Below are 136,764 nucleotides of genomic sequence, written 5' to 3' on the forward strand. Positions count from 1 at the left end.
GTGAAAGAGACCCTATTTTTCATTCATTTTTAATTTGCAAATACTTAGACACATTTTTTGTATTCACTGTAGTGCATCAAGGAGATAGCCAGCCTCTCCCAAGATCAAATTTTTCTTGCCTTCGAAAAGTCTTGCTTATTCACTCTTCTTGTACTTAGCCAAGTTTTTTGGTGGGAAAAGTTCCATCTGTTCATCCCTCTTAAAACATAAATAAATCACATCACTGTGCGCTAATCATGGAGTCAAGTAGCCTGAGTTAAAAAAAAAACAAAACTTTTTTTTTTAAACGAGCTGTAATGTTCTCTGAATACATGGACAGGCTATTATCTGTTACAGTTTAGCTACATACTCAAAAAGAGTCAAGTCAAAGGAAAAAAATAAATCCCAGCGGTATGATAAACGGAGGGCACTTCATTGTTCAGATGGGTATAAAACTAATATTTAGTCATAACAAGATCTTAACCTAAGATGGAGATCAATGTTTTGGACCTCATTCAATACAATTATCAAAGGGGGTTATTCCTCTGAAAGAACATTGTTCCATTTCATAAAGTTCACAAAAAATGTAGATAAATATTTGCTTGGGTGCTTTAAAATGTTTCCTTTTGTTTTTGTTTTTTCGATGGACGACTTTCAAACTGATTTTATGCAGCTCTTTTTCTCTTAGCGCGTCATCTACCTCCAAATATCATGAACTCAGAAATTTGCACTGGAGGTCCTTGGAATTTTAAAAGCTGCTGATGGCTTATTTGAAGTGTCAACAGCTGAAGTTGTTACACAGCCCTTATAGCTGGCATTAGATCAAATGCTACAAGAACAACAATCCCACTCCTTAATACCAACCTCTATCGGTCTATTGTTGGCAGACTGTGTCATTTCCACCTGACACTTTTTCTATATTTAACAATGTACATGCACCTCTTCTAGGATGTCATTCTAGCAGCTGTGCTCACAAATAAATGTGATATAATTGATTTCTGTTATGAAAAAGATGAATGCAGAAAACCGGCTTCCAGTGCTTCTAAAAGACAACCTGGAAGGATCTTTGTGAGAGGATTTGCGGGCTAGCATTTCACCTGTCTGCAGAGGAGATGACCCCAATACTTAAAACCTACCCTGGGGTTAGATTGGCTCGGCCTATAGTCTGTCCTGTCCTCCTTATGGCTCCTGCCAGCCTGCTCACTTCTCAGTCTCTACCTTTACTGGTCAGTCACCTCTCTCACAAGGGCCAAAAATGACATTACTCTCTTTAGTGGGACAAGAGCATAGGAACTACATAGTCCCATTTGAGTCGCGAGGCCTTTTTTTATGTTCTGAGGAGGGGAACAAGCAGATAGTCTTTGTATGGAGTAATGTTCCACTGCTTACATACTTTCTGGCATAAATTCAAGAAGCTTAGTCATTTTGACATGGATATTTCACTGCTGGCACGTTGGTAGTACCCTTGTTCACACAACGGAGTGTGTTTGTTTGTGGCTGTTGTTTTGCAGGGCCTGTGGTCATCATCATTCGAAATTTCTGTGAAGAAGACTTATAGTTTCAGTAACCTAAAACTGCGTCTGTTCACACCTTATCCAGGGGAAGGATATCCTGCAACACTTCAACTCACTAGATGTGTCCCTTGGATTTGGTTGTGGCCATGGCTGATGTTATGCTTGTGTCTAAGAAAATTAAATTTGGGCTCCGCTGTATATTTGCGCTGCACAGCGCACAGAATCAGATCACACACATACACGCATGCAAGGAGTGCGCCAAGAGTGCTGCATCTCTTGAGCTAGAGGGTGCCGTTGAGACACAAAACCTTGCTCAAAGGCAAATTCAACATTAGTCTGGAGGCACACGAGCCTCTTGCAACATCTGGTTTGGTCTGCAGAGGGACTTTAACCATGACCCTCAGGTGACAAAGGTCAGGTCCTTACATATAAGCTACTACCGTCCCCAAACATTTGAGTTCTCGGCCAATTTGATTTTTAAAGGGCATTTTACCTAGCTTATCTTTATCTCAAGTTGATATTTATATTTGTTTGAAGATCTTAAACATAAAAGTAAGGAGACTATGTGTGCAAATTTGAGAGGAGAGGGCTGGCTCTCCTCTCAAACTGTAAGACTGACAGCAGACTTAATACAGTAACAGCTCAAACAATGTGGCCCGTTGGGGTCACAAATTCTGATGAAACCATGTTTACATTGTTCATGGAAGTGTCCTTCTCATACACTGTCAAAGTCTCAAACACACGCCTTGGGTGACATCACCCCTCGGCGTCACTAATTCTGACGGTTCAAAATTTTCCATAACACTGACATTAAAGTTCAAGAATTTGGAGGGTTTTTTAAAAATAAAAATCCAAGATGGGACCAGGTTGTTCTTGAGAAAAAAGCGGAGGACCCCACTAATTACAACAACGACATTCAGTGTAATGGTAAATTCTATAATCAGTTGGGGTGGAGGGGGGTTGTTTTTCGTTTTGTTTTGTTTTTTGGTGGGGGGGGGGGGGTGTTTTACATTTAAAATGGCTCATTAATCTTGTTTGTGTTGCACAAAATGTTGGGGACCGATGTCATAATGAACACAAAAGGCTAAAATAATCCACAATGTCAAATATGTGACAACAGATCATCGAAATGTGGATTATAAAACGATTAGCAGTACCTTTCACGGTAAAAGCCGTAGCAGGTGCTAGATCCTTGTTCTTTGGCTGTCTTCCTTTTAGAAAGGACTCGGAGTACCGCTCGACTCTTTGAGCCACAGCATCACGAATCATACTTGTAACTTCCTACAAAACAAGGACATTTCATTAGATTTAGCAACATGCTGCTGGACTACTCCAGGTCTGGAAGAAACTGGGTGCTGAACAATAAACCCCCTCACCCACAAGAAGAATAGATTCAAAGAACTCAGTCATTACACATTCCACGCTAGTGTTTTCTTTTCAAGCCACAAAGCAGTACAGAAGCTATATATTCACTCACACATTTAATCGCACGCACGCTCTTCTCATTGTGTCCCTACCTCGATGTGGCTTGTAGTAAACCAGCTGGTGTCCTCTTGACTGCCCAGGGGCAGAACGTGAAGGTCCACCAGCACAGCAAAGTTCCCACACTGTAACACGAAGAGAAAGGACAGCCACAGGTTGCCGGCAGGCCATTGAGCTCAGAGACAACAAAGGAAATCAGAGCACGAGTGACTGACAGCGAAAGAAACCACAAACGACCCCCTATGTCAGTGATTCCCAACCAGTGTGCCGGGGCACCTTAGTGTGCCGAGAGAGCTCTAATGGTGTGCCGTGGGAAATGATCAAATTTCACTTAATTGGAGAGAAATTTATTTATTAATTACAAAGAATGTATCTTTGTCCCTCTATCTATGCCATCAACTTATAATGACAGAAAGAATAAATAAACGATCTTCTCTTAGATGGCAAAAAGTATGAAATTGACATCTGAATCCTCTTTTCGTGACAATTTTGTTTGGTGGTGTGTACCGCGTGATTTTTCTAACTTAAAATATGTGCCTTGGGTTAATAAAGGTTATGAATCACTGCTCTATGTATTTGAACATGACCCAAGCCCTTTCAAATTCCTTATCCGACCTCTCAACATAAATTATGGCACTGTCTACGGCTTTACGTTTTGTCTCCGAAAGCATAAAATGATGGCTTCCGGTTTTAGAACTCTGCAAAGCTTTTCACTTCAGAACACACACCATCAAAGGCAGCCATGTTGGAAACAAATCCTAAAGTGCCCCTTATAAATGTGTAATTAACCAAATCGGAAGATAGTGCTGATGATGAAGCTTCATGGAGCACCATTAACGCAGTGATTCAGGACCAGGGGGCACCCGAGTGCCATGATAGATCACCTGATGTGCTGTGAGAAATGACCTAATTTCACTATGTGCAAAAATCATTATTTACCAATTACAAAGATATCTTTGTTCATTAATCTGTGCCGGCAATATATAGTGAAAGGCAGAGAGCCATTCATTTTTTTCCCATTAGATGGCAAAGGGTACAATAAACTAGTGTATCCACCTGTTACCTTTCAAAAAACAGACTAAGTCATGGCTTCCTGTGAGTACGTAAGCTTTGTGATCTGTTAAACAGGCCCAGATTTCACACTACATAAGTCACTTTGGGACTAAACGGATGTGAGCCTTATTTCAGTCTGTTTGTTCAGTGGTGTGCCATGGGATTTTTCTTATATAAAACAGGTGCTTTGGCGCAATAATGGTTGGAAAACACTGTCTTAAAGGACTATTTATATTGCAGCTCTCAGGGCTCATGAGGGCTAAGAACATAGCTGCAGAGTAGATTCCAGAAACTCTACAGCATCGTGTCAACGACAATAAGCTACATAAGTGACAGGGAGGCCAGAACCGACGCGGCTAGTTAACTCGCTGTTACATCTTTCGCGAGCTGCCCTGATTATGATTTACACATGAGTGCAAAAGAAAGCAACTGACTATGGGTCTTGTGTGAACCTCGCCTCTCCTTGGGCAAACCAGCTAAGGACTGAGACCACCTAGAACATAAGACAAAAAAGCAACAAGTACTGTCCTTTAACTATGATGCACAAAAATGCAGCAAGCTGGCGGGTGTGGGGGTAGTGAACAAACAATTTCCAGGAGAAAAAAAACACTTCAGGAATGTGTAGAGCAGGAAACTGCTGTGTACATTGAATAAAATGGTACACTCAAAGCTCTGTTTTGATCCGGGCCAATCCCCATCGGCCAAAGTTGCACACTAAATGACTGAACTCAACAACCCAGCCCTGAGGGATGTTCCCAAGGCCTTGTACTCAGAATGACGCGAGTGTAGAAATGAATGAGTGTAGAAAGGTCCTAATTTTGGACACAAGCCTACACCAACCCCTCGGTTTGTCTTGTTAAACTTAATATAGTGTCAAGAGTAAACATGTGGCTGTTGTTTTTTCAAGGTCCCGATCGTTTAATGCCTCAATGATAGTGTTTACATTGTAAATTGTTTGGTCTCGGAGTGTACTTCTGCAGAGAATAATGAATTCTACGGTAAATCATAGGAGCAGGCTTGTAAATTACTAGGCAATTACGAGACTGGCCTGCCCAGTAGTCAGCATAAAATAATGCTCAAAAAGCAGGTGCAGGAATGATGATAGAGATCAACAAGCCCAGCATTTGTATTTGTCCACAGATTTGGGCAAATTCATGATCAAATATCTTTTTTTTGTTCTTCCCAAATTGAGCGAGGCTTACCAGCAAGCTGCATGACCAATAACGAGTATTTCCAAATGCACGAATTCGGTATAATTGGATATAAACGCAGCCTCAATTAATTCAGTCTTTGCGGGAGACAGTTTGATGATGTGATTCAGCACATTGCTCCCATTTCTCTTTGGAAAAGATCAGTTCAAAATAAATCCTCATGCTCAAAAAAGAGGAAATGGGACCTGGCAAACTGCAAAACACCCAATGCTTTACTCTATGAGTAAAAAGTGCTTTTCATCCATTTTTTGATTCCACTTAACATATGGACTGGACTGCTCGTCAACGAGTCGCAGTTAAAATCCACTGTTTGAATGTGTGCATGCTGCCTATCAGTGTCAGTCCTTCTCGACATATCAGTATTCTTTCCACCCCCTTGCTCTTTTGTCTCTCAGCAGTCCACGGTTGACTGGTGGTCTCAGCTGACTGCCTCCAACAATTACGAGTGCGTGGGAAAACCTAGCAACAGAGGGTCAGGCCTTGTCCATCAAAACTGACAGAAAGACACGGGGGGTGCCACAGTGACTTTTTGAGCTGCATTTTTGACATTAGCTCAGCTGGTTTGGGTATCTAACCTTTCACATTTCAGACCTTCCCAGAAGAAGTAGTACAAAAAAGACAAAACACACACACATAAACGTTTGAGACTGTTCTAGCAGTGTACTGAATGCTAAACATCTGTGTTGGTTGACTCACTGACACAAGATGCTGACCGTATATCCTACCAGTGATCACAAGATCTATCTAATGGCTTCCACTTAAACAAGCTATTGTGCGCTCAAAAGGAGAACACAAGGTTAATTTAATTAATATCTTAGTGGGAGCAGTAGAGTTTCATGAAAACCTCTTTGGAGAGGCATTGCAGGGTGAATCCCCCAAAGTAATTCCTCAGCTTCTGTTTGAATCTTTTACTTGGGCAAACAGCCAGAGAATTACAGTAGCAAACGTGGCTTGGACGAACTTCTTTTAATCGCATCAGAGGCGCAGACAAGACCTGATGGAAATAATGCATTCATGATAAGCATCAGTCTACCCTTCACTCCAAAACAGCATGTGATTTCTTCACGGAGACTGGGGGGTGGGGGTGGGGGGGGGGGGTTTGACTGGAATGTAAACTAATGCAATCACACTAATGAGAACACTATTAATTTACCAAGCAAAGCTTGGTCGGTGGAGGCACAGAATTCCCCTTTCAGTGACATCGTTAAAAGGAGCACGTTGAGATTTGACAAAAGAACATTGGTGATGAGCGTGGCAGATTTGTGTGTGACAGAATGAAGAGGGGCGCAAGTGACGGAATCTCATTTTACAAAAAGTGTACAGCTTCCGTTAAATTTCCATCATGTGGTCTAAAGTTGACATCTGCTTGCACAAAGAATGACCGGCGGATCTGAGGCGAACTCTGCCATGAACTCTGACCTCCACTTGTGACCCCCTTTTTTCATGAGATATCCACAAGCAGAACGAGGCTTGAGTAAAGGCGCACAAGGACCGGAAAGAGGCCAAGATATTTCCATATACTCATTGAATGCGTGAACTTCTAAAGGCACCGTCTCAGCAATTATTACTGCGTTTGCCATTCTTTTCAACCATCTGAGGCCTTGGCCTGAGAGCGTTTAAAGAGCCAGACATATTCATTAATCAAATCCATTTACTATTTTTTGTGCGGTTAACAATTTCAATTGTAATTGTCTGTGAGACGGTTTCACTTGTTGGAAGGAAAGCTTTGATAATGGTCCAAGTTCGAAAGGAAGTTACTTTTTTCAAGCGATGCTTTGTTCTCGGTCTATCACAGGCCTTTTTAGCACCATGGACGTAAGATGAAGGATGAATGACAAGTGGCAAAAAATAAAAATAAATAACACACCCCACTAGAAAATACCAAATCCTTTGTTGCACCAACTTTTGTGCGCTGACACAATGTGCATAAATAGGAGTGCGTCTTTCTGAAGGAAAAGTTAAGACTGTCCTGACTCTTCGCGCTGCCAAACTTGTAACCATGGCCCGACAACAGAAATATCTCAAACATAAGATCACCACTACCCTCCGCAGGCTAAACAAGAATCAAAACACCGCCATTATATTTTCAGCCCGTAAATAAACAATTCCTGTCACGAACACGCTGATAGTTCCCTTCTGTTCTCCGGTGCTCTGGTCTATATCACTTTCAGTTCCAAAAACACTCTCTACCTTTCCTTATCTCCCTTCAAGACCTGCCTGTCGGTTGTTGCTGCTGTGAGATGGGCACAGGGCCCGAACACGGCGAGCAACTTCACCCGCCTCCCCCGCCCCGCTGCCCTTTGCCTTTGCTATCGCAACATATAAGAGCCAGACCTTCTCAGACTGCACTTAGCTCAGAGGCTAACACTAACCAGCCACAGATGTTTACATTAGATGAGAAAGGGCAGCAGATGCGGTCTCATTCAGTAAAACTTCTCTGCATCTCTCCCTTTTTCGGACTTTCTCTTTCGGCAGTCTGCAAACAATCCAGGGGAGTGCATTGGATCGGTGGGTGTGACATCTTTTCCGAAGGTTTGATTTGACTCATTCTTAACTCTCTCTGTGAGTCACCTGGGTTTCCCCTCAAAATAAATAAAGGTTACCACTCCGACTTTTCAAACTACTAGACACTGAGTGGTGAGCCTCAAGAAGGTATTATTATTATTGAGGGAAGAATGCGAGTGTGTGTACGTTGCATGCATGCGTATGCATGTAAGTGATTTGTGTGCAAAGCACCCTTCATGCAGGTGAATGTGAGCACACCTGAGTCCTCTTTTTGATCATAAAAAAAGAGACACAACCCAGGAGTGGAATTCAAACAGCAAGAACAGACAGGAATATCTCCAGGAAACGTACACCAAACAAAACTCGGGTAGACGCTGCCTCCAGAAATTGGTGATTGCTGGCTGGGAGGTGTTTGGTTTCATTTTGGAAAGTAAATTAAGTACGTTATTAATCAGTGATAGATTTTTTTTCTTATTGCCCATGTCACCTCCTGAGGCAACTTAAGAGGGATTTGCTATGTTGGCAAATGTCAAAATGTTTTCTCTGATAGTGTACAGAGACATTATGTGTGGTCCCACATGGGCTCATCTACAGAGTGACAACAACACTAAACAGTGCATAAACCTCTGACATGAAAATGTTCTGCGGTGCCTCAAACGTTTTCGACTAAAAAAAACAGCTGGGTTTCTGCCGCCGCTTTCGACATTAGATGTTTAGAAGTCGGCGGTGCATTTTGCTAATAAAAGGCAGATTGTAGGGTTCTAGAGTGGTAATGTCCTAGCAGTCAGCACTTCAGTGCCTCCGTGTTTTTGCCTGAAGGCCCTTTTCGGGAGGTCTATGAAGTGGCGGGTAACTACACAGTCTAGGCCTAGAAGAAAAGTGCACCCCCTTCAGTTCTACAGACTCAATAAAGAGAGGATCATAAGGCTTACTAGTGACCAGCCTAGTAAACAAGGAACTGTGAACCAGAGAACACGATGCATAAATGCTTTCACTACAAAGGGCAAACTGAATTACATGCATTCCTAAATATAACGTTTCAATGGAAAAATGGTGTCCGAGAAGCTGATCCATTCATTAAAACCCCCGGTGACAGTGGTGTTGGCTCTGTGAAAGAGAAGCCAGTTGCAGTGCCTTGAATGCTATTGTTTAGCCTGATCTCTTACATGCTTGTTTGTGGTTCGTTGGTCGAGTGTGGTTGAGCCTCTGAGCAGTTTCTCAGGCAGAATAACACAACTGTATCATTATGTGCCCAGTGGGAAGGAACCCGCCGTGAACCTTGAGTGTTTTACTCTCCCACAACCAAGTGACATGGGTGGGTGGTGAGGTGCCCTTTATGCAGGCATGCATATGAAACAAATAAAGGGGAGTGAATGCAATATCTGGTCAGCAGGGCACACACGGAATAGTGGAGGATGTGGAGATCAGTGCAAAATGTCTGAAGCCCTTGTTCAAAACTCTCAATAAATGAAACATCAACAAAAACGAGATCATCAGCTTTGCCCGCACTTAAAATCATCTGAGGTGCATTATTGCTGACAGAGAATCAGACTGAGGATAAACAACTCTGATTTTTTTTAAATAGAAGGCGTTTCCTTCTTTGTATGTGTTGACATTCTGAGTACAACAAAGACCCAGGGGGAGGCAATCCATAGTTGACATTTGCACCAGAGTTGACCAAAACCGTTTAACCATGTTGCACTACTTCCCTCTAGCGGCAACAGATTGTTCCTCTGACATAATAAAATCATCTTAATGAAACATGTATCTTCAGAAAAAGATTTTCCCCAGAGATACAACAGATATTTTCGTGGTTTCACAAAACGAAGCTTAGAAACTTGTGCTGCGGGCTTGAAATAGCAGTGAAACAAACTTTGAAGTCATTTTGAATTCTTACCACCCCCTGTGCATATTCGTTGAGATACATTTTGCCCATGGAAATAATGACTAGCTTTATGGTTCTGAGGTTCTCAGTCCACATCTCGGCTTGTGCCTTCCTGTATGGAGTTTGCAGGTTTTCTGCATGCTTGCATGGGTTTTCTCCAGGTATTCCAGCTTCGTCCCACTTTGCAGAAACATGCATGTTAATTTAAGTTATTCTGTTCTCTAAGCTGCCCATACATTTAAATGGTTGTTTGACTTTATGTGATCAGAAATTGGCTGAACTTTCAAAGTCAGATGGCATTGCTTCCATTTTAATCGTGAACCTAACCTGTATTAGTTTAGTGGAATATAAAATGGATGGAAAGTTTTTAAGTGGTTGAGGATTATATGTGGAGAAATCCCTAATGTCAGCCGCTACAATCTGACAATGAATGTGATGACCTCCAAGCAGCTAATCTCACTTCTTTGGTAAAATGATGTAAGAGAAAAGTCTGCTTCTGCTTCTGGTGTTCTGTATAGCACAACAAACTATAACAACCAAAAACACAATCATCTAATTCATCCATTTTTTTATACCACTTGTCCTCATTAGGGTCAGTTTGAGCCAATCCCTGCTGACTTTTATGGGTAAGAGACGGGGATACCCTGCACATAAAGACAAACAACCATTGACAGTCATATTTATAAAAATTCTAATGCTTCAATTAACCTCGCGTGCATGCTTTTGGAATGTGAGAAGAGGCTTTCTGATTTTTTTTTCTCTATGGGGGTAAATGGAGGGGGGGGGGGGGGTGACCAATACAAATGGGGTCTGAGAACATAATTTCGAAATACACAATATCAAATAAAATGCTGGAGGACACAAGTGTCAAAGTCCGGTATTCGATCGCCCGTAACCTGCATGTTTCAGATGTTTTCTTCCTCCAACACACCACATTCAAATGATCAGGGTCATCATCAAGCCCCTGCAGAGCTTTGCTGATGAGTGGATCATTGAATGTGTTGGAAGAGGGAAATATCGAAAACATGCAGTTTTGACAGCGTGCTGTTGGGAGTTGAACTGGTCCTATCCATATTTTTGACTGCGTTATAGCACCGGTGTAGCGCTATCCCCGTTTGAGAAGAAGCCGATTACCTGGAGCAAACCCAGGCAAGCACAGAGAGAGATCCTGCAAAATTCCCACCGTATATGACAACGCTTCATACAGCATATCATTGTTTCCACGTACCTTAATGACAAATTTGTGAGGTGCCATTGCAGTACAGTAGTTTCGCCTGAAATAAATTCAGTGCAGGATTAAAACCCTTGTACTACGAATTTTACCATTTAACACGCATCCTGTAAATAGATGTCATCCCTTTCAGACTGGCCATAGCAAATACCACGCGTAAAACATCCACTTTGCAAGGCATGCAACTACGGTAAAATATGACTCGACATTTCCTACCGCTAATAGTTTTGAATTTCTGTGCAGTCGTTTTTCTGATGAGTATGACGTCATACTACGTATAAATCTTGCGACTCCAACCAGTGTAAACGTACTCGCTGTTAAAACAATGAAAAGCAAGTACCTCGATATTTTCTTAACGTATTTGCTGTCGCTCGAATTTCACACAGGAATCTATTGTAACTATAGCATTTTCGAAACATTTTCATTTATGCGACCGCTGTACAAGTAGGCCCAGCAGGACCCAAAGCTTTTGGCCAGTGCTATGGAAACAAGTATTCAGTGTAGAAGCCTGTATTACATTTGAACAAACAAGTTACTTGATTAAGGTTAGTTCAAGTATGATCACATTTCAATTACATTCAATACAAAAACTTAATTAAAAATATATATATATATAACTTATTTACGGGGGATAAATCACGTTTTTCGGATGAAGCTTTAATTATAATCAGGCAAAGCCGTATATTGTAACGCTGTTTTTAAACTCCTCAAACTCACGCCAACCAGTTCATCCGCGCTAACATGGCCAATTTGGTGTTCAGGTGAACATTTCGGAAATGAGATGTCTCGACTCGTTAGGAAATCACCGGCGCTTTGCACGGATCTACCATTGGAAAACAGTGACATTTTAAACAAACTTCATCTTTTGGGTCAGCTTCTCAGGTCTTGTTTTGGTCCATCGGGTAGGCTTAAACAGATTCACAACAATATCGGAGGGCAAGTTGTGACCACCTCAACGTCATCAGTACTACTTCCAGCCATTTATTCATCGACACCGTTTCTAAATCTAATTTTAGCCTCAATTCGCAATCATGTTTCTCGTTTGGGTGACTGCGGTTTGTTTGCAGCTATTCTTTGTGTTACTCTCATTGAAAAAGTCAAGCAGTCTGGTTTAAGACAAAACGAGGCCATCAGGATAAATAAACACCTGTTGGGTCTTTGCACCACTTACCTTGAAGACAAAGAATGTGGTTGTAAAGTCAAGTTCGACTTCAGCAGTAGTCACAATTTAATCAAGTTGGCTAACAATATTCTCTGCAGCAAACCAGCCATTATGCTAAGAGAGTATGAAACACTTCACATAAGCAAATTGGCTGTGGAAGCTTTTTTACTGACTGTGCCGTCCAACAGCGACGGTGTAGTAACTCTGGGCATGACGGTAATTGTGCCTATTGAGGGTCATCCTGTAATGGAATCTAAGGTGTTTCCAGGATTATTAGTTGACATTCCAGTGGGTTTTGAGGACTTGGAGTCGAGGAATCACCCCTGCAGTCCACTTCGTGTGGTATTATTCAGTACATCCCTTGCCGGTCATCTTTCTGAAATAGGAGATGGACCGATTGAGGTCCAATACGGCACTGACATGGACTCTCACATCTTGGATCAACTCCTCGAGATTGGCAAGCAGGTATTCAAAGATAACGTCAAGATATGTGTTTGCCAGAAGGTTGTCCATCCAGTTCTGCAGCAATACCTGAGGAGTCATGGCGTGATAGTTGTGGAGAGAGTGGGGATTAATCTCATGCAGCCTCTCGTTCAACTCACAGGTAGCCACAATTTGTGACATCCTGTTTTGTACGTAACATCCATGACTTGTTTTTAATGTATTGCCCTCAAATATTGCTCAAAAATATTGCTGTAAATACATCAAGAATCCTTTCTGGTAATCTCTGAATTTGGGGTAAAAATCTAACATGTAAATCAGCACATTCCTGGAGCTTACTGTGAATTGTACCTGCAAGCTGTACTGAGTCTGTGCGTCTTCCTCCATAGGGGCTCAGCCTTTGGCAACATTACACTCAACGATCCCTCACAAGGCCTATGGACAGGTGGGGAATGTCATCTTAAGACAGTTTGGATCCAAAAGTATGCTACATTTATATCCTGCTGAGGAGTCCGTCATCTGTACCACAGTCCTATGCCACAGAAACGAGACTGTATTAAATGAATTAAAGGTACGATTAGAAAAACACACAAACGCACACCCGTTGAAAGGTGAATACACAGTACTGTATGTTGTTTACTTGTGTCTATGTGGCCATGAAAGGTGGCATGCCAAAAGACAGAACACGTGTTACGACTTACCCTAAGGGAACCATTTGCTTTACTTGGAGGCGGGTGCACTGAGACCCACTTAGCTGCTTACATCAGACACCAAGTAAGAGCAATTTTTTTTGTCTTATTTGCTATCACTATTTCTTCCACTTAATTGTCCTGTTTTAATCATAGTGTGACGCCGCCGGAAGTGCATCAGTATTTGGCTGCCTGCAAACAGAGTACCTTCTTGGTGTGGAGGCTTTTTGTGGCTCTCTTGAGTCAGTAGCTGCAGCCCTACAGCACGACAGTGAAGATTCTCTCATTGATCTGACTTGCGCTCACCACTGGACCCTTCCAAAAGATGTGACACAAGAGGACATGAAGAGTTGTGAGAGAAAGTGTGGCTGCGGGCTAATAAAGACGAGCCAGACGAAGAAGTGGTGTCACCTGAACACTAAATATCCCGTATTCTTACCTGCATCCTTGTCTCCAGATGCTACTGTGCATGCGGAAGTGCTTGACTCTTTCACAGCGAAGCTCAATGCTCTACAAGTTGCTATTGAAACTGTAAATGTCGTCCTCGATATACAATATACAATACAAGATGTGAATTAAATTAAAACGTAAAGAGTGGATTGTGACTAGAAGAAATGATGGAATAAAATGAATGGATGAGCCTAATACAGCATAATAACACAAATGGTGTGCTTCTCCCTTTGTTTTAATTCAAACCAATCAAAGTACATGAAGATTTTTTTTCATGAACCATCATTTTACATCTCATTAAAAGTAACATCAGATTTCCTATGAATAACATACAAGCCATTTTTTTGCCTGAAGGCTTGCCTGAGGCCGTGTCCCTGCATGTCCCCAAACAGTCCACCCAGAGGAAGTTATGTTACTACTTACTTTTCTGAGTGGCTTGGACATTTTCAAGTGTTTTCAGAGATTGTTCTAAAGAACTACAATAAATGTACTAAGCCCTGACTGCTAACTAAATGGTCTTATTCAGCTAATGTGTTTTTGCACATAAACAAAACGTAAGTATCAAATTAATAGTTTCTTTCAATTCTGCGGGCCTCTCTCCATTGACTTGGATCACAATGGGATGTTGTTGGGTTTTTTTTCAAAGTAAAAATGGAATCAGAGCCTTTCGAGACTTGGAGTAGGACTTGAAATGCTTGTTGTAAAACCTAAGTGGGAAAAACAAAAACAGCAAATGAGTCAGTGTGGCACTCACTTGGTGTGTGGTATAGTTTGTCCACACTGCTAAGCTTTTACTAATGCTCACCTGTGATGGTAAATTGCTCTTGGGCCAATGAAGCATGTCGTAAATACAGCAAACGAGAGTGATGCAAAGCCCCAAGTGGCCATGGCATAGCCAAACCACTCGACAATCTCTCCTAAGTAATTTGGAGCAGATACATACTCAAAGAGACCTCCTGCAGGAAAATTTAAAAATAGAAGTGATTCCGCACATAGCTAATACCACAGGAGTTTACAAAGTTCTAAACTATTTCTTACCTTCAGGGACCTTGTAAATCACTTCCCCACCTTTCCTCAAGTTACGTAGACAATAATCACTGTGCATATTGATTGCCATCCCAGTGTAAAACAGTAATAAACCTAAAAGAAATCCTCATAATTATTATTTGAAAACAGGTATAAAGTACTGCCATGTGTAAATGAGGGATGCATTTTTGATATGCAGCAAAATGTAGCCGACATGTCTAAATGCTTCACTCGTGTTTGACACCCACCGATTTTGAGGCGACAGTCAGTTTTCCACTCGTCCAGCTGAGCACAATGCAACAGGTAGTATCCCTGCAAGAATCCGTTGATGGAGGTAAAGAAAATTGCTCCCACCATCACATTCAGTGGGTACGGTTGTCCTCTGACCAGAAATGAATAGATGAATGTTCTGAGGTTGAAAGAGGGTTCATAAAGCAAGTTAAACCATTAGCTATAAAGATACAAACGAAATGTGCACAACATGACTTTCTGCTCAGTAGGGGTCACACCATACATCCTTACATGCTTTTTCATGGAGGCCTCAATCACTTACCCTCTTTAGTGTGAATGTGTCAACCAACAAATCCGTCATGCTGTCAACATTTTACGATAGGATCATTTGTCCAATTAAATACAATTCCTCTGCTCTTTCGTGCACTGACATCCATCCATTCCTTATTTCATTTGCATGCAGTCTTGCCAATAAAATCTAGTTATGTCACGGCTGTCGCTGTTAAAAGCCAACTGCTATCTGCAAACAGATCTCCTCGCGGCTGCTTTTCCTTTACCTGTAAAAATAGTGCAGGCAAAAGGTTCCAAGTAGAAGCATCTTTCCCACACTGTAGGGTTTGTGCGAAGTGAGCATCAGAAGTAGAGGAATTAAAATAGCCGGTAACTCCTGGATGAACCAGGCCAGGCGGGCTGGCACCAACCTGGTGGGGAGTGTGTGCCTCATGTGGCGCCCATAGCAGGTTTGGATTTTCTTATGATGATACAGATGCCATAGTCCTGCCAAGACGATGCCAAAGCTGAGATAGTTCAATAAATCCTGATTGCAGTACATCATGTTGGTCGATTAAATTTCTTTCCCCCTTGTGGAATCCTCAGAAATCTCAAACAGCCACTGTGGAAACTTTCAAAAGCAAATAGAAGTGTGTCACCTGTGAGTTCATTGTGTGCATATACAAAGGTCAGGGACGGAGGAGGGACCAGCAAAATAAGGGGAATGGGTGAATTAATTAATTAACTTTTTTTTTTACCCTTTAAAGACATAGGGCTAATGGAAAAAAACACTGTCAGCAAGAACGTCATGCTATCTGATGTAATACTCATCTCTGATTATTGCTGTTCAGTCATTTGCAGCCTGTAGTAAATTTATGTCGTGCCACACAACAGGCTATAGGCCATCTAAAACATATCCAAGTTTCATTTACACAATATAGTCCCTTGTGAGAAAAAATGGCTGCTGAAATTTGAAGGGTGTAAAGTAGGCCTGGTCATTTCAATCAAATGTTTTCCAAAACATTTGCCTTTGACTCCACATCCTGGTCACTTTTGAAACGGACGTCTCTGTTGTGTTAAATATAAACAGTTGACAAAAGATTGTCTATTGGAATGACAAAAAAAGTTGATATCATCAAGGTTTAACGTATGTCACGTGAGATGCTGCACCAAAAAATGCACTTTACCAGTCGTAAGTTGGAAAAACAACTAATGTGCTGCCAGTTATAGTCAATGTCATAGCCTACAGGGCATATTGCGATCGTAAATGCCCACCTAAATCTTCAATTTAAAAAAAAGGACGAATTGCGAAAAACATGTAAGCGTCGTAAAGACAGCATCGCCTGGCTCGTAAATGACTTCACGGCTCTCAAATCCAGGGAGCCAATCAATGATTTAGGACAGAAGCCCCCAAAACAAGAGTTAGATAACAAATCGACCTTGTCGAATCGTATAAATACCTTGGCAAACTTTTAACATCCAATCAGATACGCTTGTCAAGCACCGTCGACGCAGCATTCGTTTATTGTGCAAGCTTAACTCCTTTTCACTGTGTCTTTTCTGTTGGTTCAATGCGCCGTCAAAGCCAAAACCTGCCTCAACGGCATTGTCAACGTATTCTCCAAGATAATTGGGGCCAGAGACTAAAAGATAAATAAATAAAATTAAAACAAAGGACCTCGCAGGGATACGCGGATCAGAAAATGGATGGATGAATAAAAGTGTGTCTGATTTTGATAACATTGACTCTGAAGTCAACTCATTACCGGGTACTTCTGCCGTTAACTTGCTCAACACTGGTACCTCTCCTTTTTAATGAATACCCTTTGCTTTGGTATTTCGTATAAAAAAATCAGCTTTATATGATTTGATTGTATTGCTTATTTCATTCATTTTTTTCTCATCAGTGTAGGTAGCTTCAAAATGTAACATGTGCAAACATTTGATCCTTAACTATTTATCTGTACTTTTTACATGCAAGTGTAACACCATAATGATTTGAAAAATGCTTTATAAAAGGTGTCGGAGAATTTCGTCAGTAATGCCCATGTTGTTAATTAAAACATAAGTACCAATGACAACTACATATTTTGCAGAAATAAGTGGAATATAGGAAAAGACAAGACAACACATTTGCTTTTCAGTACATTTTACTTGTTTTGTAACATAAATCCTTTGCCTCATCTGAAGAATCTCTTGCGATGCTTTGCCAGTGGAACCTGAGATTAAAAAAAACTCCGTTTAAGGAGTAGTAAATTTTTGGAAAATGATGTGTGTAAGTTGTTGCGTTCTCAGCAAAAATAAAACACGAACAAATCTAAAATACAAAGATCTTTTAAAATAAAAAGAACAGTGTTGAGGTTCAGAACTTTGTCTCACGACAGGAAATAGGTGAGGGGAGGGGGGCAACAATCCCTGCTGGAGAAAGCAGATGCGAAAACAGTGGGTGCCACTTGAGACAGGGTGAAAGGTCACACACATTGCAGGCCGGAGGTGACTTTTGTGGGCACCAAGTAAGGAGGATCGTTGTAGGGGGAGACACATGGCGAAAAATTGTGCAGCATTAACACTTTAGAAATAAGACTATTTGTGAGATTATACTCTAAATGTGTTAGTACAACATTGATGAAAGGCACAATAACACAAGTGTGTCATGCTTTACTGGTTTGAGATCAACACCAGGCCATGTGACTGATGGGTAATTCAACTTTCAGTCTGTGCCCAGAACAAAATTTTGGAGTATTCTCTCTACACTCTTATGGTGTTGAGAACAACAAACGTTGAGATGACTGCATCATCTACAGTGTTTGACATAAAGAGTTCAATACCAAAAAAATTACAGGGACACCAAGAAGGTCCTTTAAGTATCAGTATTTTCTACTACTGTATACTAAAAAATACTCAATAAATGTTGGTCATTGATTGAAAATGTGAATTGTCATTTTGCACGCACAAAACATGTATTTTCTTCCCCCATACTGTTTTCAAAATGTGTACACACCAAATTACAATTTCATATGGGAAAAATGTCCAATTCATAACAATTTAACCGTAGCTGACTATCGTCATCAAATTCTGGAACTTGTTTTTGTGTTTATTGAGAAATGGAAAAGCTTACCTTTCAAAGAGGGGTGAGTACTCATTTATGTTAAGCATTTTGGGAAACATCCAGACAGGAAGTCCCTGTCGCCCCCCTCCCCTGTATGAAATTATAATCTTCAAATGCATGATGATGGAAACCGTGTGCTGCCTGAAATATGTTGCAATTTGTCTATGCTACCATGAAAATTAATTGACTGCAGGCATTCAGTTTCTGTATGCACTTAACACCTTCATTATGGAGCACATTTCATTTGGCAGATGTAAAGGTCAGAACTGCTAAATTCCAACTACAGCAAAGCATTATGGCTTTGTGCAGCTCCCCCAAAAATGGAGGGGGGGGGGGGGTAGTGGCTTAAATACCATCCATTGTGAAATTCAAAGATTCCTAATTTGTAAGTATCACAGGGAAAGTTACAGCATATTGTTGGAACTTTGTTGCACTGCTAGTTTGCTGGATAAATTATATTGATGACTAAAAAGCATCTACGACAACACTGTTTGTGTCCAAATGCACACAGTACTCAGGTAATAGCACAACTCCTAAAACAAGCTAAGGGATAAATACGATTAAAAATAAAAGTGATTAAAATGTGTTTAGGTAATGTAAGATATAACGGTTTTTGGTTTTGTAAAGCAGGGGGTTAGTGAACACAACTGAATGCAGCCCTTTTGTTCAAAACGCCAACGTACTATGTTAAGTAATCTATGAAACTGATGTCATTGTTACATGTTGTTTGAGGCAGCCATAAAAAACGATTCTCTAACTTCCATCCTGTATCGTCTCTATTTTTGATTTCCATGATGATCTGTGGGTTCATTTTCATTCCTTTTCTGAGGAAGATTACATGAGCACAAACCACCATGTGTCCAACGTAGATTGTTTATCACATCTCAAAATCCATGGAACAACGATGCCCCTTGCAAGAGTCCAAATAAGATCCCCATGTAACTTCAAACCAAAATAATATTCAACCCTAACCGCTTCTATCAACTTTTGCACCGTCTCAAATGTTCACTTTCAACCGAAATATTCCATCTAAAGTTCTGAGACTGACTGAGAGGAAAGTGGAAAAAGATGGGAGAGCTGGGAGGATGACTTGGCTCGGTCCTTCCTGCAAATAGAAGGCATTGTTTTGGGGATGGGGTTGGGGATTGTCAGGGGGCTACGGTGGGCGGGGAGCATGTATAGGTCAGGTTATGGCAATAGATAATAAATGGCAGGGCTGCGATGCTGCAGTGACCCCTGCGATCGTCGACCTCAATGAACGATGAGAGCCCCCGCTGCATAACTCACGGAGCTGTCCTGCCAGTTTCTGCACTCACTCGACTGAGCGTAGTTCAGAAAACTGAAGTTCATGTCTATACCGCTCTTTCTCAGCTCAGCTACAGCCTGAAAGACATCGAAACACACAACATGAACTGATCACTTGTGCGCAAACACACACTCAAAAATTGTCTTCTCAAGGCATGTTTTCTTGGATGTTAATTATAGAGCGTTTGTAAAACTTTCTCCATAAAATGGCTTGACTTTCATAAAGTAGTAACAATAATACATTTCAGTTTGCTTTTAGTATCAACTCTTTTTTCCCCCACAATAATATGCAAAATTCACACAGAAATGTCAAAAATGAGGTTATAACACCGAACCTGAGAAGTGTGAGACAGACATGCTCACCACTTTGTAACCGTGCTGCCCAATTTAGTCATGAGATTACAACCCAATGAAATGTTGATGTCACAGCTGCCCAAGACTGAAAGGCATGAGAATTGCGAAGGCAATGATGAATGTACAGTACTTGTATGTTACATGCTCTCCCAATGCTTGTGTTGGTTTCCTACATGGACTCCAGCTTCCTCCCACATTGCCCAAAAACGCCTCTTTCATTGGGTGAAGACATTAACCAGCCCCTAGATGTGATTGGGAATGGTTGTTTCTCGAAAAGTGTGTGCTCTACGATTGGCTGGTGACCAATTCAGAGTGTGCACCACTTCCATGCTTCTGCAATGAATACACGAGTATAAAGAAGTTCTTTAACACAAAAACTACATTTTTAATGCTTGAGTTATTGTTTGCCATGATTGTAGCACAGTGATGGAAAAACTACTTGTCGAGTTCCCGCGTCACTTCAGAGGTGACTGGGTACAAAGGTTCTGATGAATGGCAGATGACTGCAAAATGCCGTGAATTATGCTGAACATTCAGTCAGAGAACCTTTGGGTAAAAACTATCAGTATATTAACTTCTGGGCACTGCCATTATTTGACACCAGCAACCGAGCAGCTAAAAAAGGGAATACCTAATATGCAATTGAATTGAATGAATTACACACAAAAAACATGTATTGCCTGATATAGATGTTTGATTTTGTACTCACGTTTAGTAGCACTCCAATCGGGTGACGCCCACAGATGGTATTGTGATACTTTTTCAAGTAGTTGGTGAACGACATGGGATCCAACTGTTCTATAATGCCCATTCCCTTTAAACAACAAACAGGGAACAAACAATAATCTTCATCCAATGGTAAACATGCTCAATATTGTACTATGTGGTTATGAGATGTCTTCTATTTTCTGGAAAACAAATATTTCTTTGAACAACTTTGAACACATTTGAAAGGCTGACATTGTTTACCATTTTGTCAAGATGTTCAATTGACCTGTAGATTTCCCCTTGAGATTCATCGTAGTACGTGTATCGGAACCGCTGACCTACAAAAAAAGAATCAAGTCAACCTTTTGAAAATCTCTGACAGCCCAAACGTATATGTGCGTGTCATTTTCACTACTTGTGTTCATCAGCACTGACCCCAGTGGCAGAAGTCGGATGAGATAATGAAAAGGTTGGTAGGGTCTGCCAGGTACTTGCTGAGCAGCTTCCCGTACTCTTGTTCCTTGGACTCACTCAGAGCACCTACAAGCACGGGCACGATGCTGAACTCATCTTTGTGGCTGAGAAGAATTGAAATCCATCAGTCAAGTCACTCAAACAAATCATCACAATTGTGTCTATTGAACCTTGTAGTTTAACTCCAGCCTAAAACTTGTGTAATCAAACATGCATTACCTTTCCATGGCTTTAGCAGTATAAGGCAAGTGCATTTCAATACTGTGCTCGTCTTCGTCCGTCTGCATGCTCATCCTCTCAAACAACCCCGTTTTCCAGAGGTCAGTATAAACTGGAAAGCCAAAGTTATAATTAGTGCTTTTTTTGGGGGGGTGGAGGGTGAATAAAAATGCTGAGATGAAGAAAGGCTCAAATATCTGAGATAGTCAAAAAAGCTCAAATAAACATTTACACAAAAGTTGCCTTCATTTGTCAAATCATTCCACACAATGGAGGAAGAAGTAAAGAAATCCTAAAAAGAAAACAAGGTTTTAAGAACGAATACCCTTCTGGTCGATTCTCAGGTCATACAGAGGTGTTCTATAGACGTCTGCTGATGATAGGGCACAGCGGGACAGGGGCACATGGTGAGAGGGTCCTAAAATGAACACCCTACGACTGAAGGTAACAGACATTGTGTCACTCCACAGTACCAGATGGTCAAACATTTTGTTAGGTTATGTACATCATTTGAAGAGCAAAGAAGGCATAAGGTTGGAAAACACTCACACTAAACACTTCATGCATGACTAGACAGACGTAAAGGCTCAGCATGTTGAACGAGTGTCCAAGTGCCTCACAAGTCCAAGGTTCAGCAAACATCAAGTAGGGCATTTTGTTGTGTTTATGTTCGAATACTGATAAAGTTGTAAATGTGCATTCACATTTGTATGACTATTGAGAATGTTCATATGTTCCTTGAAAACTGCCTGTATCAGGGGGTCCTTTGTATTTCAAAGTCGTGGCATACAATGATGATTATTGAACTGCAACATGCAATGGACAAGTTTGCGCAGCGGCGTGCGGCGCAAAAAGGTAAGCTCAGTTGCCATCGCACTTACTGTTTTTCATACATTTACTGTATGTATGCATTTACTACATGGTCATTTCCTTTGCTTTTGTTGTTTACTCAAGACATCTGGGTTTCAGATCAATAGATAAATATGAGACAAAAGTTCAGAAGTACAGCTTTTATTTCTCGACTCTCGAGTCCCCCTCTAATGCAAACGTCACAGACGGCAAGAGCTGAGATTTGAATCCTGAACTTTAGAACTATGCAGCAGACACCCCACCCACAACAGCACTGCACTGCTAAGGTGAACTATCACCCTTGAACAGCATTTGACCCAAGAGGTTGTGCTGTACTTGGAAAAAAAAAAAACTCATCTTCAATGAAGTATGAGACTTACGTAACAGAAGGGTCAACCTGCTTGTAGGCATGCGCGGCACAAGCACCACAGTAGGTATACCCTGCATGCCTGCAAAAAAACAAAAACGCAACACAAAAATGAGATGTCTTAAATGCCCAGATAGTATTTGTCTTCAGTTTTTCAATGTGATTACGGAGCTATGATGGCTCTGGCGGGTTTGATTGAGGACTGTGCTTGGGACAGCCAGCTTTCTAGTTGTGCATTCAGCTGGGCTCCTGAAAAGAAAGAAGTAAAAGACCAATCAATAAATGGCAACTTTTTATTATATTATTTCAACTCAGAATACTTTAAAATTGCTACTATATTGTATACATCCATCCAAAAATCCTTTTCAAAAGAGATCAAAACATCCAGAAAGTTGGACCTTTGTTGATGAAAGACAAAGGTCAAACTCAGGAAGCTTCTGCCACGTTTTCCATCCTGTAGTAATGTTGGTGCGAATACCAATCAAATGCAAGATGACGTGAATATTATATATTATATCTTCACAATTTATCCATCCATTTTCTATATCGCTTGTACAAATTAGGGTTGTGAGTGAGCAGGTGCACTTGCTAACTCCACAAAAAAAAAGTCAGAAAATGAGAACTGTGAGACGGATGTGCTGACAACTAATTAATCGTACAGCAAGCTTATGAGATCCAATTCAAAGGCTACTTTGAGAAACGACTTGAAAATGCTCACCGTTTATTTAGTGTGAAAGTCAGATGAATTCAAAATGTTTCATATTGTGTTTACTATGGGTGTGAATGAAAACCAATTTAAATCGGAAAATCAGTTTTGGTTTAACAGAATTGAATCATTTTATTTAAAAATGTACCATTCTTGAATCATAAAGCACCCAATGTGTTTAGATTCATATTGAATCGTCTTTCATGAGAGATGCACCCCAGGTGTAAATATGTTTCATGTTGCTGATTTGTTAGCTCTTTGAATTTAATTAACTTGGCTGTGTGGGGTTTGAAGAGCTTGAACATATCAATAAAAGATACTGACGAACCATAATTGAATCGAATCGTAATCCCGCTAAATCGAATCTTTCAACTTGAGGATGCACCGTACTTGACTCGTATTGTCCCACATGTATCAAGATATGTATTCAATCTTCTTTACTGCGAAGATGCACTTCCCTGGCAGTTATAATTTACAGTGGTATGGAACTGCACTGCAATAGACTGGGAGGAGTTTTTCATATTTAAGCCTCTCGTGTAGCTTAGGTTTAATAAAAAATTGAGTTATGTTTTTTAATTACCTATAGTTTTACAAGGTGTGCCTAAGCTATAGGGTGTACAAAGGAAATATACATTCAAGTTCAAACAGCATTAATTCTGGGAAAGGTAATGATGCAGGTTTCCTATTCAAGCACAGGACACGACATATAGAGCAAACAAACTGGCTATCATTGCAATGCAGACACAGAGGCTTAAAGGGATAAAAGATTGGCTGCTGAAATGGGGGGAAGGGGTGAACGTTGATGCTCAATGCTGTTGCCCTACCCAGTTGTTTGTCATTCAGCAGGGACTGTTTTGACAGCAGAACTAAAGAATTCTAGTGTCACACACAGACAAGAGAGGCCACAAGACTGGCATGCATTTTAATGTCATGCCATGATGTTTTATTCAGGATAAGCAAGATCTGTCACACCGTTGTTTTTTGTTTTTTTTGCTTTGACTGTTGGAACATGTTGAAGTGTATACAAGTTTCTTATTAAACCCGAACGCGAGTAAACAGCAGAAATTACAGAATGACAAATAGCGAGCAAGACAAGCGATTGCTAACTGTTAGCCGTCTTATCTCCATCAGCTGAATTCCAAACCAAACGTTAGCTTGCGTTGTCTAAATCTCTTGAATCGATTGTATGGGGTTGCTGTCACCGGATACAAAATAAAATGCTAACCAAGCCAAAACATACGCTGCAGAGATAAAAAGACAAAAGACAGCTATCACACGGGGTGCTAACACGGCCGGTGCTGTGTCGACAATTACCCGAAGCAGAGTACCAGCTCCCGGCGTGACTTGCTTCTCTGCACACCACTCGGTTGGACATCTTGGTTCCAAAGCCGCCTATTTTGGTGTAGTTAAATCTTGTCACTCGGTTAAAATCTAACTGTAAGCCAGTGTCAGCAAACACGTCTGGGAATTGGTGGCAGTGGCTAACTTGTTCGTACAGAAGAGACAAAGAACAGTTGGGACTAAGGAAACAGTCGGCTGGGAGGCGAAAGTGTTCCGTCAGCTGCTTGTCGTTGGTCGTGAGGCAGTTGCAGGGGGAACATACGTTCAGTCAAGCACCTCAAACTGCAAAGTACAAAAATTGCAACACAGCGGGCGCAATCAGAGAGAATGAGACTTTCAGTTAGTTGTCACGGTCTAAAAATAAGGAGGAAAATGTTCGTTAGATTAGCAAATCAATCAAGGGGCGTCACCCAAGTAGTCCTAGTGACGACTTTCACCAACTGTGATTGGTTGAGGTACTTTATAGGAAATCTTATGCTCTCGTCGGAGAAACAGGCGGAGCTTCGGACGTGACGTAAGTTGCTACGAACCCGTTGTCTTCGTTATTTTTTCATGTATCCACAATCGTATGTATGTATGTATGTATGTATGTATGTATGTATGTATGTATGTATGTATGTATGTATGTATGTATGTATGTATGTATGTATGTATGTATGTATGTATGTATGTATGTATGTATGTATGTATGTATGTATGTATCAGTGGCGGATGCTGGTCTGTCAAGGAAGGGAAGCTCAATTTCGGCCAACATCATGAAATGTGTCCATTTATTTATACGTGAATTCTACTCTCTGCTCCTTTTCAAGAAAATGATCTGTGACCCTGTGGTGATTTAAGTCCGTCTGTGAACACAAGCAACTACAATAAAACCCACCCGAAATAAAAGATTAATTTGTCACTAGTCGTTTTCAACAAAGAGAGTGTCACTAAGATGATTACAGTCGAAGTCTCCAGGTCAACTCAGAACAGAATGATTCTAAACATTAAATATAATGATAAATCAGAACTAAGTTGATAAATATAGAAAGGTATTGCAATATCCATTATGAATACAAGAGAAAATTGACACAAGAGTGCCAGGGTGAGGATGTATATAATCCCGATACAAACCAAAAGTTGTGAAAATATCACGGTTAAGGGTAAAGTATGAGCCTTGATGGAGACTTCTTCTTACTTTTTCTTTTCTGATTGATATAAAAATGATTTAGTAGATATAAACACATAACGGGGTAGGACTAGATAAGTTTTTTTTTACTTCATCCTACCCCCTTGAACATAATAACTGTGTTGAATGAAGACTGATTTCTTTCTTTTTACTTTTTTATCTACCTTATTTTCTGTCAAATTATTACTGTATATATTTTATGTTCAATAAACAAACAAACAAACAATGATTGTTGAAAAATGCTCCCACGGATGCCTACACTAAAAGATCGGCGATTGGCTCATTTCGCTCTCAATCAAAAAGAGATTCAGCCTCAGACAGATCATCTGATCATCATGCAGAAAATCTCAGTGTCCGGGTGGACCGATACATGCCCAATGTCCATAGACTCCCACAGACGCTGAGCGTCCGACGGGCGGGATAAAACCAGCATTTATCCAATGACTCGTCTCGTCTCAATGTATTGGGACAAGCTACTCAGAACTCTCGAGAGCCCAACGTCCGCTCTGCACACTCAGTGTCCGCACTGTTTAAAACACAGCGAAGCTGCAGAAATGAATGAGAAGAGAGTTGCGTCGTAACCAGTAATAAGAAGCTGATTTGGAACAAAAGTTGAGCGCGTTGTAGCACATATTTAGTCAATGACATGTCCACACAATTGTTTATGTACACACATATATTTGATCACTTACTTTTTGACATTTCAGGGGAAGCTGAGCTTCCCTCGCAATTGCCTCTGGTATGGATCAATGTCTTTTTATTTCTCTATCCTTTTTCGAACTCTTAAAATTCAGGAAACACCTCAGTCTTTATCTTAATGCTGTACAAGTGTTTATTGTTCAGCCAGGAATAAAGCCCACAAAAATTATTTTGAGTTCAGCTCAGTCTTTCCGAGACTACACATTATTTAAATCAAATGTTTATTTGTTCCATTTTGTGTAAAATACTGTATTACACACTCAGTAAATTTAATGTACACATTTGTAAGAAAGTATATAATTTGACACCTGATGCATTCTGAGTGCATTAAACACAATGAGAGAACACAATGATGTAAACCGAAACCGATAATTAAGAATTGTTATCACGTAAATCAGTTAAGCTCATACAAGTGCTTCGTCTTGTCCTCCGTGTGTAGCGTACTGTATTTCTGACTGAACGTAAAAGGAAGTCTTGCTGTTATTTTGGAAGTGTACACGGAAGTAGCTCTCCATTTGCTGCTCGGCAGCCGTAAGTGAGCCGGGCTTGTATGCGAAAGCGGAAGTTCGGGATCGCTTTCGGAAAAACATTTCGTGCAAACCGTGGCATAACCCACTGATAAACAAGAATACAGAATTTTCGAAATAATTTTCAGATGAGATGAAGTATTGTATATATATTGATACCGCTGTGTTTTAAAAGCTATCGATCAGACTTTGCTATTGTGTTTTCGTCCTACTTTATCGCATCATGCCAAATAATATGCTAAAGTCTGAACTATAGAATCGCAACAAGGTAGTGATGTCGGTAAAAACGAACGCGGGTAAAGCCACAGATAGCGATGAAGTGGTTAAAAACTATCACAAGCAAGCGTTTGAGTATATATCCAAAGCACTGAGGATTGACGAAGATGATACAGGTATGTTTGTAGTGTTCATGGGGTACTTGGTTACTCGTTGCGGTCAGTCCTATGACAGCTTTGTAAGAACTCTTGTGTGGTGGTAGGAGAGAAGGAGGAGGCTCTGCAGTGGTACAAGAGGGGGATTGTTGAGCTTGAAAACGGCATCGCGGTAACGATCACAGGACAAGGTAGTAGCCGAGCAATCAGGACAGTGCAGGACTCTTATGTTAAGACAGCTCTTTGTCAACAGGAGAGCAGTACGAGCGGGCCAAGAGACTTCAGGATAAAATGATCACCAACCTCACCATGGCTAAAGACAGACTTGCTCTTTTAGGTGGGAGACAGTCTGATTATGACCCATATATTTCCCTATGGGAACATTTGCCTTAAATTAATGAGGTTTTGGTTGCCCTCTGCCTTTTCTGTGTGGACCCTTTCGCTCGTACCAGTTTATGGTTTTCTAACACATTTGTTGGGGTCTCGTTTATTCTGCACACTGTTTATTTGAGATGATTTTTTAATTTTTGATGATCATTATCGTTGCTGTTTGTACAGAGGCCACATTGGCTTCAAAAGACAGGATTCAACCACAAAACGCTTCAGGTAATGCTCAGAAACAAACAAAACCTCCTCCTAAAAGTCAGCCTGCGGTTCGAGGGGTGTTCAAAAACTCTAGGCCCTCCACAGCAGGAAGACCTCCTTATAGAACCCCTGATTTTAAGGTAAATCACTTTCATAATCATGTGTCCTATTATCATGGTGGGTGAAATGTTTTTATGTGTGTGTGTGTGTGTTGTTGCGAAGGTCACACCACAAGTGGGAAGACCTTCAAAGCAGACCCAGAAGAGGGAATTGAAAAATTTTAAAAATGTAGACAGTAAACTGGCAAACATGATCCTGAATGAAATAGTAGACACGTAAGTTGAAACAATTCACTTTTTGGGAAAAGACTCCGTGCAGTAACGTTTCCATGTTTTTTTGTTTTCATTTCAGTGGCACATCTGTCACCTTTAATGATATTGCAGGCCAGGATTTGGCCAAACAAGCACTCCAGGAGATTGTCATTCTTCCTGCCTTAAGACCGGAGGTAAACATCAGAAGATGTGTCACGGTCACCGTAACGTGCCACATTTCATGATTTGTCAATTTTCCCTGTTTAGCTCTTCACTGGCTTGAGAGCTCCAGCTCAAGGTTTGCTCTTATTTGGCCCACCAGGAAATGGGAAAACCATGCTGGTGAGTGACTGATTTCACATCAATCTCTATATTTTTTCCACATGGAGGGAAGCATGGATGTGCTTGACTCCACAACACTAAAACACACATTTGTTGTTTTTAAATTGTCAGTAATTGATTCACAGCTTTTGTTTTCTCATACCAGGCCAAAGCAGTCGCAGCCGAGTCCAACAGCACTTTCTTCAACATGAGTGCAGCTAGTTTGACGTCGAAATATGTAAACACAGTCAATTTGTTCATGCGATCATTCTCCTTTGTACATTTGTCTGTATTGTATATTTGCCGTGATATGTTCACCATTCCACTGTGATGTTTCTCCAGGTGGGAGAGAGCGAGAAGCTTGTCCGCGCATTGTTTGCAGCTGCTCGGGAATTACAACCTTCTATCATCTTTATTGGTTGGTATTGCACACTTGGATTGTAAATTTACACCCAATTTAGACCCCTTTATCTTGACATTTGAGCAGTCTTGTTCTGGTTTTGCATCCATGTTTAGATGAAGTTGACAGTTTGCTTTGTGAGAGGCGGGAGGGAGAACAGGAGTTCTCACGTCGTTTGAAAACGGAGTTCCTCATTGAATTTGATGGGGTAAGTGGGGTGTGTTTTTAGGCCATTCAAAATGGAATAAGAGGGATGTGGTCACCATTATCTCTGCGTCCTTATTGTCACTTTGGTGTGTTTTTGTGGGTCAGGTGCAGTCAAGAGGAGATGACCGAGTGCTTGTCATGGGAGCCACCAACAGACCTCAGGAGCTAGATGAAGCAGTTTTAAGGTATAGTAACGCATTTATACTTTGTGAGCCGCTGTTGTTTTTGTTCAGATCATCAAATTGTTCTTTGATATATCTTACAGACGCTTTGCAAAAAGAGTGTATGTAGCATTGCCCGATGAGAAGGTATTTGCCGTTCCCACCAAAAATCTCTTTTTTGTTTTTTTTCTATCAACCTTTAAATGTTGACATTATATTTTGTCAGACAAGAGCCACACTCATGCAACATCTTTTAGCAAAACATGGGAGTCCGCTCAGCAAAAATGAGTTGAGCTGGCTTGCAAAGTGAGTTTCTCATGTTTAGCACATCCATATTCACAAGTTTGCTCCCCAGTTTTATGTTCATCACATCACCCTTTCTGTATTGATAGAGCAACTGCAGGATATTCCGGAAGTGATCTGACATCCTTGGCTAAAGATGCTGCACTTGGGCCGATTAGAGGTAAGAAACCTTTCAATTGATAAATGATCACATTTTATCCCAGAGCTAAAATCATAATACATATTTTTTTCGAATGTTAAATCACAAAGGTAATGCACAGATTGTGTATTAGAAACAGATAGTTAACAAGAGGGTAGTCAGCTCAAACACAGATTACTTGTAATTAGAATATATGTTTGAAATGCTCAGTCATTTACAAGCAAGTATGGGTCGGGGTTCATGATCACATTTTGTGGTTCACTCATCCCACAGTTAAGAAGCCGCGTTTGTGAACGCACATTCAAATTGAATTAAGGGTGTGGTGTGATGCAGTCTCCCAAAACAGCATGAGTGGGTAGAATTGAAATTAATGCTTGTATGAGGGGGAAAAAAACAAACCTTTTTTAGAACAAATACCGGGAACATTCTTTTTTAGTGTCTTGAATCATATATATTATTTTATAATCTACAGTACGCATGTGAAATTCTTCTCACACACAGAATTGGGACCAGATCAAGTTCGCCACATGGCTGCGAGTCAGGTTAGTTCATGCAATCAAAAATGTTCCTTCTACTTATTAATATAGAGGTTAACCTCCAAAATGTCCTCTGCACATTCACAGATGCGCAACATCAAGGTGAAAGACTTTGAGGATTCCCTGAAGCGCATCAAGCCCAGCGTTAGTCCATCAACTCTCAATATGTATACCCAATGGAATAAGGACTTCGGCGATACAACTGCATTTTGAGTTTAGTTCATCTGTATATTAAAATGATCATTTGGGGAAAGAAATGTGCATAGTTACAAGACAATGCTAACAGCTGAGCTCTTTTGGCAAACCTTTTCTTGTATTTAACTGGAAGCAACATTTGCATTGACTGTTTCACAGGGAAATTTTGTTGATGCAATGACCCTATCACTCCATGTGTTATTTGATTAATAGATTCCACAGCACTGTTTTTGTATTTTATTTATTCTCAAGAATGTCCTGAAAATTCCTCATTATTCTCCAACCACATGAGGGCAGTAATGTTCTGAAACCCAATTACAGAACACAGCATAGTGGTTTGCTTCCATCAATACAATACAATACAATACAATACAATACAATACAATACAATACAATACAATACAATACATGCTGATTTATATAAATTAAATATAAGGCTCAATAAGTGCTCCCCACAAATGCCAAATTGGAGCAATTGGGGGTGGGGGACAGTTCCGGACTGTTATTTTGGCAGAAAATAAAGTTTTTCTTCTTTTTTTTTCTTTGATGCAATGATATAGAAAGATCATATATGTTGCACTGTTTAAGATTTTCTTCTGAATTACACTTTTTCCAATGAGTTATCACATTTCAGTAACTTGGATGAAAATGCCTGCAGCCACACTCATTTTAGCATTAAAATCTCAAAGATTGCCTTACTTTTTGAATCTGAGCTTCAGTATCGCACTAAGCTTGCTTGAGATATGTCTGCAGCTCCTCGACGACTCTTCTCGGTGGTCTTGCTGCATCTGGAATCAACACATTTTACAAGTAGCCACAGATGAGTGGAATGCAGTGAAACTGAAAATAAAGATCCTCCTCTGCAATGTCGGCCATCACGTTGAGGAATTGAGTGTCAAGAGTGCCGTGTATGTTCATGCACATACATGGAAGAGTGAATATTTTTGAAGAACTGTCGCAGTTGTGATATGTGAAGCTATGCGCCTCTCTGGTCGAAACCTCATGACAAGCCTAAAAGCTAACCAGCAGTTTGCAGATGAAGGTGCTCGTTTGCTCGTTAACTGTTGTGTAATTGTTTACTGGGATGTAGTAAATGTGTGTGCTCAGAGAACTTTATTTTAGTGCTACTTTTTCCCCCCACTCCTAAAACTTAAACCAAATGTGACGTGACACCCACAGGCCTTCCTGTGGTCAAGCCGTGGCGTTAACTGTGGTTCATGTGGTCCAGCAGCTGCATCATCTCTGCGGATGTTTACTCAAAAGTGCAAAATGCAAACATTAATTTTCGCTGATAGAATTAGCGCCACACTGCTGTCCCCAAATTCGTATTTGATTCGACTGAAGCTCGTCAAATGAATGCAGGAACCTGGACCACTTTTGTTTTTAAACATGTCATGACTGAAGAACTTCTTTCACGGGATTTAGTCATCACTTTTTCGTGTTTTCTCTTCACGGAGAGCATCCTGCTAAGCAAACACTTGGTTTCTCTAGGACAGGCAAGGTGGATGAGCTCAGGATGTTTTTCACCACGTCTCCATAAACAACACACGGACGTACAAATCGGGCTCAAACTTGTGGCCCCAAACATTCCTGCAAAGAATTGATGCACAAATAATCTGTATTTACGCAGCCAGTGTGACCTGACAGATGATGTTTGTGGTCCACTGATAGGTTTAAGACTCTCAACAAATTCATGAGTTCTGTGACGGTCTAGTGGATTGATTATGTGATTTGACAACGTGCAGGCAGTGTGAGTTGATTTCATAATCAGTGATTGTGTGCATGTGAATGGCTGTCTACATGTGTCCTGGTAGACAACATAGGTGGTTAGTACAACTAGACATTCTATTTTATCTTCCCAGGATAATTCAGTGAATGCACACATTATATAACCTTGACCTTAAATAGGCTTGTGTATAATGTTTAATTATACATTTCTTTCTCATCTTCTTCTACACTTCCTCTGGTCCATGTTTAGTGTGATGCACACACTGTTACCAAACAGCACAGACCATTTGTAATCCTTTAAACAGGCTGACTGACTAATTACAAATATGAAAATACTTGTGATGCCAGTTAGGGGACACACCTTGGTTGTCATTTTGGTTAATTGTAAATCTTTTTGGAGGAGTACCATCATTTTCGTCCAGGTCTGTTTCATTAGTGTTTTTTTTTAAATAATTCAGTTAAACCACAATTCAAAAGCAAGTGTCAGAATTTCAATGAAAAAAAAAGCCTGAAACTATACTTTTGTCCATATGTCTTTGGTGTGACTGACAGCCTCCCCTCATGGTTGTGTGTCAGAGGCTTCCGCTTCCACGGTGGCTCATTGACGCTTTGACCACAACATCCACTTGAGGGAAAACAGAATAGCTGATCACTTGATACCACCAAGTGAAAGAGCCCACCCTGTAGACGGTAGAATAATAGTCATCACAGCAAGAACCCCTCTCTGCTTGAACAAACAGTCTGGGAGTGTTTCTTCAAGTGGCTCCTTAGGAATGATACACGGTTGGGAGGGTTTCGTTGAAATGTGTTGCACGTGTGTCACTTCAACTCCTCAACGGCAGGGATTATTTTTGTGTGTGTAGGTATTAAAATATGGGAAAATATGCCCTTGAAGTTGCACAAAAATGTGGAGGTCAAACAATCATCACTCTTGATGTCATAAAAGATTTGAAAAATGTTCTGGGGCTTCAGCTCACTGGGAAATCGGAAGTCCACAAGGTTATTTGGCATTTTCTTCAGATGTTTTATCATGAATTGGACCGTAATTGTATACTTGAAATCGAATGGTGGGACATGTGTTGTTGTTCTGGCCGCATGGTACAAATGATAAATATAAAAGAAGGGAAACTGAGCTGCACTTTTCCTCACAGAAAAGTAAGATAGCAGAGTTGCACAACTCCACTCAACTCATCTTTATTGATATAGTACTTTCACAAATTAATTGGTCATTCTTTACAATAGAATGCAAGAGTAAGAAACTTGCATCCTCCCCTTCAGCATGGTTGAGTATACAGACGTCTGTGTTTGTACACGTGTGTAATCGTAAGCAATTTTCAAATCTTGCTTCAAACATGACCTAGTTTAAGGAATGGCAACGATTTGATATTGTAACCAAATTAGGTTGATGATAGTTGACCCTTGTGAATTTATTTTTTTATTTTTTTTATCAGCGCGAATCAGGAGTCGACCAAGTGTGGTGGTATTCAAATCTTGGTAACAATTTACATGTTATATCCTTTTCAAAAACATGCATGTGAGTCTATTTGAAGACACTAAATTGTCCATCGGTGTGAATGTTAGTGTGAACGGTTGTTTGTCCATCCATTTTCTGATCCGCTTTATCCTCACAAGGTTTCGCTCGCGGGGGGGTGCTGGAGCCTATACCAGCCGTCTCAGCTGGTTGCCAGCCAATCGCAGGGTATGCAGAGACGAACAACCATCCGTGCTCACACTCACATCTCGGGACAATTTCGAGTGTTCAATCAGCCTGCTGTGCATGTTTTTGGAATGTGGGAGGAAGCCGGAGTACCCGGAGAAAACCCACGCAGGCACGGAAAGAACATGCAAACTCCACGCAGGGAGGCCGGAGCTAGAATTGAACCCGGTATATCTGCACTGTGAAGTCGACGTGCTAACTGTTTGTCTATATGTGCAATGCAATTGGTTGTTGACCAAGAAACTGAAGAGATGGATGATAGTCGAACATCACCAACAGCGGGCGATTTTGGACGCAATATTAACCAGCCATTAAGTGTCGCTAATGGATTCTTGGCAAATAGACATGAAATACTTCAATATACCTGAATTGCCAGGAGAGATTTCTTACATTCCGGGGCACTTCCATCACCATGAGTTGAAAGACGTGATTCAGGCTAAGCACAGTGAAGGGCCCTCAGGACTACCATGTATCCACTTTCCACTACTGGCTGCTACTGTTCCCGCTGGCTGCACACCTAATATGACCGCTCATTTACCTTGTGACTGTTATTGTTCGGTCTCATGGGAGCATGGAGCCCAACCCTAATCGTGTGTCCAGTGGCAGTGGTCTGGTATGAGCACATTTATTTTTCTTACTCTGTTTATTTAGGGTATGCTCAAATCTGTGGGCGTGTGAGAGTGGAAAAAATGAGTGTTAGTATACAGATATGCACACATGAGCAGTCCACACTTGCCTTAAGAGGGTTAAATCGGAGCTCCTTTAAACATGACAGTTTTGATGTAATTTTGTTTCCATAGAACTGAAATGATTGCTACATGTACATGATCATTACATCGTCCCCTGAGAAACTGCAGTTCAAAACCAACATGTTGTGGTTTGTATCTGTTGTCATTCTATGTCAAATAACCCGCAGAGACAAGCTCAGCGTGTTTCCTTTTCATTTTTTGCCAAGCCAAGCCAGCTCTCAGCGCTGATATTGATGTTTTCATCCGAATGTCTGCATGAAAACAAATAAAACAAATGTCCTGCGTTGTTGAACTCCGTATTTAATTAATACAATCATCTTCAAAAAGAAAATTAAGCAGTCCTACAGTCTTCATTAACACAGAAAGGCTTACTCACCTGTTTCAAATACAAGAATGTCGCATTGGCAGCAGTATGATACGATGAACTTGAAGCGTGACAGCAACACACAAATGTATTCATATGAAAAACTATTTTGGATTGTTATATTTGTTTTATTTTTGGACTGGAAACCTTGCACGTTTGTTTTTTCTAAAGTCACAGCACATTACTGTGGGGTACTTAGGGGGCAGATTGTATGAGTGTAAAAGGGCTGTTGGTGTACATCTTGGTGCTTACTTGACTCCACTGAGGATTTCGATTGGGGCTTTATCCAAATTCTTTTGGAAAGAATGTATAATTTGTTGCCATTTCTTGGAGTGGACGCGAGATAAGTATAGGCATTTTCTCTGCTGTCAAAACCACAAAGCTGCAAAATGCGGGGACGCAAGTATCAAACTCGCTGTCGTGCCTCCACATGCCTTGCTAAACCATAATCTTGGTAATGTCTGAGAGATCACGTGGAAGCCAAGTCGTTGCAAGCATTGACCTTTTGAGTCGAATCACATTTGTGCAAACAGGGAGTCTGTTCATTCTGAGAGGATCTTATTTGTAAGCATACTCTCCTTTCCATATGACGCTGAAGATCGACATTTCAAATTGGTCAGAGGTGGACATGTTAAGACTAGGCCTTGATACTAAGGGGTGTGGGGCACAGTGATGTTGTGCTGCGGGCTACCTTGCAGTGAATTCCTTCAGCTCATGTGCAGCCAAGACACTCCATGAAGAGTGTAAGCGCTGCAAGGACTGAGCACTATCCTTTGTATTATCTATCTGCTGTATTTCCATCCTCGTTCATGTAAGGACAAGCGCTACCTCTGACCTCAGTCAGGTTAAATGTTCAGCAATCACACAATTAGGGCATTCCTGTGGGTCCATAAATAAACATGCAGAAGTAAAAGGAAACGAGTGCCTTGCCATTGAATCGTGATCGTGTGACTACAAATAAAAGGCAGTGATTTAGCTCAGCAAGTTGGAGGTGATGATGAACTTCAACTGCACTTTGTGAACTCTTGAAGTGAAAGGGGCGGCCCTCGTTAGACTTTTACAGCTTGCAGATCACTGAAAGGTGTTGACATGTACTCAAATGAGCTCACACACCACAAGAGTCATTAGGATTTTATTGTCAAGAGAGCATAAACAATGTCATAGCCGGGATTCCCTTGTCTGTTTGCAATTTTGCTATACTGTTATATACACAATATACACGTTAAAGCTCACGCCCGTTTTATTTGTACAGGATGTGGTGCAGCTTATACTTATGAGATTGTGTATATCTGTTTGGCAAGTATTGAGAGAGTCAAGCAAACCTCACATTCCTGCCTTGGCATTGGGGTTAGGCCTGAAAGGACTGAGGCGGTTTTCAGGCTTAGGGCCTTGCAGATCTGAACATGTTGCCATACACTCTGGTGTATCAACCTGACATATGAAATGAGATTTATACCTACCATACATCACATAGAAGTACAAACATGCATACAGTACAAACATACGTGCATAGATAAATACATATATGCATACATACATGATTTTGTAATGCGGGAGGAAGATGCAAGTGCCCGGAGAAAACTGACACAAGCACAGAGAAAACATGCAAACTCTGCACTGCAAGGTCCAAACCGAGGTTCAGTGCTGGAACCTCTGACCGCGGGGCAGATATGTGAACCATGGTTCACATATCTGCCCTATGTGGAATTTTTGGAGTAAAAAAATGTCCGGAGGCTTCTTAGGGATTTTGAAGGGGCCACATAAACGTAAAGGTCTAAAGGGCGGTGAAGAGTTGGCTTCTTAACTAGGTGCAAATATGTCTCATGGGTCAACACTTGCAGTCAGTATGTCATCTTTGTATATATGTTATTTAAGTGAGGGAGTAGCCCTCTAAGCACCCATTGCACACGGGTCAGCTTAACGACCCCACTGGGACGCCAGGTCAGCTGAGGTACTGTTGATGGGGGTCGGGGATTTTAAAATGGATTTGAAATGCTTGCGTGATGTGACTTTGAACCCGACGGGAAGGGTCATGCATGGTGAATCTTTCGCACCGCAGACAGAGGCGGCCTTGTGTCACAACACATTATTTGGAGCGACAGTGATCACAAGAACGTGGAGGTCACAAGGTGCATTCAGGCTAACGCAGCTGTAGAAGAGCGAGGCCACTAATCTCCTCAATCCACAGACGGTCTGAGAAGAGGATCCAGGGGACAGTGTCACTTCATAAAGCTTTCGTTATTAGCAGCTAGGCGAGCATTCATGTTGCTGCATGCAAAAAAACCACATCTGCGCAAGACGTGTTTTAATCACAGAATTCCATTTCCGCATGGAACTATTGCCATATTTTTGTGAAATATCTTGTGCCAAGAGCCGTGTGCAGACTTTTCTGGGGAAAAGTTTAATTAGACTTCCTTACATAATTAAGCTACTTAAGCAAATATATGGAAGAGAAATTTTCAAACTTGGCCAAAAAAATGTTTGGATGTGGTTTTGGGCCACAGAAGCAACCCACCTTACCTCTTGGTCTCCACACATGCAGGAGACAAGCTTATCAATTGCCCTTTTCTTTTCATTGAGTGGAGCTAAACATAAGTTTATCACCGTGTACAATTCAGTAATTTTCAGGCAACAGTGTAGACCCTTTTGTCTCAGATAAAAGCAAAAACACAAAGGCCCTGAAATTTTTCCCTGGAAAAACTGTCACATCTCCATATTTGTGGCAGGGCAAGTCCAGTTGTGACTGTTTGGGAATTTCGCAGACCGTATGGCGTCTTATCACACACAGTCGCACAATCAGGTGTCGAAGGCGGTCTCCAAGTGACTGTTCCACAAAGGCCAACTTTACATCATTCGCAAGCAAGTAGAGATTTTCTTTTTTGATTGTCACACATAGAGTCGACCGCATGCCTCTCTGCACTGAATTAAACAGATTGAGGGGAGCCGTTTCCATTGAATTGCAATCAAGTCGGCTGTGTTCCCTCTCACAACGGCGCAAACGCCCCCATCTACCTACGCCCATCTGGGGAAATACCAAAAGAAAGAAAACTCCACCCATGCGCAGTTAGACTGTACTTTACATGAGACTTGCATAGGCACAAAAATAGGTCCCAAAGTGCTTCTTTCCTGCCCGCAATTTCCATCAACTTAGTCTGCCAGCAAGAATACAGTACAGCACTCACAGATGTCAAATAATTGTACGTGAAAGCAGCAGCCTTGACCTTTGGCGGCAAGTGAAAAACAATTGTCTGTTTGTACTTCAAGCTGAGTCACTGCCTAAACTGTGAGTCTCAGACGTGGAAGCGGAGTTTTAAAGGAGGTGAAGAGCTCTCGGGGTGCATATCATGTTCAGTGCAATATCCTGATTGCATCAACTGCAAGGCATTTGGGGAGAAACTTTGTCCACGTGAAGCACAACTGTAACACGAGCGACAAAAATGCAATGACGGCGCCAACCATCAAAATTTGACACAACTCCTCAGAGACTCAGGTTCTCTGGGGAGTTGAGGACATGCCAGGGGCAGGAAGGTGTGTTTTTTAGCTTTTTGTTTTTGGACGTTTTCCATCCTCACCTATAGGCCAACTGAATGTCCCTTTCAATTAGCCCAGCACACCCGCAGAACCCTGTGGGGAAGGAAAAATTCCCGCTAATACGGCACCATTTCTAGGCAGTTTTCCCTCCTGTTCATCATCACATTTTCCTCAAGGGCACAAGCGCAAATGCGAGTGGAATTGATGTTTTGATCACCAGTAGTTTTGTTACCCATACTTTGTTCAAAATCACTTTCTTTGAAAGCAATGGAATGTCCAAATCTGGATAAAAATGCAGGTTGTCTTACTTCACGACATCATTCCCCATGATCCAGGAAGAAACCTGCTAAATAACACGCGGAGTGATACGACTTCACAAATTTCCCGATTCTGAGAGGATTTCATTCTCTCTTTCTGCCAGTTGACTGTGGGACCGTTCTTGTTGCCTCAGAATGCAAATGTAGATTTCCATTTGCTTGCCTCATTCTCTATGAACCAGAATGTAGCCTAACAAACCAACAATCATTAAGTGTGCATTTGGGAATTTTTGCTGATTGAAAAAAAAATGCCCTAGAATTTACAAATAAATGTTGTGGTCCGATCATCATCCTCAGCGAACCAGGAAAGGGCCTGCATTTGTACTAATGGATGAACAACACTTTGTCACTTTTGTTTTGAGTGTTCTGTCTCACTGGACATCTCCACCTCATTGAGTGCTATTCCATTTTGTCGCTGTGAAAGACATGAAATGACACCTTCCTAATATGGTACAAGGGCCAAGCCCCAATTGACAGACAGGCCAGTGTGTGGAGGCTCGCAACAAGCACTCTCTGTATTGGAGCAGCCTCATTTGGAGACAAGGATAAAAAACGTGTGTGGACCTTTTCAGGGAGATTCTGTATTGCTCTCTCGAGCGAGCCTATGTCCCAGTGTGAAGAGGGACTTTGTTGCCCTTTCACAGTTTGCACCCCATTAACACACCTTCACAATAGTATCTATGTCTGTGACTTTCCATTTGGAAAACTGAGTTTTGACGTCACATGCCGGCCTTAGGGGGGACAAAGTAAACCAGAGAAAAAGTTATCATCTCAAGCCCCAAGTTACAGTGGCTCACTGTTGGTGCACATTTTTTTGGTATCCAGGAGAAAATATACCTGATCTTTCTCATACGTCTCACCTCATCTTAACACCAAAGTGAGCGATGGACTGACAACGCAGAGAGCACGGTCAGCCATGTGCAGCACCTGCTGATTGCTGTTTTCCCTGTTGAATTTCAACCTCGTAGTTTAGCGACGGTGTACTCTTGGTTGCCAGCTGTCCTCAGCACCTCCATGCAACACGCACTTTCACGACACACAACTGCTATTTGTGCTGTCACAGACAACATACGTCGGGCATCTAGTTATTATGTTCCTTAAATTTAATACCCTTTTTATATACTTTATTAATTTCACAAGAGGATTTGGTGGGGGCAGATTTTCCAAATCTCTTCAGGACAAAACCTGAATTAGAAATGTGGTTCCTCACTGAGATCCATGCATTCATTTTCTGGACAGTCTGTCCTTGTAAGCTAAATTTGATCAAAGCTGACATTGGGTGGAAGGTTGTGTACACCCCCCATGTCTGGTCGTCAGCCAATCCCAAGGCATATATGGACTAACTTGTATCACTCAACATTCACGCCAGGGGACAATTTAGACTCTTCAATGAACTTATCATACCATCAACAAAATGTGCTTACTTGATTAAAAAGTTACAAATCAGTGAGCCAATAAAAACCGACTCATAAAGAGCCACCCCACCCCCTGACCTGTTTAATTGGAAATGCCTTGCTCAAGAGCATCACAGAAACAGAACTAGCATCTCTCCAACAATCTTTAGCAGTTTCACCATTCCTGCTGCACCGAGCCACCCCTCAAAAAAGTATAAATATAGCAAGTTCACATTTGGCACCTATGAGCGCGGTTTCAGTCAGAAACCGTTCTCACGTTATTTAAACTGGAAGGCTCGTTCCACCGAGGAATCCGCTAAGCTCCGGAACTCTGGTCCCGCACGCGCACTGATCAGTGCAGAGCTTGTTTTTCACGCGACGTCTCTCGGTTGAAGGCAGGGGCCGAGCGATGACTGGGCTCTTGTGTTTGCTGCTGGATGGGTGACAGCTTAGGTCAGAGGTTCATTTTTCTCTTAGCTCCATCGCTCTCTCTCACTCGACCCGGCGGCCCAGCAGCTCAAAGAAAGGATTTGACGGAGGGGACTTCGGAAGCTCCGAGGCATCTGGCAGCAGCAGTGGCCTTCCCCTTCACATCCTGAGGGCCAGCAGAGCGGCTCTGTGGCAGCCATGAGACTTTTTTTAAACAAGGTGCACACTGTGATTTCAATACAGAGAAAATTGTGCAGGCACTTGAGATTCCTCCTTTTGTGGCAAAAAGTATTATGACGAGAAGGTAGCAGGAGGGGTGGTAAAGTCTACATTGAACAAAAGAAAGCGAAATCATCCCAAACCCCCGAACCCACCGCCTACTGTATCGTTTCTCTTTGTACGGCTTGCAGATGGTCCCATCGTCATGACTGATCATTGAATCAGTCTGATGATCTGAGAGCATTACTCACATCGTTTGATATTCTGGCCTCAATTACATCGAAGCGCCGCCACGCAAGTGTGACGTCAGCCATCATCACACACATCAACCTTGTCTTGCGGAAGTGATTTCACCTCTCTTGAGGAAAACCAATGTGTTATATGCTATGAAAAAAGGCTTTTATTGATAGCTTGGACAGGGCTGAAATTGCTGCCAGACCACACAACACAGTGTGGGACTTTTTCCCAGCAGTTCTGTTCATGACTTCCTCCATGCTGGGATGATGTAAAGCGACAAGTTGTTTTTCCAGTAACTCCCTTGAAAATCTGCATGGCGGCATCGGTTCAGCTGATGGAACAGCTGCTCTTTTGCCTCAAGTAACATGAGAGGATCTTCACCGCTGTCACGTCCAAGCGCAGAGCCAGCTGCAGCACGGCGTCCTTGTGGGAGGGCTCCAAACAGAGGGAAGCCGCTTGCATGGCTTTGTCTTAAGGGTTTAATCACCGCTATTGCTCCTCCTAGTTAATCCAAACAACCCGTAGGCTGCACAATATGTTGGGAATTTAGTTTTGGCTGGTACTTAGTTTGTTTTTTTGTCTTTATTCCATTGGCTCCAACTCAATTAAATGCGTACACAGATCATCAAAGTTCTATTCTTTGCTCTGTCATTTCTTTTACATTTATTATAAATTAAGTGCAAAATATCTTGTTGCACGCCACACAGTGAACCCAACCACACACATGCAGGCGTGCACAGGGACTCAAGGGTTCAGTGCCTTGCTCAAGGGCACCATGAGCCACGACCCCTGCAAATGTGGGTTACAGTTAATCCCTTTGTTAATTAAATAATATTATTTGATTGTTATTTCGGTATTTGGTTCAAACAGTGCAAATCAAACAGTGCTGATATATTCAAGAACCTGAATTAAAAGTCCACATTTAATTAAAGTCCACATTTTATGACTTGAACATAAAAATGCAACTATTTGTTTTCAAGAACTACATTCTGGATGCACATTAACGGTGATGAGAATCCCTTTCACTTGCTTCTTCAACTCAGAGAAAGTTTAATATATGGCTGCATACGTTTTGCAAAAATGAATCCTGGTGATTGTTCAAGACTATTGTTCTTGCCGGCGAGTATTTCCCACCAAAACATCTCTCTGCTTAGTTGTTATCAAATATTTGGGATTAGCTCTACCATCCTTGGGACAGTGAGCTCTGAGGTATTAGAGGCCGTGTCTAAGAAGGATTTAAAACGAACAGACCGTTCGTCTTGACTGGAGTATCGCAGGAGAGTCCTGTGGAGAGCGCATGCCTTGGCGTAACCCACTCAAGCCATGGAAATAACACTGAAGGCTTTTCCTATGAAGGTTGTCAATATTCCATGGAGGAATAACAACCTGAGTAATCTGCATTCAGAGCCTCCGCTGTCTGAACATGGAGAGACGATCATTGGGATCTACTTGCTGGTTTTAGGTGGGTCAATTGTTACTTAAAACAGTACTTATAGTGGCAGACTTGACCTACTGATGATGTTATTGTCAGATATTATTGTCAGTGAGAGCACCACAGACAAAGTTTAAGGTTAGGTTAGGTTAGAAAAACAAGGTCTCAACGGTTCATGATATTACGTCATTAAATTGCTTCTCAAGGGCCTAGGTTCATCCATGAAATGACCGAGTTAGCAAGCATTTTAATGATACGACAAAAAATAAAATGCAGTGATCTTAATCACAGTGTAGTAAAAAAGCTAACCATGCATTCTAATTAATCATAATCTTTGACTCAATTGTTCCACCAATAATCATATGGTTAAAATTGTGTCCTTTTACAGGTTGGCTGTCGTGGTTTGGTAATAGCCTCGTGATGTTTGTCCTGTACCGACAAAGGGCTTCTCTACAACCTACAGATTTCCTCACTTTTAATCTTGCCATCTCGGATGCCGGCATCTCAGTATTTGGTTACTCTAGAGGAATTTTGGAAATATTCAATATCTTTAAGGACGATGGTTTTATAATCTCCTGGATTTGGACCTGTCAGGTAAAACGATCACTCCAATTCCAAAAAAGTCACTAACACAATCATGTTCTTGAGTGATGCCACATGTATGCATCTGCTTCGTTAATTTTGCCAATCCCAACTCATGAAGTAAATTAAAATAACCTGTCTTTGAGTGGCATAAGGTACACATGTGAATACGTGTGTGTGAAAGGGATTTCGCGCGTAGCTGCATGCATGTGTGCTGAAGGTCAAATCTGTAATAAGATTACCGCACGCGGAGGCTTTTACACAAGGTAACTCTCTGACCACAATATCAACTGTTAACAACCAAAAACATCAAAAGAAGCTGAAGAATGTTTCCATAACCTTCCTAAATATTCATCGCAATGACCGGTGAGTAATTATCGTGTCAGTGGATTAAGCAAAATTGCGTGTCTAGAACTCACTGGAGCACGAACCCTCGAAATCAGACGGAGTGATCTCATATCGTTCACATTCAACTGTGACGGAGAAAAAACATGTATCGCTGAGCCTTGCTTTTTGTTTCATCTGAAAAAGGACGAGGGCAGGGCTCTGCGAAAGGAATAAAGTAGGGAAAAAAGTGAAAGTGCATGAGAAGCATTAGCCGGTTTTGACATGAATCATGATGAGACATGAGCGGCTGCAAGCTCTGCCTGATCCGGGCGTTCTGCATTTTATTTCTGTCGTTCTCCAAATGGCTCAAAACAGGGTGCTTACACAATTTGAAGACCGCCGCTATCTAATGAGATTTCAATGACTTAATGTCACACGTGAAATCAGACATGGAGGAGCGGCACAATGTGAGGGTGAGGGTAACGTGATGACGGACAGTAATAGGATTACGACTAAGAGAGATCAAGAAAAGGGCTCAAGTCAGAGACCGCTCGTGTCACCTGCAAATGGCACAACAGGGGGTGTCGGGGGTGCACAATCAAAGCCAGATGGAATCCAAGTACAGTCGTATCATTCAGTTTAAGGAGAGCTAGGATTAAAAGATAATCAAACATTTGTCTTTCTAAACAATGGACTTGTGGAAGTAAAAAAAAATCCTCAACCCCAACTTCACAGACAGCATGTAGTGTGTTAGAGGATAAGGATGTAGGTTTCACACAGGCATATTTAAGTAGATCAACACAATTTTGTGGCAAAAATTAGGTGTGCCCCCCGACCCCAAAAAACTTGTGTACACGACAGTATATGGCAGTGGTCACCAACATGGTGCCCGCGGGCACCAGGTAGCCCGTGAAGACCACTTGAGTAGCCCGCCAGTGCCTGGACATTGTGATTTGCTAGTAGAAATTATGATTTAAAAATGCAAACATTGGCAGTACTGTGAGACATTTCGAAACACGATCAAAGTCTGACAATTTAAATCATCAAGTATTAAAAATAACACATCCTCATATTATTGAAGGTATTTTGGACAAATATGTTATTTCAGACGTGTATCAATTTGGTAGCCCTTCACACAATCGGTACACATGAAGTTGCTCTCACCCTCAAAAATGTTGGTGACACCTGGTATATGGTATAGAGATTCTTCTTGCTGTTGCCAGGTTACACAGCAGCAAAACCACCCAGAGAACGAGCAGTCAAATAGGCAGTCGGACACACACATATGGAAAGCAATCCCAAAAAAGACAATTATTGAGAATTTAAATTCTGCTTCTGGAAAAATATGCCTCCAAAGCCATTTTTTAGTTCAAACAACGATCAAGCAAAATATTTTACCTCTGAAAGCATTAAGAGACCAACTCTTAGGGCCCTACTGAAAAATCGATCTGCTGATATTATTTTTTTCAACCAAAATCTGATTCGTCCCCCCTCATCCCCATTAATGAACACATCAGAACACAAGACAATGACAACGACATTCAAAAATTAACCCCCCAAATAAGTGACTGTTGATTTCATTCATTCATCTTCCGAGCCGCTTGATCCTCACTAGGGTCACGGGGGGTGCTGGAGCCTATCCCAGCTGTCCTCGAGCAGTAGGCGGGGGACACCCTGAATCGGTTGCCAGACAATTGCATGACTGTTGATTTTTCTCATTATATAGTGAGACAAATACTATAGGACAGGGGTGCCAAACTCAGGTCCTGGAGGGCTGCTGTCCTGCATATTTTCCAAGTCTCCCCTGTTGCAACACACCTGATTCAGATGATCAGATAGATCATCAGCAAGCTCTGCGGAAGCCTGACATTGAATCTATTCATTTGAATCAGGTGTGTTGCAACAGTGAAGACTTGGAAAACATGCAAGACAGCGGCCGTCCAGGACCTGATTTTGACATCAATGGTTATCGGACAAAATATTGTAAAACAGTCCAAATGGTCTGCCGGTAATACATACAGTATCTTTATTGTAAAAAAGAAAAATCAGCACCAGTCTCAAAAATTCCATACTTTCAAGCATGGGCTTTTTGGTGAGTCTTCACTCAAAAACAAGCACCAGTCTTCAGGTGTGTTACAAAAACAAGAGTATCAAAAGAGAAGTCAAGTCAAGTCAAGTCAACAGTATTTATAGAGCACTTTCAAACAGCCATCGCTGCATACAAAGTGCTGTACATGGAGCGATTTAACATGCACAATAAACAGTAAGACAAATCGGTAATAAAGGCGGTAGAAAGCACCAAACAGTAAAACCAAGAACAAGACAAACAATACACAAGAAACTTATGACTCCACTCAACTGTATGCGTCATCCCTTTTCAATCACAGTTCCGCTAAGCTGCTTTATGGTTAACTGTTTACACTTGAGTGACTTGACTATTAGATATATTAAAAATGCGATTCACGAAGAGCGTCTGAAGTTTTACTTTTATTTTGTCTTCATCATAAGTCATCTAAGTCAGACTATTATATGGCTATTTAGGCTATTAAAAGGTTACCTAAAAATACCAATGCAGCACATATAAATGCAAAAATGTGTTTACATATGTGAACATATCAGAAGTGTCCCATAAAGAATGACGCTCAACCTTGGAAGTATCGGTAAAGCCCATAACAAAATCATCACTAAAATGTAAACATTGTAAATGTCCTCATTTTTCTATGCATCTTTGTGCATCCATTCAGGTGGATGGTTTCTTCACGTTGCTATTTGGCCTGGCGAGCATCAACACTTTGACCGTAATCAGTGTCACCAGATACATCAAGGGATGCCACCCCAACAAAGGTCTGATTCTGCTCTCACACCAAACAAGCTTCTCACCCGTGTCCGCAGTACAGTCTTCACATTCCACTAGTTCCTGCTCCAGACAGGGGTTTAATAAAACCTTAATACCAACTTCAGAGGTGGAAACAACCACTACTTGTCCCCTGTGATTCCACATGCCAACATGTCATGAAGTTCTTTAAAGTGACTGTTTGTATTTTTGAGTGCATGTGATGACCGTTTTAATCGTGCCCATGTTTGTGGTCATTCATCAAAGTCAAATCTGTCATTTAACATTGGCGGTGACACATTTGGTCTATGTGGGATAACATTTGATACGCATCATTTAGGGTTGAACCTGTAAACCACACTGCACCATTTGATGCCTTATAACACAAAGCAAATTCTACAGAAGGTACTGCAAACTCCACTGTATGTCACAAGGCTTTATTGACATATGATAAGTGAGCCGAGCACAGAGAAGTGGTTTTCTTCCAAAGAACGCAAAGCTGTGTGTACCTAGTCAACAGAGGTCTTTTTTTAAATTATTATTCTCTTGTGTTTGTTAAGGTTGTTATCATAAGAAAGGACCTACTTGCTCGCTTATTGTCACATTCCGGAATTGATAAAAGCAAAAATTCCTCCTTGTTAAGTCTGTTAGTTGCCATATTTACGCTTTGTCTTCACTCATTCATGAGAGATTCTTGGAGAGAAGGTGGCACCTTAATTCAGTGTGTTATTAATACACTTAATCCTTTTTTTTTGTAGGTTGCGGCATCAGCATGAACACCATTGCAATATCACTGATCTGCATTTGGACCGGAGCAGCATTTTGGTCCATTGCACCATTGCTGGGCTGGGGCAGTTACACAGGTCTGTAGAAGGAGGATATTTTGACTGAAAATATCCTCAACTTCTTATTCTCATCATCACATATCCGACAATGCAGATCGAGGATATGGAACCTGTGAGGTGGACTGGTCCAAAGCCAATTACTCCACTATCCACAAGTCTTACATCATCTCCATTCTCATTTTCTGCTTCTTCATCCCTGTAATGATCATGCTCACCTCCTACGTTTCCATCATCAACACGGTCAAAAGCACTAATGCCATGTCAGCCGAAGGTTGCCTCACTTCCCGCCAAAGGAAGGTGGAGAGAGACGTCACAAGGGTATGCAACCCCCCCCCCCCCCCAAAGTAATGCTGTTTCCAAACTTTGTGTTATTTTTGCCATCACAGCAGGACGTTAGGCCTAGAGGTGAGCTTGTCTGCTTCACAGTTTTGAGGTTAGGAGTTCAAATCTTGGCCCCAGACTTCCTGAGTGGAGTTAGTATGTTCTCTTGATGCTTGCATGGGTTTTCTCCAGATACTCTGGTCGCGTTCCACATTCAAATACATACGTTAGGTTTATTGAAGATGCTAAAGTGTCTTTAGGTGGGAATGTCAGTGTGAATGGTTGTTTGACGATATGTGCTCTGTAACTGACTGGCAGGTGACCAGTTCACAGCATACCACCGTCAACTGGGATTGTCTTCAAACCTAATGAACTGAGCAGTAGAGAAAATGCATACATGGAAGTAGTAGTCACTGTTTTTAAACTAAATTGATTTTAAAAGTGAACCATGTGAACCCCTCCTTAACGGGCAAATGCAGGGACTCAAGGAAAAGTCAAAATACCGCGCTGTAACCCCTTAATCCAGTCCTTCTCTAATAATGAGGCGGGCCCACCCGGGGAGAGGGGTGGGTGCAGTACGATGGCAGCGAACATGCTTTTTAGAACTAGAATAAAGTATGATTGCACATTTACTACAGTAGGTGGCAGTGGCACTCTCATCGTTAGAGTGTGTGCAGGTAATATCAATGCTCAGGTGCAGGGGTTTTCAACATTGCTGGAGCAAAGAAAATAACATTCATATGTGAGCTTTAGCTTATTCCTTAAAGGTGTAATTATGAGAGAGAATAGTTGTTTGTGCCCTGTGATTGACATCTTGCCCAAAGTCAGCGAGGGTAGGCTGCAGATTACATGCATCCATACTGAGGATAGGCAGAATACAAAATGGATGGACGTTTGTGTGGCCTGAGTGTTCCTTCAGCAATTGTCCTATACAGTCTCCCCCTGCTGGCCATTAGAGAGGATGTGAACTTGCACTCAATTCATTGCCTGCACAGCATACAGCCCATGTTTTTTCTTCGTCTTCTCGTAATCCTGACGATTGTGACCTCATGTTCCTCCCTCTAGATTTCCATTGTAATTTGCACGGCTTTCATCATGGCCTGGTCGCCCTATGCAGTCGTGTCCATGTGGTCTGCTTGGGGGTTCCATGTGCCAAGCACAACCAGCATCGTCACCCGGCTCTTCGCCAAGTCGGCCAGCTTCTACAACCCGCTCATCTATTTCGGCATGAGCTCCAAATTTCGCAAGGACGTGTGCACCCTGCTGCCATGCGTAGGGGAAAACGGAGATGTGATCCGTCTGCAACGCTTTAAAAATCTGAAGTTTAAGGGTGAGGCCACGCCCCCACCAGCACCACTTCCTGTCCAGGTACTGGAGGCCAAATACACAGTGAAAGAAGCGATGCAATACAATCCTGAGAGTGACTCGGGAGTCAATAGTCCTCCTCGGACTCCTCCATTTCACAAACAAGAGATCTTCCATATTAATTTGCCCTCACATATCGAAACATCAGAATATTTCTGTGACAGACTTTAAAGACTGAGCCATTTTACTCGAAACCATACTTGAATTATTATATGAAAATAATGAGAGAATTTTCTATTTTTTCCTCTTATTCATCTTAATAAAAGATGTAAAATGCATGACTACTTTCAATAAATTATTTCTGTCTGCAGGGGCATGCTGTGATGTCTTTAAAGGAAAGCTACATGTGTGGTTTTGATTGGTAGTAATGAATTAGTTTAGCTTGGGAAAACATGAGAGCTGAAAAATACACCTCTATATTGATATGTTTCGCTTTTATGGCAACATTTTCAACACGTGGGTACATCCATGTTGCCGGGTCCAATGAGACGTAACGTTTGTATATACTCCCCGTCACTGACAATAACCGCATTTGAGAGTGAGGAGGACACTAAGAAAAACAATGCCATAATGCATTGCAAAAATTTGCAAAGGGTCATACAGACAAAGATTCACGTTGGCAGGTTATTTGACAATTCTTACATAGTGTATTTACGTAAGTTTTGTCAGATTCATAGAGAAAGAGTGATTGACAGTTTTGAGATGGGTCACGCCACGCAGGTGACATTAAAAACCAACACCGTGCCGAGTGTTTTTAATAAGCCAGAGAAGTTGGAGCTGAGTTGAACTACCCGAGGGAGGATCTGTGCTTACGCTCAAACTTTCGGGATCCCCAGTGACGCAGGCGGGGCCTGCGTTCGTAAATTAAGCCACTGAGACACTGCACCAAAGCAGTACTGCTTTGATCATGTGCGTAAGCAACGGCATATGATTTCCAGGATTGTCCATGCATGTGTAGCTTTCGAATGAACACCATATTGCTTCACGTCATTATCCACTTATTCACTGAGGTGTATTATTTGCAATCGAAAGACCATCCGACGCTCATCTTTCACATCTAAAGTGGAGTCGCATTCAGGAGACTTATTTACGAAAACGACCAGTCTAATATTTCCAGTTTACATGGCGCCCAGCTATATTATTCGTCAAATTGTTTTGAAAGTAGTTCAACGTAAATTAAAAATAATGAAATGAACAAATTAATTACCAAAAAATAGATATATTAGTGCAAACGGTGTACATAAGTGAGGTATCTCCTCAGTCATTCTAACCATCATCGGGACTAACCTGGATTCATACATGTCAGGTCACAACTGGAAATGACTATATTGTTCCCATAAAATGTAAGCATAACGCTTCCCAAAACATGTAATGTTGACAGAATCAAGCTTCAGTGGTCAGACCAGCTTCAAACAGAGTTGCTCAGTGGCACCAAAACATCTGGAAACTGTCTCCATCTCATCCTAGGTATGTGATGGCACTCACGCACATGGTGCCTCCGGCTTCTCACGCTAACGTACTTCCTACACATTCTCAGAGGGATGCCAGACTGTGTGCGTGTGGTGTCTGCGAATCAAAAAAGAAGCTTTCGTTAACACGATCAGCGGGTTCAGTGTTTTGCAGTGGTCCGGCCTAACGGCCTTGTGTTCAGACTCTCAGACGATACTCTACTTCTTCTTTCTGTCATTATATTATGGCAGCTAATCACAACTGGATTCTCCACAAGGAACTTCACATGTGTATATAGAAAATGTATATATATATATATATATATATATATATATATATATATATATATATATATATATATATATATATACCAATTAGTTTTCCACATGAGCAATTAGTCTGGTAAAAGTGATGAGGAAAACCATGCTTTAACGGAACAAAGGTTCATTGTGTGGTGGCCCTCTGCCTCAATAGGCAGGATACAATGGTCAGTCACAGGCCACATATAGACAAAACTAACTGGACAATTAAGAGCCTTCCGTGACCTAACATGCATGTTTTTAGAATGTGGGAGGCAGCCAGAGGAATGACAAAAACCCATGCAAGAAATGATGAGAACATGCAAACTCCAGATAGAAAGACAAGATGCAAACCCAGAACCTCCGAGCTGTGAGTCCGGTCACACCACGTAAAATCTCCTTTCCGATTTTGTGGAAAAAATATCGTGACAAAAAAGGCCTTTTTCTTGCACAAACTAAGGCCCATAGAGCATCCTTGGATGAATTTGTCGTTCAACTTTGGAAGTATTTGAACTGGCATCAAACACGGACACACCAGAAATAAATTCATGAGTCAGGGAATCTCTTCACCTTTCAGATCAATCAAAATCAGACCTTTTGCCTCATTTAATGGTACTTCTGGATAAATTGCCCAAAATGGAAAGATTTCAAAATATTTTACAAAGTCCTAGAAAAAATGAGCGCTGTTAAATCTACAAAAGTGGGAATTTATTTAATTTAATTTTTTACATTTTTTTTCTCCCAGGCACCTGCAATCCATACATAGTCATGTACTTAATGTTGCAGTGGATAGCGTGTACTGTAGTGAAGCTAGTGCTCCCACTTATACATGAAATTATAAATTACCAATGCAAATAGTTGAGACTGTGAATTTTGAAGTACAGTACAGCAAGGGGAAACCTATGCAAACATGGAAAGATCACGAGAACACCTCACTCACAGGATGAATCAAATCATAAGCCTTCGTACTGTATGCTCGGGTGTGCTAACCACTAATGCAACTAACATACTGCCATTGTTATTGGTTCCTCCATCGAGCTTCTATACTTATTTTACCTACATTCTAATTATACATGAAACTGAAAATTTGAGTTGTTGGCCACGCAACGTTAAGCGTAAAATACACTAAGAGGGTTTTGCTGTTAGTATGGCATACCCCCCACTGTGGGTTGATAGGCGGGGTACATGTAATGTGACCACAGCTGCAGACTTAGTGAGAGTGGACATGACTTGAAGTGTGTGTCTGTCAATCAAGTGTTGATTAGTGTGTGTGCGTGGGTTAGACTGTGAGGGGGAGAGGAGGAGGAAAGACTGGTGAGAGTGGATCAGTAGATCAGAACGCAGAGCGCATTCAAACATGGTTTCTTTTCTGCGCAACAGAATAACACAAGTAAAAAAAAAAAGACTTCCGAGTTGACAAAGGGACGCTAGCAGCGCGCTGGTGTGCTGCATGGATGGCTGCAGGGTCAACGCATTCTCTTTGCGCGTAAGCGAGGAACTCGGCGTGTCTCAAGTGGGACGGGCAAATGAGGAGAAACTCAGGCCCCATCCACTTCTCCACTTTTAATGAGCAGCTCCGATCATGCTCGAGTGAAAAAGTCCAGGTGGAGGTTTCACTCACTTGAATGGAGGCGTCAGAGTAGCGCGCAAACATTTACACTCACAACGCGCCTTGCTGCGGGATTACTTGAACTCATCGGGTGAGTTTATTTTGAATTACTTGGTGGATGGGGGAAAATTTGGAGCGCAAACAGCCAGTTCGTGTTGGATCTTTGCTGCTGCGTCAATGAAGGAACCGCTTTCTTTCTGTGCGCAATTGATTCGAGTTCATTGTGGAACGGTGATCCGATCCGGTCTGTCTTAACTTTTATCAGCATGTTTTTTTTTCTTACCTGTTTAACTTCCCTAAAATATTTTTCATTTACATTTTAATATTATGATGGTTTATTCGAAGTTTGCAACATGCTATTTATGTATTGATACATTGTAAAGCTCCTCATACTTTTCTGAATTACCTTTAAATAGAATTAATTAGGTTATCCAAGGCAGGCATTCAAAGAGATGAACTTCTTATAGTGGTGATTTGAATTGAGCCCTTTACATTGAAGGGCTCAATTAATTTACAGAAGGATTTTATCAACTCTCTTCATGCATTGCACACATTTGTTGCACTGCACTATATTTGACATGTCTGCCAAGTTTGATCAAGGAAAAGTTGGCGTGGAAACAAAATGTCCAGGAGCAGACTGGAACAGGCTGCGGCTTGCACGGAAAGCAGTGCCAGGCATTAAAGTATTCCAAGCTGTACTTGGTCTGATCACCAAACAGGGCACTAGGAGCTTTAAAGATAACTTTCTAGATAATGTTGCCCAATATTTTCTCATTTTTAGTTTCCAATCTTCCCACGAATAAATCATGTGTTGTCATAATCTTAAAAGTCAATGGTTACATTTACAATTACTGTATGTCAACGTGTATGATTAAGCCCTGTACAAAATGTGTAAAATAGCTATAATTCATGTTCAATTACATTACTTAAATTAAAGCTGGAAGTTTGCCCTTCATTCACATGTTTATGTTTTATTTTTCAAATCCATTTCGGTGCGTATAAAGAAACATAAGAAAAAAACCATTGTGCTTCTGGAATTAGCTGTATAAGAAAAATTGTATAACACACACACACACACACGCACACACACACACACGCACATGCACACGCTATACATCAATCAAAAGCACCTTTGTGTAGATAATGTGTTTTCATGATTAGAAAGCATTTTACCCAATGTCAAACCGCTGAACCAATAAACGAATGTTTGGCTAATGCTCTTAGAGAGATGTGATCTCATGATGCTCTCGCTTGGCTTTGTTGATGCAGCACTTGGCACATTGACCATGCTTACAATACAACTGTGCCACCAGCGAATGCGAGGATTTAGCACTGGCTGCACATCCCTGGTGCGGGTGTATCTTTGTCATCTCCAATCATAGGATGAATATGCAGTTGTGTGCAATATGAAGTGAGCATGGGCAATTAAGTAGCTCCAATTAAATTGGCAACTCAAGGCAAAAAAAAAAAAAAAGTAGGACAAATGGATCAGCGTGGGACAAAATGCACTTTACTGCCCTCGCGCCTTTTGACTGTGAGGTTTTAGTATTTGTTTACCCTTTCAGTAGAAACAGTGCAGGTGAATGCAAACTGATAACTTTTTGAATGGGTTTCCCTCTGAAAAAGGTCTTCTGCAGCTGCCCTACATCCTGTTTGCGGTGTTTTTACACCTGCGTTATCCCCGCCAGGTGTCCCTTATCAAGCACAAGCCGATTCTTGCTGATAATGCATCAAACGGAAATACCCCCCCCCCCCCCGAACACGTCTTTATTCATATGAGTCGTGGAGTGTGGAAGAAAGCTTGGCGAGAGAGCTCAATTCTGTTTTGCGCTCTTAATCCACTTTTGCGGCGAGGGGGTTACCCTGAAGTGAATTGTGCTATAATTCCTCCAACTATGTGGCCTGTCTGAGCTGACAGGTTTACTACAACATGACTGAGAAACGTTGCACAGAAACATCCCCCCCCCCTCCACCCCCTGCCGTGAATGGGGAAATTACTCTTTCATAACTGTTCCGTTTTTGTTCCATCTGTTGATGGATGGATCGATTGGTAGCAATGGATGATGACTCGAGTAGCCTCTGAGCACAGACCTATCGAAAGTTCACCACGGAAAGGTAACACCTCCACCGTGTATAAATCCTCGAGTTTGTGATTTATGGCGGCCCACGTCCGTGAATCTTCTTTGCTCGATGAATTTTGGATTTATTTTTTTTCTTCTTGTGTGTATGTCTGTATATGTGTCACACAGAAGGAGTGAGAGCATGGCCCTTTAGTATCTGTGATCTACTCTACAGGAAACTTGCTACTATTAGTCAATGGACAGGCTAACATTTGGATAGCATTTTCTTGCTTGCAGAGTGGCATTTGAAGTCTCATGCTGAGACTGAGCCTTTATTTATGTATTTTTTTACATCATTGTCATATATCTCTTTTGGGTCAATGTGTATGCCATTGAGGCACGCTCCGCTATGGAAGATTGAATGAGAAAGACTTTGACAAGTGCCATACAGTGTTTGACTTTACTGAGCAAAGTGTGATGTATTATCCCCCCCGCAACCAATGCAGACCTGCCTTTTAGTAGTAGATAAGCAGACACTTATCTGCCCCAGCTTGCTCAACTCCCCTCATCCATGAGAGAAATCGTTATTCCTGACGAGGCAAAAGAAGTCATCGGACTTCCATGTCAAAATGCGGCGGAGTGGAAAAATGAAGTCAGTGCTCATGAATGTGAGATCAAAATGTTGGGCTGCATCGGGCATGTCTCACCGCTGTTGAATGTAAAGTATTCACCGTATACAAAGTTAAACAATAACAAAGCCCTCGGTAAAAACTATGCGGATTTAAAGGGGCTGCAAGGGAGTCACTTGATCGGGTTATTGTCAACAGCTGAAGGACGTTTTAAAAAAAAGTTCTGAAATAAGTTTGTAAGTTTTGAAAAACTGTAAGTCCACTGTAATTTCCCGTGAGTCGTAGGCCTTCATGAAATCACCCTTGCGAAGCATTTTTTTTTCACTTTACTTGTGTATAATATGGTCCCGTTCTGCTGGTATTCTTTACTATCAGAGTGAATAATATGAATGAATAAAGATTCAAACACACAGTGCACATAGGAGGCTACTCTTTATTTCTTTACTTAGTTTTTAAATGTATTTAACATTTTTCTTTGTAACTGCTTTGAAATGGTCTACTTTTACTTTTGTGAAGCACATTGATTTACCTTGTGTATTAATTAAAATGCGCTCTTTGAAAATAGCTGCTTAGGCCTCCGGACTGATGAATATTTACTCTGCAAGTCAATTTTACAGTCTATGCCCTTAAATCTTCTACTTGCCCTCAAATTTCAAGTACTGAGCTAAAAAAAAAGGGTTAGTCTGGATCCCTGCACTGCCTTGCCTCCAGATATCCATCCACCCATTTTCCAAACTGCTCATCCTCATGAGGGTCGCGGGCGTGCTGGGGCCTACCTATGTTTTGATGGCCAGGGCTTATCATTGTGATTGTTGGCTGCAATTGTGTAGAGCAAGCTGCATTGCATAATATAATATAATATAATATAATATAATATAATATAATATAATATAATATAATATAATATAATATAATATAATATAATATAATATAATATAATATAATATAATATAATATAATATAATAATATCAATATCAATGAATATTTTGAGGAGTTTGCATGTTCTTCCCGGGCCTGCGTGGGTTTTCTCCGGGTGCTCCGGTTTCTTCCCACATTCCAAAAAACATGTGTGGCAGGCTGATTTAACACTCTAAATTGTCCCGAGATGTGAGTGTGAGCGTGGATGGTTGTTTGTCTCTGTGTGCCCTGTGATTGGCTGGCAACTGATTCAGGGTGTCCCCCGCCTACTGCCCGGAGACAGCTAGGATAGGTTCCAGCACCCCCCGCGACCCTAGTGAGGATCAAGCGGTTCGGAAGATGAATATTTTGGTCCTGTGATGGTCGCATGTGTGTCATAAGAATCCACCCTTGTGGGAGATACGACATTCCAGTGGTAACGGGGAACACCAATAGTGAGTTCAAAGGCCATTTGTGGCTACTCATCAAGTGTAGTAGCAATACTTCAGCTGAGGTGCCGTGTTGAACCCCAATTCTGCTCTTGTTGGTGTGTCTGACTGGAATTCAGCTTCATGTGGTCATGGTTGTCAAACAGAGAAGCCATCTGATTTTAGGCGTCATCCGTGAAATTTAATTTTGTACTACTCTCTAATTGAGTCTCACATCTTTTGTATTGTATTGTTACACGCAATTTTATATCAGGTGCCAGCTGCGAGGTGTGGAGCACATTTTTTTCTCTCAAATTATTGAGGTAGAAGTCGTCTTGTGTGGTGTAAGTCTTGCAGTTTTTAGTCCAGGTACACGTCAAGAAGGGTTTCTCAGTGGGAGATGTTTACTCAGTCGCCCATTCATTGTTACTGCAATAAAGTTCTGTTTTTGCTCACTTTGCAAGGAGTTTATACAAGGACATCCGGCCCACGGAACCAACGCGCATCTCACCATGATCAGGACATCAGTAACTGTCGTCTGCCTCGGTGAGATACATCCATTTCCTTTTACTTCATGTCGAGGACCTATACAGCAATATTTGTAATTGGAACACCTCTACAAAAGCAGAGTTTTGCACCTGATTGCAAAACCTATCAACGTAACTAATGCCAAAACACACAAAAATTCCCATTTTGTTCTAATTTGAGTTCATATTACAAGATCTTGCAGGCGGCTTAATGGTTCAGCAATGCTTTCTTTTCTTTCTTTTGCCTTTGAAATGAAGAAATGCTGCGTTCAGCCCAAATTTTTGAGTCCGACAACACACACGTGATTGTTTTTACATTCAATGACCCTTTGGTATTTCTCTTTCTGTTTGTTTGGTTGTTTTTTTTTTGAGTGGTCTGCATCATTTCAAGTTCATCTGCCTGAAGGTTAATATAAATGTGACAAAATGACTTGACTATATATAGAAGGAAAGGAAGGAGTTGACTACGCGTTCTGCCTGCTATCATTGACCTTAGTGACTAATTATTGCCTGCTTTTGTAAATGGTTTTATTACAAAATGAGTTACTCGTTTGAAAGCACTGAGCCTGCCGCAGCATTAACCGCACTAAGATGATCATGCCCAGTTTTGACCAAACTATAGGAGGTCAGTCAATTAATATTTCCTCTTGTCTTAGTTTGAAGTTGTGTGGAACTACACCACGGTACACTGAAAGATATTTCCAATATAGTGGTTACCTTGTTCAGCCACAAAAGTTAAATATTAGGAACTGCTCTCATGGTGCAGAACATTTCTACGCCACAGCAAACGTCACTAATACTAATATAAACGTAGCTAATGAGTGTAAGTAGTACAGAAAATAAATAGATGGATGATAAAAATTAAAAAAAAAAGTAAAAGAAAAACAACTCGGGTAGTTGTGTGGCATGGGCCAAAGTAAACTTTACCTTGTGGTACAGATCTCTAGAGAGGATGAATGATTTTGTTGTCTATTTATGTCTTTCTTTGCAAAATAAATAGAAAACTGTGACAACTGCTGACTCTCAGGCACTCAGCGAAGAATGGGGTTGAACGACCTGACTATACATTTGTTGTCAAATGTGAGGAGTCAAAGTTGTAGAATCACTGTCAAGGATACTTTTTAAACACATTACAGCGGTCCACAACCATCTTTGCACCACTGATTGGTTTCGGAGGACAGGCATAGAAACACATTAAAATAAATAAATAAATCAACCGAAGCTGAACCTTGTTGTAAATACCAGAAGCCTGTATATTTGTGTTCAACAAGCTACCTGATCTTAACAGGCACAGCTCCAGGATTTTTTTTCTCTCCTGGTGCTAAAAGAGGGCTGAAAAAAATCATTCAGAAATATATTTTTAAAAATCAAATAAAAAGCTGGCGTGGCTAAACGAGGCTGCACAGATTTCCGATACTGTTAGCATGCCCTCGCCGCCCCAAGCTCATCTTATTATTATTATTATTCATTCATTCATTCATTCATCTTCCGAGCCGCTTGATCCTCACTAGGGTCGCGGGGGGTGCTGGAGCCTATCCCAGCTGTCTTCGGGCAGTAGGCGGGGGACACCCTGAATCGGTTGCCAGCCAATCGCAGGGCACACAGAAACGGACAACCATTCGCACTCACACTCACACCTAGGGACAATTTAGAGTGTTCAATCAGCCTGCCACGCATGTTTTTGGAATGTGGGAGGAAACCGGAGCACCCGGAGAAAACCCACGCAGGCCCGGGGAGAAATGCAAACTCCACACAGGGAGGCCGGAGCTGGAATCGAACCCGGTACCTCTGCACTGTGAAGCCCACGTGCTAACCACTGGACTACCGGGCCGCCCTATTATTATTATTATTATTATTTTAATAGTGTTTTGCTATTTTACTGTTCTGATTATATTTATGCTTTTATTGTATTTGAGCATAGACATTTTTAGTCAATTATTTCCACAGACTTGTAGCATGATTGATACAGCTCTTGCGTTAGTCTTTGTTGCCTCCACTCGACTGAAATGCTCGCTTGCTGCCAAAATACGAATGACTGCTGCCACTAGACTGTTGCCATCTCCACTATGTAGAGACAACAAAAAGTCATCGTATCAAATTGTCATGAGAATTTTCCTTTATATCACACGCAGCACTGCTTCTGTCCTGCACTTGCCGGGCCAAGCCCAACGGGTCAAGGGGCAAGAAACCAAAGCAAGGTAGCTATCATTGACTCTCACTAAGTGTAATTTCTGTGTCAGTTACCATGCGGTCGTCTCCGCCTTATTCCTCCTCTGCTGTCGATTCTGTCATCCCCACCTCAGTGACAAATTGCTTCAGTTTTAATCATTTCATAATGTATATGCTGACACTAGATTTATTGGCAGGGAAATTGAGCAAAAGGAAAGTAATGCATTGATTTGTTCCAGGAAGTCAACTGTAAATGGAATGTCGGAATACAGTATGACTTGGTAATGCATTTTGCTTACGATAGCACAAATCTGAAATAGCCATCGTATGTACAGTATTTCTAAACAAAAGTCACGTCGCCCAGTCGAGTAAATTATACGACAGGCTAAACCTCAAGCAACAAATCCTCTGTGACATTGTTTTGAGTTCTGCTGTTACAATGAAATGATTGTAAGAATTGTTGCTTACAATCCCCTTAATCAGCGTATCTGCTTAACGGGTAATCGGATCAATCGTTTGTGTGATTGCAATGTTGTCAAAACAACAGGTAAATCTGACAGACAGTACCGCGCACGTCTCTTCTGTTCATAGTTGTTCCAGCCATCGAGTGCGATGTCAGAGCCGGAAAGATTAGTCTCCCGGAATTCATCGTCAAATGCCCCTCGCACTGTCGGGAGACCAAGCAGCAGGTGTATGGCACGAGTGTGTTCGCCTCCATCTCCAGCATCTGCAACGCCGCCATCCACAGGTAGAACCTACACTGATGAAGGTTATTAAGATGATGAAGGCTTATGGAGGAAGCTAAAAAAAGAGATGCATACCCACCAACAGTGGCATCATCACCAATTATGGAGGAAAAGTGATTGTGAAGAAAATGGCAGGCCAGAACACCTATAAAGGCAGCAACTCCAACGGCGTGCGCTCTCTGTCACTTCCTAAATGGAGAGAATCCTTCGTTGTCATGGGTATTCACTTCATGTTTTTTTTTTTAGCACATCATAAGGGGCAACGCTCAACTGATTTGATTTGACTTGCTCTTTTGTTTTTTTTAAGAGGGGAAGCCGAAGAAGGGTGTGATCTACCCATCGACCCTTGACTTTGTTCCTTCCAGACCAACGTATGTGAAGACAGGTCAGTGGAAAGATACTTTACACACATGCATGCATGCAAAATTTATACAGAGCTTCACCATCTTGAAGTTATTATTTATTATGACTAATACATAAATAAATCATTCAGTCACGTCACTTAAAGCTGCCGAATGAGAGTTGAGTGCAACATTTTTACAAACACTTCAACCCATGATTTCATTCCAAATAACATTCAGGTTAGATGGTGTTTTCAGGTTGAGTTGGTAGTCATAATAACGTCATCATTCTTTCTAAAAATGTCAAGAATGAATCATAGACAGTTGACGCTCTTCCCCTGTGCTTATCCATCTTCTATATGACGGCTTTCATCTCCTCTTAGGTCAAAAGGACAAAGCTCCCGCGGCTACCACTGCGCTTCCGACAACAGCGGCACCTGAACCCACCACCACCACCACCACCACCACGACACCTGAACCTACCACTGTCCTCCCTACCACTCAGGCTCCCACTACCACCACTACTACGCCTCCTCCTCCACCGCCCCCTACCACTCTCAAAACCCGCGCTGCCGTGCACAAAGTCAGAGATGCAGGTGAGTCTAAATCAGGTGTCACCAACATTTTTGAGGGTGAGAGCAACTTCATGTGTACCGATTGTGTGAAGGGCTACCAAATTGATACACGTCTGAAATAACATATTTGTCCAAAATACCTTCAATAATATGAGGATGTGTTATTTTTAATACTTGATGATTTAAATTGTCAGACTTTGATCGTGTTTCGAAATGTCTCACAGTACTGCCAATGTTTGCATTTTTAAATCATAATTTCTACTAGCAAATCACAATGTCCAGGCACTGGCGGGCTACTCAAGTGGTCTTCACGGGCTACCTGGTGCCCGCGGGCACCATGTTGGTGACCACTGGTCTAAATGAACCATCGCCTGCGTTATATGTGTTCTGATGGATCGGTGCATATTGTGTTGACATTCCAAATGATCCATCCTGCCGCTTAACTAACATCTGAACAGCAGCGTGTCAAACAAAACAGGCCTTCATTTTAAGTGATGACAGCAGCTCATTACAAGTGTTGCCATGACAGATGGCTGCTGCACTGCAATGCACTTGTGCTGCTCATTTGACTAACTGACTTAAGTGCCCATTCGATCGCACCTCTCATCTCTTCTAATATATGTAAACATGATGAAACACTTGGGAAACAAAAGCAGCTACAATGAGTCCACAAAGGTGCCGTGTGCTAAACTAATGTGTGGCTCATATGCCGGAAATCTCCCTAAATGATTCTCTTTTTCAGTTCATCATGTTTTCTCTTCTTGCTCCATTTGTGTTTCCTGTAGGCAGCGGTCACCCTTACCTTGCCTCTGTAGCAGCTTCTAGTTCAAGTGAGTGAAGCAAAGTAACGCTACATAATGGTGGCATGAGGGGACGTCGAGCTCATTTCCGCATTCTAAAATAATCTGTGGCAAGCACTGAGTGTTTGCTTCTTAGCGGCGCCCTTCAGCAAAAGCCCTTTTCACGATGTTGTTGGACAACCGCTCAAGCTAATACAATTCGTTCTCTTTTAACTGGAAGAGTCAACGTCATTTTGACAGAGCACTTTAAGAAAATGATGCTTTATTATTTGTGGATAGTTGACACTGATATGATATCAGCATGGTGGACTAGGCAAGGCGAAGCAGCTTTATTTACACAGCACATTTCATACAAAAGGCAACTTGTTCACACAAGCAAAGAAACCTAAAAGCATTTACAAATAGAATAGTTCACGACATTCAGAGACCAAGCAGAGAAAACGAGTAGCTTACCAAAATTAATAAAAGAACATAAATAACGTTGAAACACATTAACAGAAAACTTTAAAAACATTCTAAAAGTAAAGTAAATTAAAAAAAGTTTTCTAAAATTAAAAATAAATATTTAAAAAAATGATTAGAAGACCTTAATGAATTGAATTTTAAAGAATTTCTACGAAGAGACATTTGCATGCACCATAACAACTAAATGCTTGTTTATTTTGAACTCCAGTTTTAGATGTTAGCTGGGATAGGTACCAGATCAACTATAACCCTAATGAGGACACACTATAGAAAATTGATAGATGGATGCATGACATCTTAACCATTAAAAAAAAAAAAAAAAAAGAAAAATGGATGACACCAGTTGTCACGCACTCGATTCAGGGGAGGTTAACCTTCAGAATTTTAAGGTGCTCTTTCCATCACGATTAAATGCATGTTTAAGACAGTAATACATTAATATAATCAAAATATGAATATATGAACATAAATGAACTATATATGATTTCAAATAATACAAAACTGTTTGATCACATGCGTTTGTAAGTCGGGAGCAAAACAAAACATTTCGCATCTTCAGGAACTATTTGTGAAAAATCAACAAAAAATATCACCAGGCACAAGACAAGATTGCAAGCTTGGAGTCACGGTGAAAGTTGTTTAGCGTCAAGTGAAAAAGGCTTTTTTTAAGTCTAGTAGAGAGCTCATATGCAATGCAATATGGCATACTTTGTGGATTTGAGACGATGTAACCCGGTTGGTGGTGGATGCTGACGCCGTTACGTTGATCGTTGCCTAAATGTGTTCATATTATTGCACCGCTGATGTAGGGCAATCACAGAGTGCTCAAGGCAAGAGCCCCACCCAAGGTAGACGACTGACTTTGCAGCTCTTGGAAAATCCTTGAATGCCACATGCGGCAAATCTTTGACCATATCATGATGTTTTTTTTTTTAAGTATACCGTGGAAGCGCCTATCCAAATAGATACCCACAGCGTGCCAACGCAGGTACCGTAAAGACAACCTTTCAACAACCCTGGTGATGCTTTTGCTCCATTTCTCCTTCATATTAACAATACAGAAACCGTGCATGAACGTCTGCTGCTGCTTTCAACACATTTGCTGAGCCTCAGTTTGGCCACAATTGTGTTTTTTGTGTTATCTTCACTACCACTCATTGACTGTTTTGCTTCATGCCTAACTAGTTAGTATCATGCATTACAAACCAATACAATAATATTGTGTTCAAAAAAGCTTTTGATGAGCCCCAAAGAATTTCATATGCCGTTTGTGTCTGCTATCAGGTCTGCGCAGACCAGAGGTCGGTCCACCTATGAGGAGACAGTCATCCTCTCCAGTTGGGCCAGGTCAGCCTCACAGGAAAGACACCCACACACGCACGCACGCACACGCACACACACACATACATATTGCACATTGGCGTCATGCACAGATAGACTTGGTGGGACCAACGTGGAATGTAGCTCAATGGCATTGGTGCTGGACCAAGAATGTTGAACATGCTATAAGAGTGACCCTGATATCCACACCCAAAATGCTTTGCTATCCTCACCCACATGCTGTCACTAATCCGCCCGTCGAGCTGACATTCCTTTCCCAGTAGCAACTCTTCTGTCATCGATCACATCCTCAAATTCAGCTTTTCACTTTCCAATATTTGAGCAGTGTATTCTAATTATTTGCTTTACTAGATTCTCATATCAAGGACAACAGGAAAACAGATACGCTGAAATTATTGACATAGCCTTCATCCTATGCGTCCTCTTCCCCATGTCTTTGTCTTCTCTCTGCTCTCCATGTCTTCTCCTTTACTTTCTTTTTCTGTTTTCATTATTGCCTCAAGGAGCTTTTAACAGAGGTCAGCTGCCCCCAAAGGAACGGACACCAATCATAAGCCAATCCAATCCTGGTAAGTGACTCAAGAGTACCAGCAGGTACACTTGTAGGTGGCCAGGGCCTGTGTTTTTAAACGTGTGTGTATATGTTCCTTTATTTGTTTTGGGCAGCTTCTTGTCTGCACTTACAGATTGACAGTAACAGTTAAAGTGCTATAATCATTGTTGGGCAATATTATCTTAAAATGACGACAGAATTGTATGGGCGGCCCCATTATGGACGACTCCTTTTCTGACATAGACAGCAAAATTGGGTGGAAATAGATTTCTTTATATGCACATAAAGACATAAACGATAAAGCATACATGATGTTAAATGTCATGTCCAATTACAATTTGCTGACCTTACTGTCTGTCGGATGTTTTTGTACTTTTGATGTAGAAGAATTTCAATCTCGATAAATGTTATCTCCGTTTAGCTGTATGGCATGCAGTGTAAGGGGGAGACATGAAAAGTGAACTTTAAGTAGCGTACCTCTGCGATGAGTGACATGGAGATAAAAGGCATTCATCTCGTGCCATGACTGCGCTGAAGATAAGACTGTGATGAGAAAGGCCCTCTCTCAGTACAGAAATCGTACCTGCCAAAAGAGTCCATCTGGCCTGGCCTCTTCCTGTTGCTTATAAATGCTTGCAGAGGGAGATCCGGTTTTGCATACAATGTGGTTTTACTCCCCCGCTGTATTCAAACCAGAAGGCTTTTTGTCTTTAAATGGAAGTGCCTCTGTTGTGTGTGGAATGTAACACCATTGATCCCTGCAATTAGATCCATCTCCATGACGATCAAAAGTAACATAACTCCGTTTATCTGCTTGTGAAGTTTATTCGGAGCAGCAATGACAGTTAAAGCTTAGCGAGAGCTCAAAGAGGCAAGTCGTGGTGAAGGCCCGTGAGGGACATTCTTTAAGGATGAGTTCAAAGGTCAAAGGTGGAGATCAGCAAATCGCAAGAGGGATCATTTTCTTTCTCCAGGAGAGGATGAAGCGCTCAGATAGTGATGATTTATGACTTTTTTTCTTGGTCTACCCCTTGAATTTGCTTATGAACTCCCGCAAACAGATGGATAAGGCTATTGCGCCTTTGAAAATGTTACAGTTCGATTTACAGCATATATTCTATGTTGACCTAACGATCTTCATCGGTATATAAAATAAAGTACATCATGTAAAATAATTGATTCTTGATATTAGATGACAGCAGCAAAATGAAGTTGTGCTGCCATAAAATATAAGGCTTGCTTGGTAAAAAACACATTCATACACACGGCCCAAAAATGTCGCACTCTGTGACCTTGTGACCGATGGCATGGTTATGATGAGGCCTACTCATCTCAATCCTTTGACCGCATCACTTTCACGGCAAAACAATAACATTGCTGTCTGCTGTACACCACTGGGCCTTTTGACCAGATTAAGTTGAGCTTTGCTTTTTTTTTTTGTCTACACTGTCCCAACTTTACAATAATACTCCCACGCTCCAGTGAGCGGGTGGCGGGGCGCCTCCCCGCCGTCCTAGTCAACACAGATTTTGCCTGCTCGCTGCCTCAGGATGGGAACCCTGAGCTCAGGCTGTGCGCTTGTGTAAGCTGGCCATCCGTTGCTTGAATCAGTTAAAACTCAAGTGCTGTTCTGCTCTTCGTGTGATTAAACTGTTACTGTAGCCATGCAAGAGTTATTGCACTTGTTGTTATTGAATGTTTCCAATGACTTGATATTGCACACGGCCACGTTACGGTCGCCAGTCGGCATGGATGGCACCATGGTGATAATAGTTTGTCATTTTTCCTTATATTAGGGTTTATTTAGTTTTAACTTTTGATTTTTAAATTCAGTCAGTTTTAATTACCGGTGCTTTTTAGAGCAGGTTTGTCACGGTGCGGGGGTGGTGAAGGACCCCAAAAAGCAGGCAACAGGGAGGAGCAGGGTGAACTTGACAAAATGTATTCATCAAACACTGAGAAAACCAAATCCAAAACAAGCAAAGTCCTACAAACAACAAGAATTCAAAGTAACAACAAAAACCATGGCTTAAGCAAAAAAATATGACATGATAACGAAGACCAACAGAGGCAATGACAGAAACAGCAACAATGACCTGACACCGAGTGGTCTGGCCGAGAGTCCTTTTAACAGAAAACCTACTAATGACATAATGACCAGCAGGTGTGCCGCTCTAGAGCGGCACACCTGTTGGTCCCAAACAAATCAACTGTTACAGTTAATTGTTTATTGATTTTTATTGGTGGTGGGAGGGGCTTAGTTTTATTTGAGCTTTTATTCGTGTTAGTGTTCATGGTTGTTTTTAATTAATGAAGTTTAGAGCAAGAATTGCTTTATTTTAAAAGGGGTACTCGGTATATTTACTTTATTTCATGAAGAAAAATGTTTTTTGAAATGTATTCATTAATCTTCATTAACTGTAATAATTTTGGTTGACACATGAAGGAAACAAAGTTCGCTATTATAGCAGATTAACAAAAAACAACCAGAAATAGGGAAGCAAGTACGTACAAATTACATACACACACACACGTACACACACACACACACACACACACACAAGTGAGAGCAGGATGGGACTGATTGGCAGCGACACAGCTTGGTAAGTATAGCAAATGAATGAATGCTTGTTGTGTGTATTTTCCATCCCTTCCTCCATCTAGTGTAATGCAAACAACCTTCGTGTCTCAGCTGTCTGAGTGACTATGGGATGTTTCGTGTCTTGACTCAAGGCTGAACATCTTGTGTACAACCCACTAATGACGCGGAGGCTTTAGTGAAGGTCACAAGTATGCCTTCTCTCACGCTTTCTTGTCTTCCATTGCACAGTTTTTCCAAGGAGGGACTGGGCCCCTCCATCCTTCCCTCGTCCTGAGTGGTTTCCTGGAGCCAGACGAACATCAGGTACCACAACAAAGGGCCAGAACATGAGTGTACTAATACTAAGAATGCACATCACAGACCTATGATTTTGAAACAGTCCCCGGGTGGTTGGATAATGAGCCAAGGATTATGGAAATTAGTTGCACTGTCGTGACAATGGGGTGGAAGTGCACACGCTCACGGACACATTTTCAGAAATAGATAAGAAATTATTCCGCGGTTGTTTAATTTGGAACTTGATGAGCTGGCAGGCACTAGTCCAATTATTTATCGGGCCTTAACCTCCTGTGTCACAGTTTGAGAGAGAGAGAGAGCGAGAGAGAGAGATTTTTTTTTCCCCACAAATGGGACAAGCCCCTGAACTGCAACTCTCTGCTGTACATGTAGATGTTATTTATGCAACACCAGACTCAGGATACACATGGAGTGAGACGGACACACCTGAAATGACCGGTAAGTCTGGCACATAATTGCGTGTGGGACGGCGAGCCGCTTGTATCGTCGCATGCTGCATGCGCGGATAGCATCGTGCATGATCATGTGACTGATACAGTTAGACATATGCAGGGCATGAATGTGTTGAGTGGGTGAGTGCATGCCATTATTGCACTGTAAGTACGGAACCGTAATATGCCATGTGGAAGAGAGAGGCGTTGAGCAGGTTGCCCTTCGAGCATGTAAGGTATAAGTCTGCACAACGCCGCCATTTTTATTGGTCTGGGATTGGCTGTGAAGCATGACATGACCAATCGCAGCCATAGAAATGAGTGATTTCCCTCCGAAGTTCGTTATGGGAATACTAACAGGTTTCAAACCATCCTCCTCTAGCTCAGGATCACAGACCCGATATCTCAGACTTTGAGCGCTGGTATTATAACTTGGGATCATACCGTAAGTGTTTTTCTCTTCTACTTACAGGGAACTAACAAGTGTTGGTGATTGGTTTTGTATGGCCATTCGAGCAGATTAGGCTCCTCTAGTTGTCCAAATAATACATCAACTTTCTAAGTGCTCACATTGAAGGGATGTTGAAAGCGTAAATGACCAGCATCAACCATTTGGTCGAGTAACAACAAAAGTTATGCATTCATGAGAAATGTCCACCGTGAGATTGATAGTTTGCAGTATGTAAATGAAAATGAATCACCCTGAGAAGTGTTTTTCATATTTTAGTTACTTTTTTTAATTACTGTTAAACACAAAATGAGCCATATCTTGACACATTTTTAGTGTTTTGTTTTCTTTTGTAGTACGTAGTAGAATGGGTACCTTCCATTGAAAATGACACAAGAAATTACCAAAAGACATTAAGAAGTTGTGTTATAGACATAATATTAAAAAATGTTTGGTCCATTCAATGTTTTTCAAAAATTCTGACAAATATATGGAAATGTTTGCATTGCACTCAAGGATTTGGGCAAGACTTTGGATAAACGGTTCCTAAATATTTAAACAACAGCCCTTCCACAATACAAAAATAATGTGAATACCTCTGTGATCGTGTTAATCAAAACTGAACATTATCATCTTTGTGGAGGCATTTGGATTGTGACTTATTTAAATGTTTGAAAGAGGTGCACTCCATTTAAGTTGGCTAATACAGAGCTACCAAATCAAACATCATTTTTGACTGTTTACGAGACTTTTTTTTTTTACAGCAGAGCGCGTTAGTTCACATAACGAGAGTCTCCTGGCACTTAACACGTGTTGTCATGTCAGTATGATGTCATACACAATTATTGTCATCAGTTGGCAATACAACTATTTTTTATGTGAAAGGATAAATGTGACATTGTTCTTTGAAGTTACATTACACTGTGGCATCCTGTGTTGAGTACAGAAGTCCCTCAGACTTGTTTTGAATGCATCCACTTATTTCGGTCCTTCCCTGCAAATAATTCAATTTTCCAACGAGTCAAACTGCTCCCTCTTAGTACGGTTGAGGGCAAACTCATTTAATTTGTTTATAGGCGCAGTTATGGCTCATTGGCAAGACGCAAATGGCGCTCATTTTCCCGATTACAGGTTGTAGCTCCATCTGTTTGAAGACGCCTGGAAAACAAATCTTAAGAGAAAGGAAATTCCTTCCCGGCATGTAGCACTAAAATTCCGCCACACAACTTACCGGATGAGAGCCGAAGCCAGTGGGAGCGGGCCGACTTGCCGCAGTGTTTGTTTGGCATGAGATGCGCGTCACGGGTGTGCGATGACTGAACATGTGTTCCTTTTAGTGTCCCGATCCGGTGACTTGGACGGCAACCGCCAAGCGCCGGTGGATACAACCCATACGAGAGGTGAGCTGCGGTCAACATGGCCGCAAAACACCTGCTTGTATCCAATCAGGCATCAGTTTGGACAAAGCACATGACAACCTTAGAGATCATCTCAATTGACGTGTGACTTACGTATTCATGCCAAGCCTGTCGTGAGTATTGCTGGGTGTGACCTGACTTGTGTGGTATCATCTGTGCAGTGGAGACAGTGGATGAATGGAGGCCCGATGCAAACCTTTATCAGTCAGGTGAGATCTTTAGCAATACTTGTTTTTCTTTCTGCCTCTCAGTGGCATTGTCTTGGCACCAAGTAAGTCCCCTGGGTAGACCCTAAGGATAGAAACCAAGCTGAGGTTATCCAAGGCAAAAGCATCTGGTTTGCGGCCGGCCTCTAATTGAAGGGATGTTGAGATAATGTCAAACAGCACGATAGCTTGTGGATCAAAGCGGGCCATGATTGGCTTCATGTTTACCCTAAACAAACACACACACACACGCACGCACACTGGAAAGAAGACAGCTGTTGTTTTTGGGGAAAATTCCATGACAAAATTTACTTTTTGCTCCTTATAAACAGTATATGACTCGTTTATTTCTCTTTGATCAACATGTTTTCATGCTACAGGAAGGAAGGGCCTGGGCATCTGGAAATCCTCCTTATTTCAAAATCGGAAATCAGTTATCTGAGGGTTTTTAAAAAAATAAGTTTGCAAAAGATTTTAAAAATGAATATTTTTAAAATAATTTTATTAATGGAGTATTATGAGGTTATTATGGTCCGCTGGTTAGCGAGTCGACCTCAGAGTGCAGAGGTCAGTGTTCGATCCCGGCCCCGGCCTTTCTGTGTGGAGTTTGCATCTTCTCCCTGTGCATGCGTGGGTTTTCTCCGGGTACTCCGGTTTCCCCCCACATTCCAAAAACATGCGTGGCAGGCTGATTGAACACTCAAAAATTGTCCCTAGTTGTGAGTGTGAGTGTGAATGTTTTTTCATCTGTGTGCCCTGTGATTGGCTGGCAACCACTTCAGGGTTTCCCCCGCCTACTTCCCGAAGACAGCTGAGGTGGGCTTCAGCACGCTCCGCAACCCTTGTGAGGACAAGCGGATTACAAAATGGATGGATGTTGTGTAGGATTGGAAGAATGTAAAAAGTTTCTGGTTAGTACAAGAATGGTTTCTGGTTAGGATGAGAATGATCAACAATTTAACAAGGTAGGACACAGATTGATTTCAACCAACAACCTTGTCGGTATATACATTTTCAAATGATCACTTCTATGACATTCCAAGGAAACTGGTAAGCTAGTTTTTGAACATGCTTGTGAGCTACTCAAATGGTGCTTGGGGGCTACTTAGTGAGCGTGGGGCACCTTATTGGTGATCATTGCATTATAATAATAACACTGTATGTGAGGTATGTATATTGAAGAGTATTTAATATAACCAAATACGATTCTACTATGATTGCAAGAGCATGGACAAAAAAAAACCTCAGTGCGATAAATGTTAGAGATTTTCTCAAGTGTCACTTTTAATTGCAGGCTTCAGCATTAAAGAGCAGGCACCTGCACCCAGAGCACCTGAACCTGTGTCACAGGGAGACCCAGGTATGAGGGGTGGGAACAATTAAACGACGCATATAAATTCACTAAGCAGGGTTTAAATGTACGGTAATAACATGGTGATAAAATAAAATCACTTTGTAACCAAAGTCCCCAAACCGTGTGGCACGAGGCTTAAAGATACCATTCCGTATATTAAAGCACGTTTAGCTGAACAGATGGGGTATTGGACTTATAGCTAAATATAAAACCTGCATTTTCAACAGCATTTCAATTAGTGTTAAAACTAATCATACACTTAAAGGCATTGAACGGAGTCACTTGGATTGGCCACTATTCATGTCAGCAGGAACCACTCCCACAGCAGTGCAGCTATCCCTCTCACAGATCCGCCAGCCTGTGGTCATCTGTTATCATTGGTTCTAATTTACCACTGTGCAGAGATGTGCCATGTCCAGCGGTCATGAAAATAGCATCCTTTGTGCAGTTAATGTAACATGTTTACCATTTGGGATTAGGCTTTTGTTTATGGTCATGGATGTGAAGCCCCTAAAAGGCCTAATTAAATTTTTTTGGGTATATTTCCATGAGGTTATGTTGATTGGAATCGTGACTGTTATGGTGTGTCCTTAGCCTGTAAGGTTGACTTGGTCTTCTTGATGGACGGGAGCTGGAGCATCGGGAAGCGGCGTTTTAAGATCCAGAAGGACTTCCTGGCTGAGGTGGCTCAGGTCATCAACATCGGCGTGGCTGGACCCATGATGGGGGTCATTCAATACGGGTTAGTTCTTTCCTCTCCTGTCATAGAAGTCGAAACATTTTTAGCGGGGTGGTGGGGGTTAAGAGAGATGGACACCCGCGTCTATTGCATTGTTGCTTGCTGCACAGGGACGACGCTGTCACAGAGATCAGCCTGAAGAGTTACTCCAATTCCAGAGACGTGAAGACGAGCATCACCAAGATTGCGCAAAAGGGAGGCGTCTCCAATGTGGGTGAGTGCCGTGCCTGCACTACAGAAAAGTGCGAAAGGGAAAGCAAATTTCTTATTGTTTAGTTTATGAGCCAGGCTCATTTTCACATGCAAGGATAGAATTAGATCTAAATTTGCTGCCATACACTGCTAGTCAAATTACAGTCCTGCATCTGTAAACAGTGTTTTTCTTTGGCTCGGACCAGACAGAAGGGGAGTGAGGGTTAGGGGGATGGTGGATTTATGGGGGGCTTTCAATCATAATGAGTTGGATTAAAATAGCATTGTTTGTTCGTTCACCCTCAGATCATGTAAAAGTATGAGAACTTATAATATTCGCTAACAAAGCGTCTCCTGTTTCGCCATTTTTAGATTGGTATGTGGCCTATTCCATGCTTAATGACAGGATCACATTATATAAAGCTGCTGTTGTATAGTTTACAGACGTGCTTGTGTGGACTTGCATAAGAAATAGGCCACACTTGCTTTTTATAGTTTTATTGTGTCAAATACAGCGGGTGCATGCATTGTTAGGAAACACAGGCAAGTCTCCACAACCTCAAGTATCTGATGAAGTGAGAATTTGTCCACACTGTAAGTTTAGAAATCACTGTTTCTCAAAGCACAATTCTTTGTTAAATTGTTATTTTTATTCTTAACTGTAATACTGTACTTATGTTAATACCTTGCTTAAGGAACACCACTTGCCTGGTGTATCCATGCTCATATCTATGGGGTGCAGCGTTTTGGATTGTGGCACATCTGTTTCACAGTTGAGAAAAATCCAATACGTTATAATTAGTATGAAACCAGAATATATATACAGTACTTAGACACGAAAAAGCTTATAAATAAATACTTGGGTTACAATATGACAGGCAACACAGTGCTTAGTGTGTCTGCCTCACAGTTCTGACGCCCTGGGTTTAAATCTCACATATTCCCAAAACACCCAGTTAGGTTGACTGAAGACGCCATCCGAGTGAATGCGAATGAAAGGTTGTCTGTATGTATCCTACGATTGTCTGACCCGCAAAAGGACAAGACCGATTCAAAATGCAAGCATGGTTGTACTGTTCTTCACGTTGCTGCCCCCTGGTGTCTAAACAGGGAAGGCCCTGGCCTACATTAACACGCACTACTTCAGCGATGCCAACGGAAACAGAGGAGGCGCTCCAAATGTTGCCGTGGTGCTGGTGGACGGATGGCCCACGGACAAGGTGGCGGAGGCGTCGCGGCTCGCGAGGGAATCCGGCATCAACATCTTTTTCGTCACCATCGAGGGTGCCGACGACAACGAGAAACAAAACCTAGTGGAGGCTAATTTTGTGGACAAGGTAAGACCCACAGAGCAGTGATTCCGAACCACACACGTCACATTCGCAATTCCTAAAATCTTTGTTCGGCTATCTATGCCAGTGACATGTAGTGTCAGGTAGATCTATTTCATGCTGTTCCTTTAGACGGCAGAGAGTACACCTGATGTGTATCCATCTGTTGCAATTCATTTTAGGTGGCTCTTTTAAAATCACCAAAACATTAACACTTTACAATATAAGACAATGATAAAGACGTTCAAACACCTTTTTTTCTGTTATAAAGTTACACACATACTTGATAATAAAGAAAGAAAAAACATTGTAAAATAGTCACATGCTCTGCCTGTAATTCATATCGTAATTGTTGCAAGTGTTGAAGGATCAAAAGTATGATTAATCATTAATCACAATTTTATGCCAAATATTGCAATTGGCATTGGCAACAAAAAATATAGCTGCAACTAGCAACTATTGTTATAATCAAATAGTTTGTTGATTATTTTGTTGATGAATCAATGACTTGGATGACAAAAAATATGTTTTAAATTGTATCCCTTTATTAGAAAACAGAACATTATTTCAAATTGACAGTGCAGAAAAGGCACAAACATTCAGTATGAATCAGCTTTGGGTTCGGTCTGTGAATTTCAGAAAATGGGCAAAACTATGATCAGTGTTTTCCAAATTAAAAGGAGCTGTTTGATGTATTATTTTGATTCAGCAATCTGCCTGCTTTCATGGAGGAGCACACAAATATTGGGGAAGGCTGAAATTCCAAGATTTGGACAATTTTTAATCAAACAGGGCCTCTAAACAATTCATCAATTATGAAAATACGTGTTGATTAATTTTAGAACAGATGTTGATTAATCTATCTGATTAAAGTCCATCTGCTTTGTGTTCAACTAAACATGCATCAATGATATTTTGGCTTTAATAAATTTGTCAATAAAAAGACTGCGAAATACTGATAGTCAAAAAGTTGTGTCCAAACTTCCTAAGGACCATTTGGTGAAACCGTGTTGTCTTGTGATCCCGCAGGCCGTGTGTCGCACAAACGGCTTCTTCTCCTTGCCAGTGTCGAGCTGGTTCGCTCTGAGGAAAACTGTGCAGCCTCTGGTGAAGCGAGTGTGCGACACAGACCGACTAGTTTGCAGCAAAACTTGCCTCAACGCCAACGACATCGCCTTTGTCATCGACGGCTCCAGCAGTGTGGGTACTGGCAACTTCCGCACGGTGCTCCAGTTTGTGGCCAACATCACGCGAGAATTCGAGATCTCCGACACAGACACGCGAGTGGGCGCCGTGCAATACACCTACGAGCAGCGGCTGGAGTTCGCTTTCGGGCAACACAACTCCAAGGCTGAACTGCTCAACGCCATCAAACGCATCAACTACTGGAGCGGCGGCACCAGCACGGGAGCTGCCATCACTTTCGCCGCCGAGCAACTCTTCACCAAGTCTAAGCCCAACAAACGCAAAATTATGATCGTTATCACAGATGGACGCTCCTATGATGATGTCAGAGCACCTGCACTGGCTGTGCATAGCCAAGGTGAGACCTGTTGAAGTTTGTAAAGGAGACAAAGTGTTCTCCTGGAGTTGGTGCTAAAATCAGATTACAATCACACTGCTCAACAAATGTTTACGTACTGTCTTCGATCAGAAATGCAAGTACATTTTTCGATTTTTTGGCGGGTGGGGGGTGCATTGATTCTGAATCTGCCCACGTCATTTTTATGGTACATTTCATACACAAGATAACTCAATGTGCTTCCCACAACCAAAAGACAACAAAAGTAGCTTATGAAGAATTATTAAAAGATCATTCATGGACAGCAAACATTTATAAGCAAAGTAAAGAAATAAAAGTAGCTTTCTATAATTAATGACAGTGAAATTGATTTCTAATGCTTAAAAGACCTTAATCAAAGTAATGAAGGGGAAAAAAACTATTCTTAAATTAAATTTAAAATAATTTTCCAAGGAGCTGACCTCACCTCTGTTGGCAGCATATATCACATTCGTGCAGCAGAACAGCTAAATGCTGCTTCACCATGTTTGCTTTTAAAACTGGGCTCCACTAAACTGGTTTCCTAGAATAATTCTAATAACAATAATAATATGAAAACAATAATATATGCGTAATATATTTCATATCATTTATGAATTAAGGGTTAGTTTCAGTAACTGGTGGACTATTTTTCAGAAATATAATAGCTAAGTATTGCAAAGCATGATAAAGTCTGTATTGGTCAAACTTAAAAAGAAAAAAAATGCAAGTATGTCAAAAACCGGATGTGCCTGGAAAAAAAGTAAAACATAAATTTCGGGACACAAAGTAATCTATGATTACATTTTGTTGTTCTCCAGTGTTATGCGCTGATCTCATTATTATTGTGTCTTTGCAGTGTGCAGTTGTGTATAACTCTTCCTACCTGTGTTCCAGGTGTGATCGCCTACTCCATCGGAATCGCCTGGGCTGCCCAGGACGAGCTGGAATACATCGCCACTGACCCCGACAAGGAGCATTCCTTCTTTGTGGATGAGTTTGACAACCTGTACAAATTTGTGTCCAAGATTGTCCAAAATATCTGCCACGAGTTCAACTCCCAGCCCAGAAACTGAGGGCAAAATGTGGTGGGCTGCCCTAACAGAACACGGACTATAAAATTTACTCTTTCTGTTGGCCACGTGTGGCGTATTGGCGTATCCGAGCAGAGGGGAGTGTTCATTTTACCACGGGACAAATCTTTGAGAATACTGTAGGTACATGTTCCCGCAATCTGCCAGTGGTGCTAGTAACGCTTCCGTGCTTTATTAGCTTTCAGCCACCGCCGTTATTTATGAGCTAACAGTCACTTCTATACTCTAAAGTGCAGGTTGAATGAAATCCATACAAGTGCATTTTGATGAATTTATTTCAGCAGTTGAATTTAAACAGTGAAACTCATATGTATATTCATTAAACAGGAAGATGAAAAGAATACAAAAATCAGAAGGCTGGTTCCGATATAACTTTTAACATATTAAACTGATTTTCATTCATAATGTAATTTCTTCATTATGGTTCATTTGGGGTTTCGGTTAGGTGTGAAAAAAAATTATAATGAAATATAAATTCTGTCTAGTGTATCTATAAAAACGAGTTACTTTTTTTTTTAACTACTGAAATTAACTTTGCACGATATTTTAATGTATTGAGATGCATCTATAAATTATGTGTAGCATTTTTATGGCAACTGTTCATGATTGGAATATTATTTGAAGGTGGAAACAAAATGTAAAACTAAAATATCTTACTGGGATGTGGAAAAGTAGACTTTTGGCATACGTGGCCTTTCCTCTTGTGGCTTCTTTGCGCTCTCTCTGAAGAGGTGCGTTTTCTTCCTAACAGGAGAGATTCGTTTTGCGGGACATTGTGTCGGTTCCTCTAGCAGACTATGGTTCGTGCTTTGGTCATTGGAATGTGGCTTATGTGCACCGCATGATTTTATTTCCTTAACAGTGCGGTCGCTTTTAAACATCTTTTGATTAAAGTGTATTTATGATTGTTTCCCTATTTGTACATATTCATATAGTAGCATTTGCTCACAATGATTTCTTTTTTGTGTGTGCAAGTTTTGATAAAATAAAGAAGATGAAGACAACTTTAAATAACTATTTTGGGAATGTGTTTGACAAGCGTGTATGAAAATGACTGACAACAGAGCCAAAGTAATAGTTTACAGCAGGTTTTATTTTGGAACATTGCTTTGATTTACAAACCAGTGAATGAGAAAATGGCTCATTGGATGCTGCACTCTCCGATCATTTGATTCAAAACCTAGGAACATCTCCTCACATTTTACAGTAGGATTAGAAGTTGCAGGAAATGTCACCTCACTCTGTGTTAGATGGTGAACGTGTTACCGTATGTCAAAGAATCCTAAAGTACTGCACTAGGTTCCTGCTAAACACTGGACTACTGTCAATAAGCGGACATGACACATCACGTCGTAATAAAGCATGTCCGGTGGGGAGAAGGGACTACAAACAGTACAAGCCATTCAATTGGAACAAGAGCAAACTGGCCAAACTCAATTAGTTACTCCTAAAATGGACACCAATAACCAACTTTGAATTGTAAGAGTAAAACCAAAATGGTTTACCTTCGACACAAATATTTGCACGTTAATCTTACTTGTCAAGTGTACAAGAATCTAACAAACAGACCATATAATGTATCTGCTCTGCCTCACACTACCAGCTTTGCCTGGAAAAGTGCAAAACTGATTCCCCAAATACATTTATCAAAAAGGAGCACTCAAATTCACACTACACAGTTAATTATAAGACTGAATATATATTTTGTTTATTATAAGCATTTGTCATTTTACATCCAATGTTAAAATCAGCAACACTGTGACAACCAGATCCATTTCTCTGCTTTTGCCGCCCTCCCCACTCCCCCAAAACAACCTTGTTAAAATAACATTTCCAAGGCCTTTTAAAGCAAAGGCACATTTGTCAACAAGTGTTTTAAAAAGGAAAATCAAGGCAGGCCAGCAAGCGGGAGTCAGTCCAGGAAGCGAAGGAGAAGTGAATCTTGAGTGACAACACAAAACCTGATCTTGTGGTGGCAAAAAATGCGGCTCGGAACGGTGTTTCTTGACTCCTCACACTTGTCCTGAGCCTCCTGGCTGTGGAGGTGAAGTCTGAGTTGCTGCAGGGCGCTGTGAGCGGTCACATCCAGGCCTGCCTGGATGTTAGATGAGAGGGGGAGGAGGTCAGTTCTCCCACCCCGACCTGCATGTGGAGATCCCCGGCCTGTTAGCAGCTACAGTGTCTGCCGGACCGATAGAAAACCAGTGGGCGGTAGGGGGGTGGGCTTGGACCAGTGCCTGAAGGTCAGATTCCCATCCTGTGCCTCGATTGGTCCCTGATCAGTGGAGGCGGAGGCGGTGGAGGGGGCTTCGGGGAGAGACGCCACACTGTGTCATACGAACACCTTGGCGAGGGCATCTGCCCCGGCGCTGGCGATGTAGCATTTTGACGGATGAAAAGCCACATCATGAATGGACTCCTCGAACTTCTTTCGGTGAGCTGTGAACTCTTGAATGCAGGTTTTACTCTCTAGGTTCCACAGGCGGATGGAACAGTCGTGACCTGGACAAAAGTTGTCAGAATAAACACATTGTCAAGTGGAACAGGGAAACTGCACAACTTCTAAAGTGAACAGCTGTGGGACCTTCTTTGTGGGTACAGTTGAAAACACTTAAAAAAAAAGCTTGTGTCAGAAAACTACAAACTGCTTTCCTATCCGTGTGGTGACTGTATTTAGAATGTCAACATAGGTTGGCGATAAATTCTGAAATTTGTGTTATGAATTGGCCTTCCTGTGTTTGCATGCTGTCCCTGTGCATGTGTTCTCCAGGTACTCCGGTTTCCTTGCTGGTTAGGTTGGTTAAATGCTCTATATCTATACTGTCTCTAGGTGGGATTGTGAGCACGAATGTTTGTCTATGTGTGTCGATTGGCTGGCAACCAGTCCAGTGTACCCTGCCTACTGCCTGAAGGCGGCTGGGATATGCTCCCATACGCCCACGACCCTCGTGAGGATAAAGTGTTTCAGATTATGGATGGATGGAAATTTTTGAGCTGTATCGTCTTTGGTGGTGAGAGGAATCATCGTAAAACAGGGACCACAGAATAATCTTGCCTTTCCACATATAAGGCTTTTATTGTGCCAGAAATGATTCTAGTTGTAATGCTGCCCTGCTACACTGCATGCTAATGAGTGGTGTTTATTCTTTCATTGCTTGTCAGTAATTCTTCTGTGATGGGGATGAACCCCCAGTTAAGACACTTACTGCCCGACATCAGATACAGTCCGTTGGGGTCCACAGCTAAACTGGTGACGGCATCCAGGTGGGCCACCATAGAGTGTATCAGTTTGCCAGTGTTGTTGTCAAAGAACTTGATGTGTCTGTCCTCCTGTGCTGTGATGGTGATGGGTAGCGTGGGGTGGCTGAGGATCTTGTTGATGTGAATAGGAGGACCTAGCACAGCACAAAGACGCATTAATGTGGGAATCGAAATATATGCGTGTAAATGACCACACATTTTCCCATTAAGCATTCTTTAATTGTTTGTGATATTACATATACATTGCAAGATAATTACTATTTTTATGTATTCCTGAAAATGAATTTCATTTGTGGATGAATTGCCCATCACTATGCAAATTAACCTCTTGGATGAACAATGTCTAATTCACTAACACCAGCGCTGACAGCCATACGCTACTTGGGGGGAGCGTATGGCTTGAGAGAACACGGATTATGGGCGTGAAGAGCGCCTAATTGCCTCAGTTCTTGTGAAACAAATATCCCCCCCACCCCAAAAAAAAAAAATTCCCCTGAGGGAATGATCTGACTGAGAAAGAAGAAAAACAGCAAGAAAACTTGAAATAGCAAGGTAAACCCGTAACAGGTGACGTTATGGTCACAAATGAAAACCATATGAGAGGCTGAAGCAGCAATTAACGAACGGTAAGTAGTGAAGGAAAACTGTAATAAACCAGGCTTTGCAAATTGAGAAACTCAACATATTTATCTTCTGTTAAAATTAAGATAAGATAAGAAAACCTCGTCAGTTTCAGTCAAGCACATATACGCTCTTTCCAAACAGACCTTGCTCCGACCTGGACTCCAAATTGAGGACAAGTTGACTAGTTTCCATGTTGAAGAGTCCAATCTCCCCGTTCGTGAAGGACGTGACCAGGTGAGCTGGTTCACTGCACACCAGGTCCACCGAGGAGGGAACTCCCATCTCTGATGCAAACATAAGCACCAATAAGTTACACAAAAAGAAGCACCGCAGATAACTCTCAGTTACGGGAGTATAAGGATTACTCTTATTCTCGTTGAACACTGCGAGGGCTGGTGAAGTGCTGTTGGCATCCCACAGTCTCACAGTCCCATCAGCCGAGCAGGAAAGGAGGCGCTGATGTGCACTGCTGTACACTAAGCCCCAAATGGAGTCTGTGTGTCCACAGAGCTCCCCACGCAGCACTGTTGAGTCTATTACACACCAAAAAAAAACTCAATTCACCCACTAAGTTCCACTGTCAAATGTATTTATATGATCACAAAATTCATGCCTGCGTTACCATAGGAATCGTAGGGATCAACGTTGGGATTGGGCATGTTCCAGCATTGGATGGTGCCGTCCACACCTCCGCTAAAACACTGCTCCCCAGAGCTGCTCATGACCACACTCAAGACAGCACCCCTATGGGTTACAGTATGATCAGATGTTAAACTGTTGGTCTGGCATCACTAAAAACATGTTTTTGTGTGAGAGGACTAATTGTACCTGTGGGCCCTGAACGTGTAGATTGGCTCCACATCTAAAGAGGTACTCCTGCGGACAAAAAAAATATTGAACTAATCATGTGACATTCACAAACATTCAGGTTTGGCCCTATTTCGTTACGTGCAGTTGCTATGTGTTCCGCCGTCACTGGGAGGTTGAAAATATTCTGGAGAGGACTGAACAATGTGTGATGTGGATTAACTTGGGACTTTTCAAGTGAGTCTGTGGCTACCATGGTTTGTGATTGGCTGACATAAGATTTTAGACTCCACCAATCAATTCATTGCAATAATGTTTGTGATGTCATCTCATCTTCCTCTGTGTATAAAATTAGCTTCGCCACTCTACAGCTGCAGGGAGCTGGCTAGCATGGTGGCAAAACAGTGCGATTTCTCCAAAAGCCGAAAAACATCACCTCCATGGCTGAATAAGCGACACTTCTGACAAACATTTTTTGCAAGAAAGAAGGACAAGAAAAAGAGAGGCGAATCCTTAGCCATGCTAAGCTACTGTTAAATGTATTCAGGAATCGCCAAGATAAATAGCTGATGCTACCTGCAGTACAATTTTTATACAACACTTGTTGGAACCGCGTTTCTAATGACAGAGAGTAACGATGAATAGCAAATCATTGTTTGGAGAAAAACTAGAATGCACGAGTGTTCTTCTGAGTCTTTCTGGTGCTATGAGTTTGTTTTGGTTGAATCTAAATGTTCCTGACAAAATAACCAGAATGTTCCTGAGAGGCGATGATCAGAGTTGGCATCTCTTGACATTATAAAACTGCAGATTAACAAGTTGTACTGACCCAGAACTGTTTACTCTGAATGACGCCCAGTGGACTGTGTGTGGGTGTGTGGCAGAGCTGTGCTGCGAAATCACATTAATGAGCGAGAACGAGTTGCCGCAGATGATTGAGTCAACCCAATGGAAAGAAAGTATCTTAACAAACACAAGTGTCGCTTTCTCCAGCATGTCACGTCTTCTTACTTTTTGGCTGGAGTTGTCTTTTGAAGATTCCACATCTTGAGGGTGTGATCCTCTGAGGCAGTGACCAAGACGGGCTCCACGGGATGGAAGGCCAGTGCTCGAACTGCATCAAAATGGCTCCGCAGGGTAAATTTAGGATTCCAGGTTTTTCTCATGGCATCTTTGTTGTTGCCAATCTGAGGAAATAGTCTCCAGTCAAGAACTTTTAACAGTATGGCGCAATCGTGAACCTAAGTGTGAAAATGCGCTGAATTTTTTTTTTAAAAAAAGAGGGGTTTGCGAAGTCCTGACATGAGATAAAGTCAGCTGCACACCGAGCAAGAATGAGTCAGAGCTAGACAATTATGAACAAATTACCTTGCATACCTATCGACAATCCTGATATCGCTGCAACAAAATCATGTGGATTCTGGTGTTTTTGTTGATGTTTTTTTCTTTTTAAGTCAAGAACCAGCATTTTGGAGCACCACCTATATTATTTTATTGAATCGCAAACAACAAGCCGTGATTGTCCATGGAAAAGCATTGTAGCTAAATTTCTTCATATAGAATAAAAAAGAAGGGACTGGAAAAAGCCCCACATATAGGCCTTATTTCAATTGATAGCCTCATTTCACTGACCGCATGACCACCAACTTTCCCAGCATTTCTACAAATGCACAATCAAATCTATTTCTCTCTCAGAGTGAAAATAGAAGCTTGTGATTTTTGTGAATTTTGGCTATATGATTCGAACGCTGTATATTAGAGAAACACTGTCAGTGTGTTAAACTCTAAGCTTCAATCATCATACTCAAATATCACTGTGAGCATAATGATGGCCTTGTGGAAGTTTTCGCTGCCTCCTACTTACATCGTATGCCAGACTGTCAGCCTCGTTGGCTACAGTGAGCCCGGCCAGCTCGCCCAGGCCCAGCTCACTCTCCATGGCCTCATCGGAGCCCATAATGAACGACTTCCCTGAGGTGGGCGGGAAGGTCAGCGCCTCCACTAGAAATAAACAGAAAGCTGGAGTCATCACAATGGCGAAGGAAATTACAGCAGGCTGAGACGTAACTGGCAGGTAGAAACGAAAATACTTATTAATTCTTGCTGACCTTCATCAGCTCGGTTGCCGTCGAGCTCGTTGAAGCGTACCACGTTGGATCGGGATTGGGCGGTGGATGGAGGCTGCATGTGGGACACGTCCTCAGCATCTCTCAGATTCGCCAGCATGTCCTGGAGCTTGGACCGGTTAGGTCCTGTTTAAAGCATCCCATGAAGAGTGTTAACAAAAACCATGAGTGAAAACACAGAGTGTAAAGAAATTAAACATGAAAAGGAGGGAAATGCATCACTGAAAGGCAATAAAATTTGGGGATGCAGAAACAATACCAATGACGGAATGCAAGTCAGCAGCACAGCCTTTAATTCAAGAGGCAGGAAGGTGGCTGAGGTACTTTTGTCATTAAATGTAGACTTGTGTGAATGGGAGCCCAAAACAATATGGATATACATTTTAACTAACGGGGACAAGCTATAAAAACAATTGCCTTTTGCATTATAAATAGTTGGGGTTTCAGGAGTGCCTGACCAATCTTTGAAAATATGTCTTTGAGCGAGCCATTCTCAATTTCCATCAGCTGACTGTTTTAGTTTTATTTATTTTTTTGCCACAGTGGGGCTAATTCATATAGTAGTAATGAATTCAATTATTGTCTTTACATTCGCAATTTTTTTTTCAGACTCAGGGCTCTGCTTCCGCAAGTAGGAGCAGATGGCCTTATTCAGCCCACTCGCTTCATCCCCGGTCGTCATGGTAACGAAATCCCTACCCACCATTGGCCCTGCAGTATATAGGGCAGGGTGAAAAGCACTCACTTATGTTGGACAGGGCTGCCCCCTCAAAACTGGCTGATTTTAGCAAGACAAGAAATAAGATGTGTAAAATATGATATAAGTCTTCATTTGGAGTCAAAAACATGTGACAGGAACCTTATCAAACCACCTGATAACTGTTATAATTTGGGAAAAAAATGCACAATACAACTCCTCTAACACTGTATCACACATAGCATCTGTACATTTGTTTACTTTGACTTCGGCCACAGATTGAAGTGTAAAACTAATCTGTGCGAAACCAGAGAAGTACTAAAAGTAGCATTGGACGAAATGAGGCAGAATGCGAATGGCCTTAATTTCTTCATTCAATCACAACAAGAAAAGGAAATTGCAGAATGAAGTAGACTATAACGACTTAAGTGCATTTCCCTGAGAGTTTGAGCGGTTGAGACAATTGCGAAGAGCTGCAAATGTAACACAAGCATCAAGGCTGACAAACCATGATGTGGTAACGGTGATAATGACATTATTATTACTGTAGAAAGCAGTGCGGTAACAAACAGGCTGTTGTGATGACTTGGTACGCAGATGAACCACCTTTCGTGATCTGTGGCATTAGAGCGGGACAGAACAACATGCATTGAGCGAGGAAAAGGAAAGGGCACACATTTGGAATGCGCAGCACAGAGAACAGAAACTATTCAGGATGAAATGACAGACAAGAATAAGTCAGAGCAAAGCCAATTAAAGGGCATTTGATTGGAGCTTTTGACGGAACTCAAGAAAGTGAAGCTCTACAAAGAGAGAAGAAGGGAGGCAGCAACGCCTGGCAGGACTTACTCTTCACCCCCTTTTTCCCCTTGCGTTCCTTTCTGTACTGCTCCTTGAGTTTGGTTATCAAGCCCGGGTCCACGTCCCAGGCCTCAGAAATGGGACCGTGCTCGTCCTTGTCTACATTGGGGGGACAAAACCAAACCGAGAGGCTGTTGAGGAACTGCCAAGTGGTAGGCCTGAAAAGGCCTGGCATGGTGGAGCATATACAGAGCTGTCTCTCCATTTCCTCCTACTTTGGAGGTTTCTTAAGGCTCAAGGTAGACAGCATGTACACATGAGCGTCTCCTCGTGAAAGAGCTCATTCTCATTTTAGAGGTATTGTTTCGGATTCTTTGCATGCCGTGAATGTTTGAATTTGGATTTGTCATAGATACCTTTAACACAAAAAGTATCATTTTATTATTGGATGCCCAGCGTGTCGGCTTTAGAGTGCACAATAAGCGGACAGACTTCAAACTAAGAATTTGCGTTTAGTGGGATTAACTCTACATTTCCAGAGGCAAATGTGTTTTTGCATAGAAGACAAAATAAAGTCAATATTGCAGACTACTAGCTGCAGACTCTTCAGTCTTTCCAAATATGTCCACGAATATACATTTAAAGACGGTGAATTTAGATGTCCTATAATTGTCCTATAAAGACCATAAAGATAGGGTTCGTTCCAAGCATGCCCAAATGCCCAAAAATTCCAAATTCTGAACACTGGCACAACCCAGGACCCCTTATAAAGAAACAGCTCAGTATAATATTGAGCCCATTTTTTCTGGCTTTAATCTGAGGACCAGTGGAAGACAAACAGACTGATTAAACGCACAGGATGTGAGACACGCTCTAGTCACAGGCTAGCTACGGGAATACACGGAGTGGATGACATCACACAATATGAGATTAACTCCATTAGTTGTGATTTATGCACACAAGACAAATGAATGAAAAGTGTTAGGGAATCACGTTTAAAGTCAAATTACAACGTTGAAACAATTAGCAATCGCTTCAGGTTTTATAAGCTGTTTTTATTTATTTTGTACATTATGCTGCCACTTCCAACACACTCACCCCAGTCAGTGCCATCCCCTGTGCCACGACACTCTGGTGAGATGTCCATCTCGTCGGGACTTGATAAGAAGTCGAAGCCCTTAAGGGCATCTTCTGTGTCTGGGTCCTCACTAATGTCCATACTGGCAGGCGGCGTTGACGATGATGGCTTCTTCCGAATGATCTGCAGGGTACGTACAGAAAGATCAAATATAAATCGTCACAATATAACCCAGTTTTAGCACGTGAAGGTGTAGCTATTATTTTACCGTTCTGGACTCCACATTAGTCCTGTCCTTGCCCTCACTATCCTCTTCATCATCGTCATCACTGAACTCAGCTGCCGCATTCTCGATGAATTTGAAGGCCTCCAGTACAGCGCTTGTGTCAGATGACAGCTCGGCTTTCCTGTCAAGTATGAATCCGAATAAACCCAATTTCAGGTTAGCAACAGATGAGAACAGCTTTTTGAACACAATACAAGGGTTAAGAGTGTGACTGCTTACAATGCGATTTACAATCAAGAAATCACGAACTATGCGAGTACTATTCATTTGAGTGAGGTTACTACTACTCTGCTGTAGTATGTCAGAGTCCATCGCACCTTCTTATGAGAAACGGGAGGAATTGGATGGTGGGGATGGCCACTGAACGGCTGCTGAAATACTTATGGATGCTGTACTCACTTAACAGCCAGAAAAGACTGTAGAAAGAACTTACCCTCGAGTCCCCATTCCCTTTGTTGATGCGTCTGTTCCATTTACCAAAGGCTCCGTATTCATATGTTCAACCGTCTTCCCACTTCCGTCGCCAGCTAGGCCCAGCAGCGCTCGCACACGCTGTGACTTCACATCTAAGATGGTGTCGGTGTAACCCACCTCCTGCAGGTACCTAGAAAGGTTAAAGAAGTGGTTGTAGGAAAAACGTAACAGTGACAAAGGATGACCTGCCGACTGTGTTGATAGTGCTGCATTAAAAATAAATAAATAAATATCTTGGCGGAACAGAGATGATGACAAGGAAAAAAACATGTTGCACGGACATTGATGGGATCAGAGATGGAGAAAGATATTCTTGCTACTGTTGAATGTGCTTCGTCGACTTGCACAAATGTGATTAACAGCATCTTACGCTGCTGAAATTAACACTTTGCTCATCATGACTTATGGGCTGCCTGATCGATCAGCATGCGAGGCAGATGATGTGAGAGGCTGCAGTATGGGGAATGGAGAGAAGGATCACATTGTACAGAGCTGAGGGACCACATAACAGACAAGAACATTGTAAAGACCTCCACCAAAGTTTATCACTTGCAAAATAATAAGGGAACAGACGTAATGTAACATAGCAAATTAAATACACTGGTGACGCGACATATACTTAGACACAAAATGGAATAACTACCTCAGGTCAAACAACTTGGTTTCGGTTTTCACAGGTATTTACAAGGCGCATTAATCCACCTGGTTTGTAACGTCGGCATTTTAGGAGTTAAAAGACCAGCAGACAGTCACCAGCGCATTCCCGCTACACTTAACAGTTCATCACATAAGTGTATGTGAGTGGAAAGCTCTTTGGCTAGTTAGCGTATAATGTAGCTGATACACTGATAATTAGTGCACTCCATTTAGCATTTTAATCAAATTGGATTTTTCATCTGTTGAACTATGACATATTTTTATTTCAGTGTCCTTTTTTGTGTGGAAGTGCTGTGAAAATAATTGTGACTGTAGCATAAGATTTTAACATTTAATGAGTTTTTTTTTTAACTTTCACGAAAACAGACATGAAACTATAATAGAAAGTTACAAAAAAGACGCAGCAGTTAATGGTGTTGCCCATGTGAGGGAGCTCCTGTCCACGTTTTTGGGCCTCATCACTGCTGACAAAGTACACCATCATACACCAACTGTAATTAGCATGAGGTCAGCCAAACACATGCACCAGAAAGAAAGCATTCCAAACAGCCAGGTAATCGAGTCACACTTCTTATGTTTTGTAGCCAAATAAAGAAATGATTACTAGGAAAGTATAAAGATACTGTTAATGTTCTTACTGCCTGAGGAGCTGCCGGCCTTGTTTCCAGGACAGCTGATTGTTCAGCGATCCAGAAGTGTCATTCTCATTCGTATCGTCTGGAGAAAAGGAGGACAACACAAATCAGTGCTCCACAAAAAGCATGGCCTAATAATATCTGCACTCCATCACAACATTTTTCACCACATTGTAGCAACGACACAAATTCAGCTATAAGTTACTTCAGCGTGTCAACAGAATTTCCCGATCAATTCATTGAAGTATATATAGTGATTGACTTCAGAATGTATCTTTCTTGATGAATATCTGTACTTCTTGATATTGATGCTTGAACAAGCCGCTTTATTTTTAATGACCACTACAGTTTGGCCAACATTTTATGCCTAACATAATGTATCCTGAACTGTTCAAATGTCGCTCTGATAATGAGGGGACTCGAAATGATGATGCGAGTTTGAAGTAGTGGGTCACAGTCTGGCAGGTGAATGATTGGCAGCTGTGTCTCCATATGAGCAACACTTCCCACTCGTCTCAACAATCGCCACCCACCGCCCCCATGACCTAACACATCTTCTCTCACCTCCCGCCTGCATCGACACTTCAAGGGCTTCGGAGCTTTGAAATGTGCTCATGAAACTCGATGAGGAAATAAGAGAGGAATCGTCAAAATGTATGACTTGATGTTGGTGAAAGACTTGAACATGAAAAACCAATGAAAAGACCCACCAAGACGAGCACATTCTTTTTTTTATATTTACGCTGGGGAAATAAAGCTTTAAGTGCTAGCGCAGTTTAATTAGGATGCCGATGTTAAAGACCACCTTGGAATTTAACTTTCCAGCTACTTTTCAGAAATACTGTAAGTTTAATTGAGAACCAAGCGGGTAGCATACAGTGAAATCGAATTTGGCTCATCTGCCTCACAGTACTGCAATACTGGATACACTGATCGCAGTTCCGGTCTTCCTGTGCAGAGTTTGCATGTATTCTTTGTTTTTGTGTGGGTTGTCTTCCCTCCCACATTCCAAAATGATGCATGTTTGGGTCATTGAAGACTCTAAATTGTCTAGATGTGAATGTGACTGGGACTGGTTGTTTGCCTAAATGTGGCCTATGGTTGGTTGATGTCCATTCCAGGGTGTAATCTGCCTCTCACCCAAAACCAGCTGGAATAGGCTTCAGCTCTCCTGTGACCCTAGTAAGGGTAAGTGGTAGTAAAAAATATGGAGGGGTGGATGAAGGCAGCAGATGTACAGCTTGTTGAAATGAACAGGTTCATCGATTGAAAACATTCTGTTATAAAAGAGTACCGGTAGTTTTGAAATAATGTTTGCGGTACGTAATAACAACGGCATGCACCATTTCATCAGTCAAGACAGGACACAAAAGAAAACTATGGAGGCAAACAAGATATGACACGAGTGAAGCCTTGACAGGCAAAACGGTGATGTCACGAAAGGTATGTGAACACAACAATAACAGTAATTCAGAAGAGCAGGTGGAGGCGATCGCAAACTTACCGGAATCATAGCTTGGAGGTTTCATGTCACCTTGATTTAAGTCGGTCCCGTATTTTAACTTATGATACTTTGCTCTGAAAATAAAACAAATACAGAAGGTGTACAATTCAACAAATGGATTAGACAAATTTGCAAGTCAACCTCTTTGAAGGCCACTGCATATTCACTTGACTTTTCAAACCATCAAAAAACATCATTTAGCCTTCATTTAAATTTGTCCAAAAAAGATCATGCAAATTGATATCACATAATAATAATATTAATAATACATTTCATTTATTAGCGCCTCTCAAAACACTCAAGGACACATACTGTAGGTGGAAGTTCTCATTTTTAAAATTTTCAAATTTGCTAATATTGTAATATGCAACATTTACAAAGTAACAATCAAAGAACAAAAAAACTTGTTATCAACACTTGGATGCAAATGTACCAGCAGAGGCGGCTCCGTACAAAGATTAATTGAACACCTTTCAATTCACACGGCTCCAGCTCGTGACTCCAGCCCCCATCCAGAAGAAGCTCCTCTCATAAAAATCTCACACCGTTTTTAAAATGTTCTTGGTAATGTGAGTGGTTGCATAGCAACCAGAGAGATATAGTAGTAATTCTGGGTTCCAAGCATTTCTCCTGATGCAGACGTGTGCTCTTTCGCAAGGCAAAACTGGATAACTACGCATTAAAAAGAGCTAGAGGACAATCCCAATGCTTGAAAGACTGGAGAGGAAGGTACAGTGCAAGTGAACTCTGAGCTGGCTGAGGAAATCAGAACAACTCTTAGCTCAAGTTGAATTGTAAACACTCACAAACACTGGTCACAAATTGACAGGTCAAGGTAAAGTTAAGACATTGGGGGAGACAGACGGGCAGGGGGAATTTGATCAATCAGACAATAATTTGAAGTGGCCAGTACCACTTGTGACTCCGTTCCCAGAAATCACAAATGTGGCGCGGGCAACATTGAGGGACTGCCTACTTCCTTCTGTCTAGGCAGAAATAAGTCAATAGAACACAGCGGTGTGTTTGAAACACACAGTATTTGACCACCTGTGCTCCGAGATCGCAGTGGAATGGGTAAAAAAAGAGTAAAGTATTGCAGAGTCGTTAAATGGCAGACATCTTAAACAGTTAGGAAAGTATCAGATGTTCCAAATCCTCCGAAAAAGATTGGGCTTTACAATAGACAATTTGTGTTATGCGCTCCTGAAAGGAGGAAAAACTAGCTATCTGAAAAAAATGTGCTACACCCAAGCCAAACATCCATGAGGTCAAACGTATCTGCTGTTTCCACTGCCAGTCAAGAGAGCAATGATTATGACAGCAATAGGCTGAGAAGCTGCTCAATGGCTAAACAATCGGCAACACCAGCATCAAGTTGGTACAAGTGCGACAAGCTGGAGCACATGTGAATGAAAACAAAATCTCTCAGACGAGGGAAAGCTATGGCGTTGACCTCATTTCGTCTGGAAAAAGAATTCTCCATTCTCGTCCTCATTTTTTGGATGTTTTAAGACATGCCAATGTGACCTTTTTGCCAACATGCTCCCGGAGACATCAGACAGCTAAACACAAGAGCATCTCACGCCACTGCTGAATCTGTTGACATCATACTTGTGTATGCGCAATGTGAATGACTGCTGACTGTGCGCACTCTTAAAATGCTAACATTTATCTTAAAATGCTAACATTTATCGTCAAGAATGCAACTTGCTGATGAAAGCACTTGAATGCAGAACACCCACTGAGATTTCGACTGATGACTTCTACCCCATATTTTCTCGCCTTTCTCTGAGCGAAAAGGTATGTAATGTTAGAGGTAAAGAAAAGATGCAATGTGTCTGTGGGAGGGCTGAAGCCGTGATAGTGATGTCACTCACCTCTCTTGCTTCAGCGCATACTCCAACATTTTGATCCTCCTCACAAGATCTTTCTTCAGATTTTCCTGGCCCTTCCTTTCTCCTTGTAGGAAGGCAATTTGTGCCTGGAAATACAAAGACAGGCGACATCATAAAGGAGTACAAGATAACCATGCACCACGTTTATAAAAAGATACATTTTTCTGGTGTGCTGGCAACCTTGTCCTAAAAACATTATTTCTTGGAATAAAGACTTGATGTTACCCTCCTCAAGGCTACAGCACATCAAAAAGCAGCTTTGTTGAGACTGAAATAGGACAATGTCAAATCAATATGCGTGGCAGGATGGCAAATAATAAGCCTAACCTACTCACACTCCTACACAACAACAAATCCTCCACAGTTGTTCCCCCAAAAATATATTCACTTTACACTAACTGTTTATTTTATACAGGCAGCAGCTGGAGTTGCTACCCTTCCAGACCACATGCATAAATGTATGAGGTTACTGACAAGAGTGTGGTCTCCTTTTTTCACAAATAACAGTTAACATATAGACTGTTAAAAAAATGTGTTCTTTGGCGAAACCGCAACTGCCTGTGAACACTGGATGGTGATGATGCTCCTTTCAGATGAGGATTTTTCAACAAGCAAGAGGTTCCCAAAGAGAGATTGTAATGTGTTGTACTTGATGGTGCTTAAAGGAGGCCTGGTCGCCAGAGTAGCGAAATAATAAAATGGGAGGCCGTGTAAAAATGGTCCCAAATAAATGAACTGCGTGACGTGGTGTGAAAACAGATTTAGATGAGAGGAAGAGTGAATGGATTGATGGCTTCCTTTGAGTTGTTCAATAAGAATGCAACCTCTCAGCAACTCCTTTCACCCCTTCGCCCTCAGGTTTTGAGTTCACTAGAATGAAAACCATCTTGTGCTATGCATTTTTATTGATTTGATTACATTATTCATCAATTGTGCTGACAATGTTCTTTAAGTTCATGTCAGTAATTTTCCATAGTTTATCGTAAAATGTATTCAAATGCCCATCCATAGCTTGAACTGATGAAAAATAATTCCTATTATAACTGTACAAAAATGTTTCTATTATTAACGTACTGTATGTTTTCACATAACATACATGAAGCTGGTGCATGACACAATATTTTGCATGTGTAAAATTTTACAAGGTGGACAAGACCAGGTGTTGGAGCTGCTCTGCGCTCAAGAAAACAAAGATGACATGCTCATGAAGCTTTTTTGGGATCATGGCGCAAAAACTCTCAGGACCAAGCAAAGACAGGACGGGAACTCGTCACTTTTTTTGTTAACTTTGTTTTCCACTTCACAGCGGGAACGAAATAGAATTCCTGCATTGGAATCCATATGCAGGAGATGGTGTGAGTTTGAGTGGGCTGGATGACGAGTTCACACGGATAGCAGGCAGAGCTGCTGTAGCCCGCAACAATGAGTCATGACTGCACATCAGTCTGCCTCACATTGGAAGTAGCATTTTAAATATCCCCGCTCTTTGCAAACAAACTCATCACTGCACCGTTTTTCCTAAAATCCTGCTAAATTTCAGCTTTGCATGCATGTCAGCAAGTGCTCTTGAGAAGCAACATCAAATCTACCAGTCTGTCTGCAGCCTACAATTCCACAATGAGTTGGATGCATTCAAATGCATCCTGCACGGACAACAACCATGTTAAGGTTCTCTGTTTGTTTGTCCGTCCCACTTGTCACATCAATTAGCAGGTCAAGACATACATGTCTGAAAGGCGGGCATGGGAATCCGTTTTGTAATTCACGATTCAATTGGACTCCAACTCAGATTAGGTCTGGGCGATTTTGTTTGAGAATCGTGAATGTGATCAATTGCATGTCGATTATGGTGATCGGCCAAAGGTCTGGGAAATCAATCTAAATTTAATAGCTACTGTATTTCTATGCTGGCTTCTCTTGCTCTTAGAAACATTATAATCAAAGAAAAGCTTGTACAGCAAGCGTGTGACGTTATGCGATTCTGCACTGACTGAGCATGCTTTAAGCTATTTAGTGACACCCACTGTATATTTAAATACAAGCCATTGCTAAAACATTGACAATGCTAATGCTAAAGTCCAGTTTTAAAGATGGACATAGAAGAGGCTTGCCTTGGACCGTCAGCAGAAGAAGCTGTTCGATAAAATGTTTTTCCCCAGGACTTACTGAATGTCAGATTTTGTTTTATTTTATAAGTATGAGTGGCTGGTATTGGCATCCTATATGCCATCGGGACTCCATATTGGTATTGGAGTACCGATACCTTAAAATAAGGCTGGTATCGGAAACAAATACAAAGCTGCATTTGAGGGGGGCAACACAAGGAAAATATTACGAACCTAAGCAGTCTACGTAACCATATGGTGCATTTGTATAACTATGCCGGCATGTGTATGCTGTGTCAGGTACGTATTTGTATTGTGTTGAGTGTTGATCTGGTGTTTAAGTTCCAGTTTACCTTGTTGGCTAAATGTTGGGATTAAATGGATTGGTTTGGTACCAGGCTGATGGTCGGAGATGAAGTTGGAGGAAGCGCACGAAGGTTGAAGTGCAATCCCCTTTGATATTATTTTATGACGTGTTGCACGAGGCAGAAGACTGGCTTTTCATTATTGTTATTATTTTTCTAAAGTTCAGCCACACTTGTCATCTACGCTGAGGAGTATCCATTATCGCAGCTGGCGAGTATCAAGCAAACTTCCACATGGTTCTTTCTTTGTGTCTGGCACATTAGTGTGCACTGCGCACACACACATTTCCAAATGGCCCTCCTTCACTTGTGTTTGATGACTTTCATGCGGCAAACGAAGGCATTGAAATTTTAGATTCCGGGCAAACCGAAATGTTAGTCCCGGCTCTACTTGATTCTCGATGGCCAACAGGTAGACATCGCTCGAGTTTCTGTATATCTGGTGTGGGTTTTGCGTCACATGTGGTTGACAGATATAAATAACATTCCTCGTGGTAGTAAGAGACTACTAGGAAATGACCACGCCTCTAGCGATGTGCCAAGACAAAGGCCCAATATCAATATAAGTAAGGTACTCATTTACATTTGTTATCTTGTCAACACTGTTTTCCATATGTAATAATGCACTTTTGGTAACGATACCCAGAGATGAATGCAATTTATTTTGCGGACCCTCAGGAGTCCAGAGACCCAATAAAGGCTACTCAGTCACTCATCTTTTCAAAATGAAATCATCGTCAAATGTTGTTGCTCTCAGCTATGTTGTGGCCTGACTGTTGTGCGTATGTGCGGGAAGGCATGTATACATGTATGAATTTGTCTTTTGCAATATCTGGTGTAGCACAAGCACTCGGCTTCAGAATACAGTGGACCCCCACACATTTGGGGTTTGGCATTCTCAAATTCAACTATTCGTTGATGAGTGGATAATTTAGACTCAGGCTCTTAAAATAACATGCTCAGGCTTCAATCCAAATTATCAGTCAGGACAACTTCCTAACCAAAGGTGTATCAACATAAAAAGCAGAGGTGTTCAAACCCACATATTCTTTTTTTAATTCAGGTGATTGTGGAACTATTTTCACCACGGAATATGTGACGTGATTGCAAAGAAATGTAGACCCAATATCAAGCATCCACTTCCTGAATCCCATGAAGCACTTGCCCAAAGACACCCGGTGTTTTGTGGTGCCAGAGAGTGAGAAGAGTGAAGCTCTGTGAATTTCTGGCTTGCCATCTACACCCTGATCAAACATTAACTTTAGGAGGAAGGTAATGAGTCAACTAAGGCTGTAAAGAGACACAGGAAGCATTTAATCCTGGCTTCACACTGACTGCATTATTGGGCTCTGGGATAAGAGCTCCTCAGTGTGTCTGAGTGAGGGACATGTAGGAGTGAGCATCCATCTTAGAGCGTGGTGGGGGTTTTTTTGGTTTGTTTTATGTTTTTTTTTTTTTCAAAGGGCGGCAATAAATTAAATTCTTCGACAATTCTGCTAGGAGAAGATATGAACGGGAGTCTGCAATTTTACATGTCAGTCCTAATGTCAGTCCTAACAGATACCACAAAAAAAAAAGTTCTCCCAACTACTGTACTTATTAACTAAATATTGTTTCTTTTGGTATTGATTATTGGTAAGGAAAAACCACAAAACAACACTTAAACAGTAACACACAAAAGAGGTCTTGATCTTGTACTCACCAACCGTGTAGAAATTTATTCAGTTATTGGACTGGTCATTGTTTTCCAAAAAAGCGCATATTTGCAAATAACTTCTTTTGATTAAACACAAAAATAATATGTCTGCTTTCATTAGAACAACATGAATAAAAGAGTAATTACTATTAAAAGGCTGAAATTAGAGGAGTTGGTCAATTTTAAACAACTGAATATAAATGATTGCTCAATGAATGAAATATTTGTTGATTAATTTGATAATTGATTGATTAGTTGTTGATTAATCGGTTAATTTGGACATCTCTATTATGATGATGATGATGTTGAAGATTATTATTATTAAGTATTGTAGGCCTGAAGTGATGCAAAAGCGTCTTAACTCCAGATATCAGTGAGATTAATATTAAGGACTCTACTAACAGCAAGTCCGTTGATCAAGCTCAAAACCGTTAACACGATGAATTGCAGTCAAACAAAGCTTGAGTTTTCTCCATTTTACAGGATTGCATGAGGCCACTCATATGGCCTCGGGGCTTCCACACATGGTGACCCTTTGCGACTGGAGGAGGAACAGGGGTTGGTGTAAATCCCTTATGTCAAATGCAAACAAGCTTTCTTTCAATGAGCGCAGTTGACTCAGCTCCCCACCACACCACAATCAACATAATGTTCGAACTGGTAACTCGCCAAGTACATTCCACACATTCCATCATAGTGGCAGCAACAAAGAATGATAAGTGGCACAAGTCCAGAAGCAAGACAGGTGCAAGTCATTCATCAGAGGAAAGAGTAGTAAATACAGTTAACTCCAGCTGGGATTTATCAGGAATGTTTATTTTTTTGGGGGGGGGGGGGGGGGGCAACAAAAAACAAAATAAAACATAATTTGGATTACTTCAGTTCATTACAAAGCTAACAATCCATAACAAAATTAAAAAACTGCTGTTCAATCCATGACAATATTTTCCTCTTGACACATGAAAACAAGATTGCATTGGAATTAGGGCTGCACTATAATCTATTATGGAAGAAACAATGATAACAATTATTAAATGTTCTGGAAAGGAATTTGTTACAGCTGCAGCTGATGTGAAAGCATGAGGCTTACGATACTTCAGTTGTTAATAATTCAGCCCCAGTTTAGTACCAGGGCTTGGTACCCATGCCAAGTGGAAAGTCTACAAAAGAAGTCCATACCACACTGCGTGCATCTTCTTTCTTTGTGAGGAGTTACTTAAACATCAAAGTGCAAGAGTTTGTATCCTCATCTGTCTGTGTCTAAGACTGCACTTGACTTGGGTACCAACACATTGAGCAGCATCCCCCTTTTGACAGGGTAGAGCGGCATCGCTGATTTTTATTTATTTGTTTTTCAAATCCCCATACTTAAAAAATGATCGTACAGAATCATTTTTACTGGCTAAAATGTTGGCTCGGTTTAGTACCAGTACTTGGTGCAACATTAATCAAGACGGTACAAAACATCGCCTATGCCTAACTAAACTGCCTGTGCATGTTACATCTCCTGTTTACCGCCACAGTATTACAATGAAGTGTTGCTCTTGATGACCAAACTCAGAGAGTGAGAACAAGCAAGCAGCAAGTGACCTTTGGCATCTTTTAAGAGGACAGCATGTCCGACAGCTTCACTGCACTTCAAGAGAAAGTGACACATACATTTCGCTCCAGTGTCGCCACCAGCGTAGAGGGTGACTAATTATTTTTGGAGCACGAGGAGACCTCGGGATTTACCCTGCGGTTTCTAGTAACACTGGACAAGGAAATAAATTTTTATTTTTTAATCAAAGAAACTCTGTCCAGTGGGTATATTCTTAAGCTCAGAGAAACAAGCTGTAAGAATCATATTTTATCGGCCGTTATCTGTTCACACTGACTATTTGTCACTGCAACGACTGCTTTGGTGCCAAATATGACGGTCTTGTTAAAACTATGAGTTGGGAACTGTTGTGAGAAACAACATGAGTAGTCGCAATGTAACAATCGCATCTTTTGGAATTATACTTGTTTGTACTTTCCCAAGCTGATGCATGTACTGGGAAGTAAAAATAACTTCAGCCTGTTTGGAGAAATAAAGTATTGAGTTGACCAAGGAGTGACAGTGACTGAATTTCTGAAAGCCACATAAAGTGCAGGTCTATGTTTGAACTTGGCACTGTGCTTTTTTTTCCTCTGAGCGTTAGGGCCAAATTGGCTAGCTTTCTCAACTCAAGAACATCGTAATTTTATCTAGCCTCACTAAAACTAAACTGAACTGAGGCTAACTTCAGTTGTTACTGACAATTTACAATCATAAACATAGATTTTCCCCCCGCTAACAGGCTTCCAGAGTATTTTCAAACATCTCCTATATAATGTAAATATAATGGAGTTCAGCATCTCCTACAAGACATTGAGGAAGCGACCCGCTCACTAATGATTTTATGACAAAAAACATTTACTTGGGGGGATAAAAAAACAAGAACATACAGTGGTGATACACTTTACTTTGTTATCATTACAAAACGTGGACTTAGAAAATCAAACAGAGGATAAGATCAGCTTCAAATGTACACAAGCAAAAACAATTTGGACCGATCGACTGAGTCTTAAGGGACAGGGGCCTTTGCTGTCTGTCCGCACCACAAAACAGCCACTACAAGAGCTGACAAGTACAGTACAGTACAGTACAGTCAGTTTCAGGGCTGCCCAGGTAAAAAGGAGTGGCTCTTCACGGGACCTAACATGCTTGCTGGGCAACATTCCTGCAAGCTGTGGGGCTTGCCATCGGCCCAAATAAAGCAAAATAAGACAGGTTGTGTACCCAATGGACTCAGTTAAATATTAAAACAAGCAATGACAGAAATAATGCTAGATTTCTCAATTGTTGGATGTTAATTAGGCAATAAATGAGAGAGTATACAGAGCACCTTCTGTTTGAACCCAAGTGAGCAAAGGTATTGGAGCGAGTGACTGAAGGGTCTTTGTAGTTGCATTCATCAGTCAATGCCTTTTAGATTGACTGATCAAACCTTAGCTAGTATTTGTTTTTTGTTTCACCTGTAAAAACTGGATTGGACACAAAGACAAACACAAACACACAAAGACAAAGACCAGAAAACTGTCTGTGTGATTCAATCAAACCATCTTAAAGCTGAGAGAAGAGGAGCAATCAATCAGAACTTTTGCATTAACAATGTACAATTTGGAATGACCTGAAAAAGAAAGATTACTGGTGCACTGAACAACAGACATCAAACAGGTCGGTCATGGATATCGACATCAAATGATGACAGAAACATTGGAAGAGCTGTGAAGAAACACGCAAAGACAACAGTCAGTGACATCACTGCCAACCGCCAAAGTGGAGGGGTATCAGAATAAACTGTTCAAAGAAGACTTCAAGAGGAGAACAAAAAAGCCCTCATCAGTAAAAATAACGAGAAGACCAGATTGGATTTTGCAAAGAAGTACAGAGATCGACCACTAAAGTTTTGGGGAAAACATTTTCTGGACTGATGAGATCAAGATGAACCTCCAACAAAGACAAGGAAAGGCCAAAATATAGAGAAAGAATGGATCTTCTTATGATCCATAAATCACAAGATCATCTGTGAAGCATGGGACAGTTAATGTCATGGCTTGGGCTTGCATGGCTGCTTCTAGAATAGGCTCACCAGTTTTTTATTGGCGATGTTACTCATAATGGTATCAGCAGAATGAATTCTTAACTCTACAATACAATTTTTTCGGGAAATTTACAGAAAAGTGCATCAAAACTAATTGGGAGGAACTTCATCATGCAAAGAGACAATGACCCAAAACACTACCAACAAAACAAAGGACTTCAGAGGGAAAAAGTGCAAAGTCTTTTGTGATGCGTCACTGCAGCTCGATCTCGATTTTTTTTTTTACCATATGCGGCATGTATCAGATATTTTCATGCAGTGTGAACAGTACAACTCATATTTTTTCAAATCTGACCTGGGCCTCTAACATCTTTGGATATACGGTAAACTGAATATGTATGCAATGTGTCTGCATGCATCCAACCTTAACATCATCAAAAGCCGAATATGCGCTCCGTGCAGGCGGGGAAGAATATTAGCTCAGGAGACTACCGTGACTCTGCACTGGTTCGAGTAACAGTGTTGAATTTACATTTGACTTTAATTTAATCCCACTTGTAACATGAAGCATAAAGTTGACATTTGTGACAGTAGTAATTCAGCTGTGCAAATGGCTCATTTCTTACATGTGGTGATGATGTGAGATCATCTTTAGTCGACGTCTCCATGAAAGGAAGAGATCGAAAACCATTGCCCCAACTCCCAATAATATTTCGAACTCCTCCCATATCGCTCCTCTGTTATTCTAAAATGATAAAAACATGAGCCCCTACACGCTTGACGGTATTTACTTTCATAAACGCAGCCATGTTGTGCTGTGTGCGCATGCGTGTCATATCAAAGAAGCACTGCATTCGCATTAGAAGTTGCTTTGGTTTTTGTAATGTGAACAAGCACATAAAAAGCTCAGATTAAAAAAAAAACATGGAATTGGTCATAACGGCCTGCAGTGTGAATGTAGCCTTTAATAACAATAATAATACAGCGCTTTAACAGAACACTCAAAGGCATTTTATTTAGTAAAAAACAATAATAAAAAAATAAGCAGAACAACAAATTAGCCATTTAACAAAACAGAACAAACAAAAAAACTTAACTGAATATTGTATTTATTTTACTTCCTGAAGAGGTAAAATTAATGGAGAAAGCCCCTGAAACAAACAAGAAATGAAAGAGACTGCAGTAATGGCCTGGAAATGAATTTCAGATTTAAAATGCAACTTTGTTGCATTTTAATGCATCTGGTGAGGTCTTTCGATCACAGGCTAGATGCAGTTATTGCAAGTAAGAGTCATGCCACTACCGGTATATATTAAACGTTGTTCACTTTAAATTCAGTGGAAAATGTCAGTTCCAATCATTTTACTCACTTGAAAAGTGGGTTGCTGCAAACAAAATGTGCTCTGTCTTGAGTTGTTTGTTACATCTAGATTTAAATACCATGAAATCAAAGCTGAACTTACAAACCTTTGCCTCATATCGATCTTATGATGAATGAAACCCAAGCGTCTTCACTATACAGAAGAGCAAAGTAATTTACATTGCGCTTCAAATACTTTTGGGGGGTACAGTACTTATAGGTCAAGGACACAAAAAGGTTGCAGTCACATTTGATACAATCATGATCGTAGCGTTTCGGTTTGTTGGGAAAACAAAACAAAAAGCATCATGCGCTGTGATTGACAAACATCTTTCAACCTGAAGTCTTCTGGGAGCGACACAAAGTTCCCTGTGTCCTTGCACAGCGTAAGTGGTGTAGAATGGATGCATTAATGGAGAACAAGTGCAATAGTGATCAAAATTGTGAGTAAGAACAAGCGCTAAGTGCTTAGGATGCCGCATTGCACAAACGAGACATTGAAATGATGCCCAGAATATCAACCGGTCATTAAAGATGCCAACAACAAAAAAAGTACGCCGGAATTGATTGTGTTGTAGTTTGCCGCCACAAACATACCACCCAACAAGACATTCAGCAACCTCAGTATGCTTTGCTCGAACTGTTGTTGCATACAGGCAGGAAGTTAAAAACAGTGGTCACACAGTGAGCAGCATAATTGGAGGACAAGTCTACCACCAGACAACAAAAATGTGTCTTGATTCAACCCCACATGTAGGCTCATAATAATAGAGATAAATGTTTGGCATGAAAACTTAATTCAATCACGAAATAGAATGTGGCCAATCTACTGCAGGAAGTCAATTATGTGGTTTGTTTTCAAATTGGGGCATTACTCATGTCACTGTTGGACATCAACAAAAGAAACCTGAAAAGAAAGTCGAAAACCTAAACATCATGTTTCACAGATCGTCATGTGGAAGCATTACATGACAAAAAATATACAAACAGTAAATCTGTTTAGAAGGGGAGGCAGCCATTGACAGTCATACTTTAAGCCAGGTCGCAGAATTCAGTTTTGTGAGCTATATTTAAAGTGACTTAATGTGAAACTGATATGAGAAATACACATACAGTGGTCGAGATTGATCTTAACGCCTTGTTTCTGGGGAGTGGCAGTGGCAGCCATACGATCCAATCCAATGCATAACAATACATTGTGACTCCATAGTGTGGTATGTGGCTTTTGGAGGAGGTAGCTAATAACAGAACAAATGATGGACAGCTACATAGGTACCATAGAAACATTAGTTTAGTAAAGCTTCTTCGGAAAATTTCGTAAGCTTAAACAACAACAAAAACAATGAAGACATACTTAGCCAGCGAACTTAGCCGTGACTGTTAGCAACAGCTAGCTAACAACTGTATCACTTTGCTAACAGAAAATCCATAAATCGTTTGTTCAAGTCCACTATCAAACACGACACAAAAAACAAACGCATTCATCCGACACAGCAAGCTGGTTCAGTAACTGGGTCGAAAACAACCATCGTTCGGTCGGGTCGTGGGGGTCGTTAGAGCGTTTAGCTTCTAAGCGAAAGCTAACAAGCTAGGGTAGTAATGAGGACAATCATTCGCAGAAACTCAAACGAGAAGCACTGGAATGGCTATGCCTCCAAACTGTCAGAATAAATAGTCACCAATGTGCAAAATGTGGTGATTTTCACCTGTAATTCGGCCCGCTCCACGTCCCATTGTGCCCTTTCGACTTCGAAGCGGGCCCATTCGTGCTGCAGGAAGTGTAAGATCCCCGGGATACTGTACTGCGCCCGAGCCGCCTCCGCTGCGTCACCATCGGGCAGCGGTCCTTTACCAGCGCCGGGTAAAACCGAGTTGTTATTGTTGTTGAAGAACACGCCGGGGCCGGCCTGTTCATCCATGGCCGGGCTTGCTGCGATGATTTATCCTCTGTCTCACCGTTTCTTGTCGCTAAATGTAAGCAAACAGACACACAGCTTTCGACGGCGTACCGTCTTCTCGAGTCCGGGGAATGAACTCACTTTCTGACAGCTAGCTGTCATTGAATGACGTCAGCATAAAGCCCCGCCCACATGCTCGCCGGGAGGGGGGTCAGACTCATCTACAGTACAGTACTGTACTGTATTTCATTTCTCGAGCAAGGAAACGACACTAAAGGGTGAAAAATTGGGAATGATGTTGAATATACATACATTAGCTTTCGAAATTAAACCGCCCCCCAAAAATGTCAACACAACAATTAAGGACTTTATCCGAATAGTATTTGTGTTGAATAATCTAAAGTTGGACGACCTAACCGTTTGGAAACTGAGAGCCCCCCTTGGATGCTGATGAATGCAAGGCGCTACTAGATGGATAAACACTCCTAAAATAGCAAATTTGCACATTTTACCGTATATATATTTTTTTACTAACAATATATTAATCTCTAAGAAGACAGTGATGATGTTCATGACTTCTAACAATTATCAATGATTTAAAAAGGAAAGAATAACACTTATCAACAATGATTTAAAAAGGAAAAAATATCAATACTGTATGCAACACTTTATTTCTATATAGCTCTGCAAGTGTTTACATTTAGAAATGATCATTAATACAAAATCATAATGTCCCATCACTATTTTAGAACAAGCCCACAGGATACTCTTGTGGTCCTCGGGGGCTACATGGTGCCATTTTGGTGACCCTGATCTGTACTGTGGTTGTTAATTTTAAATTAAGCATGAGAGCTAATTCTGATCAAAACTAGATACAGGCTTATTTTAAAATTTTGTATGAAATAGAGTTCAAATTCAATGTAAATAAGATAATTACACAATTAATCCAAAACGCCTCACACTGGAGCGCTCAAAATAATCACGACTAAAACAGGGCATTGGAATATTAATTCAAGAATTAAAATTTGATGGAACCTATTACTGCAAGGCTTAAGGTGATGTAAAAATAATATGATGAAGGGGGGAAGAAAGTAGTAGGGGCAAAAGTACAATACCACAAATGTGTATCAATCCAGAAGACAATACATTTGTCTGAACAAAATGTGCAATGGATTTTCCAGGGACAATCTTTTCATTGAACATTCAAATGCATTTTAAGGACGTCACAAGGGTCTATCATTTGTTTAAGACACAGATGAGATTTAAAATAAATACAATGGAAAAAAATATTCCTTGATACAGACATTCATTTGACACAAATCAAACAGGTCTGTGTGAGAACATTTGAGTGTTTAGAAGAAGCTAGTTTTGAGTTTGATAGTTGGTGCAACTTGGACTGTTGGCTGAGCTTGGCGTGCTGCGTCTTTAGCTTTGTTGGTGGCCTGGTTTGCCCGAACAGCAGATTCCAGCCGGGTTTTAAGCTCGGGCGCTGCACCAATGACCATCTTGAAGGCAGCTGGGTATAGAGGGCCGATGCGCATCAAGTTCTGAAGGGCAAAGTCATGGAGGCCTTTGGAGGCTTCGTTTGCAGTAGGAATGGCATTTTCATCCAAAAGGTACGAGATAAGTGTTGGAACAAGAAGAGCCACCAACTGGACTCCTATTGGGCACATGAAAAACAATGAGATAATACAACAATAATAATTAGAAATAACATTATCCAAGTCTTTCTGCTAGTAAAGTGAGTCAATTATTGAATAATTATAATACAATTCAAATTGCAGCACTCTCAGTCATCTTTGCACAAAATCTGATGGTGTTGAATCCTTTTTCATATTCAAGTAAAATTGTATTTTATTCACCCACCGTTGGGCATTGTGATTTTTTTTTTCCCCCTCACTGTTTTACTGCGGTGGGTGCCAGTATCTTGTGATACGACAGGAGGCAACAGCTCCTCGAGCATTCAGTTCAGCCCCTTGAGCATTCAGTTTTGGTGGCAATATTTTCCACTAATTTAAAAAAAATGTTATTGGGAGAACAATGGTCACTAACCTGAAATTGTAGGGGGTATAATCAGAGGATTTGTGGAAGTAAACATTTCCACTCAATACTGATAAATGGGCTCAAGTGTGGAAAAGACATTTCTCACCAACAGAAACTATTTAATTAAAAAACAAAACACATTTTATATATATATATATATATATATACTGTGTGCATATATATATACTGTATATATGCACACAGTATATCAGCGACTTTACTACTGGTTGCACTGGTGCGACTATCTGAATAATTTCGGCACTGTCTTGAATTTTAGGAGAAAAACGCCACCATTTAGGGCCAGTTTAAAGCCTTGCACATACAGTACAACAGATAATAACTCGGTGAATATTTCTGTATGGCTCTTTCATACATCTGTCATGGGACATACAAAAGAAATTCATGAATATTAATAGAATACAATAACAGTAAAATTGCCAGTAAGCTGTTGTAAGCATCCTAAAAATAGCCTTGATGCTCTGATCATTGCTAATGCACATTTATAGCCACTGAACTATACACTTGAATGGAAAAACAGAGCACACATTAGTAATCCATTAAGCAAAGAGACACTCACGGTTCTGCTCTTCACCCATGCCAACAAGATTCTCCAGGACCCTGATGCCCTCCTGCACAGCCTGCAGCTCAGCGGACGTCCTTGGCCGACTGCGCTCTACAGCCTTCAGCTTCTCCACCATGAGTGGAGCCAGAGCGTGAATGTATGGTGTAGAAAGTTGACGGCTAGGATGTTGAAACACTGACAAGAGCAGCTGGTAACACCGTGCCTGAACCTGGAGCGAGTGTTTTAAATAAATAAATAAATAAATAAATAGAATGAAAAATCACAAAAGAGAACAAGTCACATCCAGGATTTCAATGTGTATGATGAGCGTTTTGCGGTTCAGGCACTTACCCAAGGATCACAAGAGTTGAGGGCATTGCGGAAGCGTTCTATGCAGCCCTTTTGTAGGACAGTAACTCCTACAAGTTCATTACTAGCAGACAGTAGGAGTAGTGTTGTTGCCGTCAACATACTGATCTCATCCAAATCTGGTCTGGACTCATCTAAAGAAAAAAAATCAAATTATGTTTGACATATCGCATATTGCTCATGATTCGTCCTTTAGAATGAGTATATCTGTACAAACCTGGCTCGGAGTCCTCAAGTACAGAAGCCAGGCTGCTCCTCACAAGAGCAGTCCACTGTGTCTGGAGGCTATTTACTCGCGCCAATGGGGAGGTGATAATGGTCTTGATGCCCTGCAGTGCGGCAGACACAGATATAGGCACGGAATTGTCAGCAGTCTTAATTGCAGTTTCCCTCAGCACCCCGGTGATTAGGAAGAGGACAGTAGGTAGGATGGTCATGCTACCTGAGAACAGAAACCACAAGAACATGGCATCATTTTCATGATGAATAAACACAACAGTAAAAATGTCTGAGTTGTAATATAGGATACAGAAAAAATGTTAAAGTATAGTTTCTTTAGTGAAACAAACTCAGCATTGTTTTTTTAAGATGTGTGTCTTACCAGCTGGGGAGCAGAGCAAGGGCAGTTCTGCCAAGATGGAAACGCTGTTTGCCACGAGGCGTGCACTCTCCTCAGGTAGTCGTTGAGGCCTGATCAACACATGGCTGGGTGACTCCTTCATACGTGTATTGAGCTGTGGTAAGTGGCGAACCAGGATGAACACCAGCAGCTCCATTGCGGCAAACACCAGAGAGGTGCCAGGGACGAGCTCACCCGTCTCTCCCCCTTCCCCTAGGCTGAGTTGAGAATCTCTCTGGCCTTCCTCCTCTTTGCCTGTGCAAAATGCCATCATGACCTAGATCAGTAAAACTGACACATCATATTTCTGCTCTGTCAGTAGAAAGCAAACCAATCACCTCTCCTTCCACTTTCTATACTGCTTATCTTAACTCATTCAGTACCAGCCAATTCTAGACCCCTTTTTTTTTACACTCAGTCTTGGAAATATTGAAGAAAAAAGTATCTGGGGTTGAACCCCAAAAGACACGTGTTTACATGTCTTTGGGAGCGAATGAGTTAATTTGGGTCGCAGTTGACTTCAGACAAGAGGCGGGTACACTCTGGTCTGGTTTCCCAATTATGGGACACAAATAGATGAACAACCATTCACACTCATACTGTGGCCTCTGGACAACTTAGTCTACCATGAAACAATTAAACATGCATGTTTTTGGGATTTGGGAGGGAGTGCAAAAGGGGAAAATACATATGTCACACAAGAAGGCCAGAGTCCTGAATCAAACCTCCAACCTAAAACATTTGAGGTAGATGCGCTAACCACCACACCACTTTGCTGTCTAAACCTAACAACAAATATTGTCAAACCAAGAACTTTGGAACACTGTGTCATGTTGTCATGTAAACCGAGGAGTGCAATGGGTTAGCTCATGACCTTTGTTGATATGTTGTTGCTGAAGATGGTCCACTGCAGCTTTTATGGTCTCCTGTACGACAGCAGTCACCTGGAGCTGGACTGCAGGAGGGTCCCGGGTCAACAACAGTCTATGAAGTACATTCAGGAGCTCCACTGCCAGCAGCTAGAAAAAAAAGTAACACTTATTGAAACTAGTGAAAGCAAGCAAATACTCCAGTCTTGCCAATCACAGGCATTTGCTGTGGCCTTTAGAATTTCAACAGGTCAACCTAACCAATTCAAAGCATAAGTTTGGCATAGATCTATTGTATGATAGCGCACCCAAGTGACCCTTGTCACCTTGTGAAAGCAGTAAGTACCACATGTCCTTGTTGTATTTAACAGATGTTTTCACTGAAGCAATCCTGGCAAATGTGTCACTTAATGTACAACAATGAAAGAGCTAGAGTGAAGCTGCTTGCTGTATTCCTCTTACAACATAAATACTTGGGCTGCAACTAATGATTATTTCAATAATCTGTAAATTATTTTTTTCGATTCATCATCAAATATAAAAAAGACAGATAAAAAAACTAAACACATTGTCATTCCATTTATTAAAAAGCAAGAAATTGTTTCAGAATTGAGAGTGCAGAAAAATTCAGAAAAAGGAAGCCATGTGAACGTTCCGAAGCTTTTCAATCAAAAACAAAGATGCCCCTACCTGGTCTTCTGCAATTTGGGTCTTTGCACAGGGAGACTCAAGCAGAGTGGACAAGGCCAGCAGGCAGGACATGACATGCTCAATGGGTTCCTCGGGCCGTGGAAAGCAAAGAAACTCTATACTGACACCTGAGAGACAAAGAAAAACTGGGCTTAGAGTATATTCACACAATTCTTTTCCTTTCTTTTTTTGCAATCTTTGGTGCCCAGTAAGAAATATGTTTACGGAAGGATTGTGAGGGGCTACGAAATTAAAATCAAGAAATCAGTTGAACATGAACGCTTTAAATTACATTTCGTGTCTCTATATCTTTACCTAACATTAGGTGCATCCTTTCTTTGACCGACTCTTCAAAGGTCTTAACGGTCGGTGAGGCTCCTGTTTGAAGGGCAGGAGCCTTGGAGAGTATTGGAGAAACCTGTTCTTTTGCTTCACAAGCGCCAAAGCCAGTGCTGCTTAGCCATAAGGCCACGGCATGCAGTACAGGAGCCCATGAGTTGCGGTAATGGAGCCTTGCTGTGTCTATCGTCTCTGGAGTATAAAATGCTCCACCTAGTGTAAATTACATTTGAAACGTTAATAGTGGAGTAACTCTCTTTAAAAGCAAGACCAAAAATAGAACAAAAACCAATGAACTCCAGTGGTGCGCATCGCCATGCAAGATGGGATGAGCACCAGGCCTCGGACAGAAGTAAATGTCTCAAACATTTCATTGTACTATTCAGCAATCAAAAGGCACAGTTGTGTTGTACCATCAGGAGGCAGCTGACTGGAAAACTCTGCAGGCAGAGTGAGCAGGGCATAGTCTCGGAGCATGGCCAACCACAGTTGACTAAGCGAGGGCAGTTCAGGCTGCACTAAAGTGATGAGACTGTCAGGTGGAAGCACATCTGGACCCAGATCATCCTCATCCTCATCTCCGCTTCGAACCGGTTTGACAGGCTTTGATTCTGCCTCTTTCTTAATCTTCATCGCTACCACATAAACCTGTTAATAACACCCATAATAATAGAATAGTCAAGTGTTTACACAAGTACTCTTTACACATCATCAAGCTCAACACATCGGTGTTATGGACGGAACAAAAGAGTCGTGGGTATCACCTCCGCCCATGCTTTAAGTACAGCCAGCTTTTCCATGGTGGTGGCACTCTCACTGTACAGCTGACTGGATGAACCTTTCCCAGCTTGCACTTTGTCCAATGATGACACTAGCAGGTTGTGGACTCGCCTCAGGTCATTTAGGTCACTTACTACACCACTACCAATCCAAGTGCTGCACACCTAAGGACATACACAGTCAGAGATTAAGGTGATCTGAACTTTATTGAAGTCCTTCTTACATATCTTGGTCTCTTATTATGCAACTGTTGACATTGTATTCAAATAGATTGCAAAGAAAGAGAATCAGCGCATATTTAGTCAATGAGATGTAATATACTCATATCATATGTAATGTCAGCCGTACATATTTCACACACATTTTAAGGGAAACGGACCTGTCCTTGCATTGTGAGAGAAATTGCCACTGAAGGGGAATTACTGTTTCTACAGTTGACTGTGACTGTGTACATGTAGGAACAGATACAAGTTAATCCTAAGGATAAATAATGCAGCAGTAACGTAGCTGTAATGGCCTTAAGGGTGATCATTATGATTATTTCTGCTCACGATGCTGGCAATACAGCTATTACATAAGTAAGCAAAGGGAAATGAAAAGCATATTAGTTGCAATGTATTCCTTCAAAAAGGCAATGACAAAGTTTCTTACTTGGCATGCTTTTGCTGTTATGTCAGACGGTGTATCAGGTGAAAAAGCTGGTCTGAGGGCAGCTCCAACCTTAATACATAAAATTTACCGTGAAGTGGTTGGATATTGAATTATTTTGACGATTACTGTATTATTCCTTCAAAGAAACTTGACTCACATTGGCCTGGTATTGTTCCAAAATGACATGCCCTGGGAACTCAGGCTCGGGAACACACGCAAACTTTTTAATGATGTCTTCCAGTGCCTGCAGACCAGCCATTCTCAACTGGTTACTGTGGTCTGTGGCAGCCATGAAAGCCATCCGGATGAGGTCAGACAAATGGAGCACTAGCAGATCTCCTAGACAAAGAGAGATGGTAAGGAAATTAAAAGATTATAAAAGGAATGCATACGCATTACTTAAATGAGCAGCCAGTTCGTGGGGAGACAGTGGAAAAAAAGGCTGTCCAATTACCATTATCCTTTTACGACTGTTAAATGAACATCAAGGCACTTTAATCGTTCCATACTTCATTCAATGTAGAGTGAAATTAGTTTTTAGACCATTCGTAGGGAGCTGTGCGTCGCCTTCTCAAATTGAGATTTTTTTTGCATACTTTTCCCACTTAAATATTTAAGATCACCAAACAAATTTGACAACGATAACCGAAGTGAACATAAAAGTCAATTTTAAATGGTGCTACAGACTACAGAAGGTTGCAAAGTTTGAATTGATTGATTGATCAGGACATAATCAATAAAATGTGTCCAGTGTTTTGCAGAAAGTCACGTGTAATACCTTTAGGGTTTTTTCCTCGTGTAGAACGGGCAGTTGCCAGGTCAAAGTGTGCTTTGTCTGCGTGCTCACACAGGAGGATAATGCGGCACAGGCAATCTGCAGCAAACACTCGCGTCACCCAGCGAGGTGCCACTGAGGGCTTCGACTTGTCATCGTCGCCTAAACCTGTAAACATGATGTCGTCGTCCATCTCATCTTTTTTCTCGGAGTCTTCATCTTTTTCCACCTCAAATGTAACAGCTCCTCCCACATCTGACAGAGAATGGAGGCCATATTTTGAAGCACATAAAAAAAACGAAGACTCAGTTAACAGTATTCTTGATTTCTTTAGAGACAATGATAATTGGTTATGTTCTTCTCGTTTGGAGTCACCTGTTGTTGCTGCAAGGACATCCTTGCATAGTTTAAGCCAATGAGAGAGCTTTTCCACAGCAAGCGATGACAGCATGTGACCCAATGTGTCATGAATATCAGAGCACAGCTTCCTGTCTGTTTCGTGATCCAGCATGCCAAATAGTGCCCCCTCAAGACCCGTCTCAGTGATGTTCAGATCTGAATCAGCAAGTAAAACACCGGCGTCTCATTAAAAATCATGCCAGCTCAATAAATTCTTGTTAGTGTTCAGGTTTGCACTCACTTATTGCAGTGTTTTTGCCATTTCCTGCCTTCTTTGCAAGGCTCATGGCATACTCACAGACCTCGGAGGCCTCTCTCTGAGCAAGCTGTCTCAAGCAGGCTACAGCAGCACGGCGCAGCAACAGGTGAGAGCTGCATAAGTGCACCTGAAAAAGGCCCATGAGGCAAAATGTTCATGTGTGAAATATATGTTGTTATAAAGTAATGTAGAAACCGCACAAAAAGAACACCATTAATAACATCTTTATAAGGCGAACCGTTAATAATAAATTCCAATTGGTCTTACACAAAGACATGGCACCAAGCTCGAGAGATTGACATGGCGAGGAGCAAACATGTGAAGCTGTTGCAGACACGAGATGGCAGCTGCCTGCACCAGCGAGTCAGAGTGATCCTGCATTATAGCGCAGCCAACCAGGCAAGACGAGCGGATGGTGGAGATGGTGGTACCATTTCCTTCACAAATATAGGAAGAGTGTAGGTAGTCACGACATCAGTGTGAATGTGTGTGGCTTAAAATTGACAATACTCCCACCTACTGGTCAAGAAAGCTGAGTGCAATTAACAGGGCATTTGTAAAATCTGATATTTAATCAAGACTTTGATTTTTCTCTCCGATAGATTTACCTTGTAATTCTGGTCCAACAGTAGTGATGAGAGCTCCCAAACAGCGCCCCAGACACTGATGCACCTCTGTGTGTGACGGAGGCACAGTAAGGAGTAAGGTAAGGACCAAGGACAAGGTGGGTTCCACATAGCCTCTATACATAGGACCACTTGAGTCCACAATGAGAGCCAAAGAGTGCAGAGCCCATGTCTGTCAAAAAAAATGTGAATGTTGATAAGTGTCATGATTAGTTAAGTGAAATCCTTAATCTTGAGAATTCACTTCAAATGAAACCAAATAAAATTTAATCCCCACCCTACACCCCCCCCAAAAAACAAACAAACAAACAAACAAACAAACAAACAAAATAAACAGGCGGTAGTTTAAAATGATGAGATGACACACTCAATTCCCAAATTGAGGAGAATCGTATTTCCAGTATTTTCCAGTTTAATCTTTGCGATTGTTGACATACTTTACCTGGACCTCATGGGAAGATCCATCCTGGGCCAGTGCCAGTAGAATACTAACACTAGTCTTTAAGTGCTGACCAGAGCCAATGCCTCCTACATATCGATGCAGACAACCGAGAGCCAGTGAATGACCCGTCCTTGACACTACATCGCGCGCTGACTTCAGCCTGCAAACACAGGTTGGTACACCATATAGTTTACGAATCAACTGATTCACATTCAGATTCATCTAAAGACAATTTGTGCTTGAAATCCATATGTCAAACATTAAAATTGTGCACCCCCCCTACACACACACAAAAGATTATAGTGCTGCTATACTGACTTTGAGTAAAACAGGAGGAAAATGCTTACTTGTCAAAACTGGTCTGTGCCATTCTTGCGATGAAAGTAGCCTCTCCCACTACCTGAGCCATTCTGCCGAGAGCCTCACCAGCAGCGCAACGCAAAATCGGATTGGGATTATCCAGTGCCCCCATCACCAGGGCCAGGGCTGACTTGCGGACCTCCTCTGGGCCCAAAGTACTCTTATTCTCTGCCAAACCCTTCAAGTAGGACAAGAAAAGATGCCGTTTCTCTACATATTTTAACCGACTCAAGAAACATTAAAGGGAATTGATTGATTCTAACCTTTAGAGCACTCAGCACAGCAGTGAAGATGTTAAGTTGGACGGCTTGCTGCCGAATTCCTTTAGCCTGCTTGATACATTCTGCAAAGTGGTCGAGCATCTGCAACCTGAATTATGTAGACAAGACCAAATTAATCACTTTAACTCATTTTTTGGACAACAGCATTGGAACACAAACACCGATTAACCAAAATGATTAAAGAAAAAAAAAAAAGAAAAGTTCGTTTAATGTGAGGTATGCTCCTGATTCAATTGCTCACCTGTGTTTGAAAGACACATGGGGGAAAACTACCCCAAAGAGAGCCACAGAGGCATCAATGACTGATACTCCCAGAGGGAGTGGACCTGGGATGGCTTCACCTACAGGCACTCGCAAGTATATGGAGGATGGATCATGCTCCAAAGCACCACTGCCAGATGCACTATTTGGCTGCAGCTGTTACACAACAATCATAGTTTGGAAAACAATAACTTGATTTAATTTTAATGAAAACCACACAATAAGGATGTTAATTCTGCAAATTACAGGTTATTTTACCTGGTCCTCAATAGACTTGTGGTCAGTTTCCTGCAGCCATGAGCCCATGAGCACACTGTCATCATAGTGGCATAGAGAGCGCAACAAAGAAGTGGTGGTGTTGGATGGGTTGTCAGTCAAAGTGAATTCTGCCACCAGCTCCCTGAGGAGTGCGTTGAAGCTGCCTGGAGGAGCACAGCAATAAATTCAAGATTTAACTGAGCGTGAGTTGTTCTCAGAGTTCATGTTCCATGACGCTATTGCGTCTTTGGCACGACCAGTAAAAAGACTACAGTGGACATTGTTTCCAGTGACAGGGTTAGTCAAATTCGTGTGTTCAGCGATTCTCCAAAAAAATAATAATAGTAAAATAAAAATAAATCAAAGAATTGGGAAAAAAAATCCAAATGTCTTACCTTCATATGTTTTAGGAGGCAGTAGAGCCAAGATGTCGTACAGCCTAAGTCTCACCATTGCTGCACTTGCTTTCAGATGTGCCCCGTGAACTTTGATGATGGCAGGGACACTGAGGAGCAGACATTGAGTTATGATATCCATTTAAAAAAAACATTTTTGTGCACCCTCCATGTTTTTACCGCATCTTGAAAAAAAAGAACATTATGAAGGCATCATACTCACTGAGATATCATCGTCATAGCACATTCAATGGGTGTCATCAGCCTACGAATGACATCCTCCGTAAGGAGCTCCGGACAGTGAGCCACAAAACTACGCATGGCTTAACAGGAAGGGATAGAATCACAAGGGAACGTGTTGAGATTTCACACAATTTAATAAAGCGGTAGGAGAAAATTTGTTTACCACATAACGCTCCAGCTCGGCCTTCTAGAGTGACCTGCCAAGTAAAGGAATCTCCCCTCGCCTTTTCTGCCTCCAGCTCCTTCTGGGACCGAGGAAACACATTCCTCCACAGCAGCAGCATCTTGGGAAGGTGATAACGTACCAGGGACGAACCTTTGCATCCATACAGGTTAAACAGAGTGGAGTTTGTGGTGTACGGCAAAGACATAGTTGCTAAATCACAGTTGAGATAATGTTTGTGAGTAACTCACCCAAGGTCATGAGGGCGCCCAGCAGCAGCCATCCAGCTTGGGTCCGCTGCAAAGACAATCGACTGTTCTGAGCCGCTGTCCGAAGGAGGTCTTCAGCTATGCTTACCACCAACTGCAGGGAAACAACACTTTGATATTAAACTCAGAATCGTCATATATTTTTAACATTCAGGACTACAAATTTCATTAAGAGACAGAAATGAGCGGGATCTAGAATGTTTAAATTGCTGTTCGACAATGATGTGTTTCCATACCTTGCCCTTAGAATGTGGGATTCCCAGAGGGCACTGGTGTACACCTCCAAGGAGAGCCGCCATCGCAAAGCTGTAGCCGCTGACAGCATCGGGTGAACTCTTGAGACTGTTAATCTTCTCAGCACAGCGGTCGAGCAGCGGTGTTAACTGATAGGGCAATGCTACAGCAACACAGCGTAGGCACCAAGCAGCAGCCAAACGAGCGGCCATGCTTGGGTGTAGCAATACTGAGGTTACAGTTTCCAGAAGTCCTAAGAAAGATGTCATTGAAAAACAGTTAAATATACTTCCATTGTCACAACCGCATTTTGTTTATTCGGAAAGGACTGCTGGAAGTGAATCATTAAAAAATACACCTCGTACCAATGGAAGGCTCCTGAATGAGAGGCGAAGCTGTGGCACTCAAGCTCTGAACAAGGCTGCCCAACTCTTTTAGGGCACAAACCATAACATGCTGACTGGCCGAAACATCAGTTGCACCAGTCTTGTTTTCTCCATTAAGGTCATTGACAACTGCATCTGGAATTACAAAGGGCAGAGAAAGGCAATAAATAGATTTTTGGTTATTTCTTTGAGTTGTTTAATACTTAACGAATAGATTTAGAAGCTGTTTCCTGAATTTTGCATTTATTTTTTTCCGGTATAAATTGACAAATAGAGCAGAGGATCTTAAATAAGTGGCTCTCGGAAAGTGAAGTAGGTACGTTTTGAAAAGGGACAGACGGAAGGACAGACCGCGTGCAGGAGTAGATAAAGTGATGAAATCTGATGGACAAATTCACAAATATTGCTACCGGTAGCAGTGACGTTGAGCAGAAGTGGCTTGTTCCTACCATGACTCTGCAAATCTAGTGGCCCATACAGCTATTTTTTTGCTCTGTGACGGTTATGTGATCTGCTATGTGTAATACAGTATAAAACAAAGATCACAGAAACACACTGGCAGAAGACTATAAAAGACATCCTCCTTACCCACAGCCCTCATTTGCTTGCTGATGGCTTGGCAGATTTCTTTGCCAGCTGCTATCTGCGCTTTCTCGCCGAGTGAGCTGCCCAGGGTGGCCCGTAGCATAAAGGAAACACAGCGCCGCGAGTACACAGCATCAACATGTGTCTGTGTGGCCCGTGGATGGGACACAAGGTCCAAAACATGAGAGAGAAAGGTGGCAAAGTTGCGCTCCAGCCACTGACCACCAAGCGTAGTAACAAATACGACATAAGCCTAAGGAAAAAAAATTTGTAAGGGACAGGAAAAGGTGCCAAATTGTGTTTTGTTATGAGAAATGCAGCCCACCTGTGTGACGCCCACCCGGACTTCTCTGCTGACAGAAACGCCTCCCTTCAACATTTCCCCTCCACTCTTCAAGAAGCCAGATCCACCACGCAGAAAACCTGTGGCCATTAACTCAAAAACTTCCTCAAGCGTCGCCCGTTTCACATTCTGACGCATCACTGAGGGAAAGAAATACCACTGGTAAATATAATATTGTATGAATAAGAAATTATATTGGATTCAAGTGTCATATCGAACCAGCAGCTTGTTTAGGCATCAGAGCGGTAGCCATGACGGTCCCGAGGAGCTTGGCCACAGCAACCCGAACACCGTAGTTTGAACCCTCCAGGGCCTTGAAACACAATGTGGCCATGTTCTCCAGTTCTGTAGTCCACATGAATACTGCCTCATTCTGCAGTTCCAACAAGCACTGATCGGGTAATTGGAATAGAGATTTGGGTCACGTTAGTGATATTTTATCAGATAGCATTTTATGCAGAAGTTTTTTTTTCTCTGCTGCAAAATCACTGGTATATTGTCTTCCTACAAATACCAATAGATATTGTGAGTCTGTGTGAAATCATAATACTCAATAGAGGATTTTTTAAAACATTCAGAACATGATACACATTCGGGGGACATGACATCATTGTCATTGCCACTAGGATAAGTAATAGGGTTTGATGAACATGAAAGTTGGGATCCTAAGCTTTGGAAAATCAACAAATTGGCAAAATTGTTACATCTTTAGCTTGTCCAAACCTAGATTTATGCTTTTTGCTTATGATGACAATGTGACCCACCTTTGCCACTGCACAGCGCACAGCCATTGACCTGTCTGTGAGTAAAGAACGGGCATTCTTGTAGATGTCTCTGTGGCATGAAGCTGCAGCTCCACCTAGTCCACTGAGCACCTTCTGCAAACTGATGAGTATTTCTCCTCTGCCTTGAGACTGCATGAAGATAGAATTAGGACAACAAACCTAAATGTTAAGTAACGTCAGCACAACATGAGGAATCTACAGTCTATACTTCCAGTGTAGTCAATGAAATGTTTTCATGGTTGTCTACTAATGTCATACCTCTGCACTCTTTAATGCCTTTAAAAGATTATTGATGGTATCTGGAAAAGAACTTCCAAGCATCCTGCCCATCTTTTCATAAAAAGCACCAACACATGCCACTGCAGCACTAGGAAAACCGAAAACAAAAATAATTAGATGAGGTTTCTGTATAATTAACAGTAGATATTCTATGTGCACATTTATCACATAACTTTTGAACATTTCCATTTGGGGAGATGGGAATGGAAATGATAATTGCTTAATTGATTTGTTAAGAATTCAGTTGATTGATTGGAATTCACAGCTGTTTCATTAAATACTTGAGACAAAATGGAATGTACAAGCAATCAGCTTGGAGAGATCCATTCAATCACAACACGTTTGTGGTGAAAGAAAAAACACATTACATCTGTAACTGCATATTCAATGAAATCCCCCCCAAAAATTACAAATATTCAATTTATTCCTTATTAATTTTTTCCAGAGTCAATCAAACACATTTTGGTTAAACGTCTGTCTCTCAAATAGACCTTTCTGAGGGCACAGTACTTTACAATACAAATGGGCCACGCATTCAGAATGAGTCATTATCAGGCTGCATTAATGCCTCCACAGATCCACTTGTATATTAATCCCACCATTAAGTATGAAAGATCAGAGTAACATTTGGCTTAACGACTAAATCCTCTAACACAGAAATACATTGCTGAAATGTTGAAAGTAAAATTAATGTAAACCTGTCATTGCCATATATGTTTAAAAAGAACAACCCACTATACAATTTTATCTTACAGTTTTGTCGGCAGGTAAGCAGGTGTGTCGTCCTTGCTTTTGATGATATCATTGCATTTATCCAGCGTCTGGAAAACCGTAAATGTGTCACCAATACTGTACAGTGTAGCAAGGTTTTTGGCGAGCAGCTTTCTTGTTGGTGGACCGGGAGCACTGCTGATCAGTCCCGTCAGTTGCTCCACCAGTTTTTTCTGCTTTTCCTTCACATCCACCTGTCGTTAAAGCACAAAATCTGTAGCTACCACATAATAAAATACACAGCGATCAGTTCTTAAAAACGTTTCAGTCACCTTATTTGCGGCCACAAGAACCTTATCCAAGAAACGGAGCCATTCGAAGATGAAGACGGACCTCTTTGCCTCAGTGATCTGCACCAACGCTTCCTCGTTGAGCAGGAGACTGTGAGCCAGCTCCATGGCGAGGATTTTCACAGATGTCCTCGCAACTTCTTAATCGGCAGTGCGCTCTGTATATTCTATTCAAACAAGATAGCCACATTTGAAACATCTTGCGAAGTACAACAGCACAGCCTTAACCAAACTACAGTACTATATTGTGTTTTTAGGGCCTTACGCGAAAACGTTCTAATTGCCACGTTAAACGGTTAAATGTACGGAAAAGTGGTTAGGACTGCACGACTGTCCGTGTTTTATGTTATGTGCTGTGTTTATTATTTTACTTTATGTTAACTGTTTTGTTACGCGCTTTGTTACAGCTGCAGCTGTTGTGAAAGCGCTATATAAATCAGCATGTATTGTATTGTAAGGCGTGTTACCGTTTGTCTTTTCGTTCCGATGATCCTCCAGTGTTGACAGCTTCCTCCAGCTGTTAGCAACCTGAAGCTAGCGAGTACTTACGATCAAAAGCCACACTTCGTCAATAGACTTAAAGTCTGAATGGATGACATCCCTTTACCACCGCTTCTTAATAGATTAGGTTGTTTCAGACAACTTCACATGTATTCATCCGTGTTCCCGTATCCTGGCGAGAATTACGACGGTAGCACTTGTGTTACATTAACACTTGCCCGATGAAACAAAAATAACCGGGCAAGTAATCCTGTCGTAAAATTATGTTGAATAATTTGAAGATGATAATTTTAATGACTTAACCGTGATATTGTATGTTTTTAAAGCCATTATTAACTACCAGTCGACGACTTCCTAGCATCTACATACAAGTAATAGCGTATTACAATTTAAATTTGTTGTTAGTCGGAGTGCGTTGTCGAGGAACCGAAAATTAGCGGAAGCAGCAAAGTCCATTACAGTGCTGGAGTAATAAAGAATTTTGGCATTATTTGTTCATTTTCTCTCTCTTTTTTTAAGTTTAATAATGTCCGACGAGGAAGATGATTATATGTCCGATGCTTTCCTCAGTCAAATGTAAGTGTTGCTTTGGACGGTATTTGTCTTCAAACGCGTGTCGGCATGACTGTTTTGGTCTGCTTTTACACGCTAAAATGTTTTAAATTTACGATGATGATGATGATGATTATGCCTACTGTTAAATGCTCATCAACATACAGCATGGCAAGTACGAGACAAAGAAATACGGTTTATGAATCTTATAGACCCAATAATCCTTTATGAAACAATTGATCGCTAAGATTTGAATAGTATATATTTATATACTCTTACATATTGAACCACAATAGTGAATTTTTATCATTCAATTACTGTAAGTGCCATTTTGTTATTATAATGACGCCCTTTTTCTTGTGTCAGACAAGATGTCAAACCAGGTGTCGCCATGGTGAAGCGAGTAAAAGAGGCAATGAAACGGGAAGAAAAGCACAAAGAGAGCAACATTAAAAACCGCCAAAAAACCTTCAAGGAGCAAGAAAAGGAAAGCCGTGAAACAGCTTTACAGAGCTCCATCAGGAATGACAATAAGGGATTTGCACTTTTGCAAAAAATGGGTTACAAAGTTGGGCAAGGTCTTGGAAAAGGAGGCATGTTTTCTTATCTGACCTTCTGAAATTTGATCTGCTACTGTATGTTATACTTGTGTTGATGATAATACCATTTACCAATTTAGGGGCTGGCAGAGTTGATCCAATTCCACTGAATATTAAAACTGGTAAGAAAGCATTTTTTAATGCTTGTGTTATATTACTCCAAGTACTGTGTGTTCTCTAACTGTTTTTGTCTTTGAATGACTCAGATAGAGGTGGCATCGGGATGGAAGAAGCAAAAAAGAGAAAAGCTGAGGAGGAACTGGAGCAATATCGAAAGAAAGTACAGGCCAAACAACAAAATGAAACTAAATCTTTGGAAGATTTTAGGTAAAGACTAAGTGAAAAGATAGATCTGAGCTATACTGTATGATGCCAGTGTTTCATTGTCTGTCTGTGCTCACATGTCACCTTTCAAGGTCAAGAGTAAGGACAGAGCGAGAAGAGCGAAAAATTGAAGGCGACCTTCGACGAAGTCAACGAGTCTGTGAGCAGTTAGATTCTCAGAAGGTTGGAGAATAATTGGTTCTTGTGCATGAAAATCAGGACATCACAGACCAAAATGATGTACCAGTACACTAGACAGTATTCAGACTTGAGTTTTTGCTTGAGTCTAAACAATTAGCCTTTTCATTTCAGGGCATCACAGTCCCCAGAGAACAATGGTACTGGCCAAAAATAGGAGATGACGAGGAGATTGATGAATTTAAAGAAGAAAAAGAGGAGGAAGATGAGATTTTGGAATTAACAGTAAGTTTTGTATTGTTCATTCATTCATTCATTCATTCATCTTCCTAACCGCTTGATCCTCACTAGGGTCGCGGGGGGTGCTGGAGCCTATCCCAGCTGTCTCCGGGCAGTAGGCGGGGGGGACACCCTGAATTGGTTGCCAGCCAATCGCAGGGCACACAGAGACGAACAATCATTCGCACTCACACTCACACCTAGGGACAATTTAGAGTGTTCAATCAGCCTGCCATGCATATTTTTGAAATGTGGGAGGAAACCGGAGCACCCGGAGAAAACCCACGCAGGCCCGGGGAGAACATGCTAACGCCACACAGGGAGGCCGGAGCTGGAATCGAACCCGGTACCTCTGAACTGTGAAGCCGACATGCTAACCACTGGACTACCGGGCCGCGTTTTGTATTGTTGTTTGATGATAAAATAAATTTTTCAAAATTCCAACAAAAACTGCGAGTATGCTGGAGTTCACTGTACAGTACGGAGTGTAGAGGTTTGTTTCCCAAGAAGTCTCAACATGCAGCTTGGTTATCTATTATAAGCAGTGACGGCTCGAGAAAGTTTTACCCAAGGTGGTGAAGGGGTGATGGATCAGTTGGGGCAAAAGAGGCCACCCCTCGCCACCATATGATACGGAGTCATCTCTCTCTTACAGTCCTTTGATCAACTGCAAATACTGACGTCCTATTTAAGAGGGATCCATTTTTACTGCACATGGTGTGGAACGGCCTATGATGGTAAGCTGGATCATATTCATAACATTACACGTATTTATTTATTTTTACACTTTTCTTTTTATTATTCTCTTTGTTGATCGGCTGAAATATTTTCCTCTTGCCAGATGAGGAAGACCTATCCTCGAACTGTCCCGGGGATACAGCAGCAGACCATGAATGAATTTACTGTAATCAATATAGACACTCTATATAGTTCAGAGCTGGAGTCATCGACATTGTGAAAGGAACAATAACAACAGGCAGTCAAAGTAATGATGTATGGAGGGAAACCTGTCCAATTAAACTGTATTTTTTTCCCCGACATTTCTTTGTAACAAGGTTTTATTTAAATGGAGTAAACAATCAGCAGGACCATAATTTCTTGTACATGACTCAGTATTTCCATTAAATTACATTGTAGCCACAATGTAATGTACATATGTTGATAAATGTTTTAAAATAATAAAAAGTATTTCTCTGGTTTACTGATCCAAATTAATATATGCAGTTATCCCCAACCACTGGTCTACGGCTTGCAATTTGGTAAAGGGGTGCAGAGCGAGATAGAATTATTTATATATTTTGTAGAGGAGCATTTCAGGACTGTCTATCATCAATTGCCCGATCTGGAATATAATATGCAGCAGAATGAATGGTTCTAATTAGACGACACTACACTATTACATGTGGGCATTAAGTCAAGATGTCTCCATAGATTTTGGTGACCATCGATCGCAGTTCGGAGGACAAAGATTATTACATGAATAAGGATGGAGGGACGATGACGGAGGACTGACCGGCGAAGTAGGGTCAAGTGCCTATCTCTGCGTACAGTACTGTATACCAATCTTGCACGAACACTCAAAATACAAGCAGGAACAAAAAAATGTGTCCTTTAGCAAGACTCTATGGGCCATTATCTCCTGTTCGCTCTTACGTCAATTCCTTATGCACGTTTCTTCCACACTTTAAAAGATGCGCCGATTCTCCCTTCTTGGCCTCTGACTCACCCACCATGCGTAATTTGGATATACTTGTTTGTACACACTACTACCAGAGGTGTGATTTGGTATAGTGTTAGGGTGGCCCGAATTTCCAGAACCATTCACTTTTTCGAGTTGAATCTCCTTTTCTGTAAACCTCCGTTCTCCTTTTGGAACTCATAAGCGCTACAGCAGGCATGTCCAAAGTCTGGCCCGGGGGCCAAATCCGGCCCGCGGTCGAATTTCATTCGGCCCTCGGCCCCTGTCATAAAATCAGTGCCGTCTGGCCCGCAGACTGGTGAGTGATGTTTCATAGAGTACTGCTTCACTCTAGTGGCTAAATGAGTAATAGCATTCACTAAATGAGTAATAGCATTTAGACACTAAAGGGCATCACTCACGAGTTAACAAGACATCACTCCGTGTTTATATTTGTAAGCTTTTGTTAAATTGTTAATTATTATCATTTTATATTCATGCATTATATTCTTTTATGTTAGTTACCTTAATTATACTCTGTTTAATACGTCCTGAAATATTTTTAGGTTGCTTACATGTGATTGGAGAAGAAAAACAGGAAGGCGGGTCGTTACCGGAAGGGGGAGTGTTGGTTGGAGCGTTAGCGGGGAGCGGTTGAGGAGAGAAAAATAAAAAAAGAGAAAGAGCTGTGTTCAAACGAAGTCGTCCTCTCCTTTTTGCCCATTCTAAACGTAGAGCAATCCATTTAAAACCTGCGAACCCTTCAACTTACATATTGACTGATATGTCATATTTCAAATGATCCTTGCAGTTGTGGATATGTGTATTACTTGTTCATTTCCCTGTTGTTCGAGTCAAAGGTTTTGTGACTATTGAAAAGTAATAATAATAATAATAATACATTTTATTTGTGGGCGCCTTTCTAGAAACTCAAGGACACCTTACAACAAGCAGTTAAAATCACGAGTACAATGTTAAAAACTACATCAAATAAGATAAGAAAAAATATACAACAAAAATAAATAAATAAAAATAATAAAAATAATGGCTTTATGGTCTGAGTGAATAGGCTTGTCGAAACAGATGTGTTTTGAGGCGGGATTTGAAATGTGTTAATGAGGCTGTATTACGAAGGTCAGCGGGGAGTGAGTTCCATAGCTGGGGAGCAGAGCGACTGAAGGCTCTATTTCCCATGGTGACGAGGCGAGCAGGGGGGACAGAGAGGAGGACAGAGGAGGAGGAACGAAGAGAGCGGACAGGCGTAGGAATATGGATGAGGTCAGATAGGTATGGAGGGGCTAGGTCATGAATGGATTTGAATGTGAGGAGCAGGATTTTATATTGAATGCGGTGTAGAATGGGGAGCCAGTGGAGATGTTGAAGGACAGGTGTAATATGGTTTATGTATGGTGTGAGTGTGATAATGCGGGCGGCTGAATTTTGGACCAGCTGAAGCTTATGGAGGGTTTTTTGAGGGAGACCAAACAGAAGGGAATTACAGTAATCGAGTCGCGAGGTGACGAGGGTGTGTACAAGTATAGCAGTGGACTGAGGAGTGAGAGAAGAGCGGAGCCGGTGGATGTTTCGAAGATGATAATATGCAGAACGAGTGATGTGGTTGATATGTGAGGTGAAGGAGAGGGTGCTATCAAGGATGACACCCAGACTCTTGACCTGAGGGGAGGGGGAGATGGAAGAGCTTTCGAAGGGAATGGAGAAGTTGTTTATTTTGTTTAGATTGGATTTAGTGCCTATAAGGAGGAATTCAGTTTTATTGCTATTCAGTTTGAGGAAATTTGAGGTGAACCAAGATTTTAATTCCTGCAGGCAGTTGGTTAGGGAGGATGGTGGAAGTATGGTATTAGGTTTGGTAGAGATGTAGAGCTGGGTGTCATCCGCGTAGCAATGAAAATGAATGTGGTGTTTCCTGAAGATATTACCAAGGGGAAGAAGATAGATTAGAAATAGCAATGGGCCGAGGACAGAACCCTGAGGAACACCTGAAGTGAGGGGAAAGGGGTGAGATCTAAAACGTTTGAGCTGGATAAACTGAGTGCGGTCAGAAAGATAGGAGCGGAACCAGGAGAGGGGGATGCTGGTGATGCCAATGGAGGAGAGTCTGTCGAGGAGGATGGAGTGAGAGATGGTGTCAAAGGCTGCACTGAGGTCAAGCAGGAGGAGGATGGCGAGTGAACCGGAGTCAGCAGAGAGAAGAAGGTCATTGCATATTTTGAGGAGGGCAGTTTCGGTACTATGGAGGGGACGGAAGCCAGATTGAAATTGTTCGTAGAGCTTATTGGAGGAAAGATGGGTGTGAAGTTGAGCAGCTACTGTTTTCTCTAGAAGTTTGGAGATGAACGGAAGGTTTGATATGGGACGAAAGTTGTTCAAGTCGCAGGGATCAGAGCCAGGTTTCTTCAGTATGGGAGTGACAGCAGCAGTTTTGAGATGAGATGGTACAATGCCAGTAGAGAGGGAAGTTTGAATAATGTTAGTGATGAGAGGGGAGAGGGCCGGGATAGAAGCTTTGACTAAAACAGTAGGGAGAGGGTCAAGTTGACAAGTAGAGGATTTGGACTTCTGGATTAAGATGGAGACTTGGTGGACAGATGGGGATGTAAATGCAATGTATCACCAAAAGTCATGGTGATACATTTTATGTTTCAAATCAATCAATTTGCACTCAGGAGACTTCTGTTTAAGAAAAAGTCAAGTGAATAAGCAGTTGCATGTGATATACCTGTTTCAAATGAACCAAAAGAAATTCTCAAGATTGTTGGAATTAAAATAAAAATGGAAACGTGAAACAGACTGGCTTACCAAAATTTGCTGAACAATATTGTTGTTCAATGTAAAGAATGTCAGCCAAGGTCGGCCCCCCGACATTTTACCACATAAAATCTGGCCCCCTTGGCAAAAAGTTTGGACACCCCTGCGCTACAGTATGTTCTTGTACGGGTCGGACTGAGTAGATGTCCCAAGTCTGTTCCACTGCAGAAAAACAGTCGCGCGTAAGCCACCTATGTACGGTACATGGCTCTATTACGCACGGAATACGGTAATACACAATATAGAATGCGGGTTTAGTTGCAAACTGAGAAATAGTGTTTATTGACTGCTGCGTGTGTACTGGGGTAAACTGTGTTTTCGGACTACACGAGAAGGCACCACGCAGAAGCAGGAAGTTTTCATTTCGACAAATCGAAATCGAAACCTGAAACGTGGAATACTGTCCCTGACAGTACTGTCCCGGAGTCCTGCAGTTGACACCGCAGCTACATAACAAGGCAAACGGTGAATACCGTATTAACTGTTTTAATGCAAATTTGCATACGGCTCTACACGATAATGTAATGTGTCTTGACATGCTCAATTAGATTTTAGATACTGTTTTGGAATTACGATGGATACCGAAAATTACATAGCTAAATTGAACGAGTACATTCAGAGGACACGTTCGATACTCAAGTATGAGGACATCAGAACCGATGGTCCGGATCACATCAAAACGTGAGTTGGAAAACAATTACGGTTGATGACGTGATTTTATTAAAGGTTTGGCCATTTCCAGTGATCTCGTGGAGGACTTTGAATTTCAACCTTATTACAGTGGTTGGTCCTTGTGTGTGTTTGTGTGTGTGTGTGTCACAGATTTACCATAAGAGCTGTTGTCAATGACGAGGCATATCCAGAGGGGGTGGGAAACAATAGGAAAGAGGCCAAACAGAACGCTGCCAAATATGCTTTAAAAAAAGTAATGGAAAAGGTGAATCCAGATTGCACACATTTTGTTATCTATTATACATTGCATGTATTTTTGTAGGAACCTCAAAATAGAAATGAATTAAATGGATAATATATTTTATGTTGACAGAAGGAGCATGCATCAGAATGTTCTCTTGGATCTGTCAGCCAAACAGTCTTAAATCACGTGTCCTGGCTCTATGAGTATGGTCAGAAAATCAAGATGGATGTTCGATTTATTGAGTGCACAATACCTGGATCCTTTCAGTAAGTCTCAATAATGCTGCCAAGTTACAAATGCAGAGTTGTTGAAGCAATGTTTTATTTTCCTAAGATGTAGATTCTTGGTTGGGCTGATTGAGTATCCGGTTGCCACTGGGACGACAAAGAAGGAAGCCAAGGCAGAAGCTGCTAAACTTGCATATCATGCCATATATGAGGCATCACAGGTAAGAGGTCAAATTTGAAATCATGCTTGGCAGGCTCATGCACGCTTTCTGGTAGAGCTGTTTTTTTATTCATTCATCAGTACTTAAAAAAGTAATCACCCTTTCTGTCATCAACCCCCCTACCCCACAAAGTGTTTTGATATCTGATGGGCATTTTTTCAAATCCTTGTAAGAATTGTGCACTCACTGATCAGCGACTCACATATGCTCCCACCTTGCCTCCTCCTCTCTAGAAGATGTTTTTTAAATTGTAAAGAGTAGATTTCACATTACTGGTGGAAAAAGTTATGATATGATTTATCTTGGTGTCATTTTTATATATCACAAAAAAAAAGGCATTTGAGATGGGATCGGTAGACTTTTTATATCGATTGTAGCTTTCTTTTAGTTTCTTTTTTAATAGTTTTGTGTTTACTGTGTTGATAATGTTAACAGAAATACATACTGTACATAGGTTAAATATATGCATTTTTTCTTAATTGTATGACTAGTTTTAGTAATTGGTGCCCTTTTTTTTCTTACTTGAGCACCTACCCCCAAAATATCTGTGCATTTGCCTGATGCTTCAGTCTATCTGCGAAAGAAATTACAGAATCTCACAATTATGTTTAAATTAGGGCCATTTTGCCACATAAGGCTAGTAGGCCCACTCCAGTCAATCCATCAAAAATATTGTATTTATTTGAAGAGTGAAGGTGAGGAACCCTCTGGTGCTTCAAGTCAACAAGAGGAGGAAATGTCCGAGATCTGGTGAGCATAAACCATGGCACATTTGTGTTTGAAATCGGTGGACTGACCTGATTTGATAAATTTCTATGTCTTTGGTACTGCAGTGACAAGACACCAAGTTCAAAGACTGAAGATGATGGCTTAATAGAGAAAAATTGTATCGGAAATATCAACGAGTACTGTCAGAGAACACATCGGACTCCAAATTTTATCGAAGTGAAGAGAAGTGGCCCATCTCATAACCATAAGTAAGACCAAGTCTACATCCAGAAACCGAAAAAAATTGCAAACTAGAATCTCATTTTCAATACTACGGTAAGTTCAAATGTTGCCACATCTGTTACCACAGATTTTCCTACAAGTTAGTGATCGATGGTAAGGACTACCCCGTGGGTGCGGGAAAGACTATCAAGGAAGCCAAGCAAAACGCCGCTCATTTGGCCCTTTCTACCCTTGAAAAAGAAGATAGTGAGGTATTATTGGTTTCTGCTGTTGTTGTTTTTTTTTTTTATTTTTTAATCCTGATGTTACAGCATTTACATTATATTGGGACTCAAGGTGCAACATCACCAGGTTTTTCCGAAATAGTCAGCAACAACAACAAAAAATTAGACTTCTGAAGTTCATTTGACTGAATAGATAAAGAGTATTTGAAACTAAACACCACTATTTTATGTTTAAAATGTACTGGAAGAAAGCATATTTTCGTCGCGGGTAATATGAAAGCATTATTCATAAGTTGATTTTAATGAATAAGACTCAATATTTAGATTTAGGAGCCACAGGCGTTGGATGCTTTGTGAGCCCCGGGCTACAGAAGCTAGCACAAAGGACAATGTCACCTCTCTGGCTGGGAAAGAACCCAAGCTGCTGTGCGAGCCAGAGAAATTCAGACATGACATAGAGTCGAAACTCCACATACAGCCCGGGCTCTGTTATTAGTTGTCTTGAGAAGGGGTGGACTCTCTTCCACTCTGGAGTTTTCCACTGTGAGAGGCACAGAGCAGGTGTGGGCGTAATTATTCCCCCGCCCGGCTCGGAGCCAACAGATTGGAGTTCACCCCAGTGGACAAGAAGGTAGCCTCCTTTCACCTTCAGGTTGTGGGATGTGTTTGACAGGAATGCCCCTCCTCGATCTGAACCCGAGTGGTGTTCTGTTGTTGGTGTTCTGTTATTGGACTACTGTACTTGTCACAAATTGTCCATAACGAACACCAAACCCAAGGGCTGTCAATATGTGCACTTGGCACCAGGATACCCTTGGCCGCAATTCGATGGTTGACTTTGTGGTCGTGTCATCGGATTTGCAGCCGCATGCTTTGGACATTTGGGTGAATAGAGTGAGCCACTGACAACACAGAACGTTTCCATTGTTAATGTTTGTTTTTCTCCCAGCCTCCTTCATTTGTCATTTATTGTTGTTGTTTTTTTTCAGTGTGTGAGAGGTATTCATTTCGGTCGGATTTTACTCCAAGTACCACACAAGCAAATATTTAGATCTTCAAGAGCTGATTATTAGTTACTTTGTCATTTACTTGGTGCCTGACAGGTCTTGCGGTCCTCTACACGTACCAGAGAAAGTAGCATGGCGTCCACTTTAAACTTCCGGTAAGTTGCTGAGTGATGGGTGAGTACCTCAAATTTTTACGTTTGAGTCATAGAAATGTCCTTCTTTTCATTTTTAAAGGGGATCCCCGAATGCAGCATCTTCAAGTTTCTCAGTACAGTTTGCCGAGTCTTCTCCCCAAGCTCAGGTGCGTTATTAACAACGATATGGATAGATGTAATATTCGTATACTGCATCAGGGAAAGCCTGTGATCCGTCAATGTTTCAGACCGTTGTCTTGAAAAACACATTTTGATCGGTCAAGTGTGTCTAACCTGAAAAACTGATTTGTATGTTGTTTACCTTTCTTCAACCAAGGGTCAAAGTCCAGACTGCAAGCCCAATAGAAGGTAAGTCACCATCTAAGTGCAATTTGGATGAAACTATGGCATATTTAAACCCCCGCACCCTGCCCCCGCTGCTCCTTATGTGTGTTTTAATTTATTTAGTTGTGTGTCTGTTTACTTTCCTTTTTCTGTCTCCTTAGAATTGCAGCCATTTTTCCAAATTCTTGTGGACAACAGGTAAAAATAAATAATAATGTAGTTGAAAATTGATGTTTACTGCATTTTTTATTTCATCTTCATTCCATCAATGTGTTGTGAAGAATCAAGATTTCAAAGAGCGTGAAGGAAATAGCGAACGGAAATTAGAGTCAACCAGGTCAAGGTATGGGATTTTTAAGTGAATATGATTGTTCCTTGTTACAATGTTTAATCCAGATAGCATCAGTTTCCTATTCCACTCAACAGGTTTGAACAGGACTTTGACTGTATCGAATACATACATAGAGGTTCCTTTGGCTCTGTTTACGAGGCAAAACACAAGTTAGAGGGGAAGAAATATGCTGTGAAGATTGTTGAATGCAAAAAGTAAGTTAAGTCTCTGTTCACTACAAATCATTGATGCACACTTTCTTCTAATTGTGCTGTTGTGAAGCTTTGGTGCAGCGCATCTTAAACATCTGTTATCTTTTTGGTCAGAAAATCGTTACGAGAGATTGAGGCTTTATCAGACCTCCAACACATCAACATTGTAAGATACTACACATGTTGGATGGAAGATGCTGATTACAAACGTGTTAGTGTCGCTGAAAGTTCCTCCAGCATGTGAGTCTTATTCAAGGATTCTTGAATGTCAAGGAATATATTAACACGCAAGGTTGAATGACTTTTACTTTTGTCTTTTGCATGTCTTTCATAAATGCATCTGCAAGGTTCCTCTATATCCAGATGGAGTTGTGTGACAAAAAAACCCTCCGAAATTGGATTGATGATATGAACACTCAAAATGTGAATTCTCCACAAAGAGCGGAATCCTGTTTGGCCATTGTAGAGCAAATAATTTCAGGAGTCAAATGCATTCATGACAAAATGTTAATCCATAGAGATCTGAAGGTGAGTTTATGTGCTGCAATCACAGAGTTAATGTACAGTAAGGTATTACAAAAATTGTTGGTACCCTTCTGTGAAAGAAAAAAACACAGTGATAACTGTTATAACGTAAAAGTTACTAATGTAAATTTGTTTGATTAAAGTGATTCTCTTAAGAGTTGTTCGACAAAAGTATTACATTGTACTTTCATTATTTTGTTCTTAAAAATAATGTTGCTGTACTACAATAAAAGCAATGTCCGATTTTCATTCGGTCGTTTTAGGTAAATGAAATTTTATCATTAATTTTGCACTTTTCAAGATATCCCTCGACCCATTTTCAGTACTTACCCTGTTTAGGATTGCAGGGTGCTGGAGTCTATCCCAGCTGACTTCAGGCAAAAAGACGCTCAACCACAGGGAGCAACCATTCACACTCACATACACACACTTATTGAGTGAAAAGTTGGCACTGTACCCACATTGCCTGCACACAAGATGGGTAACTACCGTACCTGCTCCAACGTTACTCAGGGGAGGTTTTCAACTACGGTAGATAGTCCATTCAAAGCAGTCATTTCCAGACATAGTCAAGTTACCATAGCTGACAATGTTTCAACTTAGTTCACTGACTTTTGTGGGGTTTTCTTTCTCTTGACAAGGGTACTAACATTGTTGTCAACATGTGTATTTGTCTTTATCTGAACGCTTAGCCTGCCAACATCCTGTTTGGGCTGGATCAAAAAGTGAAGATCGGAGACTTTAGCCTAGTTACTGTCAATACTTACGGCGAGGACAGAAGCGTGTACACTGGAACCCCATTTTATATGGCGCCTGAGCAAGTGAGAACATCTGCACACATTGTGTAACATGAGATATTGTTAATATGAGATATCATCATCATATTTTGAAGGATTTCAACATATACAATTTATTTTGTATTTTATTTGTTTGTTTGTTTTTGCCATATTCCAACGCCAAACCTGCCTCTTTGCTTTTTTCCACATTCAACTTGTTTTTATGGCAGTCCATTTAGTCAGGAAAGGAATTAGGAAGAAAATAAATACACACTATTTGCTTTAGTAGGTGACACAGTCTATAAAGAAAAAAATGTGACAGGCTGGATCTGGCTGTGTTTAATGGAATATATTCTATGCCTACATAACACATGATCCGAATGCGAAGAAACGGCACAGAAAGTGTTTAAATGGATGGATCGGCTTATGTGCCTCGAAGCAAAAAACCTGACCTGAGCTGAAAACAAAACAAAACTATTTTGGTATCAAATTTATTTAACCTCAGAACAGGTGATGACTCCTAAAATGATATCACCGGTGATACTAAATGCAAATGTCAATAACAATTGAATAAAAAGTGTGCTATTGAGTGATGATTACAGTGCCGCAGAAGAAATGAATGAGAGGTGCTCATAATTTTGCACATTACATTTTAGGCTTTTAGACGACTATGTGTATCACAGCAGTCAGGGAGGTAGGACTAATTATCGCATCGTAATGTTGCTCAAGATCACCAGTGCTCGCTTTCTTTTAACTGTATGCCTACTGTATTCTTTGTTTGTTGCAGAAAGACAAGACTGCTTATGACAGAAAAGTGGACATATATGCTCTGGGTCTGATTTATTTTGAGCTCCTCTGGTGCATGTTCACCCGCTGTGAAAGAGAAAAGGTAAGTTGAGCTACTGTTGAGGCATGATCCGAAAATGTAACCTCTCAATGCCATTATAGTTAGAGGAACCATTCCATTCGTGGTGTACATGTTGATTAGTTTTTAAACTGCACATCTGCTGGCTCGCGGCCTCCAAGCAATTGCCTGCCTTGCCGAATGGGAAGGTACGCCTCTGCATTTAGGACCATATTCTCCCACGTGCTTGAGTCAGAAAAGGCGTGTGTCTGCCCACTTTTTTGGGGCTGCACATATTCTCCCATTGACTTAAGTGTGTCACTACACACTGTGAAAAGTACACACTCTGGGTGGAGCCACGTTGGAATGAGGGTATCCCCTGTCAAATCTAGCAGTGCACAAATTCTCCCAAAGGCTCGAGCATCTTTCGTCTTGCGCACTCAGGAGGCTGTACTAAGGACCAAAGCCTCATAAAGGTGAAACATCATATTCCGCATTTTGATTCAAACAACCGCGCTCGTACTCTGCTCATGATGGCCGTTTGACCAAGTGGCTGCTGAGTCTTGCTGGTGGCTTGGAGTTTGTTTGAAAGCCCAGTTCACAACATCAGTTATTCTAATGGTGACAATGGTGAGTTAGATTTTTTATCATTTCTTTTAGTATTAAATAAATTTAATATTCTTTGAATCCTTGCCGATTGTAAACTCCATAGAAGTGAAGCGCCCATGTGTGTGGCGAGTTGCGTTGCTGGGCAACGCTTTTACAGTGACCGTATCACTCGCTTTACAACTATTGAAACAGCTCCAAATATACATTTGGTCATGAGTACAGTCCTCCGATTAAATTACATTTACTGTATTTATTAAATATATAATATTTATTCAATATAGAACGCAAATACACATGCTCCTTTAAAGTAGCTTGTAGATGAGCCGCGAATGTCACTGGGGGACAATCAGTATATACTGTAACTCCCGGATCCATACACAAGTCAGTTTCGCATTTAAAGTGTGCTATATATCCCAAATGGCTCTCTGTGGAATACAAATGTCTGAGGAAAACTTGCAGGGATCCTCAGAATCCAGTGAGTTACACCTCCTAGTGGCTGTGTGAGTTTTCCCTGGTTTCGTAGGTGTGTGTGTGTGTGTCAGAAGCTCAGATCTGGGAATGGCCGTACCTAAAAAGTTGTGAGAAATGCACGTAAGGAATTGACTTATACTTGAACAGGAGAATACGCCCCTTAGTGATTAAAAGAAATGCAAGAAATCAGTTTAGCTCATTCTGCCCTCATGTTGTCACGGACTGATAATTTGTCAAATTTGTTCTGGTGCACCTTTTGTAGAATTTCTTGTGTGCTTCCTGGTCAGTTAACTTGACATCTATTGATTGGTTCGAATATAAGGAAAATGTATTTGCAGTGGAGTAAATAAACTGCATCGGCCACACTATGTGAAAATACAGTACAATCGTACAGGTGTGTGATCTAACAGGGATAATGTTTGTCTTCAAAGACGGTATGATTTTTCACTCAACCTCATTAGACATGATGTTACTTTATTTTGTCATTCCTTGTCATTTCTCCCACCTACTCACCCACACCCGCACTCGTGATCACATCACCCTCGTCCTTAAAAACCTCCACTGGCTCCCCGTTCCCCAGCGTATTCAATTTAAACTGCTTCTTCTCACCTCTAAAGCCCTTCACAATCAGGCCCCCTCCTATCTTTCCGACCTTCTTTACCAATACACTCCTTCCCGCAATCTCCGCTCCTCAAACACAAACCTTCTCGCCATCCTCGTGACCAAGCTCAAAACCTGGGGGGACCGAGCCTTCTCTGTCGCCGCCCCCACCCTCTGGAACGCTCTACCACAACACATCCGCAACTGTACTGACCTCCAATCCTTCAAATCATCCCTTAACACTCACTTGTTCCGCGATGCTTTTAATACCTTTTAATCTCTTTTACCCATTTTTCTTTTGTTCATCTAAATGTGCTTTTGTAAATTATGTATGCTTGTTTTAAATTCACATTTTTATCCTGTGTTTTAAGCTCTTGTAAAGTGTCTTTGAGTGTGATGAAAAACGCTTTCAAATAAAATGTATTATTATTATTATTATTTAAACCAGCTTTGGAATGATGTCAGAAGCCAGAAACTCCCTCCAGGGTTTTCGCTTCACTTCCCCACAGAGGTACAGTAACACTTTGATATTTTACTTGCAAGATGAATGTGAGTCTCACAGAAGCATCTTAAATGATTGAGAATCGTGGCTTAGTCATATGGTGTGGTATTGATTGATCGATTTCTTTATTTTTTGGCAGCAACTAATGATTAAGTCAATGCTTTGCTCAAAGCCAGAGGACCGGCCTGAAGCCAGTGAACTTCAAACCAAGCTTGAAGAGTATGCTAAGGAACTTCACTTTGCTAAAGAGCAAAAGACTGTCTAATCCGTTCATTTAGCCATCCATTCATCTTTGGGTAATAGGCGTGGTACAGCCTGAACTGGTCACCAGGCAATCAATCACAGGGCACACATTGACGAACAACCACACTGTGGGCAACTCAGAGTATTCATTTAACCCACCACAAATGTTTTGGGAATGTGAGAGGAAACCAAAGTACTTAAAAAAAGAAATTTAAAAAAAAAACACGCAGGAATGTCATGCAAACGCAAGACAGGGAGACCGAAGACCAAATTTAAACCCATGACCTTTGGTTTGTGAAGCTGATATGCTAACCAGTCAACAAACATGCCGCCCACTTTGTAGTTTATGCGTTTTAATTCACAATTGTATAATGACCATGAAATGAAAGTTGTCCACATTTTATATGTACACTGTACTCATTCATATACAGTTAAAAAAAAGTGTCTCTTTCATTCCATAATAAAAAGGTAATTTCTTTAGGGACATGTTAAATATTGCAATGATATCATGCAGCCCTTCTTGCTATCTTTGAGATGTGGAGGTTACCGGACGTGATGTCTAATTGTCGGGAAATAAATAACTAAATAGGCAGTGGAAGTTCACCATGGTGAATCAGTCATTTACCACAAAAAATCAATACTTAATATTTTTTTGTCAGATTACATTATTATTACAATGACTAAAACAAAAGCTTAATCTATGCATGGGGGGGGGGGGGGTTGTGCTACTACTAGTTTGTTTCTTTATCAGTCAACTTGTTATTTGTCAGGTTATAGGTTGCATAATTTCTCAGAAATGGTATGTTAACATTTTTCTATATGCTCTGTATAATGTTTTGTGGAATGGGGACCTATTGGTGCATATTAAAATAATTATTGCACGTCTGAAATGTGATATTTATTTATATGACAGCCATTGGAAACAGGTCATGAGGGAGTAGTTTGAGAGTCTCATTCTGTCTTTTTCCTTTACTTTTAGACAGTAATTTAAAAATAAGAGTGTATTTGATGACAGATGAACCAAGTGACTGATATCTTAATTATACTTGTGACAATTTCAGGAAACATACATATGAAATGAATGAAAGAAAAGATTTCAGTAAGAAGTACATCCCCATTTTTGAAGCAAAACAAACAAACAAACAAACAAACAAAACTTCTTGAATACAGTCTGTAGAATTTGATTTTAAGTGGTTTTGCCAGTGTCCAAGCGTCGTCTATTTAAAAGCAACCGAAAGAGGGAGCTGTGGATCTGTAATACGTTTGAGGCCGTCTTCGCGGGCGAGAGGGGCTCATTCATATTCTGGGAACCAAAACGCAGAAATCTGTGACATTTATTCCTCCGTTCGGCACATCTTGCATCATTTGCAATTAGCAGGGTAAGGCGTGCCAAATGCATGGTCCCCACACAGTCACCTGGTTGAGGAATGCCCTCTCTGGATCAGGCAATCACTGATCAATAAACTGAAGGTAAGTATGTAAATTCAGCAACTACAAGATGTAAACCATTTTTATTTGTGATTACTTGTGTATATACAGTATTTTCCAAAATAATCCATCAAAAACACCTCTACATTTATTGTTTCATATTTATTCTTCCGCAGGCCTATAGCCACTTGAGTTGACATGAACAGTTTTCAACTTGCTATTGTGTTTGTTTTAAACAGTATATTTGCAATTAATATCTCTTATGAAAACAGGGTAGTTATTCTTGTAAAATCAGGTCTTAAATTACAGTAAATGTGTTTATACTATAACCATTTATTGTGTATGTAATAAGACGGCAAATACGTATGTGGAAATGGAAACTGTTGTTTAAGCACAAAATACATTCACCAAGTCATCGTGGCAAGTATGTCAGTGAGCAATATGTTATGGGCAGGGTCTTATGATTAGTTTGCGTTCATTATAGTGTCACCCCCAAAAATTATTATGAAAGCGAATGAGAAATAGAACAAAAAATGTAATCTATTTGGAAAACAGCACCTAAAAATATTTAACAGCAGATATTTTATTTGTTACATTTGCATTATCGTCCGCATGACAATGCATCATCTGTCTTAGATTTACACCAGCACAAAATAATGTGCAGTCGTCTCATTTAGAGCACCATCTAAGATAAGACACCTCCTTTTTCTCCAATCTTGCTGTTGCGCACGTGTGAGCAGGGTTATTGGATGTATTGAGGTCACTTCTTCTGAGATCAGCGTGAGCACTGAGCCAGTGATCTAGATCTAGTCTGGACCACGTAGCCAGGCGGTAAAATTGACTCACTCAACCACACACACAAATCATGAGGGTCATGGCAAAGCACTGTGTGTTACTTAGTCTGCGTTGTGGTGCTCTGTTACCCTTCAGCCACCAGCACACGTCAAAATCACTGAGACAACTGTGGATGCACATGAGCTGTCCGGCTGTGCATGCATCTATTTCACAAGTTCTGTGTTTTTGGAACACTTGACCTCTGGTGAACTTAGTGACTAACTGGAGCATGACCACATGCCTTGTCTCACTGAGGGCTGAAATTGCTTTTTACGGCGGCCAGTCAGCCTCTACAAAACCACATACTTTTTTATTCTCCGTGCTACAAATCTCTAAACACACACAGATACAGATCGCATCACAGTAGACGCTGCACTGGTCTGCCTGTCGATCTCCTGCTCCATCCTGCACTCACTCGTTGACAAGACCCCAAACTACTGAACTCCTCCACTAGGGGCAGGATAGCATCACTGACCCAGAGAGGGCATCCCACCAAGGGTGGGCACTCTGACCTGCTTTTTGGTGCATTGGCACAAACAACAGTCAGGACCTGTCCCCCCACATCTGAAGGTGCAGGGAGGCTACCCTCCTGTCCACCAGGGTGAACCCCAACATATACTCAAGAGGTGAAGAGTTTCCAACACCTCTCAAGAGGACTGGAACCAGAGCCTAAGCTGTGTGCGGAGGACAATCTGATGATGTCTAGGGGTGCAGACCTGACCACCAGCTGCTTGCCCACAAGTCCCACCTCCAGGCCTGGCTCCAGAGGGGAGGTCCCAGTGACCCATGTCCAGGCTTGGGAAAATGTCCATTTGTGTTATTCATCATAAGAGCTCATGTGAACGGTGTTTTGTCTGGGCCCTCACCTAACATCTGTTGCCATGGGAGACCATGCCAGGGGTATAAAGCCTCAGACAACTTAGCACCTTCAATCATTGGGACACACTAACTCCTCCACCACGGTACAGTGATGGCTCACAGAGGGGATTTTATTACTAGCGCCTTACAAAACTGTGTTGTAACAGAAAACACTGAGCATAACTGTGTTACCTCTGTGACACGCAACTTTTATCACAGTTTATCACCAAAGGACCAACTATCAGCCTTTAGAACACGACATTTTTTGGTTTATGTTCAAACGCAGCTTGTAGTAAACAGGAGAGATATCATGTATGCTGTGATTGAGACATCGGGGTGCCCTCATACTTGTCATTGGAGATTTGAATCTTGCTCCCCTCTGTCATCTAGTAACAGCTTTGCACATGTGCAACAAGAATAAAACTGCACCTCCTGTATGTGAAATATCAATGCAAAGGGAGCTACAGTATATTTTGAGTAGAAAATAAAAGGGTATTTATATATTTATTATTGTACATTATTATTATTATATGTACATCACCTTGTTACAGGTGTGATTGTTGCCAAAGTACTGATATCATGTAAAAATAATAAAATTCTGCCATTAAAAACATTGAAAAAAAAGATTTCTCGAACCAAATTACTAAATGAATTTATATACTGTAGTTTGAAATACTTTTGCTGATGTTGTAATGTCCCCGGTCGAGTGCAGTTTTGACGGTCAAGGTGTTTTCTTTGTGACGGCCGGGGCAGCTGTCAGTGCAAACTGAACTTACAAGGCCTGTAATGTACTACAAATGGTATTGCATTCTCTCTGCTGAAAGTCTGCCAGTGCTGTCTAGTGACAAACCCAGCAAAGTCGTTTTTCCAACTTCGTGGCCCCTCACACTGGTTCACAAACCCACTCTCTTTGTTCAGTCACTGTATGGAAGGTCAAGGGTACAGCAGCAGACTCAGCTGGTAAATCTTTAATAAGTGAGCCAGTCTG

The 136,764-nt window shown here is 41.3% G+C and overlaps 11 protein-coding genes across 29 annotated transcripts in view; 6 read left to right on the forward strand and 5 right to left on the reverse strand.

Moving 5' to 3' along the window:
• The window catches only part of slx4ip (SLX4 interacting protein), a 33,484-nt gene extending 22,367 nt beyond the window's left edge, over positions 1–11,117 (reverse strand). Inside the window, exons 1-3 of the mRNA XM_052080802.1 lie at positions 10,858–11,117; positions 3,011–3,100; positions 2,651–2,774 (exon numbers count right to left, since the gene is read on the reverse strand). Of these exons, the coding sequence (XP_051936762.1) occupies positions 2,651–2,774; positions 3,011–3,100; positions 10,858–10,884 (241 nt within the window). The 5' untranslated portion in view covers positions 10,885–11,117. The remainder of the gene's footprint in view (positions 1–2,650; positions 2,775–3,010; positions 3,101–10,857) is intronic.
• Positions 11,118–11,535: 418 nt separating this feature from the next.
• On the forward strand, positions 11,536–13,816 carry mkks (MKKS centrosomal shuttling protein). Of its 4 annotated transcripts, none has more exons than XM_052080799.1 (5): positions 11,554–11,621; positions 12,524–12,626; positions 12,853–13,034; positions 13,127–13,237; positions 13,309–13,816. In XM_052080799.1, exons 2-5 carry the CDS (start codon positions 12,602–12,604, stop codon positions 13,729–13,731), a joined length of 741 nt encoding a protein of 246 aa, XP_051936759.1. In that variant the 5' UTR covers positions 11,554–11,621; positions 12,524–12,601; the 3' UTR covers positions 13,732–13,816. The 4 variants fall into 4 exon arrangements, 3 of the variants coding, with proteins under 3 accessions (XP_051936757.1, XP_051936759.1, XP_051936758.1); XM_052080798.1 differs by having other exon boundaries at positions 11,555–11,621; positions 12,527–12,626; XM_052080797.1 differs by having other exon boundaries at positions 11,536–12,626.
• Positions 13,817–14,009: 193 nt separating this feature from the next.
• On the reverse strand, positions 14,010–15,782 carry srd5a2b (steroid-5-alpha-reductase, alpha polypeptide 2b). 3 transcript variants are annotated; one of them, XM_052080810.1, is made up of 5 exons: positions 15,417–15,782; positions 14,877–15,010; positions 14,641–14,742; positions 14,408–14,558; positions 14,010–14,309 (listed from the first exon to the last, which is right to left on the reverse strand). In XM_052080810.1, the coding sequence occupies exons 1-5, from the start codon at positions 15,692–15,694 to the stop codon at positions 14,243–14,245; spliced, it is 732 nt and encodes a 243-aa protein (XP_051936770.1). In that variant the 5' UTR covers positions 15,695–15,782; the 3' UTR covers positions 14,010–14,242. The 3 variants fall into 3 exon arrangements, with proteins under 3 accessions (XP_051936770.1, XP_051936771.1, XP_051936768.1); XM_052080811.1 differs by having other exon boundaries at positions 14,011–14,309; positions 14,877–15,037; positions 15,561–15,782; XM_052080808.1 differs by having other exon boundaries at positions 14,011–14,309; positions 14,877–15,037.
• Positions 15,783–17,261: 1,479 nt separating this feature from the next.
• Positions 17,262–25,004, reverse strand: memo1 (mediator of cell motility 1). The gene is made up of 9 exons (XM_052080804.1): positions 24,535–25,004; positions 22,682–22,763; positions 22,528–22,596; positions 21,624–21,736; positions 21,299–21,410; positions 21,041–21,183; positions 20,867–20,943; positions 20,607–20,711; positions 17,262–19,621 (listed from the first exon to the last, which is right to left on the reverse strand). Exons 1-9 carry the CDS (start codon positions 24,593–24,595, stop codon positions 19,490–19,492), a joined length of 894 nt encoding a protein of 297 aa, XP_051936764.1. The 5' UTR covers positions 24,596–25,004; the 3' UTR covers positions 17,262–19,489.
• A 1,941-nt stretch (positions 25,005–26,945) lies between these two features.
• On the forward strand, positions 26,946–31,182 carry spast (spastin). The gene is made up of 16 exons (XM_052080801.1): positions 26,946–27,347; positions 27,434–27,517; positions 27,580–27,663; positions 27,885–28,051; positions 28,134–28,246; positions 28,323–28,416; positions 28,490–28,564; positions 28,710–28,781; positions 28,886–28,961; positions 29,060–29,151; positions 29,256–29,335; positions 29,416–29,458; positions 29,538–29,617; positions 29,704–29,774; positions 30,255–30,295; positions 30,377–31,182. Exons 1-16 carry the CDS (start codon positions 27,230–27,232, stop codon positions 30,500–30,502), a joined length of 1,416 nt encoding a protein of 471 aa, XP_051936761.1. The 5' UTR covers positions 26,946–27,229; the 3' UTR covers positions 30,503–31,182.
• Positions 31,183–42,411: 11,229 nt separating this feature from the next.
• opn6a (opsin 6, group member a) lies at positions 42,412–49,184 on the forward strand. Its single transcript, XM_052080803.1, has 6 exons — positions 42,412–42,631; positions 42,990–43,195; positions 46,255–46,354; positions 47,102–47,206; positions 47,283–47,506; positions 48,575–49,184. The coding sequence occupies exons 1-6, from the start codon at positions 42,493–42,495 to the stop codon at positions 49,043–49,045; spliced, it is 1,245 nt and encodes a 414-aa protein (XP_051936763.1). The 5' UTR covers positions 42,412–42,492; the 3' UTR covers positions 49,046–49,184.
• A 2,788-nt stretch (positions 49,185–51,972) lies between these two features.
• On the forward strand, positions 51,973–76,430 carry vit (vitrin). 10 transcript variants are annotated; one of them, XM_052080784.1, is made up of 23 exons: positions 51,973–52,322; positions 56,711–56,792; positions 58,906–58,971; positions 59,534–59,690; positions 59,774–59,907; positions 59,996–60,073; positions 60,413–60,625; positions 61,390–61,434; positions 62,679–62,717; positions 62,807–62,857; positions 63,154–63,216; positions 63,714–63,779; positions 66,594–66,668; positions 67,035–67,100; positions 67,476–67,538; positions 68,879–68,941; positions 69,121–69,168; positions 70,460–70,525; positions 71,114–71,261; positions 71,369–71,472; positions 72,561–72,787; positions 73,811–74,324; positions 75,219–76,430. In XM_052080784.1, the coding sequence occupies exons 2-23, from the start codon at positions 56,759–56,761 to the stop codon at positions 75,395–75,397; spliced, it is 2,499 nt and encodes an 832-aa protein (XP_051936744.1). In that variant the 5' UTR covers positions 51,973–52,322; positions 56,711–56,758; the 3' UTR covers positions 75,398–76,430. The 10 variants fall into 10 exon arrangements, with proteins under 10 accessions (XP_051936744.1, XP_051936747.1, XP_051936745.1 ...); XM_052080787.1 differs by lacking the exon at positions 63,714–63,779; XM_052080785.1 differs by lacking the exon at positions 61,390–61,434.
• Positions 76,431–76,487: 57 nt separating this feature from the next.
• strn (striatin, calmodulin binding protein) lies at positions 76,488–101,458 on the reverse strand. Of its 2 annotated transcripts, XM_052080795.1 has the most exons (17): positions 101,101–101,457; positions 90,243–90,346; positions 88,366–88,439; positions 86,865–86,943; positions 85,529–85,699; positions 85,078–85,216; positions 84,830–84,992; positions 83,780–83,890; positions 82,216–82,359; positions 81,972–82,108; positions 81,119–81,294; positions 80,129–80,176; positions 79,923–80,044; positions 79,666–79,833; positions 79,444–79,584; positions 78,622–78,810; positions 76,488–77,917 (listed from the first exon to the last, which is right to left on the reverse strand). In XM_052080795.1, exons 1-17 carry the CDS (start codon positions 101,311–101,313, stop codon positions 77,748–77,750), a joined length of 2,349 nt encoding a protein of 782 aa, XP_051936755.1. In that variant the 5' UTR covers positions 101,314–101,457; the 3' UTR covers positions 76,488–77,747. The 2 variants fall into 2 exon arrangements, with proteins under 2 accessions (XP_051936755.1, XP_051936756.1); XM_052080796.1 differs by lacking the exon at positions 83,780–83,890 and having other exon boundaries at positions 101,101–101,458.
• A 486-nt stretch (positions 101,459–101,944) lies between these two features.
• On the reverse strand, positions 101,945–117,541 carry heatr5b (HEAT repeat containing 5B). Its single transcript, XM_052080782.1, has 36 exons — positions 117,086–117,541; positions 116,601–116,785; positions 116,311–116,522; positions 115,537–115,645; positions 115,258–115,407; positions 114,713–114,884; positions 114,476–114,633; positions 114,154–114,403; positions 113,545–113,700; positions 113,182–113,432; positions 112,928–113,039; positions 112,677–112,829; positions 112,494–112,593; positions 112,271–112,380; positions 111,876–112,039; positions 111,598–111,773; positions 111,339–111,444; positions 111,063–111,253; positions 110,716–110,875; positions 110,256–110,445; positions 109,915–110,084; positions 109,630–109,774; positions 109,365–109,544; positions 108,993–109,244; positions 108,372–108,553; positions 108,215–108,283; positions 107,548–107,727; positions 107,197–107,431; positions 106,760–106,996; positions 106,445–106,572; positions 105,760–105,904; positions 104,868–105,140; positions 104,484–104,708; positions 104,249–104,400; positions 103,913–104,126; positions 101,945–102,952 (listed from the first exon to the last, which is right to left on the reverse strand). Exons 2-36 carry the CDS (start codon positions 116,724–116,726, stop codon positions 102,645–102,647), a joined length of 6,141 nt encoding a protein of 2,046 aa, XP_051936742.1. The 5' UTR covers positions 116,727–116,785; positions 117,086–117,541; the 3' UTR covers positions 101,945–102,644.
• Positions 117,523–120,206, forward strand: gpatch11 (G patch domain containing 11). Of its 3 annotated transcripts, none has more exons than XM_052080805.1 (8): positions 117,523–117,695; positions 118,038–118,264; positions 118,351–118,392; positions 118,477–118,597; positions 118,687–118,777; positions 118,907–119,017; positions 119,667–119,748; positions 119,853–120,206. In XM_052080805.1, exons 1-8 carry the CDS (start codon positions 117,646–117,648, stop codon positions 119,906–119,908), a joined length of 780 nt encoding a protein of 259 aa, XP_051936765.1. In that variant the 5' UTR covers positions 117,523–117,645; the 3' UTR covers positions 119,909–120,206. The 3 variants fall into 3 exon arrangements, with proteins under 3 accessions (XP_051936765.1, XP_051936767.1, XP_051936766.1); XM_052080806.1 differs by having other exon boundaries at positions 117,549–117,695; positions 118,043–118,264; XM_052080807.1 differs by lacking the exon at positions 118,038–118,264 and having other exon boundaries at positions 117,548–117,695.
• A 3,431-nt stretch (positions 120,207–123,637) lies between these two features.
• Positions 123,638–133,676, forward strand: eif2ak2 (eukaryotic translation initiation factor 2-alpha kinase 2). Of its 2 annotated transcripts, XM_052079422.1 has the most exons (21): positions 123,638–123,747; positions 123,854–123,983; positions 124,074–124,199; positions 124,341–124,455; positions 124,564–124,700; positions 124,768–124,882; positions 125,571–125,632; positions 125,716–125,859; positions 125,961–126,084; positions 127,161–127,219; positions 127,299–127,365; positions 127,536–127,567; positions 127,705–127,741; positions 127,825–127,886; positions 127,970–128,089; positions 128,201–128,326; positions 128,434–128,614; positions 129,304–129,432; positions 130,175–130,276; positions 132,360–132,422; positions 132,553–133,676. In XM_052079422.1, exons 3-21 carry the CDS (start codon positions 124,093–124,095, stop codon positions 132,676–132,678), a joined length of 1,908 nt encoding a protein of 635 aa, XP_051935382.1. In that variant the 5' UTR covers positions 123,638–123,747; positions 123,854–123,983; positions 124,074–124,092; the 3' UTR covers positions 132,679–133,676. The 2 variants fall into 2 exon arrangements, with proteins under 2 accessions (XP_051935382.1, XP_051935381.1); XM_052079421.1 differs by having other exon boundaries at positions 123,661–123,983.
• The last annotated feature ends 3,088 nt before the right edge of the window (positions 133,677–136,764 follow it).

Source organism: Hippocampus zosterae, chromosome 11 (genome assembly GCF_025434085.1).
Source record: "Hippocampus zosterae strain Florida chromosome 11, ASM2543408v3, whole genome shotgun sequence".
Lineage (NCBI taxonomy): Eukaryota > Metazoa > Chordata > Actinopteri > Syngnathiformes > Syngnathidae > Hippocampus > Hippocampus zosterae.

What these genes read in the sequence shown, in the direction of transcription:
- srd5a2b (XM_052080808.1), bottom strand. Translation starts at nt 15,694, where the DNA reads ATGATGTACTGCAATCAGGATTTATTGAACTATCTCAGCTTTGGCATC. An exon ending in TGACTGTCGCCTCAAAATCG is followed by an intron (nt 14,743 to 14,876) that starts GTGGGTGTCAAA and finishes GATTTCTTTTAG; the next exon opens with GTTTATTACTGTTTTACACT. An exon ending in GATTTACAAGGTCCCTGAAG is followed by an intron (nt 14,559 to 14,640) that starts GTAAGAAATAGT and finishes ATTTTCCTGCAG; the next exon opens with GAGGTCTCTTTGAGTATGTA.
- spast (XM_052080801.1), top strand. Translation starts at nt 27,230, where the DNA reads ATGTCGGTAAAAACGAACGCGGGTAAAGCCACAGATAGCGATGAAGTG. An exon ending in AGACAGACTTGCTCTTTTAG is followed by an intron (nt 27,664 to 27,884) that starts GTGGGAGACAGT and finishes CTGTTTGTACAG; the next exon opens with AGGCCACATTGGCTTCAAAA. An exon ending in TCCTCATTGAATTTGATGGG is followed by an intron (nt 29,152 to 29,255) that starts GTAAGTGGGGTG and finishes TTTGTGGGTCAG; the next exon opens with GTGCAGTCAAGAGGAGATGA.
- strn (XM_052080795.1), bottom strand. Translation starts at nt 101,313, where the DNA reads ATGGATGAACAGGCCGGCCCCGGCGTGTTCTTCAACAACAATAACAAC. An exon ending in GGGGAAAAAGGGGGTGAAGA is followed by an intron (nt 82,360 to 83,779) that starts GTAAGTCCTGCC and finishes TGCTTTAAACAG; the next exon opens with GACCTAACCGGTCCAAGCTC. An exon ending in AAGACAACTCCAGCCAAAAA is followed by an intron (nt 80,177 to 81,118) that starts GTAAGAAGACGT and finishes TTTTGTCCGCAG; the next exon opens with GAGTACCTCTTTAGATGTGG.
- memo1 (XM_052080804.1), bottom strand. Translation starts at nt 24,595, where the DNA reads ATGTCCAACCGAGTGGTGTGCAGAGAAGCAAGTCACGCCGGGAGCTGG. An exon ending in GCCAGAGCCATCATAGCTCC is followed by an intron (nt 22,597 to 22,681) that starts GTAATCACATTG and finishes GTTTTTTTGCAG; the next exon opens with GCATGCAGGGTATACCTACT. An exon ending in ACTGCTAAAGCCATGGAAAG is followed by an intron (nt 21,184 to 21,298) that starts GTAATGCATGTT and finishes AATTCTTCTCAG; the next exon opens with CCACAAAGATGAGTTCAGCA.
- eif2ak2 (XM_052079422.1), top strand. Translation starts at nt 124,093, where the DNA reads ATGGATACCGAAAATTACATAGCTAAATTGAACGAGTACATTCAGAGG. An exon ending in GGCCCATCTCATAACCATAA is followed by an intron (nt 125,860 to 125,960) that starts GTAAGACCAAGT and finishes CTGTTACCACAG; the next exon opens with ATTTTCCTACAAGTTAGTGA. An exon ending in AAGATTGTTGAATGCAAAAA is followed by an intron (nt 128,090 to 128,200) that starts GTAAGTTAAGTC and finishes CTTTTTGGTCAG; the next exon opens with AAAATCGTTACGAGAGATTG.
- opn6a (XM_052080803.1), top strand. Translation starts at nt 42,493, where the DNA reads ATGGAAATAACACTGAAGGCTTTTCCTATGAAGGTTGTCAATATTCCA. An exon ending in GGGCTGGGGCAGTTACACAG is followed by an intron (nt 47,207 to 47,282) that starts GTCTGTAGAAGG and finishes CCGACAATGCAG; the next exon opens with ATCGAGGATATGGAACCTGT. An exon ending in TGGAGAGAGACGTCACAAGG is followed by an intron (nt 47,507 to 48,574) that starts GTATGCAACCCC and finishes TCCTCCCTCTAG; the next exon opens with ATTTCCATTGTAATTTGCAC.
- mkks (XM_052080797.1), top strand. Translation starts at nt 11,642, where the DNA reads ATGTCTCGACTCGTTAGGAAATCACCGGCGCTTTGCACGGATCTACCA. An exon ending in CTGTATTAAATGAATTAAAG is followed by an intron (nt 13,035 to 13,126) that starts GTACGATTAGAA and finishes TGGCCATGAAAG; the next exon opens with GTGGCATGCCAAAAGACAGA. An exon ending in CTGCTTACATCAGACACCAA is followed by an intron (nt 13,238 to 13,308) that starts GTAAGAGCAATT and finishes TTTTAATCATAG; the next exon opens with TGTGACGCCGCCGGAAGTGC.
- gpatch11 (XM_052080805.1), top strand. Translation starts at nt 117,646, where the DNA reads ATGTCCGACGAGGAAGATGATTATATGTCCGATGCTTTCCTCAGTCAA. An exon ending in GATGCTTTCCTCAGTCAAAT is followed by an intron (nt 117,696 to 118,037) that starts GTAAGTGTTGCT and finishes TTCTTGTGTCAG; the next exon opens with ACAAGATGTCAAACCAGGTG. An exon ending in AGCAGTTAGATTCTCAGAAG is followed by an intron (nt 118,778 to 118,906) that starts GTTGGAGAATAA and finishes TTTTCATTTCAG; the next exon opens with GGCATCACAGTCCCCAGAGA.
- heatr5b (XM_052080782.1), bottom strand. Translation starts at nt 116,726, where the DNA reads ATGGAGCTGGCTCACAGTCTCCTGCTCAACGAGGAAGCGTTGGTGCAG. An exon ending in TACTTAAAGCATGGGCGGAG is followed by an intron (nt 107,432 to 107,547) that starts GTGATACCCACG and finishes TGTTATTAACAG; the next exon opens with GTTTATGTGGTAGCGATGAA. An exon ending in CTTGCTCTGCTCCCCAGCTG is followed by an intron (nt 104,709 to 104,867) that starts GTAAGACACACA and finishes TTCTGTTCTCAG; the next exon opens with GTAGCATGACCATCCTACCT.
- vit (XM_052080784.1), top strand. Translation starts at nt 56,759, where the DNA reads ATGATCAGGACATCAGTAACTGTCGTCTGCCTCG. An exon ending in GCACAAAGTCAGAGATGCAG is followed by an intron (nt 60,626 to 61,389) that starts GTGAGTCTAAAT and finishes TGTTTCCTGTAG; the next exon opens with GCAGCGGTCACCCTTACCTT. An exon ending in TGTGTCACAGGGAGACCCAG is followed by an intron (nt 70,526 to 71,113) that starts GTATGAGGGGTG and finishes GTGTGTCCTTAG; the next exon opens with CCTGTAAGGTTGACTTGGTC.